This window comes from Malania oleifera, chromosome 5 (genome assembly GCF_029873635.1).
Source record: "Malania oleifera isolate guangnan ecotype guangnan chromosome 5, ASM2987363v1, whole genome shotgun sequence".
Taxonomy (NCBI): domain Eukaryota; kingdom Viridiplantae; phylum Streptophyta; class Magnoliopsida; order Santalales; family Ximeniaceae; genus Malania; species Malania oleifera.
The window spans coordinates 98,856,743-99,000,921 of record NC_080421.1 but is presented as its reverse complement, the minus strand read 5'-3'; the positions used below and the strand labels follow the sequence as shown (position 1 = coordinate 99,000,921).

Genomic DNA, 144,179 nt, shown 5'->3' with positions numbered 1-144,179 from the left:
AACAATATAGTGCAAACATATTCACAAAAGAAGACATTTCAAAAACATATGCATTTAAGTTTTACATTAAAGCGCATGCTCATTTATTTGCCCCTATGTTATTTGCCCCTAGAATGAAAATTTTCCCTTTTTGGTCATTAAGCCTTTTGCTTATGAAAATTCTCCCCTTTTTGGCAACAGCAAAAAGGGTTAAGTTAAGTATAAAATAATTTTATCATTTAAAATAGGCTTAGCAAAGATAACTCTCCCCTTTTGAAAAGCTCTCCCATTTTTAGTATATATTATGGGCTTAAAAATTTTACAATTGTTTGAAAGATATAGTCATTAAGCATATAAAACAGTTTAATTAGTCATTTAAGATAAAAAAAAATTACATGATGAACAAGGCCAGATCAGAAATATACACAAACCATTGCAATTCAAACATTTCATAATACCCACATAAAATTGGAATTTGAAAACATGCGGCATATAAAAAAAAATGGGTTGGAACATAAATATGACATGACTAGCTCAAATGAATTTCATGAATAATCCATGAACTAGTTATGCAATATCCTTTTAAAATTTATAAACAATAAATCTTCATGACATAATGTAACGATCTGCTTAGATATTCATATAATAAAAGTAGAATAAATAAAATAATCAACTCGAACCCGTGGGTAGCGGGGACACCTGTCATACACAGCGGAACCTAGGCAGCAATAAATGTAAATCACATTCATCAACCAATAATTACATAATACCAGAGTCTACTATATTCCCCAAAGATACTGTGTTTATATACAATCTCCAAAACAACTGAATAAACCTAGGATCTTACAACAAAAATTTCCTGATCCTAGGTCAAAACTTACCCTTATAGCAAGGAAGCTCAACTCACTCAACGGCGGCCTTGACCCGCCGGTCTCTTCGAGTTTCTTGAAATAATTTAAACTTGGGCTGAGACACCTCTCAGTAAGGGTAGATAAATTAAAATCAGTTGTTTGGCAACATGAATATTTATGCTATAATATATATACCGTACATTTCACATAGCATAAAGCATAAATCGTAATATGGTTAGATAAACATATAATTTCCATACTTCCAAGTAATCATACTAATCATGTATTATCTGATATAATCTATAATACTGAAAACTACCCAGGATGAATAGCTAGCTGATGTCATGTATTACCCCCCATGACGGGTTGTGCAACCCGAAGGCGGGACTCGACAATGACTAGCCAACTACTGCCGAGTCAAAAATGTTTGTAAGTACGATGGGCCCGCTACACCTTAGTTCGGACTGCTAGGTGGACGTTTACACTCTACACTGAAAGCCACATCGACTATATATCTCCCACCCCCTCATGGGGTGGTTAGCACCAATGTGATCATAGATATCTGATCTATAAGTTACGGTACCGTGCTCCTGAAATTGAACTAAACTAACATCCGAGTTCTAATAACATATAGTACATAAACATATACTGTTTATTGTAACTCAAATAATAAAATTTTATGAATCTTACATTAACATAATAATTACGGCCTTGCGCCGAAAACATGAATAAATATGGTCTCGCGCCAAACATCAATTATGGTCTTGCACTGAACATATCATTTATTTTGAAATCATAATTTACTGTGTTTATCATGTTATTCCCGAAAATATTTGTAAACATGCTTATTTTTTAAATTTAACTTGACATGGTATAATATATATATATATATATATATATATATATATAATAATATTCATGCCACACGAATTGTATGAAATCATATATTCTGTTCAGAAATCACATTTCCTGTACAATTGCAGTATTTTCCCAAACTTACATTTTCTCAATTATACTCATATATAATCACATGCTTTCTGAAAATTATTCTACTATTAAATAATACTAATTTCAATAAAAAATAACTATTTTAATTTATCCCCTTATCTGGCAACTAAAAAGCCCCTCTATAATATTGGTCTTACACCCGTAGGAAACCCTAAGCAGTACCCTAAAAATGATAATTCCCAGAACTAAATTTCAGTATTTATTCGAGTACATCATTTCCTTCAACCATGGAAAGACTAAATTTCGAATAAAAAGTTTTACCTCAATTCAGGGATGAATTTCGACGGGGTTCCACAGACGATCCGCTCCGATAGATATGCAGATAACTTCTCTAGGAGCATCGTGGTGGATTTAGATCCTCGAACCGACGAAAATCCGGTTCGAAATCGAAGAGAGAAGGGTGGAGAACCATAGGGAGGAGAGAGAGAGAGAGGGTTCTGCGCTAAAAATTATGCTTAAAAATGAAGTTCGAGTTATTTATACACTGACCTTTGTCGATGAGCCACGTCACCTCGTCGACGAGGACAAGAAGGCTCATCGTCGACGAACTCTCCCCTTTGTCGATGAAATTTAGAGTTGCCCAAAAACGCCTCTCGGTATCTTCTTGTCGACGAAGCTCACCCTTGTCGAAGAGACCCTATGTTATCCTCGTTGACGAAACCCCTGTATTGGTCGACGAGTCCTTGATCTAAATTCCTTGGTTAGCGTTCATCGATGAAGTCTGCTGCGTCCTTCTGTTTCTATTTCCATTTTCCTTCCTATTTATTATTTAAATACCATTATTCTTTGGTTCATTACATTCTCCCATCCTTATAAAATTTCGTCCTTGAAATTACTATTCAAACAACTCGTCATCCCTTAAAGGCAAAACGGTCTACTTATTTTATTACTTACCTTCACTTATGGCGGAGGAATACCATGGTTACATTTCAAGTCCTGGGAGATTACATAAATAAAAATAAAATTTCCCCAAAACTAAAATACCATTTATTAACTAAAGCATTACATGTACTAGCAAAAGAAACATTACATATTTACTCACATTTCTAAATCACGTATGGACTTCTTGGAATAATTATGGGTATTTCTGTCTGATTTATTCCTCGAGCTCCCAAGAAGCCTCTTCTACTGCATGATTCCTCCATAGAACCTTTACTAGAGGAATCTTCTTATTACGTAGTTCCTGTTCCTTTCGGTCCAGAATCTGCACTGGTACCTCCTCATAGACTAGCGAATCACTGAGCTCCAACTCACCATAACTGATAATATGAGAAGGATCTAGGACGTATTTCCTCAACATGGATACATGGAATACGTCATGCATCCTGGATAGTGTAGGTGGCAAAGCTAGCCTATAGACAACCGGCCCCACTTTCTCTAATATCTCAAACGGACCGATAAACTTAGGGCTAAGTTTACCCTTCCTACCAAACCTCATAACCCCTTTTAACGGAGCTATCTTCAAAAATAAATGATCACCAGCATCGAACATCTCCTAACTCTCATGTCGGCTCTGAGCTGCATTGATTCTATCCTTGATAAGCCAAACTTTATTGTACGCCTGCTGTACTAACTCTGGCCCCACAACTCGCCACTCACCCATCTCGTCCCAATACAAAGGAGATCGACATCTCCTATCGTATAGTGCCTCAAATGGTGCCATACCAATGTTGGCCTGAAAACTGTTATTATACGCGAATTCCACCAGCGGCATAAATTAAGTCCAACTACCCCCAAAATCTAATACACATGCTCAGAGCATATCTTCTAATATCTGTATTGTCCTCTCAGTCTGCCCGTCTGATTGAGGATGGAATGCCATGCTAAATGATACCTGAGACCCTAGAGCTTCCTACAAGCTTCTCCAAAACCGTGACGTAAAAAGTGGGTCTCGGTCTGACACAATAGATACGGGCACTCAATGAGAACGAACTATCTCCTGGACGTAAATCTCTGCTAAACGATTGAAGGAATAGCTGATCTTGATAGGGAGAAAATAGGCGGTCTTATTCAATTGGTCTACTATTACCCAAATCGCATTCTAGCCATGCAATGTCGACGACATCCCTAAAACGAAGTCCATGGATATATGATCCCACTTCCACTTTGGGATAAATAACGGCTGCAACTGATCCGCTGGCCTCTGGTGCTCAGCTTTTACCTGTTGGCACGTCAAGCACTGGGCTACATAGTCGGCAATTTCTCTCTTCATACCACTCCACCAATAAAACTATCGCAGATCCTTGTACATTTTCGTACTGCTGGGATGAAACATATACAAAGATCTATGAGCCTCCTCTAAAATAGTCTTCCTAATGTCAGTATCAACAGGAACATATAATCTGGAATGGAACCACAATGCTCCGTCGTCTGCAATACTGAATTCCTTCCCCAGATCACTCTGCACTCTATCCATCACCTCAACTAATTCTGGGTCTTCTTTCTGGGTAACTTTAATTCTTTCCCACAGAGTAGGATGTACCACTAGGCTGGCGATACATACTGGAGGATTACTCCCGATCAATTCAATGCCGAGTCTCTCTAGATCCATCATGACCGGACGTTGGATTTCCATAGCCGTCAACACTGATTCCCCAAACTTCCTGCTTAGTGCATCAGTTACCACGTTTTTTTTCCCTAGGTGGTAACTGATAGTGCAGTCAAAATCCTTAATCAACTCTAACCACCTTCTCTGCCTCATATTCAATTTCTTCTAGGTGAAGAAATACTTTAAGCTCTTGTGGTCAGAGAAAATCTCACACTACTCGTTGCATAGGTAATGCCTCCAAATTTTCAATGCGTGTACCACTGCAGCCAATTCAAGATCATGGGTAGGGTAGTTCTTCTCATATTCTTTCAACTTTCTGGACGTATATGCCACTACCTTGACATGCTGCATCAATACACAACCAAATCCTTTCAAGGACGCATCACTGTAGATAGTATAACCCTCACCCCTAGACGGGATGATCAGTACTGGAGCTGTGACTGGCCTCTACTTCAATTCCTGAAAATTCTGCTTACAGCTATCATCCCATTCAAATATGGCATTCTTCCTAGTCAGTCGTGTTAGAGACCCTGATAAACCCGAGAATCCCTCAACAAAACGATGGTAATAACCGGCTAACCCCAGGAAACTCCTAATCTCCTAGACATTCCTCGGTCTAGCCCAATTCACTACCACATCAATCTTACTATGATCCACAGAAATTTCGTCTCCTAAGATTACATGCCCCAAAAACATAACTTTCTTGAGCCAGAAGTCGCATTTGCTGAACTTTGCATACAACTTCTTCTCCCTGAGCATCTGTAAAACCTGCCTCAAGTATATCTCGTGCTCCTCATAACTCCTTGGATAGACCAGTACATCATCAATAAAAATAACAACAAACTGATCTAAATATGGATGAAAAATCCTATTCATCAAATTCATAAATATCGTAGGAGCATTCGTCAAACCAAATGGCATAACAAGGAACTCGTAATGCCCATATCTGGTCCTGAAAGCCATCTTCGATACATCTTCTGCTCTCACCTTTACCTAATGATAGCCTAACCTAAGGTCGATCTTAGAATATACCCGTGTACCTTGGAGCTAGTCAAACAAGTCATCTATACAGGGTAGAGGATACTTGTTCTTGATGGTCACCTTATTAATCTCCCTGTAATCTATGCACATCCTTATAGACTCGTCCTTCTTCTTCACGAACAGCACTGGAGCTCCCCACAGAGATACACTAGGTTGTATAAAGCCCTTATTAAGCAAATCTTGTAACTGATTTTTCAGTTCTGCCAACTCTGCTGGAGCCATTTGATACTGTGCTTTAGAGATCGACGCTGCACCTGGAAGAGATCAATAGAAAAATCTACCTCTCGATCAGGTGGCAAACCCAAAAATTCATCTAGAAACACATAAGTAAACTCCTTTACTACTGGCGTACTGGTGAGCTTCACTTCATTCCCTGTTGTTTCCTTCATGAAGGCCACATCCCTGACAACCACTCAAGAGTAGTCTCCTCACCTGAACAGTTGAAACCATATAAGGTAGAGATTGCACTTGTGATCCTGTAAATCTAAATTCTGGTCTTCCTAGTGGTCTAAAAATTACTTCTCTGGCATGACGGTCTACACTAGAAAAATTAGCTGCTAGCCAATCCATGTCAAAAATAATATCAAACCCATGCATGTCTAACACTACCAAATCAGCAGATAGAATCCTCTTCTGAACATCAATTGGACAACCACAGAGTACCCTACTACATCTCACTGTTGACTCGGTTGGTGTAGCTGCTAATAATTCAACATTTAATGTCTGTGTTTCAGCCCTACATAATTTAACACATTCCACATATGCAAAAAAATGTGTGGCCACTGAGTCAAAAAGTGCAAAAATTTAAATGAAAACATATTAATCGTACCTGTCACCACGTCGCCGGCTGCCTCAACATCACCCGGCGTCAGAGCAAAGACCCTGGCTGGGACCATATTCCATTGTTGGCCTCCACGTGGCGCCTGGTAGCCTCCTCGAGTAGGTCTAGGAGCAGGACCAGCACCAATCTGAGTTTGACAGTCCCTCATCATATGTCCTGTCTCCCCACACCGGTAACAGACACCTCGCCCGGCATGACACTCCCCCAGGTGTCTCTTCCCACAAGACGGGCAAGATGGAGATGGCTGCACACCCTGGAAACCGCGATTCCTAGTCTCCTGCCTCCGATCTCTGTAGTAGCCACCTCTCTTCCACGTACCATAACCCACTCCCTGCTAGGAATTGGAAGGTTCGGATCTTTTCTTCTGTCTCTACTCCTTACCCTCCAACCGCTCTCCAATCTCTGCTATAATGGCCCTATCTACCAATACAGTAAAATCCTGTAACTTTAATATCGACACCTGCTTATGTATTTCTCTCCTCAGACCTCTCTCAAACTGCCGTACCTTCTTTGCTTCATCTGGTATAATGTATGGGGTGAAGCGAGATAATTTGATAAACCTCGCCGTGTACTGCTGTATGGTTTGCTGTCCCTGCTTTAGATTCAAGAACTCGTTAATCTTTGCTTCCCTAGATGAAGCTGGAAAATACCTGTCCAAGAATATCTCCTTAAACCGCTCCCATGTCATCTCCACAGGTACTGTCCTTTGCTGCTTTAAAAGTTTCACTGCCATCCACCACCTCTCAGCGTCTCCAGTCAGTTTGTAGGTAGCAAACATCACCCTTTACTCCTCAGAACACTGCAGTACTATAAATATTTTCTCTATCTCCTGCACCCAGTTTTCAGCGACTGTAGGGTCAGTTCCTCCTGAGAAAGCCGGAGGATTCATCTTAATGAATTTCTCGATCGTGCTATCGTGGCCTGCTGATGGACCCCCTTGTTCCCTCAAACTCCTAGTAATTTCAGCCATAACTTGCTGTGCTACGTTGCGTAAAACTGCATCTGAATCACTACCCGTAGCGCTTGAGGGTCCAGCACCCTCATTCCCACTAGCGTGGGCACTACTGCCACCAGGGTCCATCCTAAAAAATAATTAACTTAATTCAGAACCCCTTCACTATACATATCACCCAACCAATATAGTATATACTCCTAATTAATCCATCTCTCCTGATCTTAATTCAAGGTTCAATCTTGCAACCTAGATACCCAACCCGACAATGGTTTACCATGACTTTCTCGAAATCGTCACCCTAGGAAAATCACACAAACCACCACGGAAGTCCTGCATCTAGACTAACAAATCAGACCTCAAATCCCCTTAACCTATACTCTGGTATTATTACTGCTGCACTCTAGAGTCTATAGAACCTAGTATCCTAGGCTCTAATACCAAACTGTAACGACTTGCTTAGATATTCATATAATAAAAGAAGAATAAATAAAATAGACCCGAACTTGTGGGTAGCGGGGACACCTGTCATACACAGCGGAACCTAGGCAGCAGTAAATGTAAATCACATTCATCAACCAATAATTACATAATACCAGAGTCTACTATATTCACCAAAGATACTGTGTTTATATACAATCTTCAAATTAATAGAATAAACCTAGGATCTTACAACAAAAATCTCCCGATCCTAGGTCAAAACTTACCCTTCTAGTAGGGAAGCTCAACTCACTCAGCGGCGGCCCTGACCCGCCGATCTCTCTAGGTTTCCTGAAATAATTTAAACTCGAGGTGAGACACCTATCAGTAAGGGTAGATAAATTAAAATTAGCTGTGTGGAAACATGAATATTTATGCTATAATATATATACCATACATTTCACATAGCATAAAGCATAAATCGTAATATGGTTAGATAAACATATAATTTCATACCTTCAAGTAATCATACTAATAATGTATTATCTGATATAATCTATAATACTAAAAACTACCCAAGATGAATAGCTAGCTGATGTCATGTATTACCCCCCATGACGGGTTGTGCAGCCCGAAGGTGGGACCTGACAATGGGTAACCGACCACTACCGAGTAAAAAATATCTGTAAGTACGATGGACCCGCCACACCCTGGTTCAGATTGCCAGGTGGACGTCTACACTCTACACTGAAAGCCACATTGACTATCCATTTTCCACCCCCTCGTGGGGTGGTTAGCACCAATCTGATCATAGATATTTGATCTATAAGCTACGGTACCGAACTTCTGAAACTGAACTAAACTAACATTTGAGTTTTGATAACATACAATACATAAACATATACTGTTTATCGTAAGTCAAATAATAGCATTTTCTGAATTTAACATTATTATAATAATTACGGCTTTGCGTCGAAAACATGAATAAATACGGCCTCGCACCAAACATCAATGACGGCCTTGTGCCGAACATATCATTTATTCTAAAATCATAATTTACTGTGTTTATCATGTTATTCTCGAAAATATTTGTAAACATGCTTATTTTGTAAATTTAACTTAATAATAATAATAATAATAATCATCATAATAATAATAATCATAATAATAATAATAATCATAATGATAATCATAATAATGATAATCATGATAATAATAATAATAATAATAATGATAATAATAATAATAATGATGATGATAATGATAATAATAATAATGATGATAATCATAATAATGATGATAATAATAATAATAATAATAATAATAATAATAATAATGATAATAATAATAATAATGATAATAATAATAATAATAATAATAATAATAATAATAATAATAATAATAATAATAATGTTCACGCCACACGAATTGAATGAAATCATACATTTCGTTCTGAAATCACATTTCCTGTACAATTGCAGTATTTTCCCAAATTTACATTTTCTCAATTATACTCATATATAATCACATGATTTCTGAAAATTATTCTACTATTAAATAATAGTAATTTTAATGGAAAATAAATGTTTTAATTTATCCCCTTACCTGGCAACTGAAAAGCCTATCTATAATACTGGTCTTACATCCGTATGAAACCCTAAGCAGTTGCCTGAAAATGATAATTCTCAGAACTAAACTTCAGTATTTATTTGAGTACATCTTTTCCTTCAACTGTGGAAAGACCAAATTTCGAATAAAAAGTCTTATGTCAACTCAGGGATGAATTTCAACGGAGTTCCACCGATGATCCGCTCCGGCAGATATGTAGAAAACTTTTCTAGGAGCATCGTGGTGGCTTTAGATCCTCGAACCAGTGGAAATCCGGCCCTGAAATCGAAGAGAGAAGGGTGGAGAACCGAAGGGAGGAGAGAGAGAGAGGGTTTTGCGCCTAAAATTATGCTTAAAAATGAAGTTCGGGCTATTTATACACTGGCCTTCGTTGACGAGCCACGTCACCTCGTCGACAAGGTCAAGAAGGCTCATCGTCGACTAACTCTCCCCTTTGTCGACGAAATTCAGAGTTGCCCAAAAATCCCTCTCGGTATCTTCTCGTTGACAAAGCTTACCCTCGTCGACGAGACCCTATGTTATCCTCATTGATGAATCTCCTGTATTCGTCGACAAGTCCTTGATCTAAATTCCTCGATTATTACTCCCAAAGTTGAATGTCGACGAAGTCTACTGCCTCTTTCTGTTTCTACTTTCAATTCCATTCCTTTTTATTATTTAAATACCATTATTATTTAGGTAATTACAAATAAGATTTTAATATAAGAAAAGCACAGTCATGAAGGCTAAGCACACTAGCAAGAAATAAGGTATGTATCATTTAAAATCATTCCTTGCCATAAGAATATAGATATATATAATTATATATAAGTAAATATATATATATGTATATATTCCCCTTATGACTATCAATAAATGCTGGGGGCTATGCTTGCTGAAAAATAAACCTTAACATGAAAGTTCAAGCAAGCAATGTTATTCTGGTATATCATTTAAGCACAAATAACAAAGACCAGAAAAATCAGCCATATAGATCCAAAGATATTAAAATAAATTTAAAAATAGGGATCATATGGTAAAACAAATAACTGTGGCCAAGGAACATTTTAATTTAAAAATTTTTTTGATATAAACATCACATTTAAGCACATGCCATAATAAATTCAGAACAGATCTAAGCCTATAATGTTGGTGAGCATAACAAGATAGAATTTTAGTGAAGATGCTCCCCCTATCAATTTGAATATGTGCTTAGTTCTGGTTAATTACTTATACTGTTTACTAATTATGAAAATTTGTTAAGCGATTGAACAGTATAAGTCCTTGAACACTCATGCACCAGAAGTCTAACATTTTAAGTCATGTGCAGTGTTCTGTGCCCTAAGAACAATCCATATCAAATGTTGATTCAATAGGTGAAGGATATGATGTTCAAGGTTCTTAGAAAAATTTTGGTCTCAAAAAGTAGAAACAATGAAAGTGTTAGTCCATAGGTCAGGTGATTATACACCTTTTCTCAAGGATGGGGCTTTAGCTTCCCGGTATATTCTTATGTACACATAAGTGCATTCACGGTCAAGGATGAATTTCATTTAAGCACCTATGTTCATCCTTCATAAAAAGACTTAGTATACAAGAGAATATAGGCATTAAGCACCTATGTCCCCTTATATATTTGTGTGCACACACACCTGCATCATAGCTCAAGGATGATGGTCATTTAAGAACATTCCTCATATTTTATCTTTTCTACCGATTTCAATATGCATTAAATATTATACATTTAGCACATAGCATGACGTATTGTATTTCAATTTGAAATATGATAGCCCATCAAGGCTATACTTAAGATAATGCAATAGGGGTTCAAAGAAAGAAAGACACAACTCAAAATCTACAATGAGTGTGCGTGAAATGAAAACTCCCCCTAGGTCATGCAATTTACCTAGTCAATGGACCATCATCAAGATATGAGACGCTTAATTATAAGGATGATATTTTACCACTTAGATCCCGAGTGAGAGTACATAACCCAAAGATTTGGACCAAATGGTGTCCATAAACTAAGTTCATCCTAAGACACAAAGAAAATGTGTACATGTCTTCAAAATATATAGCGGTTTGGATTTTACATGTATAGAACTATTTAGTTACTGTGCATCTTAGGAAGGGAAATGTGTTGCTTATACTAATCAAAAATTAATTTCACTAAATAAATCAGACAGTATAAGCACTCCTTTTAACATAACTACACTAGTTTTCTATTAAGGCATTTTATCATATGATTAGTGCAGTCTTTCCCTATATGTTCTTGTGCATGCATTTTCAACTAACGATGAGAATTAATATTCCATTTATTATTCACTCATCCTTTCAAAAATATCTTAGCATGCATTAACTCATTATCTTGTTAGTGCATAATTTATATTCTTTAACTATGTTGGGAAAGTCTACCGAAAATTTGGCAGCATGTCGTCTATAAATAGGACATTTCCTAAAAATTTATGCACTAAAACCTCATAGATTCAAGCAGGAAAATCATAGTAATTCAGTTTGAGTATGTGAGAACCTATATCCACTACCAGCATGCAATTCACATCATTGGATCAGCCACGTAGGAGGCATTTAGTACAAGCATGCAATTTAGTAGTTACATCAACAATTCATATATGATATAAACTATCCATAAGAAAATATAATCATTTTGCAAGTGATGGATAGAGGCATTCAGCTCAAAGCAGATCAAATAAAAAATATCCATCCATCAGAAAATATATTCATTTAGCACAAATGGATATTTGCATTTAGCTCAACAACAAATCACCCAAAAAGAATAAACACAAATTTAAGATTGGATGAATTTTAAGCAAGGTTGCTCCCCCTCAATTATGCAGCCAAATCATTAAGATTTTAGCCAAGGGTTTTAAATATTCAATAAACATGACTTTGGCTTTTTAGTACTTAATTGAATTGATCAAAAATTTCTTTCTAAGAATATGAACATATTTTGCTTATTTTTGATCTTCTAAATGCATTTAAATATGATTAAAACATTTAAGAGCATTATGAGTTTAGTGTTATATGATATACAGTACTATGATAAATTCCCTAAACCACAAATCTTAGCATGATGGACAAAATATGCTATATTTAAGATTTTAAATTTAGGCAAATATAGCATCATGAATCTTATAACAATTAAAAACATTTTGTCTATTCAAAGAGGATAGCCAATATCTTCAAATGTTCACCAATCAAAATGATATGTATATATTAAGTTAAGATTGGATATGATCACTAGAACTTAGTATTGGCTAGATTTCCTTAGGGTTCTCAGTATGGTAATAATGTTTACTAAAATTTAGAATATTAAGCTCAAGCACTATTTAAGCATTCAAAGCATAACAACCCCTTTATATATTTTGACCTAACATTTTATGAGTATTAATAAAATTCATTTTCAAGAAGTGCCTCATAAGATATCATGCTAAAAAAAAATGATCATGATTCATAAAAAAATTTAAATACAAGATATAACATACAAATAATGACATGAAAGATACAATAAAGTAGAAGAAGAAAGATATATACCTTTACATTTTACTCCTTAAACGTTTAAACCCGAAGTAGTGTCTTTTTCTCTCTCTATTTTTCCAAAATTCTTATGGTTCCCAAAATCCTTAAGACTACTATAAAACATAAGTTTTACAAGAATATTAGTAGCCAAGACACAATACAATATGCATAACACTCAAATGATATGCATTAAGTTCAAGTCATGCACTTTCAAATCATTTTCATGTTTGGGAAACTATGCATTTGTTGACTCTATGAGTCTGATCCCATTTTGATTATAACAAAACTAATGTTTCTCACCTGTGCACTGAGCTTCTTGAACAGGTTTATCCTTACATGCATTGATGGTAGGAACTAAAGCAAGCCATATAGACTATGAAGATCAAGTTTCATTTATGGAGACTGAAGAATCAAAAAAATGAAGACCTATTTGCTATTGTATTTGCATTCATTTTTTGGTCTATAATACAATATGGTCTATAATAACTGCATCACATGCATGATATGAATAAATGCTCAAATACCATTGATTGACCTTAGGGACGGTCGACTGACACCGGATTTTTGGTACTAAGTAAAAAGTCCTTAGATAGACCCTAGGTCCTTGCACAAACACTTAGAAAAATCCCCACTATCAACTATGAAATCAGGGGTAACTTATAATTTAAAATATGACTTAGGTCTTAATTGTGTAAGGGGTTTGGGTGACCAAACCTTGGTGTTGAAAACGCCTCGGTCGACCAAACCTTGGCGTTGAAAACGCCTCAGTTGACCAAACCTTGGCGTTGAAAATGCCTCGGTCGACCAAACCTTGGCGTTGAAAACGCCTCGGTCGACCAAACATTTGACTGGTCAAATAGTTGACCTAACTTCGGGCGACCAAACCCAAATGAACTGAGTGTTCACGGTTGACCGAACTCGTACCTTGTCCTTTTCCAACAACTCGGGCGCCCAAACATTTACGTTCAAAATACCACCGGGCAACCGAATGTGCAAGTTTGGTAGACCGAACTTGAGACCAGGTGACCAAACCTCGAATAGATTGGAAAATCGCCTTGATCAGAAAACTGAACCCTCACTCAGGCACCCGAAGTTCAAAATTTACATTTTCTATTGTGTCTGTTTGGGCGACCGAACCTATGGCTAGATTGACCGAAACTCTCGGGTTGGCTAAATTTTTACCACAGTTAATTGGGGTTAAATAGGGTTAATTTTCTTAAACTCTTTTAAAACAAATTTAATTATTCTCTATGTATCCCCAACAATTATAATTTTGGCCCTGCCTATATATATGAGTTCATTTGCTTAGATTAGCAATTAATTAGCACTTTGATTAGAAAAAATACTCTCTGTATTTTTTAGAGAGTTTTTTTCAAATACAAAACCTATACCCTCACATACTACTATTCCTTTGATAAATCAATCCTTGTGAGAGTTCTTTGAGTGGTTATACACTATTCTCTTTGCTAGGAAACTCTCATTGTGTTGTATATTTGATTTTCGGATTGAGAGTTGAGCATAAGGTTTTTCCCTTAATTTTATCTAATAAATCTTTATGTGGAAAAACCTTTGTAGCTAGTGAGCCTTTGCATCGTTATTGCAAGACTCATCAAGCTTGTAATTTTTGGTTGTGCAAAATCTTTTTCACAATCATTATTTTCAAATATCTCTTATCATTTCTGAGATATTTTGAATACTCTTGTTGGAACTCTTTGAAACTTGTTGTGATTGATTAATATTGATACTATGTTTCAAAAATTATTTGAAAATACATTCTAGGACTTGATTGTATATTTACATCAGATTGAGTTTTAGCATACTTTATTTGCACTGAGTATTATTACTATCATCTGTGAGTGCGTATTTATCTGGACTATATTGTGGTACATATCTACTTGTATAGAAACAATTTATTTGTATGTCAAAATTTGATCAGATTAATTGTATACCCGACATGTGTTCAGAAGAGGGAGACTTGCCCTGTGAAAAGTCCTAGATTGGCTTTGACCTGATTAGGAAAGTTAGGTGCACCATCTTGGTAAGGTGTTGTAAACGGTATCGCTCCACACGTGAAGTGAGCCTTAGTGGAATTCTTGTGCGTGTGAGCCAAGACGGGGACGTAGGCAGTATTGGCTGAACCCCAATATCATATTCAGTGTCACGTTTACATTTCCTGCATTATATTTTGCTTTGTACTTGATTTAATTTTCCTACTGAATACACTGCACATTTGATTGACACAGTATTATATCTGGTTGAGGAAATACTAAAATTGTGGTGCATGCACTGAAATTTGTTTAATATATCATGTCTGCAATTTCATACATACTTAGACTACCCTTAGGTTGTGTAATGCTACTGCTGAATTAGTTGAACTTAGGAGGAAATTTTTTAATTTCTAATTCACCCCCCTCTTAGGATTGCACCAAAGTTAACAACATTAAAGATCATTTTCAATGGGATATGAAATACTTTGCCAAAACCTTTTCCAAAACCTCCAATCAATTGATTTTACACAAGAATTTTCAATATTCAAATAGTAAAATCTACGCAATGAAAATAGTGGAGGATTTGCAAGGGTTGACCCTCAAAACAGGGATATACCGAAAAATGAGCCGTTGCAATCTTTATGCAAATGCGATTAAGCTTATTGCAACCGGACATTGATACCAATTATTGGAATTGGTGTGATCCCAAGAGGGGGGGGGGGGGTGAATTTAGTTTTAAAAACTTTTTGGCTAAATTTAAATATTTGTCGATTCACCACAATTCATATCCCATTCAATATGCACGTGTGTATGTAAAATAATTTTAACAATGAAAGCAAACATACACTTGTGTAGTATACTTATTTAAATCAAATGTGTGTATGCAAATAATTATGATATTAAATAAACATTCATACACATGCTGAAATTAAAGAACAAAAATTTAACTAAGATAGAGAGATAGCGACACTGGATTTGTTATCGAGGTTCGGCCAAACTAACCTACATCCTTGCCTTGGGCATACCTCCAAGGATTACACTAACTCTGCTCACTTAAAGGGGCGGAGTAGAAGCCATTACAACCTCTCCTTACGGGGCGAGGTAAACCCCAGTTCAATTACAAGGTTGAACCCAACTTGTCTCACTTACGGGGCTGGGACTCCCCAGTTCAATTTTTGGGCTAAACCCAACCAGTCTAATTTATGGGGCTGAGACTTCTCAATTCAATTTACAGGCTGAACCCAATCGGTACAATGAAAACAATTTTTGTACATAATACATGCTTCTAAATACAAGCAGACATATACAATTTTAAGCTCAATACAAGCACTCTAATATGATATGCAATAATGCTCAGTAGAGAAATTGTGTTTTTTCAAAACAATATTTTCTATATTTGAGAAATGTTGTGCATGATAAAATATTCAAAATATGACCCTATTAAAATTTTCTTCCAAAGCATATATTTCAATACAAGTATAGGAGAACCTAAGGTTTGCTTTTTCAAATAGTTTTTGTACAAATAAAATATATGTGAATATATATGATAAATACGTTCTCCAATAAAGATTTTTGTAAATAAAAATGTTTGGAGAATTTGGGATTTTAAGCTCAAGAATATATGTGCAATAAATACAATTAAAAATAAATGCCCAAACAAAATACTCTCTTTAAAAAATATTTCAAAGAATGTAACAAAGAGAGTTGGAGAGTATGCAAAATTTAACCCCAAAAAGATATTTGAAATAAGAGTGTGTGTGGGGGAACTTTGATTAAGTGAAAAATTTGAGAGAAATTATTTGTTAATCAAAGTTACTAATCTGGAGTAATGAAGGAGTATTTATAGTTTTTCTAAAAATTATGATCGTTAGGGACACGCTCGATATTTTTAAATTAAAAATTAAGCGTGTTTAGGTGTTGAAAATAAACCCAACCTGAGAGGTTCGGTAGCCCGGCGCCTAGGGCCGGTCGCCCGAACACTTACAAAGAGTAAAAGTGATTTTTAAGGTTCGGTTAACCGTGGGCAACGACTAGTCAGCTTCAATACAAGTAGTCTTCCAAAGCATATATTTCAATACAAGTATAGGAGAACCTAGGGTTTGCTTTTCAAATAGTTTTTGTACAAATAAAATATATGTGAATATATATATATATATATATATATATATGATAAATACGTTCTCTAATAAAGATTTTTGTAAATAAAAATGTCTGGTGAATTTGGGATTTTAAGCTCAAGAATATATGTGCAATAAATACAATTAAAAATAAATGCCCAAACAAAATACTCTCTTGAAAAAATATTTCAAAGAATGTAACAAAGAGAGTTGGAGAGTATGAAAAATTTAACCCCCAAAAGATATTTGAAATAAGAGTGTGTGTGGGGGAACTTTGATTAAGTGAAAAATTTTAGAGAAAATATTTGTTAATCAAAGTTACTAATTAGAGTAATGAAGGGGTATTTATAGTTTTTCTAAAAATTATGATCGTTAGGGACACGTTCGGTATTTTTAAAAATATTTAATTAAAAATTAAGTGTGTTTAGGTGTTGGAAATACACCCAACCTGAGAGGTTCGGTAGCCTAATGCCTAGGGTTGGTCGCCCGAACACTCACAAAGAGTAAAAGTAATTTTTTGGGCTCAGTTAACCGTGGGCAATGACCGGTCGGCTAAAGCCTAGGCGATTTCCCAACCTTTGTAGGTTCGGGCGCTCGGTACTTGGCTTGGGTTGTCGGTTCTAGCTATTCAGTCTCCTGGGATCATTTTGAACTAGAGGTTTGGGCGGCCAGGGCTGGTAAAAAGTGTCTGCATTCAAGGTTTGGTCGACCGCGAAATTTTAGTTCAAATTTGAACCGGTTGTCTGAGTCAAGTCAAAGTATTGACTTTTTGCTAGTTTGGTCTACCGAGACATTTTTAATGCTCTATGTTTGGTTGGCCGAAGCCCTATCAAAGTTCACTTTAGGTCCTAATTCTTATTAGAATCCATCCCTACTAATAATGGTATAACTTTTAAGTTATAGGGAATTTTCCATGAAGTGTTTATGGGGACCTAAAGTCAATCTAAGGCCTATCTGAGCATTAAGTCATATCATGCATGATGTATGCATTTATTACATACTAAAATATAAAAATCTAAATGCATATACAAATTAAATAAAATATGTCTTCTTCTTCTTCGCTCTTTTGACATCATGGAATGCGCCTGCGTGTATAGTTTTTATGTTCTTCAAGGCTTCCATTGCCAATCTCCTTATGTATATGTTGAATTATAACCTGTTTAATCACTAAATACACACACAAAAACATGTGCTTTGTCAGCATCAAAACAAGGATCATATTAAAAAATTCAACAGAGAGCTAGAGTATTTTCAATTTGGAATATGACTACTTGGGTACTTGACCCGAGAGCCAGAGCATTCTCAATTTGGAAGACGACTCTTCGAGTACTTGACCTTAGAACCAGAGCATTTTCTTGGAAGATGACTACTCGGGTACTTAACCCCTGAGACAGCCAAAAAATTTTCTTGGAAGATGACTACTTGGGTACTTGACTTGGGAGCTAGAGCATTTTTGATTTGGAAGATGACTGCTCGGGTACTTGACCTGAGAGCCAGAGCATTTTCTTGAAGGATAACTACTCGAGTACTTAACCCCCGAGACAACCAGAGCATTTTCTTAAAGAGAGTATTTCAAAAAAAAGTCAACTTGGATGAGACCATTAGGAAAATGGTCAATTTGGAGAGGACCACAAAGGGTCAATTTGGATGGGATCGAAAATGGTCAATTTGGATGGGATTGCAAATGGCCCATTTGGGTGGGGCCCACAAAGGGTCAATTTGGAATGAGATCGCAAAAGGTCAATTTGGATGGGATCGAAAATGGTCCATTTGGATGGGGGCCGTAGAGGGTCAATTTGGATGGGGCCATAAAAGGTCAATTTGGATAGGACTGCAAATGGTCAATTTGGATAGTACTGCAAATGGTCAATTTGGATAGGACCACAAAGGGTCAATTTTGATGGGACCGCTAAGGGTCAATTTGGATGGGACCACAAAGGGACAATTTTGATGGGATTGCAAATGGTTAATTGGATGAGATCGAAAATGGTCAATTTCAAAGTGATTATTTGAGTTTTGAAGGCATAATGCCCCAATACTCGAAAAATATTTTTGCAAAAACCACATGGATCTGAGGACTGATGCCCTAAAACTTGAAAACCATCCTCTGGGATCTGAGGACCAATGCTCCTGTAATGCCCTGATTTTTATACCATTTTTTTTTCTATAATTACTCTGATACCCTTAAATCATAACCTGAGTCGACCCGAACTTATAGGTACTGGGGATATTCATATTTATATATTACATGTCAACAAAACAGTGAAAACATAATATGTCTGATCATATATACATATACAATACAAAACAATACAATACCAGAGTCTACTGCATCTCCAAAAAGACCATAAACAACTTGGGAACATATCCCCAAAAATCCACCAAAAAATCTCCTCCTTACTACTTACCCTCTAATCAGGGTAGCATCAACTATCTTCTCTATCTCCTAGCCTTCTCTACTTGTTTAATAGGATCACATGAAATGTTGGAATTCTGGGGTGAGACACATCTCAGTAAGACGAAATATGTTAGTACCAATGTGTGGCATAAGAGTTTTCATGAATAATATATTTATCTATCAAACTGTATTTGAAATAACATAATAATATAAATCATATTATAACTCACACCTAGGTTACTTAAAATACATGCATTTCTGAATTTTCTATCTAATCATACTTTCAACTATTAGATATATAGTTTCTGTTTTTTGTAAATCCATATACATATACATATATATATATATATATATATATATATATGTGTGTGTGTGTGTGTGTGTGTGTGTGTGTGTGTGTGAAAAATCTCCCCTAGATGGAATACTGTATGCATGAATTAACACCGCATGCTCTAGTTGTACGGCTCGAGGATGAAACTTAACTCTGGCTGGCGTACCAAGCTAAGTCAAACTGAAACCTTTGTGGTCTAATTGGCTCCCTCAACCCGAACTACCGAGGAGTCTTTGTCTCTTCTCTGGGCACAATCAACCAATCAATTTCCACACTCTATCTGAGATGTGTGGTTGCACTTTGTATTCTGTATTAGCTACGATACTGTGCTCTGTAATTCGATCTAGTCCATCATGGATTTGATTCTATATAATACTGTATATATATGTATGTATGTATTTTACTGTTTACCATAATTTTGCATAATTGAAATAACCATGATTCTGTATTATCTGAAACAACTGTACTGACTGTAATACTATGATTTTGTATTACCTGTATATCATGGTTCTGTATTTCCTGTATATCATGGTTCTATATTTTCTGTATATCATGGTTCTGTATTTTCTGTATATCATGGTATTGTAAAAAATGTAAAATCATGGTTTTGTATAACTATAAATTATAACTCTATAATAGCTGAAATCATATTTCTGTAATATCTGTAATTCATGTTTCTGTATCAACTGTAAATCATAATAATATAGAAACTGAGTAAAAATTTTGTACTATACTGTCATTTCTTATGCCACACAATTAAATAAATAAAACTCATATACTATGATCTTTATTTTTTTCTGCTATATAAAAATAACTTATAATCTGTAGAATTTTCCTGAAATTCAAATTCCTGAATTTTTCTGAAAATACATATTTTCTTGTCCACAATTTCATATTTTGAATTTTTCCTGAAATTATATTCTAAAAGAACATAATTATTAATATAGACTATAAATTACTGGTAAAATTTCCAAACATGTGGCATAACATATTTCCCTTATCTGACTAACTGAGACTTGTTTACTATTTTGTTTTTTCTTTTTCTATCTCATGCTTGCGGCGTTCGTGATTTCAACACCCTGAAATTACACATATATTCCCCAATCAATCAAATGAATTCCCAAAACAATTATCATATTCACATTTCTAATCCTATACATCCAATAAACCAGATAAACCACCAATAAACACCCAAAATACATCCTTGCCTTAGTTTTGGGATGGTGTCTGAACTCCTCAAATCAAAATTCTATTCCGGTAAACTTATGGAGAATCAACCCTTGATCGTCGTGGTGGTTTCTAATCGTCGATTTAGGCTTAAATCGGAGTAGAATTGTAGAGAGAAGGGGGAGGGTGTTCGTGGGTTTAGAGAGATAGAGGGAGAGGAAATTTATTTACAAAACAAATGAAGCTCACGGGTTATATATCTCAGCACTTCCAGACAAAACCATCGACATTTTTTCATGGTGTCACAAAAACCATCGACGGTTTGGTCTTTAACCAAACCTTTGTAACCGTTTACCTTGTTACCCTGCCATGGTAAAAATAATTCTGTCGACGGTTTTCTACGACCCTCTCCTAACCGTGAATGGTTTGGGTTTCCCAAATTGAATTTCCTCTTTTTTTTTCCAATTTCTTTAGTTATTTTATTTTCTGGGTCTCTACATTCTCCCCTTCGTTTAAAAATTTCGTCCTCGAAATTTTCTGACTATACATGTACCAAACTCTAAAGAAATAATTTGCTATACTTTTATTAATTACCCTCACTTATGGCGGAGGAATACCGTAGTTACGCATGCGGTTCTGGGAGATTACAATAACAAACCAAAATTCTCCTAAAACCAACTATATCCTATAACCAAAACAAAACTATATACATTAATTATACTGCACTGTATAAAATAAAATTGAAACAATACTTACTGTATATGAACTATTACCTTCCTTTTCTGACTAATACTAATCTCCACTAAATAGATGTGGGTACTCCTGTCATATCTCTTCCTTGAGCTCCCACAAAGTTCTCCACTGAGTGATTCCTCCATAGGACTTTTATTGGTGGTATTTTCTTGGCACGCAACTCCTATTCTTTACTATTTAGAATCTGCACTGGTATTTCTTCATATACTAAAGTATCTTTAAACTCTAACTTCTCATAACTGATCACGTGGGAGGGATCTGTGACGTATTTCCTCAACATAGAAACATGGAATACGTTATGAATCCTGGATAATGCTGGTGGTAAAGCTAATCTGTACGCAATTGGACCCACTCTCTCAAGTATTTTGAATGGGCCAAAGTACCTAGGGCTCATGATTACGGGTCAAAATTGCTTAATTGGGCATCTTAACCCGGGCTTTTCGGTTTATATTTTTAATTAAATGTCTAAAATTATCCAATATTTTAATAAAATGCCAAAATCATCATTCTTGAACTTTATTGCACTATTTATGAAGTTTTGGTAATTTTTTTGTCGCAGGAAAATTCCCGGGAATCAAAACCGACACCTGTTCGTATTTCATACATAACTTTTCCGTCCGAGCTCCGATTGATACGATTCAAATTTCTGGAGAAAGAGGAAAGGATTATTTACAACTTTTGTGTTTTGAGTTTTGTGAGATACGGGTTCCAGAAGAGCAGAATTTGCGACGAATAGAGAACAAATAAAATGAGAAAAAAAAATATATATGAATGGGTATTTGATGTGACCCGGCCATGCATGGCCGGGTCGGGTTGGGTAATCCGGGTCATAGGGTTTTTCCCCATCCCCTTTAAATATTATCTTCCTCCTCCTTCTTTTGGAAGGCAGCCCGTGAGGGCTCTGCTCTCCTCTCCTCTTCTTCTTCTTCTTCTTCTTCTCCTTCTTCTCCTTCTTCTTCTTATATTAGTTTGTTTTTCTTTGTTTTGCTCCTTGCTGTCTCTCCCGTAGCTCTCTGCCCCTCTTGTTTTCCTTAACTCTCTATATATCCCTCTCTTCTCTTCCCAAGCCTCCCACAGATTCCCCGCTGCAACTCCTACCCGCAGCCCCTGCTAGCCAACCGAACACCAGCAGACTCCAGCCAAGAGACATGCTGTCACGCCAACACCAGCAAGCAGCAGCAGCACTTAGCGACTCTACCCGAGTCCCTGTTCCATTCCAACGGTTGCAGCAGGTCCTGTTTCTTTTTGCTGCAATTTTCCAGCACCCAGCAAAGCCCTCTCGGCCAGCAAACTCCTACCCGCCAGCAGCAACACCAGCAGAGCTTCTCCTACACGGCCACCACAGCAGAAGCACCCGAACTCCACACCACTCCACAGCAGCCTTCATCCTCCTTCCAGCCTCCTCTCCAGCAGGTACACAGTAGAGCACAGCCCCTGCTACAGCAGCAACCTGCTGGAAGACCCGTGAAGCACCACAGCAAGCAAGCTGCTTCTGCACATCTCTCCGGCCTGAAATTCCCCTGCAATTTCTTTCTTTCTCTCTTATCTTTTCTCTTTCTTTGATTATTACTTTGAATATTGTTAACTTGTTATTTGAGTTTATTGTTATTTTTTGGTTTTGAATATTAAATAGGGTGTTCCATTATTATTGAAGTTTAATTGTTTTTTTTTAATCTCTTCCGGTTAAATATTTTTCCGTAGATTAGTTTAATGTTCCAAGTTATTTAATTAATTTAGTTAGGGTCAGTTTTGTCGAAGTTCATATTTTTCAGTTTTGTTAAAGTTCGTATTTTTATTTTTTCGGTATCATTCAAAGTTTAGATTTTTAATGTATTTGCATTTTTGTTCGAGTTCTCGGTTTGAATTATTGATTCGTATTAAAGGTTTGATTGTTAGTGTATGTGGGTTTGATTAAGTTTCCTTTCTAGCGTGTTTTAATTCCTTATTTGTAGTTTCCATTTTTAATTAGTGCGTGTCCCAATGTTTCTTTAAGTAGACTAGGATTTCCATATTTGTTTTTTTTTTTATTGCAAGCATGAGTGGCTAAGTTCGGTAACTCGGGTTGTGGGTCGATGTCGTTTGCGTTCCATGGTTTATTAGTTATCCTATGATATCATTGTTAAACTTTTATTTAGTTAAAACCAAAAATTGAAGGGATCGTTGATAAATTGCTAGCTCTTACTTCTTGTTTTGTTGTTGACGTTAGGCACATCAAAACCTTGATTTAATCTAGGATTTTCATCAACTAATTTACACGACATTCGGTTGATGCGTAATGAGAGTTTATATTTTCTTCCGTTTGGATGTGGCCAATTTACTCGATCTTTAGTGATAAAAATTTCATCTTATTAATGCCTTGATTGGATTAACAAGAAGATGAGTAAGGCCTAGGAAATTAGTAAACGGTGGAAGCAAGCAGACATTGACCCGTAACCCGAGTATTTGGTCAATTGTTTCAGTTAATCCGTTTAATTTGGTTGCGTTATTAGATTTACATTTTTGGAAAATTGATAAAATTTTAGTTTCATTTTGATAGTTTACTCAACCTTTTCTCACTTTGTTTACTGTTTTCAAAATCGTAAAAGACCAAAAAGATTTTCAAACTCCATTTTTCAGCAACAGGATTTCACTAAACTTGCGTAAATACTTTGATACTCAGTGGTCCCTGTGGAATACGATCCTGGACTCATCCTTGATACAACTTGACACTTCTGCACTTGGAAGCATAACTCAGAACGAGTCAAGTTTTTGGCGCCGTTGCTGGGGACTAATTGGTGTCATCAAAGCGTTTCTCAGATTTCAGAGAGGTGTTTTAGAGCTGTGAACGTCTTCACAGCCTGGGTGATATCTACTTCCTCTCCTTTGACCTGTTTGCTTTTATTGCGTTTATACTGCGTTTGTATGACTAGTTGGGCTAGAGATAACACATTTAGACTAGTCAGGACAAACTCATCCATCTCATCATCGAGTGAACCCGTTTCACTTGAATCACTATTTGATACACATAGCATTATGGCTGAGAACGAACCTCATGATATGGAGAACCCTAATAGGACACTCAGAGAATATTTGCAACCTGTTAGGACCAGTACCCCATCCTGCATTGTTCTACCTTTGAATGCAAATGCTTTTAATTTTAAACCTGGGATGATTCCATTATTACTTCATTTTCATGGCATTGAATCTGAAAACCCATATTTGCATATTAAAGAGTTTGAAGAAGTTTGTGCCACATTCATGGATAGAACATGCACTGAAGAGGTAATAAGACTGAAATTGTTTTCATTTTCTTTAAAAGATAAGGCAAAAACCTGGTTTTATTCCTTAAGGCCAAGATCCATTGGGACTTGTCAAGAAATGCAAACTGAGTTTTTAAAGAAATTTTTTCCCATGCAAAGAATTAATGCTTTGAAAAGACAAATCATGAATTTTTTCCAAAAGGATGTGGAAACATTTTATCAGTCTTGGGAACGTTTCAAAGACCTCTTAAATGCATGTCCTCACCATGGGTATGAGAATTGGAGGATCATCAGTTTTTTCTATGAGGGGTTGAAACCAAAGATAAGGCAATTTGTGGAAACAATGTGTAATGGTGAGTTTTTCAATAAAGAGCCCAAAGAAGCTTTTGACTATTTTGATTATTTGGCTGAAAACGCCCAATATTGGGATGTCTCTAATGTGTATGATAAATTTGAAAAACAAAAATGTATTAGTGGGGGCGGTAAGTATCAATTGGAAGAAGTTGATGATTTGAATGTTAGGCTTGCATTGATGTCCAAAAGGTTAGATTCCATTGAGCTTAAGGAGGTAAATGAAATGCATGTTTTACCCTCATCTTCTAAGAAATGCAGCATATGTGAGGATCCAGGGCATGCGACTGATGCATGTCCAACTATTCCTACTCTTAAGGAAGTTTTGCTTGATCAGTCTAACCCGGTGTATATGGTTTCTGAGATTTCTTATGAACCTTATTCTGATACTTACAATGCAGGTTGTAGAAGTCATTCAAATTTCAGTTGGACGAATGACCAAGTGGAGCCATCTCCCCAGGAACAAAGTCAATACATTCCTTATGCAGCATCTGGCCAAGACTCGGGACCCTCTTACTTTGCAAATCAGTCTCCTCCAATGCAAAGAAGGGAAATGGAAGATTCCATACAGCAGCTAACTATTAGCTTGCAACAGTTCATGGCAAGCCAAAATGTGATCAATTCTCAAACTTCTCAAGCCATCAACGAGATAAGCACCGAATTGACTAAGCTGAACATATTATTGAATGCTTCGGAGATAGATGAATCCCAATTTCAAGCCCAGCCAGATACTCAAGTACAGATTGCAATCATGGAACCGTCATCCTATATTGAAGCAAATGTCAATGAGTGCAATGTCGAAGCAAATCCCAGCTATGGTAGGGTGACTGGTGCACTAAATGAAGAAGTTGAGCAGAATGGTGAGACTTTAACCTTCATGGAACCAGGTACAAATTTTAATGTTGATGCTTCTGAAGAACCAAAGGTAATTGTTCCGAAAACTTTTCCTCAAATGCCAGTTCTTAAAGAAGTATATTTCCTGGAAACTATACTGGATAAGGATCCTTTCTTGTTAAACCAAGAAAGACAATTTGAAAATGTGTTGTCTGATATTGTGGAAAGTATTGATTTATTCATAGATAACTTTTGTGCAGATAACAAAGCTGATGCATTATGGCGACTCAAATTTGGAGATTCGCTAGTTCAATTTATAAATCTGCACCCACCAGACGAAATTCCTCCCGAGCCTCCTCCAGACACACTGTGACGTTTTGCTTTCCTTTGTTTTCATTTTGTTTCATTATGTCTTATTTTTAGTTTATTGATAGGTACAATTTCCTTTAGTTCAGTTTTCCTTTTCCATTATTTCTTCATCTAGGTACGCCCCACTTTTTCCGTGCACAGTTTTTCTATTTCCCCTATGCTTTCACATTGAGGACAATGTTTCATTTTAGTTGGGGGGTGAGCATTTGCATGTGACACTATGCACGTACACGTACCGGTTTTTTTTAATTTAAAAAAAAAAAAAAAAAAAAAAAAAAAAACAAAAAAACAAAAAAAAAGAAAAAAAAATAAAAAAAAAAAGAGAAATAAAGGAGGAGTATTGAAGGAATTACATTGCACTATGCTATGCTTAACATTGACTCGTACCCTTCACATACCTGCATATAACCTAAGAACTACACACTTGAGTCATTTATGCGTAGTTTCTCTTTATATGATTTTATGACTCCATGAATAATTGATTGGTAGTACATTCGATTTAATTTGGTTATATAATTTTCAGTATTTACATGACATCTCACGAGGTTGAATACACACTCACGTGATTCATTACACTTAGGGTTTCTTGTAAGCACTGAGAGAACACCCGTGACGACTATGACACCTTTGTGAGATATTCTTGAGCTATTATCGTCATTTTGAGCGTTAATATCAAATCAGAGTTCATGGAACTCAATTTTTTTTTTTTTTTTTCTGGATGATTCCTTGTACACTAGTCTCTGTCTTTGATTTGCTAGCCTAGAGGTGACACCTAGTGGGGAGATAGAAACCTAGGTCTTGTAGCCTACTCAAGATGTGAAGGCTGAGCCACTCCTAGAGATAGACTTAATTCATGGACCCCTATTCAAGCTCAAATCCCATTGATTGTTTGACGATTACAAAAGAAGTGTTATGATTGTGTTAATTGTTCAAGAAAAGGCAGAAAAATAAAGAATGAGCAGAAGAAATGATAAGAAATAAATATGCGCGTGAAATGAAATGCTAATGTCTGCTCCGCAGAAATATCACAAAAAGTCAAGGACACAACACATGTTCTCTACGTACGAAGATTCTTCAACCGATTAATGCCTCAGATGTATTCACGACAAGTTTTTGAATGAGTTGATCTAGGGTGGTCTCAGTTGGATATGGCGAGTAGGTGAGAAGATGCTAGGGTGAAGGACCCGACACCTCATAGATAGGCTAGATCCTTTCCAGACTAGTCCACTCCATATACTTAGCGTTGTTCCTTTTAATATGTGGGATGTTTGATCACGACACTCCTCCTCACATATGATGAGTGAACCCATTTTCTTTGAGTGTTCTTGAGGGTATACCAGTTAGGCCGAGTCAAAGCGACCGTTCTGTAGGTGTCCACTGGCATCCTTGGTGTACTGAGTCACACACATCACACACACCTCGAGAGTTTACCTGTTTATACTAGAACTTATATGATTGCATTAACTCTGAATGTGCCACTGATTAACTTCATGTGAGTATACTACTTTCAAATCACATATAAACAATGAAACTTGCATGAGTGACGTGCTTTGGAGTCGTGTGCATTGAATATGAATAAGCTTGTGTGAAATTCAGTTATGTTCTTGTATGTGAAGTGGTATAGTTATATCGCATGTGCATTGATTTCATGATTATTAGAGTTTGTAGTTGTAGACACCACCCTGAGATTCATTCACGTCATTTGCTAAAGACTAGCAAAACGTTAGTTGGGGGGTGTGATTACGGGTCAAAACTGCTTAATTGGGCATCTTAATCCGGGCTTTTCGGTTTATATTTTTAATTAAATGTCCAAAATTGTCCAATATTTTAATAAAATGCCAAAATCATCATTCTTGAACTTTATTGCACTATTTATGAAGTTTTGGTAATTTTTTTGTCGCAGGAAAATTTCCGGGAATCAAAACCAACACCTGTTTGTATTTCGTACATAACTTTTCCGTCCGAGCTCTGATTGATACGATTCAAATTTATGGAGAAAGAGGAAAGGATTATCTACAACTTTCATGTTTTGAGTTTTGTGATATACGGGCTCTAGAAGAGCAGAATTTGCGACGAACAGAGAACAAATAAAATGAGAAAAAAAAATATATATAAATGGGTATTTGATGTGACCCGGCCATGCATGGCCGGGTCGGGTTGGGTAATCCGGGTCATAGGGTTTTTCCCCATCCCCTTTAAATATTCTCTTCCTCCTCCTTCTTTTGGAAGGCAGCCCGTGAGGGCTCTCCTCTCGTCTCCTCTTCTTCTTCTTCTTCTTCTTCTTCTTCTCCTTATATTAGTTTGTTTTTCTTTGTTTGGCTCCTTGCTGTCTCTCCCGTAGCTCTCTGCCCCTCTTGTTTTCCTTAACTCTCTATATATCCCTCTCTTCTCTTCCCAAGCCTCCCATGGATTCCCCGCTGCAACTCCTACCCGCAGCCCCTGCTAGCCAACCGAACACCAGCAGACTCCAGCCAAGAGACCTGTTGTCACGCCAACACCAGCAAGCAGCAGCAGCACTCATCGACTCTACCCGAGTCCCTGTTCCATTCCAACGGTTGCAGCAGGTCCTGTTTCTTTTTGCTGCAATTTTCCAGCACCCAGCAAAGCCCTCTCGGCCAGCAAACTCCTACCCGCCAGCAGCAACACCAGCAGAGCTTCTCCTACACGGCCACCACAGCAGAAGCACCCGAACTCCACACCACTCCACAGCAGCCTTCATCCTCCTTCCAGCCTCCTCTCCAGCAGGTACACAGTAGAGCACAGCCCCTGCTACAGCAGCAACCTGCTGGAAGACCCGTGAAGCACCACAGCAAGCAAGCTGCTTCTGCACATCTCTCCGGCCTGAAATTCCCCTGCAGTTTCTCTCTTTCTCTCTTATCTTTTCTCTTTCTTTGATTATTACTTTGAATATTGTTAACTTGTTATTTGAGTTTATTGTTATTTTTTGGTTTTGAATATTAAATAGGGTGTTCCATTATTATTGAAGTTTAATTGTTTTTTTTAATCTCTTCCGGTTAAATATTTTTCCGTAGATTAGTTTAATGTTCCAAGTTATTTAATTAATTTAGTTAGGGTCAGTTTCGTCAAAGTTCATATTTTTCAGTTTTGTTAAAGTTCGTATTTTTATTTTTTCGGTATCATTCAAAGTTTAGATTTTTAATGTATTTGCATTTTTGTTCGAGTTCTCGGTTTGAATTATTGATTCGTATTAAAGGTTTGATTGTTAGTGTATGTGGGTTTGATTAAGTTTCCTTTCTAGCGTGTTTTAATTCCTTATTTGTAGTTTCCATTTTTAATTAGTGCGTGTCCCAATGTTTCTTTAAGTAGACTAGGATTTCCATATATTTTTTTTTTTTATTGCAAGCATGAGTGGCTAAGTTCGGTAACTCGGGTTGTGGGTCGATGTCGTTTGCGTTCCATGGTTTATTAGTTATCCTATGATATCATTGTTAAACTTTTATTTAGTTAAAACCGAAAATTGAAGGGATCGTTGATAAATTGCTAGCTCTTACTTCTTGTTTTGTTGTTGACGTTAGGCACATCAAAACCTTGATTTAATCTAGGATTTTCATCAACTAATTTACACGACATTCGGTTGATGCGTAATGAGAGTTTATATTTTCTTCCGTTTGGATGTGGCCAATTTACTCGATCTTTAGTGATAAAAATTTCATCTTATTAATGCCTTGATTGGATTAACAAGAAGATGAGTAAGGCCTAGGAAATTAGTAAACGGTGGAAGCAAGCAGACATTGACCCGTAACCCGAGTATTTGGTAAATTGTTTCAGTTAATCCGTTTAATTTGGTTGCGTTATTAGATTTACATTTTTGGAAAATTGATAAAATTTTAGTTTCATTTTGATAGTTTACTCAACCTTTTCTCACTTTGTTTACTGTTTTCAAAATCGTAAAAGACCAAAAAGATTTTCAAACCCCATTTTTCAGCAACAGGATTTCACTAAACTTGCGTAAATACTTTGATACTCAGTGGTCCCTGTGGAATACGATCCTGGACTCATCCCTGATACAACTTGACACTTCTGCACTTGGAAGCATAACTCAGAACTATCCAAATGGCGTTCTGTCCATGTAATGCTAGCGGTAACCCCATAACGAAATCCATAGATATATAATCCCAATTCTATTCAGGGATGTGGAGTGGCTGCAACTATACTACCGGTCTCTGGTGCTTAGCCTTTACCTTTTGGCACGTCAAACACTGCTCCAAAAACTCGGCTATCTCTCTTTTCATTTTGCTCCACTAGAATGAATCTTAGAAGTCTTGATACATTTTAGTGTTACAAGGATGCACTGTGTAAAGGGATCAGTGCACCTCCTCTAGAATAACCTTCTTAATCTCAATATCTGTAGGTATGCACAATCCGATATGAAACCTCAGAGCTCCATCTTTCAAATACTAAACTCCTCTCCCTGTTTGTCCTGCACTTTATCCACCAGCTCTACTAATTCTACATCATTCCTCTGAGAAGTTTTATTTTTTTCCTACAGCGTAGGCCGTAGTACCAAGTTGGCAACAAATTCCTGGTGATCACTCTCTACCAGCTCCACATCGAGCCTTTCCAAATCCATTTGAATCGGATGCTGAATCACCACTGCTGATAGTGCTGCTCCCACTGATTTCCAGCTTAAAGCATCAGCTACCACGTTTGCTTTTCCCGAGTGGTAACTGATGATACAGTCGTAATCCTTAATAAGCTCCAGTCATCTCATCTGCCTCGTGTTTAATTCTTCTTGCGTAAAGAAATACTTCAGGATCTTATGATTAGTAAAAATTTCACATCTACCCCATGTCTCCAAATTTTCAACGCGTAGACCACCGCTGCTAATTCCATATCATGGGTAGGGTAATTCTTTTCATACTCCTTAAGTTGCCGAGAGACATATGCAATAACCCTCCCGTGCTGCATCAATAAACACCTAAGTCCTTTTTGGGACACATCACTGTATATAACAAATCCATCCTCTCCTGATGGAATAGATAATACCTATAACGACCTACTTAATTTTCACAATTTTTTTCATAATATAATAAAATCAACATGACAAGTTCAGCAGATCATAATCAACCTGAACCCGTGGGTATCAGGGATACAATAGAGATATAATACAGAAGCCTAAGCAGCAGGAAACATAAAATCATAAATAACTCATAATACCATATACAATACCCTCCAACACAATACCAGAGTTACTATATCCATTGTAATTACATATGTAAACCACCCAAAAGAGTCCTAGGGTCACTTCCCAAAAAAATACATCTGACCTTATCACAAAATACATACCCTTCAGAGAGGGCAGATCAACCGTAACTATCACAGCGGAGCTTTATTCGATGGGTTTGCCAGATTTGGTCCATACACCAAGGCCGCTCACACTTCTTAAAACCACATCGACTATCCATCCTTACGCTACTCCGTACAGCAATGTTAACACAATATCGTGATGATCATGAACACATAGTAGTGGTACCGTGCAAGTGCTAGCCTAAACCAAGCAAACCATGTTTTGAAAACATATAACATATAATGAAACTGTGATACATGGGTATTTCATACTATTAATTGCCAAATAAATATCATCATATCATTCTGCATATATATATACATCATGAAAATCATCAGCCCGTACCCCGGCATTTCATATTTTACTATAGCTCGGCCCGTACGCCGACAAATCATATACATAGCTTGGCCCATACGCCAGGAAAACATATCCATAGCTCAGCTTGTATGCCGGCAAAATATATCTATAGCTCGGCCCGTACGCTGGCAGAACATATCCATAGCTCGGCTCGTACGCCGGCAAAACATATCCATAGCTCGGCCCATATGCCGGTAAAACATATCCATAGCTTGGTCCATACGCCAGCAAATCATATAAAACTCTTGGCCCGTACCCCAATGTTTTCATTATTGAAAACAATTTCATATCATTATCTTATTCCCAGAAAATAGTAATTCATCATAAAATCTACTTATGCCACACAAAATGGGTATATTGTATAATCAGAACATAATATCATTTTTAGCAGTGCTTCCCAACATAATACTCATATATATATATACACATATACATATTTTCTTGAAATCAAATGCTATACAATTTTACTTATAATTTTCATAAAAAACTAGTTTAGTTTATCTACTTACCTGATTCCAAAAGAAGCCCCTAAAACAATCAATCCAACACCTTGCACCCACAGGGTTCCCTATTCAACATCCTGAAAATGACATTCTCCAGAACTAAACTTCAGTATTTTTATGTGTATTACATTTTCTACAATTGTAGGGAAGGCTAAAAACTAAATAAAAGCCTTACCCTAGATTTGGGATGGTTTCCAACTCAGCCCCATCGATGATCCATTCCAGTATATTTGAAAAGAACTCTTCAGGAGTGTCGTGGTGGCCTCAGATCGTTGAACCGACAAAAATCCAGCCTAGAAATTAAGAGAGAAGAGAGGGAAACTGAAGAGGAGAGAAAGAGAGAACTGTTTTTGCGCAAACAATTTGCCGAAAAATTGTGTTTAAGACTATTTACACCCTAGCCCTCATCGACGAGTCATGTCACCTCATTAATGAGGTCACGAAGGTAGTTCGTTGATGAACACTTTCCTCGTCGAAAAAATTCAGAGATGGGTAAATGCCCTTTTGGTATTTTCTCATTGACAAGACGTGCCCTTGTCGACGAGCCCAATATGTACCTTTGTCGACGAATGCGAATGAATGCTTTGCGTTTGTCAACGAGGCCTATTGCTTCCTTCCTTTCCTTTCCAATTCCTATTTTCCTCCTCTCTATTATTATTTAGATATCATAATTCTTCAGTTCATTACATTCTCCCCTCCTTATAAAAATTTCTTCCTCAAAATTTTCTATTCACGTGGTTCATCATCCCTTAAAACAAAATGGTCTACTTATTTTATTAGTTACCCTCATTGATGGCGGAGGAATACTGTCGTTACATTCTGAGTCCTGGGAGATTACATATACAAAAGAAAATTCCCCCAAAACAAAATGCTACTTACTAACTAAACTTTTACATGTACCTACAAAAGAAATATTACCTAACTACTTAGGCTTCTTAAAATAATTGTGGATACTTCTGCTTCATCTGCTCCTCGAACTCCCAAGAAGCCTCTTCCATTGTATGATTCTGCCACAAAACGTTTACCAGAGGAATGTTCGTGTTACGTAATTTTTGCACTTTCTTATCCAAAATTTGTACTGGTACCTCCTCATACACCAGTGAATCACTGAACTCTAACTCACCATAACTGATAGTATGAGAAGGGTCTGGGACGTATTTCCTCAACATAGATATATGGAATATGCTGTGAATTCTAGATAACACAGGTGGCAAAGCTAGCCTGTAGGCAACCGGCCCTACTGTCTCTAGAATCTCAAACGGACCGATAAACTTAAGGCTAAGTTTACCCTTCTTCCTAAATATCATAACCCCTTTCAATGTAGTTATCTTAAAAAATACATGATTATCCACATAAAATTCTAGATTCCTACGGCGATTATCAACATAACTCTTCTGTTGGTTCTGAGCTGCACTGATTCTATCAGTCTGCCTATCTGATTGGGGATGGAATGTCGTGTAAAACAATAACTGAGACCCTAGAGCTTCCTACAAGCTACCCCAAAAACGTGATGTAAAGCGCGGGTCTCGATCTGACACAATAGATACTGGAACCCCATGTGAACGAACTATCTCCTGAATGTAAATCTCCACCAACCTATTGAGGGAGTAGCTGATCTTGATAGGCAAGAAATGGGCGGTCTTAGTCAAACGGTCAACAATCACCCAAATGGCATTTTGACCGTGTAACGCCGTCGGCAGTCCTAACACAAAATCCATAGATATATGATCCCACTTCCACTCTGGGATAAATAATGGCTGCAACTGCCTTACCGGCCTCTGGTGCTCAGCTTTTACCTACTGGCACGTCAAACACTAGGCTACATACTCAACAATCTCTTTCTTCATACCACTCCACCAATAAGACTCATGCAGATCTCTATACATCTCTGTACTGCCGGGATGAATTGTGTACAAAGATCTAGAAGCCTCCTCTAAAATAGTCTTCCTAATCTCAGTATTAGCATGAGCACATAATCTGGAACGGAACCGCAAAGTTCTGTCATCTACAATACTGAATTCCTCCCCTTGACCACTTTGCACTCAGTCCATCCCCTCTGCTAATTCAGGGTCTTCTTTCTGAGCAGTTTTAATTCTTTCTGCAGAGTAGGTTGCACTACTAAATTGGTGATACATACCTGTGAATCACTGTCAACTAATTCGATGCTAAGTCTCTCTAGATCCATCATAATCAGATACTGGATCTCCATAACCGCCAACACTGATTCCCTAGTCTTCCTGCTCAACGCATCAGCTACCATGTTAGCTTTCCCTGGGTGATAACTGATGGTACAATTGAAATCCTTAATTAGCTCCAACCACCTTCTCAGCCTCATGTTCAATTCCTTTTGAGTGAAAAAGTACTTCAAAATCTTATGATTGGAGAAAATCTCATTCCGTGTACCACTATAGACAATTCAAGATCATGGGTAGGGTAGTTCTTTTCATATTCTTTCAACTGTCTAGAAGCATAAGCCACTACCCTGCCATGCTGCATCAACACACAGCCAAGTCCTTTCAAGGACGCATCACTAAAAATGACATAACCCTGACCCCTTGGAAACTCTGCTCACAACTGTCGTCCCATTCAAATATGACATTTTTCCTAGTTAGTCGTATCATAGGTCCTGATAATGTTAAGAATCCCTTATCGAAACAACGGTAATACCCAGCTAACCCTAGGAAACTTCTGATTTCCTGAACATTCCTCAGTCAAGCCCAATTCACTACCACCTCACCTTTACTAGGATCCACTGAAATACCATCTCCAGATATAACATGCCTTAAAAACATGACCTTCCCAAGCCAAAAGTCACATTTACTAAACTTAGCGTACAATTTATTCTCCCTGAGCGTCTGCAGAACCTGCCTCAAGTGTGTCTTATGCTCCTCATAGCTCCTCGAATAGACTAGTACATCATCAATAAAAATGAGAACAAACTGATCTAAATATGGATGAAAAATCCTATTCATCAAATCCATAAATATAGCAGGAGCATTCGTCAGACCAAATGACATAACAAGAAACTCATAATGCTTGTACTTGGTCCTAAGGGCCATCTTCGAGACGTCTTCTGCTTTCACTTTTACCTGATGATATCTTGATCTAAGGTCAATCTTCAAATACACCCCTATACCTTGGAGCTGGTCAAACAAATAATCTATACGGGGTAGAGGATACTTGTTCTTGATTGTCACTTTGTTAATCTCCCCATAATCTATACACATCCTCATAGACCCGTCTTTCTTCTTTACTAGGGGTGTACACTGTTCGGTTCGGTTCGGTTTTTGCAAAAACAGCCAACCGAACTGAACTCCTCGATTTTCAAAATGATTAAACTGAAACCAAACCGTATACCATTGGTTTATGAACAAACCAAACTGCGAAGTTTGTGGTTCGGTTTGGTTATTTTTGGTTTTACCAAATTTTGAACTATCAAAACAACACTAACATTACTTGAGCCTAGGCTGCATCAACAGGCCACAGCCCATTATGGCATTATATAACTCATGGGCCAAAGCTTTAATTGCAAAGCCCAAAACATGAGCCATGTTGAAAGAAGGATCCATATAAAATATATAAGGTGGGGATACTAGTTCTCTTCCCATTTCCAACCGATGTAGGATGGCTAGCATGTTGTTCCTGCATGTGCCTTTGCAAATCTGTATTTGCCCTCTTTGCAGTTCGCCGGTGGTCTCTCTCTCTCTCTCTCTCTCTCTCTCTCTCTCTCTCTCTCTCTCTCTCTCTCTCTCTCTCTCAAGCTCTTAGATTTTGTCCTTAGGCTCTGTGCAGTCCCTCTCAGCGTTGCATCCATTTGGGTCACTGTGACCAACTAGAATGACAACAGCAGCTATGGCAAACTTCAATTCTCCACTCTTGGGGGACTCAAGTCTGTCATACACAATACTCTGCATTTTCATTTTCTCAGAATTTCTCTGTTCTGTGTAGATTTTATGATTCAAAGTTTTTTCTTTTCTTTCTTTCTTTTCTGCAGGTACATAGTTTGCATCAATGCCCTTTCTACTGCTTATGCTCTTTTTGCTGCTCTGTCCTTATGGTTCAAATGCCTTTTAACTAAAGCATTTGTATTATTAGAATTTTTCACCTCCACCAAATGTTGTTCCACGTTTCCATCCATTTCTTTCATTTTACCAAGTCATAACATATTTGATGTACATAAACCAACACGGATCCAAAACAAGATTAGAAATTTTCACCTCCGAAACAAGATCGCCGGCTTCTCCACCCGACACCCACCTCATGAAACGAATCCAGAAAAATAGTGGAATCAATCATGGCCTCCTTGTAAAAAAATTTGTATTATTAGAATTTTTCACCTCCAAAATCTCCGCCACCCACCGCATGGACTTCGTCCCAAAAATCTCCACCATCCAGATGGACCAGTGCTGGATTCGGAGGTGCTTTCTCGCCGGCGACTGGCAATCCAACACCACGTGTAGCATCTATTATATAAAATTATACAATTATTATTTATTAATTTGGTTTTTAGTTTTTTTGGTTCGATTTTGGTGCAAAACCAAAACCAAAACCAAAATTTTTTATATTTCAAAATCGAAACTGAAAAATCGAACCGAAATGTGTTTCGGTTCGGTTTTGGTCCAATTTTTGGTTTTTCGGTAAATTTTGTACACCCCTATTCTTTACAAATAGAACTGGAGCTCCTCAAGGAGATACACTAGGTCATATAAATCCTTTATCAAGCAAATCTTGCAGCTGGTTTTTCAATTCTGCCAATTTCGCTGGCGCCATTCGATAAGGTACTTTAGAAATCGGCGATGTACCTGGAAGTAGATCTATAGAAAAATCTACCTCGCGATCAGGTGGTAAGCCTGGTAACTTATCGGGAAAAATATCTCTAAACTCTTTTACCACAGGCGTGCTAGCAAGTTTTAGTTTATTCTCTGACACCTCCTTCATAACTGCCACAAACCCCTGACAACCACTCAGCAGTAGTCTTCTGGCCTGAATAGCTGAAACTAGCTGAGGCTGGGATTGCACTCGCGACCCTACGAACTTGAATTCTGCTCATCCCGGAGGTCTGAATAGCACTTCTCGTGAATGGCACTCAATGCTGGCAAAATTAGCTGCTAGCCAATCCATGCCGAATATCACATCGAAGCCATGCATATCCAACACTATTAGATCAGCAGACAAGATTTTCCCCTGAATATCAACTGAACAACCCTGGAGCACCCTACTACACCTCACTGCCGACCTAGTCGGTGTAGATACCAATAACTCAGTATCTAACAACTGTGTTTCTACCCCACAAAGTTTAGTGCACTCCGAAGACACATACGAGTATGTGGATCCTGAATCAAACAATGCAATAACTTTAAAAGAAAGCATATTAACCATACCTGTCACCACGTCACCGGCTGTCTCAGCATCACCCAACGTCAAAGAGAACACTTTGGCTAGAGCCATATTCCTCTACTGGCCCCCTTGTGGCGCTTGATAACCTCCTCTGTATGGTCTAGGAGAAGGAGCTGTATCTGGTGGTGTAGGGCAGTCTGGCACCATATGCCTCGGTCTACTGCAACGATAGCAAACAGCTCCTCCTGCACGACGCTCTCCCTAGTGTCTCCTCCCACAAGTCGGACAGACAGGAGGACCTTGCCCTGCCTGAACCTCGTGTCCTCCCATCTCTTGGCTCCGTCCTTTGCCCTGGTTTCCTCTCCTCCACTGATTCTATCTAGAACCCTGCTGGTAGCCCAAAGATGCAGATCTCTTCCTCCGTTCCTACTCCTTTGCATCCAGACGCTCACCAACCTCTGCCAAGGCTGCTATATCAATTAGCTCAGCAAAATCCTGGATCCGTAGCACTACCACCTGCTTGAAAATGCTCTGCCTCAAACCTCTCTCAAACTACCTCGTCTTCTTCACCTCATCAGGGACAATATACGAAGCGAAGCGAGAGAGTTCAATAAAACGCGCCACATATTGCTGGACTGATAGCTGGCCCTATTTTAGACTCAGGAGCTCCTCCACCTTAGCCTCCTCGATAGTAGTTGGAAAATATCTATCGAAGAATAATTCCTTAAACCGATCCCAAGTCATGGCTATCGGTGTAGTCCTCTGCTACTCCAGAAGTCTCACAGTAATCCACCACCTCTCGACCTCTCCTGTCAGTTTATAGGTGGCAAAGAGGACACTCTATTCCTCCGTACACTGCAACACAACCAAAATTTTCTCGGTCTCCTACATCCAGTTCTTAGCGGCTATAGGATCGACTCCTCCTAAGAATGCCGGAGGATTCATCTTTGTAAACTTCTTGATAGTGCATCCATGGCCTGTAGATGGACCACCCAGCTCCCTAGAGCTTTTAGTGATCTCAGCCATAACTTGTTGAGCCACGCTATGTAGTACTACGTCAGAGTCAGTCCCAGCTGCACTCAAGGGCCCTGCCCCATCACTGCCACTCGCATGGGCACTACCTCCTCCTGGATCCATCCTAAAAAACAACAAAAGCAACTTAATAATCCTATCCTTATAATTTACCCACTAAACTTAGCCTCCTATCTCAACACTCTCAACTTATTTCTAACTCCAGTTCTACATTCTAGGAACATAACCCGACAATAGTTTATAATAGTTTTTCGAAAATTATCACCCTAGGAAAAACACAGAAACCACTATGAAAGTTTTGCCTCTAGACTGTAGAACAAAACCTCAAAACATTTTCCTATACTATGGTATTGTTTCCGCTACATTCTAAAGTCTACAGAACCTAACAACCTAGGTTCTTATAACAAACTGTAACTACCTGCTTAATTTTCACATTTTTTTTCATAATATAATAAAATCAACATGACAAGCTCAGCAGATCATAATCAACCTGAACCCGTGGGTATCAGGGATACAACAAAGATATAATAAGGAAGCCTAAGCAGTAGGAAACATAAAGTCATAAATAACTCATACTACCATATACAATACCCTCCATTACAATACCAGAGTTACTATATCCATTGTAATTACATATGTAAACCCCCCAAAAGAGTCCTAGGGTCACTTCCCACAAAAATCCATAACCCTATCACAAAATACATACCCTTCAGAGAGGGCAGATCAGCCGTAACTATCACAGCAGAGCTTTATCCGCTCTCCCATCTGGGGCTCTTGAAATGTTTATGAAATTAAAGGACGAGACACCTTTCAGTAAGGGAAATAAACTAATACTAGTGTGTGGCAACATAAGTTTATCTGTGTTATACATAAATCATACGTAAACAAATATAGTAACTGTTGTATCATATCTGGGAAAACATATATAATCATAGCATGGCAGAACATATTGCATTATCATAAACATTATTCATCTCATATAATAGTAATACGAAAACAATCCTGGTAGGTAAGCTGATTGTTATCATGTATTACCCCCACATGACTGGGTTGTGTGGCTCGAAGGCAGGACCTGACAATGGTTGGCCAACCACTGCCACGTAAAAAGTACAGTCTGTAAGTTCGATGGGTTTGCCAGACCTGGTCCATACACCAAGGGCGCTCACACTTCTTAAAACCACATCGACTATCCGTCCTCACACTACTCCGTACAGCAGTGTTAACACAATATCGTGATGATCACGAACACATAGTAGTGGTACCGTGCAAGTGCTAGCCTAAACCAAGCCAACCAGGTTCTGATAACATATAACATATAATGAAACTGTGATACATGGGTATTTCATACTATTAATTGCCAAATCAATATCATCATATTATTTTGCATATATACATCATGAAAATCATCGGTCCGTATGCCGACAAATCATATCCATAGTTCGGCACGTATGCCAAAAAAACATATCCATAGCTCGGCCTGTACGCCGGCAAAACATATCCATAGCTCGGCCCATACGCCGGAAAAACATATCCATAGCTCGGCCCGTACGCCGAAAAATCATATAAAACTGTTGGCCCGTACACCAATTTTTCATTATTTAAAACAATTTCATATCATTATCTTATTCCCACAAAACAGTACTTCATCATATAATCTACTCATGCCACAAAAAATGGGTATATTGTATAATTAGAACATATTATCATTTTCAACAGTGCTCCCCAACATTATACTCATATATATATATATATATATATATATATATTTATAGACATATATTTTCCTGAAATCAAATGCTATATAATTTTACTTATAATTTTCATAAAATAACTAGCTTAGTTTATCCCCTTACCTGATTTTTGAAGAAGCTCCTAAAACAATCAATCCAACACCCTACACCTGTAGGGTTCCCCATTCAACACCTTGAAAATGACATTCCCTAGAACTAAATTTCAGTATTTTTATGCATACTATATTTTCTACAACTGTAGGGAAGGCCAAAAACTAAATAAAAGCCTTACCCTAGATTTGGGATGGTTTCCAACTTAGCCCCACCGACGATCCATTCCAGCAGATTTGAAGAGAACTCTCCCAGGAGTGTCATGGTGGGCTCAGATCGTCGAACCCGCGAAAATCCGGCCTAGAAATTAAGAGAGAAGAGAGAGAAACTGAAGAGGAGAGAGAGAGAATTGTTTTTGTGTGAACAATCTGCCGAAAAATCGCGTTTAAGATTGTTTATACCCTGGCCCTCGTTGACGAGCCATGTCACCTCGTTGACGAGGTCACGAAGGTAGTTCGTCGACAAACATTTTCCTCGTCGATGAAATTCAGAGATGGGAAAATGCCCTTTCAGTATTTTCTTGTCAACGAGATGTGCCCTCGTCAACGAGCCCAATATGTACCTTCGTCGGCGAACGCGCTTGCTGCTTCCTTCCTTTCCTTTCCAATTCCCATTTTCCTCCTCTCTATTATTTTTTAGATATCATAATTCTTCGGGTCATTACAATATCGGTGTTGTGATAAGTCGCTGTTTCAACTCTTGGAAGCTCTACTCACACTTATCAGTCCATTCAAATTTCATATTTTTTCTCGTGAGTCGTGTTAGTGGACTTGATAATCTGGAAAAACCATCCACAAAACGCCGGTAATACCCCACCAGACCTAGGAAACTTCTGATCTCCTGAACATTTACCAGTCTCACCTAATTCACCACCGCTTCTACCTTACTTGGATCTACTGATATGCCATCCCCGGAGATTACATGTCCGAGGAAAGTGACTTGTCTCAGTCAAAATTCACATTTCTTGAACTTAGCGTGTAACTTCTTTTCTCTCAGTACCTGCAGTACTAGCCTCAGATGACCTTTGTGCTCTTCAAAACTCTTCGAATAGATCAGCATATCATCAATGAAGACAACAACAAACTGATCCAAGTACTGATGGAATACTCGATTCATGAAGTCCATAAACGTTGCGGGTGCATTAGTCAGATCAAATAATATAACTAGAAATTCGTAGTGACCATATTTGGTACTGAATGATGTCTTCGAAATATCTTCTGCTTTAACTTTCACCTAATGGTATCCTGACCGAAGATCAATCTTGGAGTAGACTTGGGTTCCCTATAACTGATCAAATAAGTCATCAATTCTAGGAAAAGGATACTTATTCTTGATTGTCATTTTATTTTTCTCCCTATAATCGATGCACATTCTTAGTGTTCCATCTTTCTTCTTTACAAATAGCATTGGCGCTCCTTGGGGCGACACACTAGGCCTGATAAACCCTTTTTCTAACAACTCTTGCAATTGGTCTTTGAGCTCCTTTTACTCGGCTGGGGCCATCCTGTAGGGTGTTTTAGATATCAGTGCTGCTCCTGGAAGTAAATCCACGACAAATTCAATCTCCCTATCTGGTGGTAAACTAGGTAAATATTTTAGAAATACATCTTAAAATTCCTTGACTACTGGAATATCTGCAAGTTTCAATTCTTCCTCTGACATCTCTTTTATATAAGCTACATACCCTTGGCAACCATCCTGAAGTAACCTCTTGACCTGAATGATTGACACTAATTGTGGTGAAGCGCGTACACGCGATCCTACAAATTTGAATTCCTGCTCTCCCAGGGGTCTAAAGATCATTTTTTTTTTCATGGCAATCTATGTTGGCATAGTTAGCTGTTAGCCAGTCTATACCCAATATCATATTGAATCCCTGCATGTCTAATACCATAAGATTAGCTGGTAACATTTTCTCCTGAATGCCCACTAGTTAGTTTTTAAGCATCTATCCACATCTCACTATTGATCCAGTTGGCATGGCTACTAACAAATCAGTATCAAGCAATTGTGTCTCAACTCCAGTTAACTTGACATACCCCAACGACACGGATGAGTGGGTGGCACTTGAGTCAAATAAAACAATAGCTTTATATGATAAAATAATAATCACACCCGTCATAACATTGCCTACAACCTCATCATCTCTCGGCGTCAACACATAGACCCTTGCTGGGGCGGTGTTCCTCTATTGGCCGCCACCCCTGGGTGCCTGGTTATGTCCCTGGAATGGTCTAGGAGCTGGTGCGTGAATCAACGATTTGTGACATGCTCGTGCAATTTGGCCAGTTTTCTCACACCGGTAGCAAACTTTCTCTCCCACCTGGTATTCACCCATATGTCTCTGGCCACACCTAGGGCAGACGGGATAAGTCTGCTCACTCTGAAAATCATGGTATCCCATCATCTGCCTTTGGCCTCTGCTATACCGATCTCACCTCCATGGGCCTTGGCTGGTACCCACCTATAATCCCGAAGGTGTGGGTTTCTTTCTCTGACTCAATGTCCCCGCATCCTTGTGGCTACTCTACTCTACCACTGTGGCCCTATCTACCAATTCGGAGAAATCCTGCACCTTTAGAATTGCCACCTATTTATAAATTTATTGTTTCAAGCTTGTAATGCCTCAGACTCGCCATGTGGGCCCCAGAGTGTTATGAGACCATCCACACGTCTCTGATACCATTCACACAGCATTCTAATTAAACAACCTCGAATAAATACCAGAGTGCAATATATATTTACATATGCAAACCCATAAATACAATCCCATTTCTAATATTACATAACAAGGATAATTTAACACAAAACATTACTTAAACTTGTTCTTTTATCCACACACCAACTAAACCCTGCCCAGAGCTTTCTAAGCTCGATCACCTTGAGGCTCTGAAAAGATTAATAAACCGTCGGGGTGAGACACCTCTCAGTAAGGAAGAAATAAGTTACAATAGTGTGTGGCTGAAGTGTTTGATATACAATTACAAAATATACATACAATTCTATTTCACTATCAATAGCAGTTGAAAAAAATGCTTTCTTGACCACATCATGGTTGACTTCTCTGTCACCCAATCATATACACACATACATAATTCATATAAGTAGATTCCCTCTACTCTAGTACTAAAACCAGGGTACTCACCTTTCTTAGTAAACCCTCGGGTTATGTATCCAGGTAAAGTATTTAAAAATAGGGAAGGTCACCCGCCTATACAAGTGACTTGCCTCTGCTCTGGAATTCATAGATAATTGCCAGAGCACTCACCTTCCTCAACAAGCCCTCGGGTGGAGAATTTTACTTTACCATAAATACTCATGTAATTAAAGTTACACATATCCAATGTCGTCATTTCACAGAGTTCCACATATATACGCATACCACAACCAATCCACATAGGATAATTCATACAGTTTTCATTCACACCCAAACAAGGTTCATATCCACACAGAATAAAACGTCCACAAAGGACTCTAATCCATATAAAATACATGTCCACACTGGACTAACAACCACACAGGTTACACGGTCCACACATGACTAATCATCACATAGATTACAACACATACCACCCTGTTCATGGTAAATAGGTAAAACAAACTCCTCATACCACTGCCAATGTTTTACGCCCCAATATAAACGCCCATATAACGACCTCCTCATACCACTGCCAATGCTATATCGCAATTTACATGAACCATAAAACAATACACATCCAGTACAGGTAAACACATCAATGTATTCCCATTCACAGTATTTAATTATCCAAACAACATCACAACCAAACAAAATTCGCAATCCAAATAGTGTCCTTAAGTATACCTTAGTCAAAATCAAGCAGCACCCACAATCATTTAATTATCAAAGTTGTTTTCATGCCACACGATTTTTCCCAATATAATACATAATCAAAAACAATATTTTCAATGCCTGCACCATTCAGAATAATTTACCTAAATATATAGAATTTTATACCCAAAAATTAACCAATTTAAAATTAATAGAAACTGATATAACGTATTTCCCTTTACCTACTCCTCAAATTCCTTCCTAAACCGAACGAAAAACGAGACCCTGTAATCTAAAATTCCTAACTCACTCAAATCTTAGAAAAGCACTCATTTAATGCTTCCTAGGCTCCAAATAATTATATTTAACAAGAAAACTCTAAAATAACTCACTTACCCTGATTTTGGGATGGTGCCCCAAAACCCTAAATCAACAATCAGCTCCCGTAGCTTTGCAGAGAACGATCCCACGAACCTTGTGGTGGGTCTGGATCATCAAACCGAGCTGAATCCAAGCCGAATTTGAAGAGAGAAGGCAGAGGGGCCATTTTTCTAGAGAGAGAGAGAGAGGCTTCATGCAAGATTTCTCGCTGAAAATGAAATAAATTGCTAATTATAGGCAGTGACTCATTGACGAGACATGTGGATTCGTCAATGATCCCATGAAAAACACTCATCGACGAGACCTTGAGTTCATCGACGATTTTCAGAATATCTCAAACCCTCTATGTAACTCCTCATCAACGAGTCATGTGCCCTCGTCGACGGACCAAGGAAGAACGTTCGTCGACGAGGCCTCGCTGACACTCCTTTTAAAAATTCCTTTTTTTCCCTTCTCTCTTTTATTTCATTTTCTTTTATTATTTTTATTAATTAAATTCTTCGAGTCGTTACATTCTCCCCTCCTTTAGAAAATTTCATCCTCGAAATTCGTTAATCAGCCATTTTCACAACAAAAAACAAAACTAACTAGCCACATTCATACATTTCAATCACTTCAAACATATGCAACATCGAATCATGCAAAGTCAAACAAAATTAATACCCATGCTATCGAAGATATATTACCCGCGCCTTTATCATTGTCCTCCTCAGGTGTACCCAACATATAAACATGTGTCGAGGCACCATGTAGTGACCTGAAGAATAATAGTATTTTAATAATAAAGAGGGAGGAAAATGGAAACAGAAACAGAAGGAGGCAGTAGGCTTCGTTGATGAATGCTTCGGCGAAATTGCATTTTGGAGAAAACAACCCAAAAGATTTTTCACAGGGGCTTGTCAACGAATACAGGGAGTTCGTCAACGAGTGCATAAAAGGACCTCGTCGACAAAGTTACGACTCGTCAACGAGAAAATACCGAGAGAAGAATTTGGCCTACTCTAAATTTCGTCGACGAAGGGTAAGGTTCGTCTACGAATTTACTTAAGGACTCGTCGACGAGATGACGTGGCTCGTCGACGAAGCCCACAATATAAATAGCCCTAAACTTATTTTAATTAGCAAAAATCAGCGCCGCTCTCTTCTCTCTCTCTCTCTCTCTCTCTCTCTCTCTCTCTCTCTCTTTCTCTCTCCTACGACCCCTTCCTCTTCTCTTTTCTATTTCGGCCCCGTTAGTCACTTGTTCGACAATCTGAAGCCACCACGACGTTCCTGGCAGAGTTTTCTTCAAGTTTGCCGGAGCAGATCGTTGGTGAAACGAAGTTGGAATTCATCCCAAATTCAGGGTAAGGCCTTTTAGTCAATTTTTGGCTTTCTGACAGTTATAGGAAATGATGTAGGCAAAGAAATATTGATATTCTATTCTGGTAAATGTTGTTTTCAAGGTGTTATGTAGGAAGCCCTGCGGGTGTTAGGCCAGTATACCATAGGGGCTTTTCAATAATTAGGTAAGAGAAATATGCTATGCTAGATAATTTTTCTATGTTTCAGTATAAACTATACGTTTTTTTTATTAGATGATTATTCACGATAGAAATTTATACAGGTTATCATTTATGTATATGTTTAAAATTTCTGTGTGGCTTGAGAATATGAGTATAGTAAAGAAATATGTTTTATAGTATTTTCAAGATATGATTTATAGAATATATAGCCAGTGGTTATTATACAGTTTACAGTACCATGATTATACAGTTTATAGTACCATGATTATATAGTTTACAATATCATGATTATACAATTTTCAGTACCATGACTTACAGATTACAGTTCAGTTCAGAAATACAGATGATACAGTTCCAGTTCTTTCATTGTCATGGTTAATACAGTTATTTTAGAATCATGGTAAATCAGATAGTTGTATATAGAGATGTATTATATAGTATCAAACCCTGTTGGACCATACAGTTATAGAGTACGGTACCGTAGCTACATACAGTTTACAGAGTGCAACCACCTATTCAGATAATACGTGGTAGTAGGTCGATTGTATAGTGTCTTAGACATGGACAGACTCCCCATCAGATAAGGGTTGAGGAGGGCAGATCAGACCGAGGGAGTATAGTGATTTACCCTGGTCGGGCAGCCAGTGTAAATCCCGCCTACGGGCCGCACAACCCTGTCATAAGGGGTTAAATCATGACACACAGTTATTCACAGGGAAAGTTTTCAGTTATTATTATGTATATACAAATTTATAGAGGCAGAGAATATACCTATGTACATTAGAAGTATTTTGAATAGTAACCTACAATACTTGTATGTTAAGCAACATGGAAATGGTGGTGGTTTTTATTACTTGTACTGCATTTACATGATAATATAGAAACATATTTTCATAATATTGTAACTCATCTGCCACACACTAGTAATAACATATTTCGTCTTACTGAGACTTGGCTCATCCCAATTACTTTAACATTTTTCAGGTGATCCAGGTAGGTGAGCAGATCAGGCTTGCAGATAGAGGGGCCTCAGTTTGGTCATGATATTAGAGTGAGTATTTTTCGGAGTATTTTTTTACAGTTCTAGCCAGTTGAGGATATTGCTGGGAACAGTTATGTATGTATATTTTGGGAAACCTGTTAGCACTTTGGTATTGTATACAGTTATATATGGTTATGTTTATTTGATTTCTGCTTCTTGTTGCTTAGGTTGATGATTGGGTTTAACTCAGTATGGTATCAGAGCATGTTAAACGTTATAGTATAAAAAAAAAAAAACATGGAAATTAAGTAGGTCGTTACACACTGCTGCTGCAAGGCACATGGTTGTTCCTCTGATTCTGATTTGGAATAGGTGCATTGTTTGGCGGTTATCAACATTCTCGGGCTATATGACCATATTTGACGCATCTATAGCACACGACACCCCTACTCCAAAATTTTTCCCAATGCTGCTGGTTACATCTAGGGCAGTGGGGGCATGACGAATCGCCCTGACGTCCTCAATCATTCCTTTCTAACCTCTGACCTACGACATCTCTGTCTACCCTCCATAACCCCTGTCTAATATTTGCAAAAGGACTAGGAGACACATACCGTTTCCTTCATTTTGATGCCTCTGCACCTCTCTGCAAACTTGACTCTTCCACCGTGGCTTTTTCCACCAATTTCGCGAAATCCTGAATTTGCAAACATGCCATGTGCTCATGAATCCTCTAATTTAGGCCCCTTTCAAACCATCTCGCCTTTTGGTATTCATATGGAATCGTGGAAGGTGTGAAGCGAGAAAGTTCCACAAATTTAGCAGCATACTGCTGAATAGTGAGACGCCCCTGAGTCAGGTTGAAAAATTCTTCCGCCTTCACATTTCTGGTGGTGGCGGGAAAATATCGGTAGTAAAAGACCTGCTTGAAATGACCCCAGGTCATTGCTATAGGTACTGCTCACTATTCTTCCAATAACTTCATCGCATGCCACCACCGTTCAGCTTCTCTTACTAGTTTGAAGGTGGCGAAAAGAACTTTCAGCTCCTTAGTGTAATTCAGCACTTCCAATATCTTCTCCATCTCTTGCATCCACGTCTCAGCCTTAATTGGGTTTGTGCCACCCTCAAAAGATGAGGGTTTAAGGCGGGTGAATTGATCAATTGTACAACCTTGAGGCACTGGTGGGTAGCTTGATCCCCCGAAGTCTTGTCTCATCTCTTCCTTAACCTGACGAGCTATTTCTCGAAACAGTCAAGAGGTGTCAATCTCATCCCCACTGGAAGCTCCTAACTCACTTCCTCCTTCTTCATCCACACCTTTGCCTCTAGGATCCATCCCTGAATATATATATATATAACAAAGGCAAGTTTAATATCTCTACATTTTAATGTGACGGACAAAATCATAAAACAAGAAATCATTTTAATATCTAAATCCTCAATTAAACATCCCACATCCAATTATCTGCAATTATATTATCCTTCAAACTCTAATTCCAAATTTCAGTCTCTCTTCTTGGAAACATCACTATCGATGGATTTACCGTGGTTTTCTGAAACCGTAGACTGATTTAGAAAATCATAGAAGTCCACCAAGGGATTTCTGCCTCCAGGCTACGAAACATAATTAAAATTACTATCAATATCCTAATTTAGAAAATCATAGAAGTCCACCAATGTGAATCTTATCACATTTCCGGTTGGTTATGGCTCTGATACCAACTGTAATGCCCCGGACCCGCCACGTCGGGCCCAAAGTGTTATGAGACCATCCAAACATTACTTAAACCTGTTATTTTATCCACACACCAACTAAACCCTGCCCATAGCTTTCTAAGATCGATCATCTGGAGGACCTGAAAAGATTAATAAACCATCAAGGTAAGACACCTCCCAGTAAGGAAGAAATAAGTTACAACAGTGTGTGGCTGAAGTGTTTGATATACAATTACAAAATATACATACAATTGTATTTCACTATCAATAGCAGCTGAAAAAAATGCTTTCTTAATCGCATCATTATCGACTTCTCTATCACCCAATCATATACACACATACATAATTATTTTTATTGATAATTCTCAAGAATAGGGAAGTCTACCAGCCCATACATGTAGATTCTCTCTACTCTAGTGCTAAAATCAGGGCACTCACCTTTCTTAGTAAGCCCTCAGGTTATGTATGCAGGTAAAGTCTCTGAAAATAGGGAAGGCCACCTGTCCATACAAGTGGCTTCCCTCTACTTTGGTATCAACATATAATTACCAGAGCACTCGCCTTCCTTAACAAGCCCTCGGGTGGAGAATTTTACTTTACCATAAATACTCATGTAATTAAAGTTACACATATCCAATGCCGTCATTTCACAGAGTTTCACACATATACGCATACCACAACCAATCCACACAGGATAATTTGTACAGTTTTCATTCACACCCACACAAGGTTCATATCCACACAGAATACAACGTTCACACAGGAGTCTAATCCATATAAAATACATCTCCACATAGGACTAACAACAATACAGGTTACACGGTCCACACAAGACTAATCATCACACAAATTACAACACATACCACCCTATTCATGGTAAATAGGTAAACAAACTCCTCATACCACTACCAATGTTTTAGCCTCCAATATAAATGCCCATATAACGACCTCCTCATACCACTGCCAACGTTCTATGACTGTTATATCAGGTATGACATAATGACCTCCTCATACCACTGTCAATGCTATATCGCAATTTAAATGAACCATAAAATAATACACATCCAGTATAGGTAAACACATCAATGCATTCCCATTCATAGTATTTAATTATCCAAACAACATCGCAATCAAACAAAATTCACAATCCAAACAGTATCCTCAAGTATACCTCAGTCAAAATCAAGCAGCACCCACAACCATTTAATTATCAAAGTTGTTTTCATGCCACACAGTTTTTCCCATTATAATATATAATCAAAAACAGTATTTTCAATGCCTGCACAGTTCAGAATAATTTACCTAAATACATAAAATTTTATACCCAAAAATTAACCAGTTTAAAATTAATAGAAACTGATATAACGTATTTCCTATTACTTGCTCCTCAAATTCCTGCTTAAACCGAATGGAAAATGAGACCCTGTAATCCAAAATTCCCAACTCACTCAAATCTTCGAAAAGTACCCATTTAATGCTTCCTAGGCTTCAAATAATTATATTTAACAAGAAAACTCCAAAATAACTCACTTACCATGATTTTTGGATGGTACCCCAAAACCTCAAATCAACAATCAGCTCCAGCAGCTTTGTAGAGAACGATCCCATGAACCTCATGGTGGTTTCGGATCGTCAAACCGAGTTGAATCCAAGCCGAATTTGAAAAGAGAAAGCAAAGGGGTTGTTTTTCTAAAGAGAGAGAGAGAGAGAGAGAGAGAGAGAGAGAGAGAGAGAGAGAGAGAGAGAGAGAGAGGCTTCATGCAAGTTTTCTCACTGAAAATGAAAGAAATCGCTATTTATAGGCAGGGACTTGTCGACGAGACACATGGATTTGTCGACGATCCCATGAAGAACACTCGTCGACGAGACCGTGAGTTTGTTGACGAGTTTTAGAATATCTTAAACCCTCTCGGTAACTCCTCGTCGATGAGTCATGTGCCCTCGTCGACGGGCCAAGGAAGAACGTTCGTCGACGAGACCAGTTGGTTGGTCGACAAGGCCTCACTAACACTCCTTTTAAAAATTCCCTTTTCTTCCCTTCTATTTTTTCTTTCCTTCTCTTTTATTATTTTTATTGCTTAAATTTTTTCAGGTCGTTACAAAGCCCCTCTCAAACATTCTCGCCTTCTTAACCTTATCTAGGACAATGTATGGAGCAAAGCGTGACAACTCGATAAAGTTTGCTACATATTGCTGAACCGTTAGTTGCCCTTGTGTCAGATTCAAAAATTCTGCTATCTTGACTTCTCTAATAGTGGGAGGATAATAACGATGAAAGAACACCTCCTTGAATCGATTCCACGTCATGGCTACTGGTACGGGTCTCTGTTTCTCAAGCAATTTCATGGCTGTTCACCATCTCTCAGCCGCACCTGTCAACTTATATGTAGCATATAGGACCCTATGATCATCGGTACAATGCAACACTGATAATGTTTTCTCAATCTTCTACATCCAGTTTTCGCCAATTGTAGGATCAGGTCCTCCTGAAAATGACGGAGGATTCATTTTGGCGAACTTCTCTATACTGCAGCCTTGGTCTGCTGATGGTCCTCCCTGCTCTCTAGAGCTTCGTGCAATCTCAGTCATAACCTACTGAGTTACACTACATAGAACTACGTCTGAATCACTCCCGCCCGCACCAGAGGGGTTTGCACCATCATCACCACTAGCATGAGTGCTGCTACCCCCAGGGGTCCATCCTGAAAAGAAAATAAACATAGTATGAGGACCCTATCTGCATAACAAAACTAACATATTTATCTAACTGAAATATCATATAATTAATTAACCTAACGTCCTTATTCTCAATTTAAGGTTCATTCCAGCAATGGAAAAACACAACCCGACAATAGTTTATTATGACTTTCTTGAAATTTTCACCCTAGGAAAGACACAAAAACTACTACAACTGCTTCTTGATTACAAAACAAAACCCTAAATACTCATCTTAATTTCCCCAACATTGACTCACTAAATTCCTGATCTATTCCTATACTCTGGTATTGTTTCCGCTGTATACTAAAGTCTATAGAAACTAAAAACTTAGGCTCTGATACAAAATTGTAACGCCCTGATTTTTATACCATTTTTTTCATAATTACTCTGATACCCTTAAATTATAACCTGAGTCGACCCAAACCTATAGGTACTAGGGATATTCCTATTTATATATTACATGTCAACAAAACAGTGAAAACATAATATGTCTGATCATATATACATATACAATACAAAACAATACAATACCAGAGTCTATTGCATCCCTAAAAAGACCATAAACAACCAAGGAACATATCCCCAAAAATCCACCCAAAAATATCCTTCCTACTACTTACCCTCTAATCAAGGTAGTATCAACAGTCTTCTTTATCTCCTAGCCTGCTCTGCTCGTCTAATATGATCACCTAAAATGTTGGAATTCTGGGGTGAGACATACCTCAGTAAGACGAAATATGTTAGTACTAGTGTGTGACATAAGAGTTTTCATGAATAATATATTTATCTATCAAACTGTATCTAAAATAACATAATAATAAAAATCATATTATAACTCACACCTAGGTCACTTAAAATACAAGCATTTCTGAATTTTCTATCTAATCATACTTTCAACTATTATATATATAATATTTATGTTTTCTGTAAATCCATATATATATATATATATATATATATATATATATATATATATATATATATCTATGAAAAATCTCCTCTGGATAGAATATTGTATGAATTAACCCCACATGCTCTGGTTGTGCGGCCTGTGGGCGGGACTTAACTTTTGCTGGCCTACCAGGCTAAGTCAAACTGAAACCTCTGTGGTTTGATTGGTCCCCTCAACCTGGACCACCAGGGAGTCTTCGTCTCTCCTCTGGCATAATCAACCGATCAATTTCGACACTTTATCTGAGATGTGTGGTTGCACTCTGTATTCTGTATTAGCTACAACACCCTGCTCTGTAATCTGATCTGGTCCATTAGGGATCTGATACTATGTAATACTATATATGTATGTATGTATCTTACTGTTTACCATAATTCTGCATAATTGAAATAACCATGATTTTGTATTATCTGAAACAACTGTACTGACTATAATACCATGATTCTGTATTACCTGTATATCGTGATTCTGTATTTTCTATACATCATGGTTTTGTATTTTCTGTATATTATGGTTTTGTATTTTCTGTATATCATGGTATTGTAAAAACTGTAAAATCATGGTTTTGTATAACTATAAATTATAACTTTGTAATAGCTGAAATCAATTTCTGTAATATTTGTAATTCATGTTTTTGTATCAACTATAAATCATAATAATATAAAAACTGAGTAAAAATTTTGTACTAAACTGTCATTTCTTATGCCACACAATTAAATGAATAAAACTTATATACTATGATCTGTATTTTTTTTACTGTATAAAAATAACTTATAATATGTAGAATTTTCCTGAAATTCAAATGCCTGAATTTTTCTGAAAATACATATTTTCTTACCCACAATTTCATATTCTGAATTTTTCTTGAAATTATATTCTGAAAGCACATAATTATTTATATATATTATAAATTACTGGTAAAATTTCTAAACATCTGGCATAACATATTTCCCTTACCTGACTAACTAAGACTTGTTTACTATTTTTTTTTCTTTTTTTTTTTTTCTATCTCACGCCTACAGCGTTTGCGATTTCAACACCCTAAAATTACACATATATTCCCCAGTTAATTAACTGAATTCCCAAAACAATTATCATATTCACATTTCTAAGCCTATACATCCAATAAACCAGATAAACCACCAATAAACACCTAAAAATACATCCTTACCTCAGTTTTGGAATGGTGCCTGAACTCCTCAAATCAAATTTCTACTCCGGTAAACTTGTAGAGAATCGACCCCTAATCGTCGTGGTGGTTTATGATCATCGATTCGGGCTTAAATCGGAGTAGAATTGTAGAGAGAAGGGGGAGAGTGTTTGTGGGTTTAGTGAGAGGGAGAGGAAATTTATTTACAAAACAAATAAAGCTCACGGGTTAGATAATCTTAGCACTTCTAGACAAAACCGTCGACGATTTTTTTGGGTGTCACAAAAACTGTCGACGGTTTGGTCTTTAACCAAACCTTTTTAACCATTTATCCTGTTACCCTGCCGTGGTAAAAAGAAAACCATCAATGGTTTTCTACGCCCCTCTCCTAACCATCAACGGTTTGGGCTTCCCAAACCAAATTTCCTATTTTTTCCAATTATTTAGTTATTTTATTTTTCGAGTCTCTACAGCCCTAGTATTTGAAAAACATCCTCTGGGATCTGAGAACCAATGCCTTAGTTTTCAAAGTAGACAAAACAATTTTGGAATGAAACAATTTTGAAAGAACTACTTGGATTTGAGGACCAATGCCCTAATTTTTGCAGGAATTACTCGGATATGAGGACCAATACCCCCTCTCCAAAGTAGACAAAACAATTTGGAAAGAAACAATCTCGGAAGAACTACTTGGATCTGAGGAAAAATGCCCCAAGTCAAAGTAGAACTCCAACCACTTGAATTCATAGAAAATAAGGATTTGACTGAGCTGGAATGAAAATGGATATGCAAAGCCTATGTAATGAAACATGCATGTCAGGACTAAGTGGGTGCATGATATGATGATATGTATATATGCTGCTACTTGTGATGCTAGAGTATGAGGATATATATGCATGTTGTATGATGACATGCGTGCACATTTTTTTATGTAATGCATGAAATGCATGATGATATATGAAATTTCTTTCTCCAACATTTCTGTGATCAACAAGCCAAACTCTGATCTTTGCCATATTTTTGAATTCCAATATGATATGAATGCCCTTGAATTTTGTTCCCACAAATTTTAGCATGACATCTACCCCAGTTTACTTGTGACCGATCATGTTCATTTTGAATTTTCTTAACAAAGACTTTCTTTGGATTGTACTCTTAATGTTTTAAAATCAATTTGAAATTCAAATGAACAAATATGCAATCAAATAACATTATCATATCAAGGATACAAATGGAATGCCCAAACTTACTTGCATTTATTTGATTTCTATGCTTGTTTAACACAAAACAACTTTACCAGTACTTTGACGCTGATGTAACTTTGTTACTAACTTAAAGAATCACATCAATGGGCAAACACCCTATTTTTTTTTCTTTTAATCGGCCTCCTCCAATAATAAACATAACTCCTTCACTGCATTTGTTAGCTTTAACATGATCCCAAAAAGGGGGGGGGGGTGAATTGGCATTTTTAAATTTAAACCCCTAGGTATTCCTCCAAACACCGGTATGTTCACAACCTTAAGGACAATCTAGTGCAAGTAAAGTAAATATGCCATAAATTAAGTAAAGCGAACTTAACCAAAACCATATGCACCAGAAAGCAGTAAAGTAAAAGTGACACACAGATATGTTTTCGAGATTCGACCAATTGCCTACGTCCCCGCCTTAGCTAACGAGCACAAGGATTACCACTATAACTTGCTCACTTAACCAGGTGGAGCGGCACCTATACAAACCAGGTCTATTAGCACAAGGTTGACCTCAACCTTTACAACAATCCTTACCAGACTAGATTACCGTCCCCTCAGGCCACACCTGAAATCACTCAGATATTACAATCAAATGGTACAAAATAAAAGTGTTTTCACGTAAAGCAGATTTGTACCCAAATGCGTTCAATCACATACACCACAAGTGATTTAATATGTAAGCTCAGTGTGGTCTAAATACTTCAACTCTCAAATATATTTTCTAGCAGTGTAGTGAGTACGTGAGAGTGTCAATAACAATCCGTGTATCTCAAAATATTCAATCAAATGTGTTCACACAGAATATCAAGCGAGTTTCAAGTATGTCAATCAATAGGATGTCTCAATCACGAATATAGTGTATATGCTTGGTTTGCAAAAGTTATATAGTCTTTGTATTCAGCAAATGATATATACTTGAATAAATATTGCCACAAAGATTAATACAATGAACACAAATATCTTTTCACAAATATGTCAATATGAATACCATAAGATATTTGAGTAGGTTTTGAGAAAACGATTTTGCAACCCAAAAACAAATACAAGCTTCCTTAGATATTGCAATACAAATGCAACACTCAGAAGCTTAGACAAGTCTTCTTAGGATAGGCTTATGAGCAAAGCCCCTTAAGAACAGTTAGGTTTAGCTCTCGATGAAAATCAAATCAATCTCACAACAATGAGAGAGCAAACCACTTCCCATAAACACTCAACACACTTATAGAGAATATGGAAACTTGAAGAAGGTAAGCTAGAGTTGTATGAGTGAGAAAATGAACAGTAGGAATAGAAGAGAGTATTTTTGCCTGAGAGAAAATTTTTTGCTTTTGCTTGCTAATCGAATTACTAATTTTTCCAAATGAAGGGGTATATATAGACACCCCATGAATTATGACCGTTAGGGACCTATTAGGAATTATTAGGAAAGTTTAATGACATTTCAAATATTTTAATCCAGTTTAAAAAATGTTTAACCGCGGTAAAAATCAAGGCAACTAGGTCCGGTTGACCAGAACCATTTCGGTCAATTAGAGTTCATATGGTTCGGTAGACCAAGGCATTTTTGAACTGAAGACTCGGTCGACTGAAAGTGGGCGATTTTTCACTTTAACGAGGTTCGGTCGACCAGGCCATTTTAAACTGAATGGTTCGATCGACCAGACAATTGGGATTTCTCCCGAGGACCCTCGGTCGACTAGGTAGTTGGTATACAAATTTGGCTCGGTCGACCAGATGATCAATTTGTTGACCTCAGGGGTTTTGATCGACTGGGGAGTTTTGAACTACACTGGTTCAGTCGACCAGGACCTTGGTCAACTGTTGACTCAGGCTTGTTTCGGTCAACCAGGGTAGAATGAACTGTCAAGGTCAGTCGACCGAAAGTGCACAATGTGTGCATTTTGGTCATGTTTTGAATCATACAAACCCTAATCAAGTGTCTAACATACATAAGTGCAATGGAGAGTGTCCTAGGGTCATTTATGTCCAATTAAAGATACAAAAAAAGTCTGGTGTTGGTCAACCGAAGGTAAACCCTAAGGTCTTTCTAAGGTCACTTTTAGTTTATGGTTTGTTTGAGCTTACGTAATAAATCATGCATGTGATGTGTGTGAACTTATTACAAACCAATTCCTAGCTTACTATTACAGACCAATTACACAACTTAATATATATTACAATTTAAAGCAAGGATTGGTCTTTAAGCTTTATTTGCTTTACGTGCATCTTGATCTTGACAATTGAGGTTCCTGCACATAATCTCAAGTACCCATTAGATATAGTGAGTATTTTTCATAATCAAAATCGGGCGTGCCCTATAAGGTCAACAACATCACCACTTTTGTATTCCATTACTTATTTCGAACTTTCTATATTGAATTATAAATAGTGTCTCATTAGGTATTTTGATCGATATTCCAATCTAAGGGTGGACTTTAAGACATGGAATAAAATGTATGCTAAGGATTTAGGATTCAACAAGAACCAAGAAACTTATACTCAAAAACCCCTCCCCAAAATGACATTTCCTACCCCAGTTGTTACAAAGGTTGACCGTACTTGTTGTTGGAATTGGTGTGATCCCAAGGGGAGAGTGAATTGGAGATTTAAAACTTTTGGCTATTTTAAACTTTTACTGATTCACCATAGTTCATATCCCATTCAATATTGAAAGTGTGTATGTAAAACGATTAAGATATCAGTACAGACATACACGTGTATCTCATTTAAAATAAATGTGCATACAAATAATTATAATGATAAATAAAAGTATACACATGCGAAAATTTAAGCGTAGAAATATAAATTAGAGAGAGAGAGAGAGAGAGAGAGAGAGAGAGAGAGAGAGAGACACACACACACACACACACACACACACACACAAGATTTGTTATCAAGGTTCGGCCAAACCAGCCTACATCCCCACCTTGGGCATACCCCCGAAGGATTCCAATATCTCTGCTCACTTAAAAGGGCGGAGCAAAAGCCATTACAACCTTTCCTTACGGGGCAAGATAAACCCCAACTCAATTACAAGGCCAATCCCAACTTGTCTCCATTACGAGGTGGAGACTCCTCAGTTCAATTTTCGGGCTAAACCGAACCGGTCTATCTTACAAGGCTGAGACTTCCTAGTTCAATTTACGGGATGAACCCAACCGGTATATTAAAAATATTTTTCGAACATATAAACATGCTTCTAAAAATACAAGCAGAGATGTACGCATTAATGCTCAAATACATACACTCTCTAATGATACGCATTATGCTCAATAGAGTACGGGTGTTTTTCAAAATAATATTTCAACCTTTGAAAATAATTTGTATGATGAAAAATCAAAGGTTTTAACCCTAGTAGAAATATTCTCCTAAAAATATTTTTCAGAGAATGACTGGAGAACCTAGGGTTTTGCATTCAACTAATTTTTACACAAATAATATATATGAAAATAAAATGATTATTATGTTCTCCAACAAAGATTTTAGAAAATAAAAGTATTTGGAGAATCTGAAGTTTAAGTTCAAAAAAATATTGTGCTATAAATAATTTCTCCAAATAATATTCGTGAAAATAATCGGGAGAAACCCAAGCAATACTCTCAAAAATGATTTTCAAAAGATAAATAACAAGTGAGAGTATATGCATGTGAATACAAATAAAATGCCCAAAATAAAATACTCTGTTTAAAAATGATTTTGAGATAAATAAGTGAAAGAGAGTTTGAGAGAGATATGTTTAAAACATTTGCCCCCGAAGAAGAGATTTTTGTAATAAAAATTATTTGAGTGAACTTTGATTAACAAAGGATTAGATAGAAAATAAAAGCTAATAAAAGTTGCCAATCTGAGTTATGGAGGGGGTATTTATAGATTTTTAGGAAATTTAACCGTTAAAGGACACGCTCGGTATTTTGGAAAAGTTTAATTAAAAGATAATGACGTTTTAGCCCTTAAAAAAATTTCCAACCCGAGAGGTTTGGTCAACCATAGATAAGGGTCGGTCAACCACTTTTATAAGTTTGGTCAACCGTGGCACTTTTGAACTATGGATTTGGTCGACTATATCAGGGCGATTCCGAACCCTTTGTAGGTTCAGTCGACTAAGGTAAAAGGTCGGTTGACCATTTTTGAGGTTCGGTCGACCAATGCTATTTTGAACTATGAGTTTGGTCGACCAAGTTGGTGGAAAAGTGAAATTCTCAAGTGACGGTCGACTGAGGAAGGTTAGTTCAAAAGTGGGTCGGTTGATCGAGCAAGTCAAACTTTTGACTTAGGGCCGGTTCGGTTGACCAAGCTAATGTGAACAAAAAGGATTCGGTCGATCGAGGAAGTCAAACTTTTGACTCAGGGCTGGTTTGGTCGACCAAGCTGATTTGAACAAAAAAGGTTTGGTCAACCAATGCTTTTGAATTAAGCCTAAAAACCCAACAAAGTCTGTTTTTGCCCCAAATATGACCCATAATTATTTCTAAACCTTTTGTATGATTTTAGTCTTTTAGAAAAAAAAGTTTTTCTTAGAAATGTTAAGTGCCCTAAGGTCATTTGGTTCCCTATGGTCTTCTTCTTCTTCTTCTTGCTCTCCTATCTTTATGGAATATGCCAGACAATATCACTCTTTAAGTTCCTCTAGCATCCATTTTCCCTTGATCTTATGTGTGATCTGAAATACATACATGTTTACGCACTTAATTGCACACATAAGATACATGTGTTTTGTCAACATCAAAATAGGGATCAAACTTAAAAAGTCAACACTTGTCCTTTGGACAAGTTGCCTACGTACCTTTTTCTAGGATAAAGTAATAATGTAGTTCAGTCTCTTAATGAGCTTGACAATTCATTTGAAGTATGTGAGGTTAGTCTTTGTGGCTAAGGTATCCCAATCTAGTAGGTTTTGATGATAAAAACCCATTCGTGACCCTCAGGACTAACCAACCTATGCACTCTAGTTAAGTATAAGACTACAGGTCATTATTGGAGCAAGAACAATAATAAGATGAATTTCAATAAAGCATTGTTCAAAGCTTGCACAAGGAATACCCAAGCGTAACCAACAGAAGCCATATGAAGTCTTATATGTGTAATGTGTTGTGTGTGAGGAAGAACTTCTTGTAACTCTTGTCTTATGATGTTGGTAAGAATAATTAGCAAAGAGCTGAGCAAATACACATGCATACTAGTATAGGACATCAAAATGAAGTGTTCGCATGCATACCAATCCATACAAATGCATAAGATGTAAAAATGAGGTTTCAAATATGTTTTTTTGAATAAGACATCTTATATTAAATTGAAACTTCATTAAGACAAGTATTAAGCATCGTTGGACTTAACATCCTTCATATACTTTTATCTAAGCATTGTGTTGACCTTATGGGTCATACCCTATTTTGATTATGATAAATACTTAAGCATTTAATGTCTGCCGAGTTGATGTGCAAGTTTATCTTAGCGGTATCATATGATGGCACTCGGAGACCCAGAGGAAAAGAAGACCCTGAAGACCCTAGTTATAATTTAATTGTTGTAATTTCTATTCGGATCTGTAATATTTAATTAAGAAAAGGTCTGTAATAATCTGCATATTATGCATGTAGAACTACAAAGCTTAAAGACCGTAGAGAAGTCGACCGACACCGAATTTTTTCGATGCCTTCAAAAGGATCTATAAATGACCCTAGGACACTCACTCATGCACGTATATGAATGATCACTTGAATAGGGTGATTGTGGAATGAAATAGGACCGAAATGCACAAGTTATGTACTTTCGGTCGATCGACCTATATAGGTCATTTTGCCCCCAGTCTGGGTCAACCATTTGACCACATCCTGGTCGACTGAGCTATGACAGTTCAATTGACCCTGGTTGATCGAACTCCTAGGAAGTCAACATTTTGACCTCCTAGTCGACCGAGAAGAATTTGTATACCACTAACTTGGTCGACTGAGTTCTCGCGTGTGGGAACCCAACGGTCTGGTCGACCGACCAGCCTAGTTCATTTTCACCTTGGTCGACCGAACCTCGGACATATGAAAAAATTGCCTCGGACATACATGTCCGGTCGACCGATAAGATAGTTCATTTTTAGCCCAGTCGACCGAACCCTTAGAACTTGTGTCAACCGAAAGTATTTCTAGTCGACCGGTGCTCTTGGATTGGACCTATTTTTTACCACGTTTTAATTTTTAAAACATGGTTAATGGGGTTAAAATGTTTTAAAACAAATATAATAATACCCTATATGTCCTAACGACTATAATTTTTCCTATCTCTATATATAGGGTTTCATTTGCAATAATTAGAAAGAGATTAACAAAAATCCTCTCAATCTCAAAAACCTATTTTAGCCTATTCCACTCCAAATAATCACGTACATTCATTCCCTTGATACATCTTAACATTGTGAGTATATTTTGTGTGCTAGTACTTATTAGATATTGCTAATACTCCCATTGCCTTCCTTGAATATTTGAAATTGATTTTGGGGAGTTTGGCATAGTTTATCCCATGGATTTAACTTGATAAATCTTGTGTAGGGATAAACTAAGTAAGTTTAGGATATTTGCATCATGTTGCAAGTGTCCAATAGCTTGGTTTTTGTTTGTGCAAATATTTTTTCAAACAAGCAAATATTTTCAAACTAGTATTGTGCATATTACATTGAAGAAAACCCTTTTGAACTAGTTTGATTATCTGATTCGTATCTTTGAAATATTGATTTGCTATTGAAGTACTTTGCTTAGATTCCAAGATATTACTTGTATTGAACACTCTTGAGCATCATATTGATTATATTATATTGAGTGTAGATTGCGCATATACACCACTGAACTTATAGTTCATACATGTTTGGTGTGAATTGATTATTACTTGCGTATATTGGGTACATATCTGATTTACATGAAAGCACAATCACTGTACCATTTGATTAAGTGAATACTGTTGTATTTCTAGGCGTGGTCTGAGGGGGTGGTAATCCAGTCCGGTAAGGATTGTGTAGATTAAGGTCAACCCTGTATTAATTGACCTGGTTGTAAAGGTTGAGGTCAGACATGTGCTAATTGACCTGGTTGTTTAGGTGCCGCTCCACCCATTAAGTGAGCTTATAGTGGTAATCCTTGTGCTTGTTAGCCAAGGCGGGGACATAGGCAATTTGTCCGAACCTCAATAACATTTCTAGGTGTCGTCTCCTTTATTGCTTTATTGTGCATGCTTGATTAAATTTCTATTGCAGTTTAAATTCCATTGCATATTTGCATTGATTTATTTTATATGCACTAAATTGACCTTAGGCTTGTATAATAGTGTTGATTAGTGGATTGACCTAGGGGATAAATTTTTTTTTTTTAATACCAATTCACCCCCCCCTCTTGGGATTGCACTAAAACTAACACATTGGTTAACTCATTAAAAGGCTTTTTAAGCATGAAAAATAGGGGAATATTTGACCAATGGAGTGCATTCGTCGACTAATAAAACCAGTAGCCTAATTGAGAATCTACTCAGGCCAATCATTGACGAATGGGGTTGAATTGTCGACGAATAGGGCTGACTTGTCGACGAATGGTATTGAGCCCTCGATAATTTTTTCTAGTAGCATATTATGTTTTTCAACCCAGGTCACTCGTCGAAGACTACAAGTCACTCATCGACGATTGGGTGCAATTCATCAACGATTAACATTGGGCCCTGAATACCAATAGCTAGAAAACGGCTAGTTCTTGAGCTAATCAAAGGGGTTTCACACCCAACAGTAAGATAACGACTGCCTGAGGTTCTTGGCTATAAATGTGTGCTATTAGAATGAATTTGACAACCATTTGGAGCATTATTAGTGAATATTTGATTTGTGCATTCATTCTAGGTTTTCATATTTGCTCAAAGCTCTCTTGCACCTTATTCTTGTTATATATCATTTGCTCATGAGAGTAGTATGAGGGTTTACCTTGTATTATCAGTTCAAGAAGGAGCATTCTCTGTAATCTCTATTTTCATTATTGATTGATTGTTGGATTGAAGGTTCTTGGTGAACCACATTGGAAGAGGTTCTTTGAGAACAACATTGTAAGAAGGTTCTTGGTGAACTCCTTGTTGTAGCTCTTGGTGAGCAGCTGGATTCTTGGTGAACTCCTTGTTGTAGCTCTTGGTGAGCAGCTGGGATTGGTTCCCGATTTGTAATGGCTTCTCCATCTTGAAATGAGATTGGATAGTGGATTTGGCAATCCTTGAGTTGGTCTCGAGGTGTGGACGTAGGCTTCATACCGAACCACATTAAATCTCGATGTTAAGCTCTTCTACCTCTTATTTACTTTATTTACTTGTATTTTTTACTTTGCAATTTATTGTGATATAAATCACATGTATCTTGCCAAAGATTTATTGTTTTGTAGAAAAATACATCATCTGAGAAATTTGTCTATTCCCCCCCTCTAGACATACACTTGGGCCGACAAGTGGTATAAAAAATAGTCGCTTGACTTACAGAGTAATTTCTAGAGCGTAAAGATCAAATGATATGATTGAAGCATCACTCACCCAAGGACAATCCATTGATCATCCACCTAAATTCAGCAGAGGCAACTACCCAACATGGAAAAACTAAATGGCCATTTTCATCCAATCTCACAATCTTAAAATGTGGTGAGTTATCACAAAAGGAGATTATGTATTCAAAGATGACAAAGGTGAACCTAAAAAAATTAAGGAGCTGACAGAGCATGAATCGAGGTTAGTTCAACTAAATTTCAAGACTAAGAACTTTCTTTATTATGTTGTGAGTGATGAAGAGTACAACCGGATTTGCGGGTGCGACACCGAAAAGGAAATTGGGATAAGTTCCAGGTAACGTATGATGGTACGTCTCAAGTTAAGAAGTCTAAAATTTATATGTTGGTAAAAGAATATGAAATGTTTAAAATTGAAGAAGATGAGTCAATTACTTCCATGTTTACTTGGTTTACACATATAAAAAATGGATTAAAAGCACTTGGTAGGGATTATTCTATGGAAGATAATGTGCAGAAAGTCCTTCGTTCATTACCGAAATCATGGCATGCAAAGTCAACAACCATTGAAGAAGCATAGGATCTCTTAAAGGTCACTCTGGATGAGCTGATCAGATCTCTCATGACTTATGAGATCAAAAAGAAAAATTCAACACTTGAAGTAGAAAAGCCCAAAAAGACACCTGGCATCGCCTTAAAGTCAACAAGTCAAAAAGAAATAGTGGAAGAAGAAGGGAGTGACAATGACGATGAAGTGGCTCTTCTTACAAGAAGATTTAGAAGATTTTTATTGAACAAGAAGCCTGGTAAGCAAAGAGAACTGGGAGAAGCTAGCATGAGGTGCTGAAACTACAAGAAAACCGGACACATGATGGCTGATTGTCTACAATTCAAAAAGAAAGGAAATAATTAGTAAGGAGACAAGAAGAAGTACAAAGCCATGAATGCAACCAAATGGGACGAACTAGACAGGATTTCAACTGATGGAGAAAATGAAGATGAAGTTGCCAACTTCTATTTCATGGCAGAAGAACAAGATGAGGTAAGTTCTAATGATGAATATTTCCATTCTTATGATGAATTAAAAGATAATTGTAGAAAACTATATGATGAGTTAGTTGCAATTAAAAGAAAAAATAAACATCTTGAAGAAATACACTCAAAATGCAAACAAAAGGAGATATGTCTTCATTCTACTTTAAAAGAAGAAAATGCATCTTTGAGTATAAAAATGAAGAACTTGTTAAAGGTTCTCAGAAAGATCATGAACTTTTCCAAAAGAAAATTGAAAACTTGAAAAATCAAATTGATGAGAGTTTAAATGAAAACATGATTTTGAAAAAGAAAATTGAGGATCAAAGAAATATCATTTATAAGTTTACCAATGGGAAAGAAAATTTTGACAAACTACTTAGAGCTTAAAGAATTGGCATCTTCAGAGAAGGTTTAGGTCATAGTTTATCCTCATCTAAATCTATTGGCTTTGCAAATCTTTGTGTCAAAAGAAGCTCTTTACCAAGAAAAAACACGACACCCAAACCAAACCCCTTACATGTTAATAAAATTTGTGTATACTATGAGAGAAGAGGTCATGTTCGCTTCACTTGTCCTTATAAAGGAAATGGAGGAAAAGAAAGGAAGTTTGAATGGGTCATCAAGAAAATTAACCCCGTAGGACCCAAGAAAGAATTGGTTCCAAAACAAATCACCTAACTCTGTTTCGCAGGTTTGCTTGAAGACCACTTCGATGAAGAACAAATGGTTCCTTGATAGTGGATGTTCAAGGCACATGACAGGAGACGCTAGAAAATTCATCTCTCTCACCTACAAAAAGGGAAGGGTTCATGACCTTTGGGGACAACGCCAAGGGCAGGATCATCGGCAAAGGTAAAATAGGTAACTCATCATTTTCAGTTGATAATGTTGCACTTGTTGACACATTAAAACACAATTTGTTAAGTATCAGTCAGCTATGTGATAAGGGTCTCAATGTTATATTTCAGTCCACTCAATGCTTAATAAATGATTTAAATGGAAAAACTATCCTGGTTGGACAACGTGAATCTAATATCTACACTATATAGTTTGATGACATTAAATCTTGTGATATTAGATGTTTGGCTGCTACTAATGAAACTAGTTGGTTATGGCATAGGAGACTTGGTCATGCTAGCATGAATTTATTGCATAGATTATCCTCTAAAGAATTAATTAATGGCCTACCAAAATATAATTATGTCAAGGACAACATTTGTGATGCATGCCAATATGGTTAAAAAATTAAGTCACCCTTCAAAACCAAAAGGTAATCTCGACAACTAGACCTTTAGAGTTAATACATCTTGATTTATTTAGGCCTAATGACGTTGCAAGCATTGGTGGAAAATTATATTTTTTTGTGATTATTGATGATTACTCTAGATTTTATAGGGTTATGTTTCTTGCAAACAACAGCGACACTTGTAATGCTTTCATAAATTTCTATAGCAAAGTCCAAAATGAGAAAGGGATAGCTATTGTTCACATTAGGAGTGATAGAGGAAGAGAATTTAGAAACAAAGAATTAGAAGACTTTTGTAATGAAAATGGTTATTCACACAACTTCTCCACACCAAAAACTCCACAACAAAACGGAGTAGTTAAAAGAAAGAATCGAACACTCCAAGAAATGGCTAGAACAATGTTGAATGAACATAGTCTTCCAAATTATTTTTGGGCTGAAGCTGTAAGCACAACTTGCTAAGTTAGTAATCGTGTCATCATTAGATCCAAAATTGGTAAAACTCCTTATGAAATATGGGAGGGTAGGAAACCCAATATATCACACTTCAATTTATTTGGATGTAAATGTTTTATTCTAAATGATAGAGACCATTTGGCAAAATTTGATCCAAAATCTGATGAAGGGATCTTCCTAGGGTATGCTATGAATAGTAAGGCTTATAGAGTGTTTAATAGAAGAACCCAAATTGTTCAAGAGTAAACACATGTAGTTTTTGATGAATCAAACCCTTTTGCCCCTAAAGCAACAGTTGATGTATAGGAAGATGATCATGTAACCACGTTTAGAATTGAAATGGAACTTGAGCAACTTAAAATAAATAACAAACAAGAAGAAAGTTCTCAAGATAACAAAACCGACCATCAAGAGTCACAACCTCAGGAATAAGCTGTGAAACCAGAAGAAGTAGGTCAGGAACTCCCTAAAGCCTGGAAATTTGTCAAAAATCATCTAATTGATCTCATCTTAGAAAATCCATCTGGGGGAGTTAGTACTAGATTACACTTGAGTAGTGGATGCAACCACATAGCCTTCGTATCTCAAATTGAACTGAAAAATTTTGAAGAAACTAAAAATGATGAAAATTGGATCATGACTATGCAAGAAGAACTTGATCAATTCTATAGAAAACAAAGTATGAGAACTTGTTCCTAAGCCTAAGAACACTTTGATAATCGGCAAAAAATAGGTGTTTAGGAATAAGAAAGATGAAGATGGGAACATAGCTAAAAACAAAGTAAGACTAGTTGCACAAGGGTATAACCAACAAGAGGGTATTGACTACGATGAAACGTATGCCCTTGTAGCAAACTAGAAGCCATTAGGATGTTACTAGCCTTCGCTTGTTACAAAGATTTCAAATTATTTCAAATGGATGTTAAAAGTGCTTTTCTCAATGGATACATAAATGCAGAAGTCTATGTCAAACAACCACCCAAATTTGAAAGTCATGCACACCCTGATTATGTGTTTAAACTCTCAAAGGCACTTTATGGACTTAAGCAAGCACCAAGAGCATGGTAGGTACGATTAACTAAGTTTCTCTTGGAAGATGGTTTCACAAGAGGACAATTTGTCACTATCTTGTTCTTAAAACACAAAGGGGATGATATGCTAATTGTGCAAATCTATGTAAATGATATCATCTTCGGTGCTACAAAAGAAAATATGTGTGAAGAATTTGCTCGGTTTATGCAAGTATGATGGGAGAATTGAATTTCTTCCTTGGTCTGCAAATTAAGCAAATGACAAGTGGAATATTCATAAATCAATCCAAATATGTAAAATACATGCTCAAGAAGTTTGGGCTGGAAATCGAAAAAACTAAATCAACCCCTATGAGCATGACAACCAAACTTGATAGTTATGAAAATGGCAAGAAGGTTGACCAAAAACTCTACAGAGGAATGATTGGTAGCTTACTCTACCTAACTTCTAGTAGACCTGATATCATGTTTAGTGTGTGCCTATGTGCAAGATTCCAATCATGCCCCAAGGAATCACACCTAAATGCCGTTAAGAGAATTTTTAAGTATCTTGCAAGAACATGTGACTTAGGTCTCTTCAACCCTAAGCACACTCCATTTGGTCTTACCTGTTACTCAGATGCTGATTATGGAGGATGCAAAACAAATAAGAAAAGCACTAGTGGGACGTGTCACTTTTTAGGACACTCATTTATTTCATGGTTTTGCAAAAAGCAAACCTCAATTGCACTCTCAACCACCGAAGCTGAGTATGTAGCTGTCGATAGTTGTTGTGCTTAGGCTTTGTACATGGAGCAACAATTGGAGGATTTTAAAATTATAGTGAAAGGAACTCAAATTCACTATGATAAAACCAGTACCATTAGCATTTCAAAAAATCCCTGCCTGCACTCTAGGACCAAACATATTGAAATCAGGCATCATTTTATCCGAAACCATGTATAAAAAGGGGATATTGAACTAGTGTATATTAACACCGAAAACCAATTGGCCGATATCCTAACAAAACCCCTTAATGAAGAGAGAATTTACAAAATTATACATGAATTGGGAACGTGCACTCCCAGGGATCTATCTTGAAAAATTCCCATTCACTGCACTTGTATTTTTTCGCTCGGATTGACTCAAGTCTAGCCACCATCCTTGACCTCCTTCTCCATAACCACTAGGATCCATTTTTTTTTTTTTTTAATGACGGAAAAATGGGGAGAAAGTTTTATTGGTTTTGGGCATGGTATTGGCTGATACATTTTTGACTTATATATGTCTGGTTTGGATGGATATGATAAACCTAGGTTAGCTCTTATTCTTGCTTGCTTAACTTTTGATGAAGCTTGTTTGTTGAATATGTCTGTTGATATATGTTGAGTCACACTGATCATGTTAGACATCCTTTGGGAAATACTGAAAAGACTTGTTGGATATATCAAATGTTGTTGGACATACTGGTTATTTGTTGGACATACTGCTTACCTGTTGGATTACTGATTGTCTATTGGAAATACTGTTGAATTGTTGGATATGCTGATAAAAATGAATTTTTTTTTTTTAAACAATGCATGTTTGTGAAACTCAAAGTTAATTATTTTTATCATGCATGAAATGCATACAGTAAGAGGGAGGAATGTTTCCTTAAAATTTTAAACAATATGCATATTTTGAGGGGCAATCTTTAGGAAATATCCTACAAAAAACACCAATGGTTTGTCATTATCAAAAAGGGGGATATTATTAGTTTTAGTGTCTAAGGTATCCCAATCTAGTAGATTTTGATGATAACAACCCATTCGTGACCCTCAGGATAACCAGCCTATGCACTCTAGTTCAGTATAGGACAACAAGTCATTACTGGAGCAAGCACAAGAATAAGATGAATTCCAATGAAGCATTGTTCAAAGCTTGCACGACGAATACCCAAGCACGACCAATGGAAGTCATATGAAGTCTTATATGTGTAATATATTATGTGTGAGGTAGAACTTCTTGTATCTCTTGTCTTATGATGTTGGTAAGAATAATTGGCAAATAGTTCAGCAAATACACATGCATACTAGTATAAGACATCAAAATGAAGTGTTCACATGCATACCGAGCCATACAAATGCATAAGATGTTAAAATGAGGTTTCAAATATGTTTTCTTGAACAAGACATCTTATATTAAATTGAAACTTCATTAGGACAAGTATTAAGCATCATTGGACTTAACATCCTTCATATACTTTTGTCTAAGCATGGGTTAACTCATTGAAAGGCTTGTTAAGCATGAAAAACAGGGGAATAGTCATTTAATGGAGTGCATTCGTAGACTAATAAAACCAATAGCCTAATTGAGAATCTGCCCAGGCCAATCGTCAACGAATGGGGTTGAATCATCGACGAATGGTATTGAGTTGTCGACAAATTTTTCTAGTAGCATATTATGTTTTTTAACCCAGGTCACTCGTCGACAAAGAAAGGGGTAATTCGTCGACGACTGCAGGTCACTCATCGACGATTGGGTGCAATTCGTCAACGATTAACATCAGTCCCTGAATACCAACGACTAGAAAATGGCTAGTTCTTGAGCCAATCAAAGGGGTTTCACACCCAATGATCAGATAACGACTACCTGGGGTTCTTGGCTATAAATATGAGGTATTAGAATGAATTTGACAATCCTTTGGAGCATTATTAGTGAATATTTGATTTGTGCATTCATTCTAGGTATTCATATTTGCTCAAAACTCTCTTGCACCTTATTCTTGTTATAAATCATTTGCTCAAGAGAGTAGTGTGACGGTTTATCTTGTATTATTAGCTCAAGAAGGAGCATTCTATGTAATCTCTATTTTCATTATTGATTGATTGTTGGATTGAAGGTTCTTCGTGAACCACATTGGAAGAGGTTCTTGGTGAACCACATTGTAAGGAGGTTCTTGGTGAACTCCTTGTTGTAGCTCTTGGTGAGCAGTTGGGATTGATTCTCGATTTGTAGAGGCTTCTCCGTCTTGAAAGAAGATTGAATAGTGGATTTGGCAATCTTTGAGTTGGTCTCAAGGTGTAGACGTAGGCTTGGTGCCGAACCCACGTTAAATCTCTGTGTTAAACTCTTCTCCCTCTCATTTACTTTATTTACTTGTATTGTTTACTTTGTAATATATTGTGATATAAATCACTTGTAGCCAAAGATTTATTGTTTTGTAGAAAAATATATCATCCGCGAAAGTTGTCTATTCACCCCCCCTCTAGACACACTCTTGGGCCGAAAAGTGGTATCTAAACTAGTCGCTTGACTTACGACAAGGGAAAGTTTCCCCCTTTTTTTTTTTTTTTCAGTTGCCTTCAAGGCTTCACCATTTCTCTCTAAGCTAGATAATAGAGCTCGTAAAAGAGCATACATTTGAAGGTTTGAATTCAAACCTATAGAGTTTGTATGAGTTTAGAAGAAAATCAATACAAATTTATATAACTATTTATCTAAATCCATTGAGAATTCAAATTATAGGGGCAAATAAATTGCATACTGCTGTTGGGGGTCAGAAAAATTGTGAAATATGAACAATCTCTTTCTTCTGGGTAAAGTAAGGCAAGCGCATTGGGGAGTCGAAGAATGATCCCTTTCCTTTTGCCCTTTCCCACGTTACTTGGGACATTCCTTCAGAATCCTCACCTCAAATATGCATAAATATCAGGAGGACCTCATTCGTCAGACCACACATTTGGTTTGAACCATAATAACATGGACAGTTGCATCATCCCCACCCGCACACCGTCTCCTGCCATCATGAAGAGCTTACCCTTTTCCCACCTAGACTTGGAAGGTACCCTCTCTCTCTCTCTCTCTCTCTCTCTCTCTCTCTCTCGTTTTGAAGGTACCCCAAAAAGCTTTTTCTTGTTTTGATCATTGCTGTTTCAGGGAGAGATGCTCCACCTTGTCATTACATCTTCAAAATCCAATCCTTCTCAACACTTTCAGCAGCCCCAGTAGAGAAGGTCGGTTCAGAAAAGTTTGAAGCAGGGGATTACAAGTGGTATGCTCTCTTATGCCTAGCTTTTTAGATTCCAACTGCTTATTAGTTATGGTGTTTCAGCCTTTGAAGCTGACAAATGGCTACACCCAGCTGGCTACAACCTACAACAGTCTTTTTCTCTCATATGATACAAAAGTAGCATGGCTTGTACAACCAATCAATAGAAACTTCATTCCTCAAGATGACACAATTTTAATTAACATTGAGGGAAATTTCTTTTTTCTGGCTACTGGCGGTGAAGTTTCTGATTTGTTGATCGGCTGCATTTTATGTGGGTGTATTTGTGTTGAAAGTTGAAACCACAGCATCACTAACATCTTCCATGGCAGGAAATTGATTATCTACCCAGAGGGGGACAAGAGCAGCTATGGGCAAAATCATGTCTCTATCTACCTTGCTTTGGTTGACACAAACACTCTCCCGACTGGTTGGGAGGTTAATGTAATTTTCAAACTGTTCGTGTTTAATCATGATGTGGACCAGTATTTCTATAACAAAGGTGGTTTTTTTCAAACTTGTCTCTGTTTTGTTTCGAACTGTTTCTGGAATTTCTGCATCCATTTGCCATGTTGCTACATAGCATACTATACACATGTCATCCTTCGTCCCCCATGGAGTTGAATTTGCAGACATGAAAATGCAATGGCTGACATGTCAGCTTCTTCATTAACACTACCGTTTCCACATTGCAGATGAAAGGGTAACACGTTTTCATGCAATGAAAACCGAACAGGGCTTCCCCAGATTCACCGAACTTCTTACTTTCACCGATCGTTCAAATGGATTTCTTGTAAATGACACTTGCGTCTTTGGGGCAGAGGTGTTTGTTCTCAAACAGACACATAAAGGGGAGTGTTTATCAATGATAAAAACACCTGTTTCTTGTAACTACACTTGGAACATAAAAAATTTTACTGGTTTGATTTGCGATCGATATGAGTCCGAATCATTCCTTGGTGGAGACTGCAAATGGTACCCATACATTTATAAGTCCAGCTAACTCAATGTTTTCCTATATTTGATGTGTAATTCAATTTCACAAACTCATGAGTTAGAATGTCTTGCTAATTTGTTTTCTGCGGGTTGAAATTATATCTATAAAGGTTCAACTTACTGTATGTTTTTCTATTTTTGAGTTGCAGTTTAATATCGTAAGTTATAAATAATGGTATGCAAATTTGTAACAGGAAGATTAGGCTCTACCCTAATGGAAATGGGGAAGGCAAAGGCAATAGCATTTCTTTGTTCCTATGTTTGGACGATTCAATTACTCCCGCTGATACTAAATTGTTCGTGAAATTCAATTTTCACCTAGTTGACCAAATCGGTGAAGAATACCATGAATTTGAAAGTAAGGTCCAGAGCTGCTTATACAAATTCTGGCTTTCCCTTTTGCTAGACCTGTAATATTGAGGTCTTTCTGCTTCTCTTCTTCTGCAGCGGATAATCTTTTCAGTCCTTCCTGCCTGGTTTGGGGCTCCCAGAAGTTCATATCACTGGCTAAACTGAAAGACCCAAAAAAGGGCTTCTTAGCGGGGAACTCCTGCATCATTGAAGCACGGCTAAATTTGCTTGGATCACTAAATGCAGTATCATGAAAAATTTGTCACTGTTGTATTGCTCTAGAATCCAATGACAGATGACTGTGACGTCTAATATGGCAAATGTAGTTTGAATGTAAATGTGATATACATCAAAGCATTTGAATATGATATCCATCAATCAATACTTGGATATACTGCTTCCCTGACCTTTGGTTTGAATGCCACGAAAAAAAAAAAAAACCATTTGTTGTATTTTACTTTCCTTAACCAACTGTTGATAAACTTGTGACTAATTAAATTATTAAACTGAAAAATAATAATTTACAACAGGACTATTCAAGATTGTGCTTCATTTATTGATTTGATCTCAGTACAATTAAATTATTAAATTTTTGTAGCTTTGGCAATGCTGCTTTCTCTAATATCCAATCCGATTGGGTAGCTTTACTAGCTTTTTTTTTTTTTTCTTCATACTGCACTAGCTTCTTTTTGTCCTTTTTTTCCCCTCGTTTTCTTGAGGACTCCTCACCCTCTTTGTAATTCATCTATCATGGTACATTTCTATTTCTATCCACAAAAAATGAAAAAAAGGCAAAGGCCTAAAAAAACTTGTGAAGTTCTGGTGCACAGTAAAAATTATTTCAATTTGGGCCAATAGCATGATTGAGAAAGTACACTTCCATTTCTTTTAAAATGGTAACCACAAGAGTTTCTGAGATGAATGATTCAGCACAAAGCCAATGAACATTGGTCCATCAAAATGGAAAATAAAAATGAATAGTGGAAAACGAAACCGCATGCCAAGCTCATTTGCTAAAAATACTGAATGAAGAGCATATATGCATTCACACCAAGTGCTCGTACATTTGTGTTCCTCAATCTAGAGATAATACAATGCAATCTCCCTCACCGCAGATACACACCTCAAGGTAAAATTGCTACAAACAGAACCAATGCAAGTGCCAATGTGATGTGATTTAAACCTAAACTAGATGATACAAGCAGCCACACTCGTGCCTGTGACCTAGGAAAAACAAATGTGCAAACAAATGAGGATCAGACAGAGAAGCCGCATACATGACTAGTTCTAGTATCTTCATGAAACCCACACAAAACCATTATCACCTAAAGATGGGGGGAAATGAGGTGGATCATTCAAAAAAATATAACCATTATACAATTCAAATGCTAAGATCTGAGGTTCAAAACATGCTAAAAGGTGCCCATCATTTAAAGATGCAAAAATGGAAGGCATTGTGATCTTTACCTTTCCTGGATGAAAGAGAAATTAACGGTGATTGTCAAATCTGGGAGAAATATGCAGATAAAATTATGCATTCATCATTCGCCATGATCTGGACCTCTTTCCTGTCAATAGAATTCATAAACAATGAATTGCACCATTTCAATTAGAATGGCATTAAAAAAAATATCACAACTGCAGCAGTTCAATAGGGATTTGGACATCGTGGCACAGGTGGTAAATGTCTTTTTTTCCCATCAACTGCAAGGAAGAAAAGCTACCTCTTTTTTTCTTAACAAGGATAGGTTCAATTGTGACAGAAGAGATGCAATTCTACTTCCAGTGGAAAGCTCAGGCAAAGTAACTTGAACAAATACACAATTAATGAGTCAAAATCAAATCCTGCTTTCAAAAAATTTACCCGCAGAATATTTTTTTTATCATTTTCCAGAATTGAATTAGAAAAAGGGAATCTAAAAAAATATATCCAAATTATAATCCAGAGTCCATACCATGGAGGGTGAATTCGAATCAAGCTCCCCACTTCAAGGTCAACATCAGTACATGCTCTTGGGTTAAAGATAACTGTCCTCTTCCTTTCTCCACTTTCCCTTCTCATTTGGGGGCTCTGCAGAATCAAGCATGTGCATTCAATAACCTCCCAGGCTTCCACTGTAAAAAGACATCCACATTCTTTTGAAAAGAGGGGGAGGAGCAGATGAAGATGAAGAGGGAGGCAAGGAACAGTCCCAGCCAGCAATTCTCATCCATATTTAGTTGCAAATGGCTATGATCCACATTTTTTTTTAATATAATAACAATAACAAGAACAAAAAGAAAAGGGATTTGTTGCCATGCTTGGAGATTCTTCAACAGCAGACAGATCAACAAAGAGGAGATGCAACAAAAAGAGAATGAAATACAAGAAACATTTCCTCATCTCATAATTACAATCACATACTCCCACTAAAGTAAGACTGAAATAATAAATCCATATAGTTACACATCTGTGCTTTGCACAGATTTATTTTACATACTTTAAAAACTATCATTTTATAATTATTTTATTGCAGTTGTCTTACATATTTACGTGGAGGCGTGAGAAAGTCACAAAATTTTTTTCCAAAAAATTAGATAATTGAATAGATCACTCTTATTCATTAAAAAGAGCAAATTCCATGTTTTTAGCTGTTCAGTTACACATCTTCCACAAATTTAAAAAATTATTAGTTGATACTTTTTTAGTTTAACAATTTTATAAACATTTAGAAGGATATTAAGTTATGAATAAATCAAGGAAAGAGAGATGCTAAGGGTTGTCAAGCAATAGGGAGTTAAGGATAGATACATCTATAGGCCATTATTTATGGCTTGTAGGTATGTAATTCATTTATTTTCTTTAGATTGATGCATGCATTTGAAAGTTGCAATACCTAGTACACAAGGCTCCCACGTCATATTGGGGGTATGAGGGTGGCGTAGTGTAGAAAAAAATTAAGATCACAAGTGTGTGTGTGTGTGTGTTTGTACTTGGAGTCTTGGATTAATGTAGTCACAAATTTTCATATGCCTAATCGAATTTTGACCCCATTCAATAATGAGTTGACTTGGGTAAATTCAGTCAAAATTTTCTTATATTTTATTCTTTTAAAAAAAAATTACAATGACCTTTAACTTTTAATGAGCAGCTTTTGAAATACTGAAAAATCATAAAAAATTTAACTCATGCTCACCAATTTGTGTAAATGTTGTTTATAAATACAATGTATGCACAAAAGAATTATAATACTTGAACTTCAAACATCTTGCATGAGAGAATTTTAGAGCCAAAATTTTCACTTATTTTGTCAGCGCCACAAAGTACATTATACAATATGATTAAATTTATAATTTCTGGAGAAAATATACTATGATACTATAAGAGTTACTTAAATTTTCACATATTTTCTGCATAGTAGTTTCCTATTTCCCAAACTTGTTTTAGAACACTTCTCATCAAATTACTATATATTTTTATTAACTGAAAGGTCGCAAATGAACCTATGGTACTCTTTATATATTAAAAAAACATAATTAAATATTTACTTTCTAACTTAAGAAATTAATCACTGAGATTTCATCCACAAATATTGTACAGGAAATATACAATTCTTAAGTACTCAAACTCATTTATTGTAACAAATTGAAGAAGATAATTATGAATTAAGATTCATTTAACTGAATTGTATGTTAATTATATGTATTTAACAACAGCATCATTTATTACCTATTTTTTTAAAGACAATAAAAGAAGGTATATTAGATTGAAAGAGAGAAATTACAAACTGAGGGGACAAGAAGCCCACCCAAACAAAATAAAAAACAGAAAAAGCAAAAAAGAAAACAAAGAAAAAAACAAAAAAGACAATAATCAGAAAAAAACAATTAACCATGGAAACCCCTTTTCAAGTAATTCGCTGAGCACTTCAGAGCTCCCATTGATCCTTCTTCCCTTTGAATTTACCCCCAATAAAATGCAATTCCACTCCTGCAGCATCACTCTTTTCAAATCCTATTTATCCAATATCTCTTGGGCTACCAAATCCTTCCTAGGAATCACCACCTCTGGTATAGGTACAATACATCAATTGCACTGCATTTTTTTCTCCAACCCCTTATTATCAAAAAAAGACCCCCCCTCCAATCCTTCCCACTCTTTTTGTCAGTAAAAAGGAAAAAGAAAACAATGTTTTTAAAAGAAAAAAAAAACTATGTACTTAGAAGTCAAAAAATTAGGTGAATTACTTTTATGACAATGTATACATCAACTTTATACTGTATACTAACATCCCTTTGGTTAAAGATGTTGGAACAGAAGAAAAGAAAAAACACAGAAGAAAAAATACTGAAAAATGCCTCTTTAATTTACTGATTTGATGAAGAAATTACATATATAAAAAGCTACATTGCTGCAGCACTTTTTCCTGGATTTTTTGAGATCCTTTTCTATTTTTTCACTACTTAAAAATGACTGGGATAAGGCCACTATTTATAGGGCAGAGTACAAGGGGAATAGATGGGAGATTTTAATATTCTAGGGACTTAACAACTCATTAAATAAACCTAGAAACAAGGCAAAGTATATGGCAAGTTCCTAGACAAAATAACTCACTCCTGTGCTATTAATGGATGACAGCTGTATTCCACTTTGAAAAACTGAACAGAAATTTGAATAAGAATCACATTGGCTGCAACTTGCTGACTGAATAATTTTATTGCTGAATGTTCGGCTGACTGTAAGCTGAGTTGTCTACTGACTTTTCAACTAAATAACTTAATAACTAACTTCAGTATGTTCATGGCTTTCTCACAAATTCCCCTCTAAAGCTGTGATTCCTAACATGTCTCTGAACTTCAAAAACTTCTTAGTAGTAATGGGTTTTGTCAGCATGTCTGCTGGTTGTTCATTAGTGCTGATGAATTCTAGCTGAATTTCTTCCTTCTGCACAAGGTCATGAATAAAGTGATGGCTGACCTCAATATGGTTTGTGCTGGCATGAAAAACTGGGTTCTTAGTTAGAGCTATTGCTGACATATTATCACAATAAATGGTTATAGGACCCTCTTGCCTTAGCCCTAAGTCACTAAGTAATTTCCTCAGCCAAACTCCTTTACAAGCAGCCTCTGTTGCTGAAATATATTCTGCTTCAACAGATGACAAGGCAACAGTGTTTTGCTTTCTTGAACACCATGAAATGGTGCCATTTCCAAGACACAAAACATATGCCGATGTGCTGTTTCGATCATCAACTGATCCGGCCCAATCACTGTCAGTGAAACCAGTCAAAACAAACTCAGAATCTTTGCTGTACCTAATAAACAGAAGCTTTTCTCCCTTCTGATCAAACTTGTCCTTATTAAAAGCTTTGTTGAGTGAGTAGGCTAGACAACCAAACACTTTCATATGGCTAACATTTGGTTTTTACCCACTCCAAGCCTCACAGGGAGTTTTATTCTTCATTGATTTTGTTGGTGACCTATTTAAGATATAAACAGTAGTATGTACAGCTTTAGCCCAAAGAGAATTAGGAAGTCTTTTACCTTTTAACATGCTCCGAGCCATTTCGACAATGGTCTAGCTCTTTCTTTCAGCAACTCCATTCTGCTGAGGGCTTCTACTCACTATTAGTTGCCTTTGAATGCCTTCCTTCTTGCAATAATTAATGCACAGGTGATATATGAATTCACCTCCACAATCAGTTCTTAAGGTCTTCATTTTCAGCTCACTTTGCCTTTCAACGAGAGATTTGAACACTAGAAATATTGAGAAGGCATATGATTTTTGCTGAATAAAATACAACCATATCATTCTAGTAAAATCATCTACAAAAAGGATGAAATACCTTTTGTTTCCAAGAGATGGCGTTTTTGTGGGACCAAATATATGCGCATGAACAAACTCCAAAGGAGCTTTGGCCCTCCAACAAGTTTTGGGGAAAGGAAGGTGTTGCAACTTCCCGTAATTACAGCATTCACAAACTCCTTCAATTTGATTTATTTGGGGAAGACCACGAACCATATCCTTTTTCTTGAGAAGTTGCAATCCCTTATGATTTAAATGCTCATATCTGAGAAGCCATAGTTGAGATTCGTCTGAAATTTCACTCTTCAAAGCCACTGAACTTGTGTAGTTGATGGAGAGTGGAAAAACCTTGTTTCGAGTTATCTCAACTTTAGCCATCAGTGAGTTCTTCTTATTGTCTATGATTCTGCATTCATTTCCTTCGAAATGGACTTGATATCCTTTTTGAATTAACTGCTCCACACTTAAGAGATTGTGAGCAAGACTTGGGACATAAAGAACATCATGGATTAATTTTTGCTCACCTGATATGGACCGCACTGCTATTACTCATTTTCCTTCAACTTTTACAAATTTCCCATCACCAAGAATAACGAAATTTGAAGCATTTTCATCAATTTCAACAAATAACTCACAGTTACCTGTCATATGACTGCTATAGCCGCTGTCAAGGTACCAAACCTTGTTGTCGTTGCTTTCAGCATTGAGACAAGCGAGAAACACTTGCTCTTCATCATTTTCCTTGCTGAAATTTGCTTTTGAACTTTCATTCTTCTTGTGCAACAATCCCAGTCTGAATGGTTTGGAATGCAGCACCTTTTACACGTTAAATAGCATTCAGCTGAGGTGTGATTTGACTTCTTGCATATGATGCAATTCTGTCCTTGATTGCTGGACCTTTGAGGCTGAAAATTCCTGCCTCTGCCACGGCTTCTTCCACAACCACAGGACTAATTATTTGGTCTCTTTGAGACTGGTCTTGTTGCTGAAAATTTCCATTCCTTTCTTGATTTTTCCAGTTCAAATTGAGGTTTGATTGAAAAGCCTGCTCCAAGGGCTGACCTGAAGATCTTTTAATTCTTTTCTCATGTGATTCTAAAGAACCACAGAGGTCAAACATAGTCATAATTGAGAGGTCTTTTGATTCTTCAATTGCTGCAGCTACATGATCAAATTTTGGTGGTAAACTTTAGAAAATTTTTTCAACAATCTTTTTTTATTCTATCCAATCACCATAAGCTTTGATTTGGTTGATTATTTCAGCAACCCGGGAGAAAAAATCTTTGATGCTTTCAGAATCTTTCATTGCCAAGCAATCAAAGTTCTTCCAAAGAGATTGTAGTCGGATTGAGACTACTTCATTGTTTCCTTAAAATTCCATCGGACTACTTTATTGTTTCCTTGAAATTCCTTCCACAGTGTTTCCCATGCGTCTTTAGCCTTTTGAATGCCAAAAATGCGGGGATAGATGGTCTTGCTGATCCTGATGAAGATAACTCAAAGCAAGAGCATTCTTTTTTATTTTTTCTTTGTTCTGGGCAGATCTCTGAGATGAGGTTGCTGTGCTTGTGTTTGTAGAGGATGAATCATCATTTGCTGAAGTTGAATCATCATACCCTTCCTCAAGATTCTCCCATAAGTCTTGTGCAATGAAGAAAATTTTTATTTGATCAGCCCAGTACCCATAATTTTCTCCTTCGAAAATGGGTACTTGGTTTTGAGAATAATTGAACATAGTTCTAGCAGAGGAAGAGGTGCTGGACGACATGGCTCTGATACCAAATTTTGTTGGAACAGAAGAATAGAAAAAATAGAAAAAACAGAGAAGAAAAAATACTGAAAAATGCCTCTTTAATTTACTGACTTGATGAAGAAATTATATATATAAAAAGCTATAGTGCTGCAGCCCTTTTTGCTCGATTTTTTGAGATTCTTTTCTATTTTTCCACTACTTAAAAATGACTGGGATGAGGCCACTATTTATAAGGCAGAGTACATGGGGAATAGATGGGAAATTTTAATATTCTAGGGACTTAACAACTCATTAAATAAACCTAGAAACAAGGCAAAGAATATGACAAGTTCCTACACAAAATAACTCACTCCTGTGCTATTAATGGATGACAGTTGTATTCCACTTTGAAAAAATGAACAGCACTTTGAATAAGAATCACACTGGCTGCAACTTGCTGACAGAATAATTTTATTGCTGAATGTTCTGCTAACTGTAAGCTGAGTTGTCTGCTGACTTTTCAACTAAATAACTGAATTAACTAACTTCAGTAGGTTCACAGCTTTCTCACAAAAGATACCCATTCATGCTAGAGTCATTACAATTATTCAACTAAATTATGAAAGGTCCCCAAGTTCATTGCAGGATTCAGAAACATGACCATATTGTTCCCCAATCTCATCCAACAGAAAACCCCCATCACATTCGAACTCACTGATGTCATCATTGTCATTATCTGAAAAATTTCCTCATTTTCTTTGCTAGTTCCATTACTTCCTCTATCCTTCATCTTATCAAGTCCATCTTCCACAATACTCAAATCGCTTGCAGAATTTCTCAAAAGCTTTGACTTTATCTCACCGGAATACTCTCTTTGAATTATATACTTTCCTCATTTCTACACCCATAAGAGCAGCCTTCCAACGAGCGTAAACCTTTGGGCCCTTAAATTTTTTAAAATTAAAATCTTAATATCAGATTTTGTATCAAAACCAAAATCAACAACTAATCTGACACTTCAATAAATATCATCATTTTCTCCCAGATCAGTTTTTGAGAACAAGCTAAAGTCTTCCAGATAACACACTGCTGCTGTGTTTGGGAACATGGATTTTAGACCTTGGATTTGCATTTGGGTGCATTGGACAAATTCTAACACCATTTTATATTACATCTTAACCAAATCCAAGCCTCTCCAGAATATTTATCCACTCTATATTTTTCTTGTATAATTGGAGAGGCCTTGGATTTTGTTAACAATTATCTGACTGCTTCCGTCACCCTTTTCTGGTTTCTGTGAATTTTGGCCAGGGGAATGGACCTGATGACTAATGGGATCAGATATGAGATGAGCCTGGCCACGCATACCCTCACAATGGACATTTTTAGAAGCAAGGCCCAACTGAGAAAACCCCTGTTGAGAAGAATCCTCTTTAGGACCCATAGAAAGGCCCAAAGAATAATTAATTAAACCTTGAGCCCATTCTATTAGTGAACCAATTTTAATAAGAAAAAAAAAACCTCCTTTCTCACATACCTAGCCCAAGTCCAAGATGAGGACCAGCTGATCCAGCCCAGCCTTTGTGCCCTCATCTTCCCGACAGCCTCATCGATGCTCGCAGCAACCACTGGAGCCCTATGCATTTTTGCCTTTTGGATGTTCTCCTACGGGCATGATGTGAAGTTGTCTGGAACAGTCACTCCGGAATCCTGCAATCGCATTTCTCCCCAACACTGAAAACACAAATGATCTGATTTCAAATGACTTACATCGCCTTTGCCTGATTTACCTTTCAGCAGCACCATACTGCAAGACCTGGGATGTGAAAAGCTTGCTGAACCAGCTTCTTCTAGAACAAGACGAAACTCCTTCGTGAACTCACAGAACTCATATGCAAATATTTGCCATCCATACCTTTTATACCTCCAGGAAAACCAAAGAGTTCTTCCCTTTCTCCCTCAGCCATAGCTCCAAAAGCTTCCCCACCCTCGTCCACCTAATTTCCAACCAACATAGATGACTTCTCTTATGAGCGTTTCTAAATCCCCTTTCCAGCTGAATGAAGGTGGATAAGCCATCAGCAACCCAAAAAGTTACCTCCTTTGAGAGTTTAACAGACTGATTTCGAGAGATGTTGTTCTCGAACACACGCAAAAAAGGGGTCTCCCCTTCCTTCTCCAAACTCAGATCACCGATCACCTTAACATCTGCTATTCACGCAACCATGGTTGATTTCAATAAGAATAAGAGATTCGTTTCGCGAGAGATAGAGAGACCCATTTTGATGTTTACTACCTATATTTATTACATAAATTTATTATATACTGAACTATACACAAAAATATATATTAAAGAAACCTCAAAACTTCTAGCTGTAGAAGTATCCTCAGCGAACTGAAAAGGTTTTTTCGATTTGGTAAACTATAAATTAGAAATTTTTGCTGATACAAGACAAATAACTTGAGGCTGCATGAGCAAAATTCAGGAAATACTCAAATTGATATTCAAAGCAATATACCTCTTCATTTTCTTTAAAAGAACATAGACAAACAGTGACCTTTCCATCCAAGTACTTTGACAGGATTTTCAAATCAATGCAGCTTGCCTCATCTGAAATGGTAAGGGAATTAGACAAGTCAAATATAAGCCCTTACACAAACATAGGAACAAAAAAAACTCATTTTCTTATCTGTGTGCTCAATTATGAAAGCATTTTGAATTCGCACATGCTTTGAATCACTCCCTGAATAAATTAAAGTTTAAAAGACAATATATATATATATATATGCTTTAACCATTTGGACTAATTCCTGCTTGCAACTTCCTTGAAAAATCCATTTCTCTTCCCCTTTCATTCTGCATGACTTGCTGCAATTGCCCATACAATCCCCTGCAAAACTTGGCGGCACAAAAGAACACCTCATTGAGAACATTATTTTTCATTTGGATTCTAAATTACAAAATCCATGATCTGTTTACAAGAGGAAAGCCTCTAGTTTCAGTTACCCTGATAATTTATGTGCTGCAACAGGAAGCCCCTCATCATTCACTTGAGCGGCACTCAAAACTTCATGAAACCGATCTGCCATTGTTTGCCTTTCAATTTCTGGGATAACAAGCTTTAGATTTTGATTATAGGTCTGGATAGGAGATTGAAAAGCTATGTAAGGATATAGTTGGGAATACTTCAGGAGATAATTTTGAATGGATGTTGCTGTTAAAGATAATAAACAGAGAGAAACCTCTTCATCGCTTGAAGTTCCATCGCCCATCAGCTCAGGGGGGTCTTCATCATCAGTGTTTCTGTCTCCCAATGATAATATACTTTTCTTACCAGCAAGCTGTACCCTATTTCCTTTAGTTCTATTATCCTGCAGCAAGAAAAAGTCGAATAACAAGAGCAGTAAAGATAGGAAGATTTTATTGGCGAAATAAGAAAAAGAAGCTTTTTAGAACTACTGTTCATACACCAGTCTTATCCTGAAGACCATCCAGAAGTTCGGTCATTGAATTATTGGCCAATCCATGTCCAGAAGTGTCTACTTCAGCAGGCATTCCATTAATCTCTGAATATGTCGTTCTTTCTCCCTGAAAATCTTCCAGGAGTTCAGACATTGAATGTTCCGCAGTCCAAAGTGCAACAGCTTCTTGAGGCACATGTTGATCCTTGCAACAGAAGTCCCTTTCATCCTTCAAGATAGAAGACAAAAAGAATCCTTCCTTGGGTAACTGAAAACGGAATGAAAATTTGGGCTTGGCCTTGCCCTTCCCACCTGCACTGATTAATCATCAAATGCCATACAGATCTATAATCTGAGAAACCATCAGACAGAGCTTTTTATATACATAGAAAAGAAGATTTATTAAAAAGAAAGCAGAAAACAAAAGGGAGGACAAGGCATCTTCCCAATACACAAATCAGAAGGGAGGCTGGAACTGCTCCAAAAAAGCAGAAACAAAAATCACATCAAAGCAGCTCTTTGATCACGCTGCAAATCACCGAAAGGAATACACCCAAATGCACCAAAAGAACATGCCCAAGAGTATGCTAGGAACACAACCCTATCTATTCCAAAATAATGGAGGAAGAGTGAACTTATCCAAAAAAATCCTTTCATTTCTCTCCAGCCAAAGTGCCAAATGAATACAAAAGCAAAGCACACTTCCACGCCCCAAACCCACAAATTATATACTCTAAAAACCTTCCATGTTCTGAGGGGACACCCTCACCTCGGCAAAAATATCAAACAAATTACCCGAAAGCCACCAAGCAATCTCGCAATGGAGAAGAGGAGTGCAGTGTTTTCTTGTGATGACTTGAACATGATGCACATGCCTGGACTACAAGATTTATTAGGTCTCACCTGCAACAGATCATTAGTATTAACTCCATTAAAAATCAAAGTCCAGGTGAAGGGCTTAATTTTTAGAAGGAATGTTGCCTGCCAAATAATTCTGTCTAGAGAGGAAGTAGGAGGAGAGGGATCTTTCAACAAATACATCAGAAAAGATTTAAAAGAAAAATGTCCGAAACCATCCACTGTCCAAATTCTTTCATCTGCTCTCACGTGAGGAGTCAGGAGTGAAAGGAGAACCTCCAAGAGATGAGCTAATTCCTCCCTTCCTGTCATTAAGATTTCTAAGGAACTGAAATCCCAAGATAGAACCCCATCCAAAGAACAAACTTAAGGAACATGGGTATTATGAAGATAAGAAACCCTATGAAGGCAAGGAAAAGAAGTAACCTTCCCAACCCAAGTATCCACCCACAAATAAAAAGATGCACCATCTCTACTTTTATAAGAAGCAAGGGGCAAAACAAGTGAGAAGCCTCAAGAGTTGAACTTGCAACTTCCAAGGGCTTGCATGTGTAGTATAATTAGCTCCTCTAGCACTCCACCCATCCAAATGAACACCATACTTACTCCTAATAGCTTTGTGTCTAAAGCCCAAATTTTCGAGATCCTAACCATGGTTTTAAAAGCCCATATGGCTGGTCCAAACCGGCCGGATTGGAACTGGTCAGGGTCCCGACTCAGGTTACACCCTAAACTTGAAAATCAGTCAAATTGAAGTCAAACCTGTTCAAAACTAGGCAACATGGCGAGACTAGGCCAAACTCGGTGGACCAGCCTAGTTGACCCAGTTTGTTCACATTTGCACCAAAAAATGTTGAATTGTGCATTGGCCACTAGAAGGATGGGAGGATTTTAACCTGAGTCTTTGAGAAAGGAAGAGGTATGCTTTGTCAAGCAGGTTCCTTCTGTCTAGTGAAGGAATCACACCAATAATATGTGTGTGTGTGTGTGTGTGTGTTTGTATTGTTTTTTTTTTTAATAAGAAAAAAAGTAAATAATATTAGCAAGGCATCAAGAGGATGCCAACTCATAGCACAAAACATTAACCACTCCGTAGAGTGTCGCAAAAATCAAGAATTACAGAATGATCATTAACAATTTTCCCACTAAGCCAGCTAGTGACAGCAGCAATCCGTTAGTCTTTGCAAGTCTGAAGCAAAGTAGTTGAATCTTTGAAGGCTCTCTTATTTCTTTCTTTCCAAACACACTAAATGGTGGCAAGAAGGATGAGGTTCCAAGCCTTTCACTTCTCCTTGGTGGCTCTGATGCCTTTCCAAGCCCGAATCTCCCCTCCAAATGAATATGCCGTAGCCTGCTGCTGCCCAGTCAAGGAAAGAGCCAAATTCCACATGTTCCTTGTCTGTGACTATAAGCCCTCTTTTCTGCAGATAGTCAAGGGTTAAAATATTTCCATGTACGGACTCCCAAACAAAAAAGGCAACTTCTGAAGGGGCTGCCGTCCTCCAAATGTGAATCCAAGGGGAGTTGTTGCAATTTGCTCCCAACGTGTGTTTTTGTGTGTGTGTGTGTGTATAAAAGCTTCTTCACATGATAAAAAGTTCTCTCCCTCAATCACGAATGTTCTTTTACTTTTATAATATGAACACAATTATAATAATATATATTTCAAGAATATTTGATGAATAACAGGATAAGTTCCATAAATTGTCCAAATATGTCTTTTAATTTTTTTTGCTATGATTTTATTAATGGGTGTTGTGAACATTGTTTGCATTTTTTTTTTTTTGATAATAAAAGAAGGTATATTAGATACAGAAAGAGGAGTTACAACAAAACAGGACAAGAAGTCCACAACATAAAAATAAAATAAATAAATGAAAAAAATAAAAAATAAAAAAGAACAATTAACAGGGAACCCCCTCTTCAATCCTATTCCTTCATAATTACCCAAACACTTCAAGTTAGCTAATTCCATTTGACCCTTTTTAGCTCTGTTTTTACTTACACCCATCAAAATTCAATGCATTTCCACTAGCATCACAAAATTTTAAGTGCAATTTATCCATGACATCTTGAACTTCTAGTGTTGGTAAAACACCGTCCTTGCACTACAAATCATTAACCAAACTGTCATTTTCAAATATAAAGACCCCCTCCAATCCTTCCAAAGGGGATGGATGTACATAAGATAAGTCCCCTAGAATGTCATTGGAATTGGAAACATATGCATATTGTTCCCTAATTTCATCCAATAGTTAAACCCCATCACAATCAAACTCATTAATACCATCGCTTTCATTATTTGGTAAATCCCCCATTTCATTACCTCCTTTCCTTTGCTAACCACACAAGAGTTGCCCATCTTCTTAGCACTTCTGTCTTCTGCAATAACTCTCTTTTTAAATTCCTCTTTAAAATCTTTGGCACTACCTCACCAACGTGCTTTCTATTTTCTTTGGACAATTTTTCATTTCCGCACCCATCTGTGCAGTTTTCTGATAAGTATAAACCTTGGGACCTTTTGATCCCTATGCCTTAAGGTCTGAGGCATCAGATATCCTGTCCAAAATACCATCAACTTCATAAAACTTTGCTGCAGCATCCTCCTGCCCTCTGCAAATCTACAATCTTTAATCACTTTTAACACTTTTAGTTATTTCCTTTTTGTCATCAAGAGACTTTTCCGAGCTGCCAGCTTCCTGTAACAACTCCACGTTATGATATGTTCCACATGAATCTTGGGGAACAAGAGAGAGATTTTGACCTTTGTTTACAAATGGGTGAAAATCCTTCTTCCCTATATTTTCTACCTACTTATTGGGGCTAGAGTATTGAACATTTTGGGCCTACCGACTATGATTGGCCTGATCATCCTTCCCTTACGATGAACATCCCAAATAGGGCCTTGGATACAATGGGCCTATTCAATTAATAAGCCTATTTTATATAGAAATGAGGCTCCTCATTTTTCCATTAACTTGCCCAGGTCCAATACAATAACTAATTAACCCAGCCCAGAACTTTTACCTTCCTCTTCCCCTACCATAGCCCTAGCAGCCTCATTTGGAATTGCACCATCAACTGAATCCCTAGCTACCATTGCAATATCAGCAAGCCCGACTGCCTGAGCAATACGAACACGCGTCTTTGACCGGAGATCTTCTAGCGTCGGCTCCCCTACAACCTTTGACCTAGGCTCAACCCCACATTGGATGCACACATCATCTTTTCATTCACAGCAACCTGCTTTCCTTGTTGGAACTAGCTTTCATAGCCTTCTCCTTCACCTGCCTTCCCTTTGAACACCACTTGACTCCACGATATGGGCACAAAAGGGTTCTCCACACTCGCGCCTCACGATAGAAACCCAAACTCTTTGGCTAGTTGGCAAAACTTACTTGCAAAGTTGCACGAGCCAACCCCTTTTGCGTCACCAAGAATAAACACGCATAAAATCTTACCATCCCAACCCAACCCTAACTCCGAAAACTTCCCCATTCTAGTCCACTTAATTGACATCCAATATAGCACATTCCCAATCCCTAACCAACCAAACGAAATCTGGAAGACCATTGGCAAACTAGAGAACTGCCTCTTTTGGAAGTTTAATCCATCTAGTTCGAGAGGGATTTTTCTCGATCACGAACAAAATTTGGATATCTCCTACCTTGTCCAATCTCAAGTTGAAGGTCTTCCCTTCAATATGAATCGTGAGCTTAGACATCTCTTGCTACATCCAAAGCCATATGGAGATTTGTGATATAGAGAAAGAGAGAAGAAGTCATTTCACCCAGTGAACATTTTTTGCATATAAATTATACATCTCATCTAAATTTTTTCAATTTTTTAAAATTGTAATTAGCTAACAGATGATTATGAGTCTATAATCACATATTTGAAATATTATTTTAATTATTATTATTCTATATAATGCTTATTTAACCAGTGCAACCACTGGTTTAACTCACTGTCTAACCAACCAATGGCTTCACCAGGTCAGTAACTGATCCAAGTACTAAAACCATGACCCAACCCTCCTTTTGCTTTAGGCCGACTAACAACCTTCCAACTAGCCAAATGATATCTCCTCCCATCCTCTAATCAACCAAAAGAAATCCCACGCAATTTTTTGAATTCTATCTCTTGTAACTACTGGATTCCTAACAAAGACAAAAAATAAAAATGAATACAAGAAAGGTGCAAAAAGAGATTGTGATGATATAAGATCTCTTCCAAACCTCAAGATGCTTGCCCACTCTTTAAATGCTGGATCTCAAAAGGAAACTGACCTAAGATTACCACCTAAAGGGCGATCTAAATAAGACAAAGGCCAAGCCAATTCCCACAACCAGCAATCCTACTGAATCACTAGGGCCCCCTATGAGTCAAATTAGTCCCTCCAAACCCACTCTGACCCAATATTTAGTCTCCAAACAAGGCATAGCTCAAAAATCCACAGCAACAAATGCACTTTAGGAAATTTTTCTAGCCTCAACTTCAAAGAAAAAATGGTATCATCAACAAATTGTAACTGGGAGATCTCCAACCCTCTACCATGGCCCTGAATAATCTCCCACTCCCAAGCATGCATCACCAATCTACTTAACACATCAATTGCTATAGCGAACAGAAAAGTCTAAAGGGAATCACCTCGCTTTTATACATATAGAAATCCAACCAACTCAATTGAGTAACAAAACAAGTAATAAGCCCACAAGATGCACTAAACCAAACTTTAGGTTTCCCTTCTACAATTATAGACATATAATGCGATGTAGATTTCTCCTTAATCATGGATCTAAAAGGAGACTTGCCAGCATCTTAATCCTTAAAAAGCTCTATAATCTCCTTTATATATATACCTTGATCATGCACACTTCTCCAGAATCTAGCTCCAACTGCAATTAAGTTTTTATAGCTTTGAGCCTTAAACAAGCACTGCAATCACCTTTCTTTGCTAACATTCCCTTACCCTATGTTTTGTTTGTCCTATTCATAGGAATGGATTAGTTGTAATAGGTTAGTTACAATTAGTTTTACAAAAAAGTTAAGTTGTTACTAATAAGAAAATGACAATGTAAAACATTTTGAGTCCATAATAAGGAATAGACAGGAAATAACTATTCTCAAATTTCACATGGGAATGTCTGCTCCTTACTATTCCCAAATTTCACCAAGGTAATTTCTATTCCTTTCTTACAACATATTGAATGAAAAAATTAGGAATATACAAGGAATAACTATTTTCTGTACTCTAACTTTTACATTATATTCCATTTTATTCCAAAAAATAACTATTCCACAAATCAAAAGTAATGTAAGATTTATATCTTCTTTCAATAAAACTTCTCTCTTTCTATGGTGATAAGTAAAGAGATCTGTAATAAAGTAGAACAAAGGGGCTGCTAAACAACAAAAATCTCTTCCAATTGATTTTTCGAAGGTTCAACAAACTTCTTTCTTTATGCACCAGCTGTTTTTTTGTTAAAATTAGCTATTTTCTTGCAAAATGGCAGTTTCTCTCCCTAATATCCCCCAAACCTCCCTTATTCTCTCATGAAGACTACCCCATGGCATTCGGTTAAGATCAAAGCTTAGACCTTCAACCTGCAGCCAGACAAAGTGAGGGGAATCTTCTTTTGTTCATTGTCAAACACAATCAAAATCGCAACAGATGCTACAAAATGGTTTTTTGATGGGTTGTCGATTTTTGGTTGGTTGGGAAGGGTTTTTCAATTGGGTAGCATGTGGTATTGGGCGTCGATTCATCTAACAAAGGTGGGGAAGTTTCTGCCTTTCAAGGGTTGCAGTGGAAAGGGAAGTGGTATTCGGTTTTGTCCTTCATGGCTCTGAGGATGATGGATGATGAATCTTTGAAATGAGCTCCATGACTTGGATAGGGATCTACATCATTGGTGGCAAAGATGGAGGTACTTAGCAAGATGACCTTTTATGGAGTCAGGTGGCAGCAGCAGTGAAAAACCTTGAAGGTGAAGGATGTAAAGTAGCAATCTGCCATGGAGGCAGGGGGTGGATGTAAAGAAAGACAGATTTGTTCATGATGTGATGGTAAGCTGAATTTGAAGGATCCTAGGCATTCAGCTCCAGAATCCATTGTTCTTGTTCAGAGATGATGTCTACTGTTGAGGGGTAGGGTTTCAGCTGGGGTCACAAAGGTGGTAGAGGCGGCAAGGGGAGGATGAGGAAATGATAGTCAGACCTCCAAATCCAACTCTTTCCACACCTATATCCAACTTCTAATTTTATGTATTTTTTCTAAATAGCAACATTAAGCTTGTACATTGCAAAATTTTCCGATAAATTATTCAATTAGCCATTTACAAGCATCATTCATGGAACCATAAATTGTGGAACTTGGCCATATCCATGGTCAAGCAGAAGTGGATCACTAAAGCTAAGATGGAGGACGAGGAAGCAAGAGAGTACTCTCACACATTCCCCTTGCTATTTTTTGGGCAGTGTGGAGGGAAAGGAACAAAAAAAGCCTTCAAAGAAACTATTTCTCCTATTCAGGCTGTCATAGACTGTTGGATTGTATGAACTCTGGCTGGCATTCTGGGCTGGTTGGGAGGGACTCCTTTGTAATCCTTGGTTTTCATCATACTTGGGAGGCATCCCCTTGATGCCCCTTCTTAATATTATTTATCTTTGCTGACAAATAAAAAAGGTAGTCATTTACAAATTATCATATAACACATCACTTCTATGTTGTGAACATAATTGTCAGATTAGGATATAAATTGTAAATTGAAATCATTATTTTGGAAATCAAGAATCGTAAATCAAATTAATAGGCACAAATTCTAGAAGTTAGTGATAAATTATATGTATGTATAATGTATGTATATGGCTATGTATTTTTTTTTTCTTTTGTATGTCTATGCGTGTAAGACAAACAAAATACATTTAAAAAATTAAGCCTAAAATCCAGCAACTTTCTTGAGTTTTCTGAAAATGACACTTCACCCCTTGTGTTCTCAAAAACTACCAAAGAACCCCCTGAGTTTTAATTTTATTAACAAAATGAACCTTCCATTAGTTGATTGTTAGTCAATCATCATGTATATGTGAAAAAAAAAAAAAAAAATTTAGCCATAATAAAATATCACCTATTTAATAAATTAAATTGAAACAATTGGATGATATATTGTCTTCAAAACTAACTAAGCGACTAGAAGACCTAATTGATTCTCAAATTAACTAGTTTATCCGGTCCAATCACTTAGATCAACCAATTGACATCATCATAACAAAAAATATATATTATTATTTTAAATTTTTTTGAAAAATATAGAAAAATAAACTTACTAATAAATCATTTAAATATCTATTAATTATACCAATTGACATCATCATAACAAAAAATATATATTATTATTTTAAATTTTTTTGAAAAATATAGAAAAATAAACTTACTAATAAATCATTTAAATATCTATTAATTATAATACTACAAAATGCTGATTAGACACTATTTTCATAAAAGTTTAATGACAAAACACATCATAAAACAAATAAAACTTAGTTCAATATATTTAAATTCAAGTAACTTATCAAACGTAGTGTTAAAAAAAGATTAAATAAAATTTCAAAATTCATTCTTTATAAATTAAAATTATAAGATGAGATGTTAGTTCTTCTGTGTGTAAAATATGAATGCTAAATGGATAAAGAAAACTTAAATTTATATTAATTGATTGACCATTGTTTGAGACTATACACCTGCTTTTTCCTAATTTTATTCAAGTTGTTATGTTATTAAATTTGGTATTCAACCAAACCCAAAAAGCAAGCCACAAATTGACCAACCGTCTATATGAATCAGTTATTTTAAACTATATTTTATTTGTTAAAGATATATTTAGTCATTTAATTTTCATGAAATGTATATAGCAAATATTTTTCAATAATATAATTATTTAAGTATTTTTTCTGAATTATTTGTACTATTTATTTTTCATAATTTTTAATTTTTAAAAATAATAATTTAATTATGTTGTCATGCTTATGTCAACTGAATTACCCGGTTTAGTCGCTGGGTGTTCAATTCACTTATAAATTTAATTTTCAAAATATGTTTTAATTAACTGATCAAATCTTCCGACTTAATTTATTAAATTAATGTAATTTTCTTAATTTATCTTATCAAAATTGAGTTGATAGTAAATATTAAGGATAAAATTTAATTTTTTCACTACACTTAATAGTTGGCTAATGGTCAAGTAACGAAAAATTCATTTTGTCAATAAAATTAAACCTCAAGGGGTTTTGTGGTAGTTTTCAAAAACTCAGGGGTGGAGTGTCATTTTTTGAATACGGGGGGATGTTGCTGAATTTTACCCAAAAATTAAATATGTTGATTGACATGGAATGGTCACGTGCTTGATTTACATGTGATATAAAAACATGCATAACTATTGAAATATGAAAAAACATAGTATTTATTATAAAGTTAAAATACTGAAACAATTCGCCTTTAAGATTTAAATTTTTTTTTCAAAAATAAAGACGACTTCATAGCCAAACATTTCTAGCTTCCAAATAAACTATTGCAACAATCAAATAAATGGAGATCTCATGGGATTTCAAGCTCTTCAGAAAAAGTTTAAGAACCCTATAATTTTAAAATAGATCAAAGAAAAAAAAAAAACGGTAATGGTTTAGTGTTATAGGTACCATAAGCCATTAGAAAAGAAAGGCTTGTTGTATTGAATGCAATTTTTTTTGTGGATTTTTAAAAATACGCATTTGACTAGGATCCAATTGGATCAAGGTGTAACCTATGATTGCTTAATGAAATGTCAATCATAAGATTTGAGTCGAGATTCATGGTCAATTCGTGCTAACTTTGATAAGCCTACAAGATTCAGATTTTTGAGCTAGAGAATAGAATTGAGTCGTGCAATTACAATTGAGAACAGTTTCAACTTTTTAGCCTGCTTTACTCTCTATTTTATAACTATCTTAAATTGGATGTTGTAATCCGTCAATGCCTAATTGGTGTTATTCACTGTTTATGTGTCTCTCTAGACTTCACCTCAGACTAGCCACACATGCAGGGGAGTGTTGAGACTTGATATGAATTGTTGGCCCACAATTTAACATCTTAAGCTGTAGATGAAGTGGTGACTTAACAGCAGAACTGTATTTATGATTTAGCCAGACTAAGTTCCAGAAAAATATTTAGGAATAAAAAAAAATAACATATAGAAAACAAATAATTGAATCACTAATCTGAAAATAGAAAATGACTAAGAAAAAATTACGCTCTATCACAGATGAAACTTAAATACATATCTAGCCCATTACTGAACGCCGGTCCCAACGAGAAGGGACCTAGGAGTACAAGTTTGGAATCTGGATATGATCCCAGCTTCCAGAATTTTTGCCTGAAGTGGACATTCTTAGAATGTACTTGACAATGAATGTGTATTGCACATATCTTTTAAAAATAGATGCATGCAGACATGGAAACAACCAGAAAAGTGCCTAGCATCCATTAAAGAATGAAAGAATACCTTTACAGAATGTGTTTGCTTTAAAATTGGCAACATGCGAAGAGCAACACTCTGCACTGTCATTCAAACACATTAGTGCCTCAGCTTCCTTAGTAGCTTCAGACCATGAGCAAGATCGTTTGTCACTTCCAAAGCTAGGAGGATTAGCTTTCTGTAACCCTTTACAGCCAGAAATGTTTGAAAATTTTGACGGAACATTATTCCCCTTTTCCAACAAGTAACAAGATAATGTCAACTTCTTGCAATAAGGAACAAAGTCAAAGTGGAACCTTGGTATACATTTACTAAGGCAAGGATACAAATAGCAAAACTACCTAAGGATAACCATATTATTACCATCTGGAGAATAACCAAATCCTAGCGCATACCTCATCATCAGAGATCATCTCTTCATCTGAGTTAGTTGTAAATGACTTCTTTGAAAAGCAGACAAAGTTTCCCTCAGTGTTGAAGATGGGCATTTTAGTTTCACCGTCACAACTGAAACCAGTTTGCTTCTAGTAATAATAATGTGACAGGAATTGCTCAGTACACTTAGCTGTTTTCTGGTTGAAAGAGAAAATAATGACTCAAGCATAATTACACCTGCCTCATTTGATGAACTCACAGTTTTCCCCATATGATTTACTTTTTGGGTGCCTGCACCAAAAATATACTAGTGTTACAATGATCAATCATGATGATGGAAAGAGAAGTAAAAGCACTGGTATCTGCAGCATTAACTTTGCTGTCGAGCACAATGAACACATGCATTTTCAACACATATGCATGTTTAGTAAGGTACACATGAAGAAAAGTGCTCAATCAAATCAAATGAGGGTTTAGTATTGTTGGGTACCTCTTAGCATCTCAAGCTGGGATTGAATATGCAATACTCCCTATCAAAGTACTACAACAATTAGAGCTGATTATAAATATACCTACGTAGGCTGCAAAATATAGAGACATACATCATACATACATACATACATACATACATACATACATACATATATATAAAAGACAAACGCGCGCACAGAACCCCAAATGGCATTGTGTCATGATCCCACATCGGATGTGTACTAGAAAGATCTTGGACTTATAAGGATGGTTTGGACTCCAACTATGTGAGAGGTCTTTTATAGGACAAACTTGTGAGACCAATGAGTCAAAACAGACAATATCTCACTAGAGATGGACCCAAGACCATTACATTTGATATCAAAACCACTCTAAGAGTACTAACATGTAGGTGGATCCTACACAGAGATGTAAGCCACTCTAACGAGGGCGTTAGAGATCGAACGTAAGAGCATGTTAAGATCCCACATCAGACGTGTACTAGGGAGATCTTTGGCTCATAAGAATGGTTTAGGCTCCAACTTTGTGAGATGTCTTTCATAGGACAAACCCATGAGGCTAGTTGGGCCCAAGACCGCTACACATTGCCTTTGAACTATTTGGGTCCACTGGTCACATGAAGTCTATCAATTAACATGAATTTTGCAACGCAACTATGGGGATGCTTGGTACCACTTGTTTTCTTTCTTCGAGCAATATATATGCAAGAAATTGATTATGATAATGCATTTGTTATACGGCTAGTTTTCTTTTTCAATTGCTTTCACAAAAATTGAAAATTAGACATTATGGTTTTTAGTTGTTTCGGCAACCTTGTTGTCACAAACTCACAATGCTTTAATTCTTGAACCCATTTACATAAAATTTTATATATATTTTTTTTCAAGAAAAAAGAGTTTACTATGTTGCAATTGTCATGTATAATAGAATTGTTTCTAGAGCACTAAAAAGCGAGTTTGGAATATTTAACAAAATAACTATAATAATTTACATCTTTGTAATAGTACTTTTACTCACTGTTCTTTTGTCATATCATTACTTTAATCGTATATATATTTTTATTGTTATTTGATTCAAGGACAAAATGACTATTTGTTCACTTAGCTTTTTAATTTAGTTTTAAAAATATTAACCAGGTTGCTAGTTTTTTTATTTTTAGTTTCTATTTCTAATTCTTAATTTTCATTTCTGAATTTCGTTACATAATACCAAACAGCTTCTTAAGTTATTTGAAATTGTTTACCCTGAAAAATTATGTTAAAAAATCAACATAATAAACAGAAACATCAATATAATAAAACCATAATAACTAGAACGCTAGCCAGTAGAAACCTTCTCCCCGGTCGGTCCACCTAAAGAAACGCAATTTTCTGACCCATCGCCATCCAATTCTTCCTCATCTGCCACAATAGAAAGCGGAAGCTAATCTCTCTTACATACATATATGAATAGATAGTTAGAGAGAGGGGAGGGCGTAATGTTTACCGGAAATTCCCTGATCAGAATGTGGATGTTTCTGAAAAGAATTGAATTGAAAGAACAAATTACTGCGTTTGAAATTACTCAGAGATGAAAACAGTGGGAATGGAAGAAAACTTGGAAAGGCGGCCTCACCGGAAACGCGATCATTGGGGACGCGAAGAAAGCGCTTCAACCTTCAACCTTAGCCTTCAGCCTTAAGCCTTAACCCCACCTCTCTGTGGTTCCGCTTCACTCTCTGTCTGAACAATCCCAAGCCCAGAGACGATGAAGCGGAGATGGACCAGATGGTAATGTTTCTTGGATTGGGCCTGAGCCTGGCCCTGGGCCTCGTACCCAAGCCCGTTTCCAATTCATAGCCCTCTGGCCCGAACATCATCTTCTTTTTATTTCTTTTTTATAAAAAGACTTGCAAACAAACCATCTACGTTCTATACTACTGATTTTTAAAATAAAAAAATAAATTAAAAAATGGCAGAATTCAATGTGCATTTTTATTTCAATACCCTCATATCTTTATAATTTTTCTACTAGAAAAAATATATTTGCTTATTGCTTAATTTAGTAATATGAATAGCACCTGTAATTCTTTTATAATAATCACGCCTTATTCTCTTTTAATTTGTGTACCCACACTGCTATTTTATTATAATGACTACCTATCAAATGCAGAAAGGCATATATGCATTTACATTCGGCAATGACTAGTCACCAAAAAATATACACAATTTTAGGACTCCAAACGCTACTTTATAAACCAAATTCATACACTTCCACTTGACTCATGTGGGAAGAATCTTGATTCTTAGTTTTTGGTAGAGGGCGTATAGGCTTCGTTTGGATAATGGTTTATTCAAGAAAGGAAAATAAGAATTAAATTTATTTTTTTTATATTTTATTTCATTCAAAATACTATTAAAATCATACATTTTTATTTTGATATTAGTAAAAAAGAATAAATGTCACAAAAAAATTAATGAGGTATAAAATAAACTTTTTATTTAATAGGTTATATACTTTCTTTCTTGCTATTCTGGATAATCAAACATACGAAATTCAGGAAATAATTTTATTTTATTTTTCATGTCCATAATATATTTTTAAGTTTTAAAGAGACACTTATTGACATAAATATTTAAATAATTTGAAATTTTCAAAAAGGGTCAATGATTATCGCATAACCAAAAATGGATCATTTAAACTAATGGGCATTTGATAAAAAAAAAAAAAGCAAAAATAATTATTAGAATTGCAATATTGATGTATAGAAGGGATTAGGATCCCAAGGAAATAAGTAATGTACAGTAATATAATTGCAAAAGAAAAGATCATGCCATTTTCAAGTCATCTGCAATTGTCATCATCCCAAAAAGTATATAATAACATAAAATAGATATTTTTTTTGAAAAAAAAATTTGAAAATGTCCATTCTTGAATATTTTCCTTTATATGATATGAGTTTAACAATTTTCTTGTTGACATTCTAAATTTAAAAAAGAAAAAAAGAAACCTAAACATAGTAAATCTCAATTTATTTGCCCTATAATTATTTTCCAAGTAAATAGCACCCAATAACTAATGTTATGATTATCGTGACTGTACATTTGATGGGTAACAATGGAAGAGCCGAAGAAAGTGGGATCAAATTTATAACTTGATTTCATCATCTCAACCATTCAAAATTCATTTATACCTTTTCTTATTTTATTCTCCTTTACAAACCAAACATTTCATAAATATTTTTTGCCTTTAAAAGAAAACAAAAAAGCCTAAAATAAGTTTTTTAAATACCCGAAGATGAAAAATATGATTGAGGTCATAGAAGATCGAAAACAAGACATAATTATATTATGTTAAGGTTCATCTCTATCTCAATACTTAAATGCAATTAAAAATTAAAAAAAAATATTCAAATATAGTTAAAGATTAAGTAAATCAAAAGTTAAGGACATGTAAAATAAAAATTGTATTCATCAATTTGATGTATATTTCATTTTATTTCTCATTTTCCTCGATTATAAAACAAGTAAAGTGGACTACATTTTTTTTTCTTTTATTTCCTTCATGTTTTCTGAATTCCAAATAGAGGCCAAAAGAAAATATCTAGTTGCTGCCAAGAATCAAATGACTTTTGTGAAACTGTTCTTCGACCACGACCACTTGAAAGGAATCAAATAAAATGACTTGGAGGACCCGCGTGTACTCCGAGGGATCATTTCAATGTTTAAGTTAGGGAATTGGAGGTTTTGACTGCAATAGTAAGTGAAAAGTGAGAGAGAATGAAATGTTTACCTTCTATTGAGATCCCCTTTTTATAGTGGTGAAGACAGACTCCCCTTCAGCTTGGTATTTATGTGAAAACATTTATGATCCAATGCAGAGAGAGAGAGAGAGAGAGAGAGAGTTTCTGCACAAAAGGCCAAAGAATTACCTTTGCCTTTATGCTTTTTATATATATATTGAATACAATTAGAAATAATGAATAAACCTAACCCTAATAATGATACAAATACTAAAGTGCCCCTTAACTAAAATATTACTTAAATATATAAGATATTATATAATATCTGCCCTCAAACTCACGATGGCACACCTATAAGCATCTAGAGTTTGCTGAGTAGAAATTGGAAACGCCTAATAGTGTGATACTTTGTGAAGAAGTCAGTCAACTGCATGGTAGAGGAAATGAATAGGAAAGAGATGTTACCAAGGCTAAAAGGATGATGTGTGAGATGAAAATCAATTTCAATATGCTTAGTGCATTCATGAAAGACATAATTATGAGCAATCTAAATAGCACTGGTGTTGTCACAATACATAGGAGTGGGTTCAGCAAGAAAGACACTCACGTCAGCAAGTAACCAATGCAACCAAACTATTTCAGTAGTAGTTGAAGTCATAGCACGATACTCAGCCTCAATAGATGAATGAGAAACTACAAGTTACTTCTTACTTTCCCAGGATATGAGAGAGTTACCAAGAAAAATATAGAAACCAGTTGTGGACTTGCAGTTTGTAAGATTTTCAGCCCAATCGACATGATAATAAGCACGAAGTTCTAAAGTAGATGTAGAAGAGAGTAATATACTCTAATACAATGTTTGTTAGCTTTGGTGTATTCCCAATAAGGGGGGTGAATTGATATATTAAAAAATTAATCCCCTAGATCAATCCACTAGCAACAATATTATATAAGTTTAAGGTCAATGTAGTGCGTATAAGATAAACCAATATATATTCAGTGAAAATTTAACTGCACAAGTAGTCTAATTAATCATGCACAATAAAGCAGTAAATAGAGACGACACCAGAAACATTATTAAGATTTGCAAACTACCTACGTCCCCACCTTGGCTCACCAACACAAGGATTACACTATAGGCTCACTTAACGGGTGGAGCAGCACCTAAATACAACCAGGTCAATTAGCACAAGGCTGACCTTAACCTTTTACAAATTCTTCTTGTGGGGCAAAGAAGACTCTATCGATCCTTACAGACTAGATCAACGCCCCCTTAGGCCACGCCTAGAATACAAAAAATTTCACAATAATAACTAGGTACGGTGATTATGCTTCTCAATCAATCAGATATATACCAATGATAATCAATCAACCACACATCAACAGTATAGGAATTGTAAGTTTGGTGATGTGATTTTGTGGAAGCAACACTCAGCAATGTATAATCTGAAATATGCTCAAGAGTGTTCTAACAAGTTAATCTTTGAAACAAGATATAACAAATCTTAATAATAGATTAGGGCTTCAAAGATGCTGGCAACAATATTCAAACCAACTCAAAAATAGTTTCCTCAATAAAATAAGTACAAGAGTTGTTTGAAAAATATAGCTTGTAAAATACTTTGCACACAAAAATTATTGCTTTAGGACCTAGCAATAACAATGTTAAAATCCTCAAGCTAATGAGTTTTCCCAACACAATATTTATCAAGTTAAATCTGTGAGTTAACTCTTACTTAACTCTCCAAAACCAATAATAATCAACAAGCAATATAATGAGAGTATTAAGTAATTTGAAATGGAGTAATAGCACAATAGAAACTCTCACAATACTTTGGATGATCAAAGGAAGGAGTGTATAAGAGTATTTGAAGTAGTATTGGCAAAATAAGCCTTTTAAATTTGAGAGGAGTTTTCACTAATGATATTACTAATCTTGTGCTAATCCTTACAAATGAGCCCCTATATATCGAAGTAGGGCAAATTATAACTGTTAAGGACATAGGGATAATTATTAATATTGTTTTAAAACCAATTAGGAATATTAACCCTGTTTAACTGTGCTTAACCATGGTAAAAATAAAACAACTTGAGAGTTTTCAAGTGCCTGATCCATGGTCCGATCGTCCGAACAAACTCAATAAAAAAAGTCATTTCTAAATGTTCAGGTGCCCGAATCTGGGCTCGATTTGCTAAACCAAGGTGATTCCTATTCTGTCCGCGGTTCGGTCACCTGGTCTAGAATTTAGTTAACCAAACTCATGTGTTCGGTCGCCCGAGGTTATTTTGAATGTGAAGTTTAGGCTGCCAAGTTGGTGGGAAAGGTTAGAGTTATGGTTTGATCACCCGAGGACAATGTGGTCATTTAAGTTTGGCCTCCCGAAACTAAGTCAACATTCTAACCAGTCAATGGTTCAGTCGCCCGAAGTGTTTTAAACACTAAGGGTTTGGTTGTACAACCTCTCACAGATTTGGCGTTTATGTCCTATTCACTTTAATTGATTCCCCTGATAATGCAAGTGATTTAGGGGACTATCTTAAGTGTATGTGCAAGGACCTAGGGTCAGTTTATAGTCTAGGTTTTTTTAATTAAACCTAAAAATCTAGCATCGATCAACCTACCCTAATGACATTCGGTTCCCTATGGTCAATCTACGGTCATGTTGAGCTTACAATTACCTACATGCATGACATGCAAAGATTATTACAGATCGATATAAATTATTATAGACCCAAATATAATAAATGCATTTACAAATGAAGCACAAGCAGGTCTTCTTCTTTTGCCCTTCATTTTCCCATTGAATATGCCAAAAGTATGATCTTTAAGTCTTTCAGGATTCCATCAATCCTTTCTCATATGTGTGCACTAAATTAATGAACTATTCAAGTACTAGGCATGCACATTAGTAATATGCAGTTTGTCATAATAAAAACCAAGGATCAGACTCAAAAAAGTTGACAATGTCCCTATGATATAACTTAAGATACGAAGAACAATAGCCCAATGGATTGTGGTGGGAGAGGAGACAAATTGACCGACAATATGTTAGGGGTTGTGGCTTATATTTTGAGCGGAAGCGCATGAACTAGGGAAAGTTACGTGCAGCGAGGAGTAAGAGCATGTGAGGAGTCTACAGGAGGAAGGCAAACCGTTGACGGTTTGGGCTCTAACTGGCAACGATTTCAGGCATAATGTAGATGTGTTTTCTTTCTACTCCAAACCAACGATGGTTTGGCCAAACCATTGACAGTTTCAGTCGGTGCTAGTTACGTATTTTGAAGTTGAGGGTCATTAGATTAGGCTAAATAAAGGGATTTCCTTTACGGATTGCTATAGGGATTATTTATACAGGATCTAAGGTTCTTATACATTTAGGGTTCACATATAATCATTGATTTTTAACCCTATTGTAAGCTTTGACATTGTTTATAGTGGAAAAGAGGTTGCTCCTCCCGTGGATGTAGGCAAATTGCTGAACCATGTAAATCTTGCGTTTTTCTTTGTGTTTTTTATTCTTCTCATTATTGAGTGTTTGCTTATTGAGTATATTTCAACATCGAATGATTGAATTGATGGTTGTTGATTGATTCGTGTGTGATTGTGTGCTTCTATTGCGCATCCATTAATGAAGAACAACAAGTGGTATCAAAGCTTTTGTTTATCACAGCAATATCTGAACCGGATACTTGTTGATTGCTTGGGAATTAAATCAACAAGTGGTATGTGATGACCCAAAAATATATACATGATTAAAGCACAATAATAATAAAATAATAAAAATGGTCATTGAGTTAATATTAATACAGAAGTATTTTTCTGTAGGATCCTTGATTCCATGTTTGATGCCTAAGAAAGACCTTGTCTAAGCGAGTGCTTAGAGACCATTGCGGCTTAGTCGCTCCCTGGAGGTCGGCCTGGTTAAAATGGAATTTCAAAGGATAAACAGGATAGACACTGTTTGTACACGTAAATAAGTATATATACATAAAATGGTATTTTGACAGACATAATTCGTAAAAATGCACAATAAGATGATAATAATATAGGTATCATATGTGGGGCCCACAAGACTATGTGGGGGTCCACATGAGTCCCGGAGCTACAAGACACTGTTTATATACGTAAATAAGTACATAAAATAATGTTTTGACTGATATAATTTGCAGAAATATATGATAAAATAATAATAATATAAGTATTCTATGCGGGGCCCACAAAACTGTGTGGGACCCACATGAGTTCCGAAGCCGTGTGGAGGTTTACACGAGTCTCGAAGCTGTGTAGGGCTAATAAAATCGTATGAGGATTATTGGAGTTACGTAGGATCCGTTTGGGTCTCGAAGTGGTGTGGGGCCCACAAGACCATGTGGGGCCCACATGAGTTTTCAAAATTCAAATTTAATTCTTATTCAAAAATAAATAATAAAATAAATAAATACTAAAAATGGTTCAAAATTAATAACAACGATAATAATGATTAAGAAAAATAATAAAATAATAAAATAATTAATTAACTAATTGATTAATTAATTAGGTAAGTGATTAATTAAAAATTTATTTAATAGGAATGGTGGCAAGCACTCCCACATGGCCTCCATCCCCATCCCATACTCAACTCATACCTTACCCATTCTTTAATTTTTAAAAATTATAATTTCACCTATCTCCCCACACTTTTATAAATTTTATTTCTTCCCCAAAATTTTCCTATAAATAGGGAGCTCTCAACCTTCATTTTTCACAATAATTTTTCAAGGAAGAGAATGATTAGTGAGTGAAAGAATTTGTGGTGGAGAGAGAATTTTTGAATAAATTCTCAATCACTCACTCTTTCCGATCTCATTTTTTAGAGATAGTTACAGTGTTCATAAGGAAGAAGGTAAGTAAATTTTGATTATGTTAGTTTTTTTTATTTAAAATTCATACTCAAGTTTATTTTATAAGTAAATTTCAATTATGTTAATTAGTTCACAAAATTTCCATGAGTTTATTTTTACGCGTATTTGATTATACCAGTTCTATCTTTAATACACTTGCATCTATTTTTGAGATTAAGAAATGTTCTAATCCCCTCGGGTAAATTTTCAGCATTTCTTTCTATTCAAAAATAAAATTATATATATTTTTAACACAAAAATTGTGTGGCATGAGTTTATTTCTACGTTACATTTTTTTATGAAAATATAAGTAAAGATGAGATTTTTACGATATTATTTTAAATTGCATAAATTATAATAAAATGATTTTAAAACCCCTTATGGCAACGAAAGTTCAAAGTTACAGATGCTCGGTACCGCAGCTTAAAGTTTATATGGATCAGAGTGCACCCACACTGTTTACAGAGTGGTTATTTATGTTAGTGGATTTCTCCTGAGTGCACATCTGGTTCCGGACCAGGACTTAATAAGGAAAATCTCACTTAAAGTTTACGTACGTTGATTTAGTTTGGTCGGCCAGCCAACTAAGTCCAGTCTTCGGACCGCACAACCCAGTCATGGGGGTAAACATGACTTACGGCAAACAGGCCTAAGGGTGGTTTTTATAATATATGTTTATACATATTTAATTACATGTACAAAATTACTGATGATTTGAAGGAAAAGTGTAAGTTTAAGTGAAAAGGATCATTTTGGTACTTAAATGACGATCTAAGGAAAATGTATAAGGAAAAGTATATGTATGTTTATTGTCGACACCCCAATTTTAACCAAGCCTTTCCATGGAGACCTCATAGCAAACCTTCCCACACATCCTTGTAGGCCCCACACTGTTGATGGACCCCACACATCCTTGTAGGCCCACACTGTTGGTGGACCCCACACATCCTTGTAGGCCCCACACTGTTGATGGAGCCCACACATCCTTGTAGGCCCCACATTGTTGGTGGACCCCACACATCCTTGTAGGCCCCACGCTGTTGGTGGACCACACACGTCTTTGTAGGTCCCACACTACTTGTGGACCCCGCATATCTCCATTGGGCCCCACATGTGTTGTGGGCCCCACATCTCATGGTACGCTAGCTCGGATTCCTACACCCGATGCACGTTATCCCTTGGTACGCTAGCTCGGATTCCTACATCCGATGCACATTACCTCATCTGGTACGCTAGCTCGGATTCCTACATCTGATGCACATTACCCCATCTGGTACACTAGCTCGGATTCCTACATCCGATGCACGTTACTCCCTGGTACGCTAGCTCGGATTCCTACATCCGATGCACGTTACCCCATCTGGTAGGCTAACTCGGATTCCTACATCTGATGCACGTTATCCCATCTGGTACGCTAGCTTGGATTCCTACATCCGATGCACGTTACTCCCTGGTACGCTAGCTCGGATTCCTACATCCGATGAACGTTACCCCATCTGGTACGCTAGTTCGGATTCTTACATCCGATGCACGTTACCCCCTCTGGTACGCTAGCTTGGATTCCTACATCTGATGCACATTACCTCTTTTGGCACGCTTGCACCTGCTAGCTCGAGTTCCTATAACCCTCAAATGGCTTGTGGACCCCACGCGACTTGTGGGCCCCACATATCTTCATTAGGCCCCACATGTTTGGTGGGCCCCACCTCTCTTGGTACGCTAGCTCGGATTCCTACATCCGATGCATGTTACCCCCTTTGGTACGCTAGCTCGGATCCACATATCCGATGCCTTGCTAGCTCGGGTTCCTGTAACCGTCAAACGGCTTGTGGACCCCACATGGCGCATGGGCCCCACACATTTTCAATGGGCTCCGCACAGCTTCTAGAACCCTCATATTATTATTATTATTATTATTATTATTATTATTATTATTATTATTATTATTATTATTATTTATTTTAATTTGTCAAATGCAAGCATACTTTGTCCTCCCATCATCATTCACCATATGTCATGTTTTCTCCCTTTATCATTCTTCCCATACTATATTCCCTTCATCATTCTTCATCACATACTTTTCCCCATATCATCACTCACCACATGTCATGTTTCCTCCCTTTATCATTCTTCCCATACTATATTCCCTTCATCATTCTTCATCCCATACTTTGTCCCCCCATTATCACTCACCACATGTCATGTTTCCTCCCTTTATCATTCTTCCCATACTATATTCCCCTTATTATTCTTCATCACATACTTTGTTCCCCCCATTATCACTCACCACATGTCATGTTTCCTCCCTTTATCATTCTTCCCATACTATATTCCCCTCATCATTTTTCATCATATACTTTGTTCCCCCCATTATCACTCACCACATGTCATGTTTCCTCCCTTTATTATTCTTCTCATACTATATTCCCCTCATCATTCCTCATCCCATACTTAGTTCCCCCCATCATCACTCACCACATGTCATGTTATCTCCTTTTACCATTCTTCCCATGCTAATTTCCCTTCATCATTCTTCCTCCCATACTTGGTTCCCCCCATCATCACTCCCTTATGTCTTCTTTCCTATGCTTGCCCCAAGCTAAGCCTATAAATAGCCCTCTCATTCCAAGCACAAGGGGGAGAGAGCTCTTAGTGGTGGTAAGGAGAAGATTTCAAATATTGAAATTTTCTATCATGAGTTTGTGAAGCTAGTTTTTTTTTTAGTAAAGATCAAGAGGTTGACTGATCCCGTTTCCTATCGGTGTTGAGTCACCCCATTTGAAGAAGGCACCCCGTAGTGCCTCAAATCAGAGCTCAAGAACAACTCTCGGGAAGACGTTGTAGAGCGGCCCTAGTAGACTCATCAACAGGAAAAGAAGACCGGATCAGAGGAAAACGAAAGAAGATCAAGCGATCGATTGATCCCTTTTCCTACCGGTGCCGGTACTCCCCAGTGCCTCGAGTCGGAGCTCAAGAACAACCCTCGGGAAGGCGCTGTAGACTAACCCCTGCGGATTCACAGACAGGAGAAGAAGACCGGAGGAGAAAAAGACGATAGGTAAGACCAATGAACTTTCTCTTCCTATGTTACATCTCCGCCCCCCTTTCCCGAACCGATCTCTGCTGGTTTATTTGATTCTATTTCATTTCTTATTTTATTTTAAATGGCTTCTTTTTAACTCATAAAAAAAAAAATTTCATAAAAGACACAAAAATTCAAAAAAAAATTGTCAAAGAAAATTCAAAAATTTTTAAGGCTTTGAAACTTATTTACATTTGAAAATTTTTGAAGAAAATCCAAGAAAGTTTCCAACATGTTTGGCAAAGGTTAGATCTATTTCCCCACATTCAAGATTTTCAAAAATACATTCTAAAGTCATATCTTTAAAACTATGACTTTCATGATTGTTGTCTAAAATTCTGTTGTATTCGGAAGAACATTGGAAAACCCTGAAAAATCAATGGTCTCGACCAAGACCTTAAACTGGTTTTCCCTCAAACCGGTCAACGTTTGACCGGTTCACCATTTCAGGACCGGTTCACCCTTGTTTTCTCCATTTCGCTTGTATACTATTATTATATCCGAAAAATTCATTAAAAATCATAAAATTTTCAAAAATCCAAAAAATACTTTCACATTTTGATTTTAACTGATTTTATTTGTGTTATTTTGAAAGTTCGGAAAAAATCACAGAAATCACAAAAATCATTTTCATACTTAGGAAAAATCACAAAAATATCTTTTTAGACACAAAAAATCATTCCAAATCCCGAACAAATTTCAAAAACCTACCGGAATAGTATATTTCCTACTTAGAAAAACCTATAGATTTCAAAACTCCCGGGAGCGTATTTCGTATCCTATTTTCGATTTTACTTCCCAATGATTGCGACCAAGAGCATTGACTCTTTAGGGTATTGGATTGACCCGGTTCTGAGGGAATACCTATATAGTATTTTCATTCTTTTGACTTTTGAAAGGGAGTAATCTTTAAAGACTTATTACATTTATTTCGGGATAATTCTTTATTAATCTAATACCGTTCGTAAGAATGGGCGTGTAGGGGGTGCTAATACCTTCCCCTTGCGTAACCATACTCTCGAGCCCGACTCTGGTGATGCAGACCGATTCTACCCCTAACGGGGTAGCAATCAAGTGTTCTAACCACACTTCGAAAGGTTAGTGGCGACTCCACCACACATCGTTTTTCACGAAAATTCACATTTTCAAAATACACATTCATTTTTCCCAGTTCGCAAGCCGAACCTATTTTTAAACCAGAGATTGGTTCTCTGGGCCAAGTCCGAGACGTCGCGACAGTTTGGCGACTTCGCTAGGGATACTTGAGAGTTGAGCCAATGACTAATTAAGAATTATCCCGATCTCAAATCTAAATAAGCCTTTTTGATTACTCCCTTTCATTTTTGTACAAATTTGGTTGCATATACATGAATAATTGTGAATGCCTTACTTGCTTTGATTCTGAATAAACATGTGTTTGGTTCTGTTTGTTTTTGCTAAGCATGTGATTAGCAGTACCTTGGATAAGCATGATGTTTTGTTTCCCTTGCTATTTTATTAAGCATGTGTTCTGAATAATGGATGGATGTGGGGTAGGGGGTGTAGGTTGAAATGGTTAAACTCACACACTCTCACAGCTCTACACTCGGACTTTCCCAGCTAGGATTAGAAAGGAGTGATGGGGACCCGCGAACCACTCCGCTCAGTGCGAGCTTTTTCTGGACCTCTGTGAGGGAGGATGAAGTTTCAATTTGGGGACCTTTTTAAATAGGGGTTAGAGCTTAACCACACATGATTTTCCATAATCCCTTGCCTAGGGTAGAGCCTCGGAGGATCTTATGTACATAATTACCCCAGGATTGGGACAGAGGCTCCATCCTTCTCCTTGTGACCTTATATGATTATAACTTGAGATTTAAAACATGTTGCATCCTGCATTTCATTCTAGGCATTCCCATATGCTTGGCCAAGGTTCTGTTTAAAATCTGACTCATGGAGAGCATAGTAGTCCATCATGAAACCGAACCAGTGGTACAATTGTACTCTGAAAGTCAACAAAAGAAGAGGGGTGACAGCACAAGTAAAGAATTAGTGCTTAAGATACCAGACAGGGTTGACATCAACACTCGATCCAATTCCTTAAAGGAGCTGAGAGACATTTGGAAGGGGTGGACGCCTCAGGGACGATTGACTTTTTCTCAGACGTACGGGCACATCGGTTTTCTATTGCATGTTTCCGTAAACTCCCACATGATTGAAGCATTGGTGGAATTTTGGAATCCGTCGTATTGCTGCTTTACTCTGGATGGGGCAGACCTTGCCCCCACCATAGAGGAATACACTTCACTATTGCATCTGGCCAAACTGCCGACGCACTACAGAACGTACGCACCCGCTCAAACCTCTGTCGTCAAGGATTTGTTCAGGGCCACCGAGGTTAAGGTCCAGAATCTGGGAGACTCAAAGGTCACTTGGGAACACTTGAAAGAGTTGATGAAGAAGGAAGGAAAGGAAAAAGTCCAACTGCATCTGCTGGCGTTAGCCATCTACGGCTTACTTATCTTCCCGAAGGAACTGGGAATCATAGATCATGCCACAATTGCCTTCGTAGCACAAGTAAAGGAAGGGGTGAACCCAGTCTACGGTATTCTTGTTGAAACGTTCCGATCTCTTAACAGATGCCGGATTAGGAGACATGCTCGTTTGACCTGCTGTGTGCCATTGCTTTATGTGTGGATGATGAGCCATTTGCCATGCATCCAGGGATTCTTTCGCGCTTCTTTCTCAACAATCAGAATACCTTTAGCAGAGTTCGAAGTAGCTCGTTGGGAGGAACACGCCGGCAGGACTGAATGGAAAGACAGACTACAGAATCTAGTTAGCAAGGGGATTGTATGGCAGGCACCGTGGATCGACCAGCCCAAAGTGATATATAGATGTGGAAACCTTCCTTGGGTCCCACTGCTAGGTCCCTGGGGTGGAATATCCTACGCACCACTTATGTTCCGAAGGCAAGTAGGCGCAATACAGTTTGTACCCATAACCCATGGACTGACAGACGCTCGGTTCACATATGAGGATGATGATAGCTAAAGGAAGATCCGGGAATTTTTTGTATCATGGAGGCATGTGTACATAGTTGAAGCAACCGGTCAAAACTCGGGAATCCAGGAGAGTTATGAGCTATGGAAACGTGACAAGGTGGACCCTCGGTTCCTGTGCAAGGGAAAAACTTTGACAGACGAGAAACGACTGAGAGAAACCATGTGTCCATCTAAAAGAATGACCTCTAGAGAACAGTTTCCAAAACGGGGTCTAATAGATCCTCAACTTGAACCAAGCAAGTGACTGAAGATTCAAGGCTCACCGTCAAAAAAAGCATCGGCAGTTTTGAGAAAAGAGAAGCAGAGACTTCAAAAGATGCTTGATCAAAAAGTCCAACAATTAAGGGAGTCAAAAGCAGAAATTGAGGAACAATCTCAATATATACAAGACCTAGAAAAGCAGTATGAAAAGCAGAGATACTATTTCAACAAAGTACTTGAAAAGATGGAGCCTTGTGTAAGCAAGGCCAACTACTGGGAAACCCAGTACAAAGCACTGAAACAGAAGGTGGACAGTGCGGCTCTCACAAAGTTAGAACCAACCCCAGAAGATTCAAGCTGCCTCGTCAGGAGCGGACCAGGAAATCAGGATCTGACACCTGTGTAGACTAGTTGGAAATTTTCTGTGTTTCTCACTAAAAATTGTATGAAAATTTGAAAGAAATGATAAGGATTTTTTTTTTTTTCAGAACCTTGGCTAAAGCACATAGGACTGCATGATTGCACCTTTTTCATACATACTCATAAACATCCATTACATGCATTTGTTCTGAAGGATGCGGGTTTTTTTGAATAGGGAGGTGGAAACAAGCCGGAAGTGACTGAGATCCAGCAAGATTGAGGAAAGTACGCACCCGTACAACACCCACGGAAAAGCTAAGGCCATGGCAGAACAGTTAGAGAGCCGTGTTCTGGGGATTGAGCAGGGGCAGGAAGAGCTGAGCAATCAATTGAAGAAGATATTGGACCTATTGCTGAACAAAGGGAAGACAGTCCAAGATCAGGATCATGAAGAGGAAAATGACCCTATCCACCCGCCCGGTTTTACGCCAATTCATGGGCAATCTTCTGGTCCGTCCCCATTCACCTTGGAGAAATCGCCGCATGGCACGCCACCTTTTATCCTGGCAGTGACAGGAATAGGGATGCCTTCATCAGCAGTTGCGGGTGTAAGGATAAGTAAGACCGCGACGGAATACCGTTGTGACGAGGTGGAAGAACGGCTAAGGGCCATAGAGGGGACTCGGACCGCCAGTACCGCCAGACCCTCAGATTACTGCCTAGTGTCTAATGTAGTCATTCCTCCAAAGTTTAAGATGCCAGACTTCGAGAAGTTTGACGGGACCACATGCCCTCAGACCCACCTCTAGATGTATTGTCAGTCGATGGCCGCCTATACCGATAATGAGAAGTTGATGATGCATTGCTTCCAAAGCAGTCTTACCGGGACAGCGGCTAGATGGTATGTCCAGCAGAATAAGGCACAGATCCGCACGTGGGGTGACTTGGCCGATGCCTTCGAAGCGCAATATCGTCATATCTTGGAAATGGCTCCAGATAGGATGTCTCTTTCTGAAATGGAAAAAAAGCCAACAGAAACTTTCAGGGAGTATGTACACCAATGGAGAGACACGGCCACTCAAGTAGACCCTCCGGTCAACGACCGTGAGGCAATATCGATGTTTGTAGGGACGTTAAAAGATCCCTACCGTTCACATCTGGTAGGGTCCACCCCTCATAACTTCATGGACATTGTGGCGGCAAGGGCCAGAGTGGAAGCCGACGTCAAAGCTGGATGGATAAAGACTGTTACTACCGATAATGGCCCAAGTAAGAAGTGGGTCAAAGGTAAAAAGGAAGAAGAGACCCAAATGATACAGGGGCCTATCAGAAGCCTAAGGCAGAGAAGCCGAAGTCAACAACCTAGGGGAAATTTCTACATGGAACCAGTAGTAAACCAAACACTACATATGGGCCCCAGGCCCCACTTTGTGGCCCCAGCGCTTGTGCCAGCCCAGCTGAACATACCAACTCGCCTGAGACAGCAAACACACACGAGGAATACACCCAAGAGTTTTCGGAGATTGGAACCGATTCCCATGTCATACGTAGACTTATTCCCCTAGCTTCTAGAACAAAGGATGATATCTACCATCCCCGGGATTTCTCTCACAAATCCTCCCCCGCACTAGTATAATCCCGAGGTCCGATGCGCGTACCATGCCAATTCTCCGGGGCACCCTATTGACCAGTGTTGGGCCTTCAAACACAAGGTGCAAGATTTGAGGCATGCGGGTTGGTTGTTGTAGACACCCTATTTTTGCCCTAACCAAATAGAACAAAGGGTCCCCTCTTATTATTTTCATTATTATTATTATTATTATTATTATTATTATTTTCAGTACTATTATTATTATTATTATTTATTTATTTTTGTTATTACTATTATTATTATTATTATTATTATTATTATTATTATTTTGTTATCATTATTTTTAGCATTTTTATTATCATTATTACTATTATTATTATTATCTATTTTTGTTATTATTATTATTATTATTATTATTATTATTATTATTTTGTTATCGTTATTATTTTTAGTATCTTTATTATCATTATTATTATTATTATTATTATTTTTATTATTATTATTATTATTTCTATTATCTTTATTATTAGTTTTACTATTATTATAATTATTTTTATTATCTTACTTTATTATTATTATTATTATTATTATTATTATTATTATTATTATTATTAGTATCTTTATCATTATTATGATTATTACTTTACCATTATTAGTATTACTATTATTATTTTTATTCTTATTTATCTATCTATTATTATTATTATTTTCTCTATTATTAATATTACTTTTAGATATTATTTTACTATTATTATTGTTTCTATTATTATTATTATTATTATTATTATTATTATTATTTATTCTCAAATATTATTATTGTTATTATTATTATTATTATTATTATTATTATATTTAGTTCATTATTATTATTATTATTGTTATGGAATGTTGGTATTAGGGTTTTAAGTCGGAGAGCCTATTTATAGGCTCTTATTCACACAGCCAAAAGGGGGCGCTGCGCACAGCATAGCCGGAGAAGCCAAAAAGAAAAAAAAAAAAAATCCAGCCGCTGCTCTTTTCCTTAATCCTCACCATACCAGACCACCCTCTACAGCCAGCCGAGACCCGAGCAAATCTCTGCAACAGAACTCCCCTGCTCACAGCCCATCAATCCTCACCGGCGTCAAGCGGAACCAACCCAGTCTCGCTGAATCTTAACTCCACGCCGCTGATCCGGCCACCATCTCTCGTTGCCGTCACCACCACCGTTATCGTCACCTCACCAGCTACCTCGCTTCCCCTTTGCCTCCTCTTCCTGCTGCAACTCCGGCGAGCCACCCTCCACACCAGCAGGCCACACGGCCACCCGAAGATCCGAGCACCGCTGCAGCAGTTGCCACACGCCCAACATAGCCACGCTGAAGCCCAAACAGAGAAGCCACTCCTCTTTGTTTCAGCAAGTCGTCAATCTTCTCTTCCCGCGCCGGACACCCATAGCAATCCCAAGTCGTTTCTCCTGCAGAGACGATATCCGGCCACCACGCTGTTATCAAACCGGCCCACTGCTTCTACGTCGCCGGAATCATCAATCGCCCCCCAACGTCCACCGCTCCGGTCATCTTTAATCTCACTGCCACCACGACTCCGGCGGTGCGTCCTCCGTTCGCCGTCGCCGCGCCCAGCTCTGGTCGTCTTCTCCGGCTGACAGCCACCAGCAACGCCCTCTGTAAGTCCCCCTACCCGTGCACACACACCCTCACATCACTCACACACTGGAACACGCCCCTGCACACACGCTCACAGCAGAACACACACCAACACACACCACAGCACACTTTTACACACAGCAGAACACACACTTTTACACACAGCAGAACACACACACACACACATACACAGCACACACACGCACGTGTATTTTTTTGTTATTTTATTTTCCTTTTATTTATTTGTTCAGCTATTTGTTTTCTTATTTATTTTTATGTTTCTTTTCTTATTTTGATCTGTTTTAATATTTAAAGTTTAAGACTCCATAGGTGCTTATATTAATATCCTATTTGCCATAGTATGTAGTTAATATTCACAGTTAGACCTTTTATTGTATATATGTTAAAACTTTAAATATTGTGTTTTAGGTTTCATTTTATCGCGGCAATATTTGTTTAGATTTTTTGTAGTAATTACTATAAATATTAATTGATTTGCTCTTATTTTTGTAGGTTTCCTTTTTATTTGTTGGGGTTTGGTTTCAATTTTTAAATTTTGAATTGTGTATACGTTAAATAAGTAGTATTCTGGTTAATTGAATAAGTTTTCCTTTTCTTGTTGTCATATATTTATTTAGTAAATAATATTTTCATATTTAGGGTTTTTTCTCTTATTGTTATATTATTTGTTTTATAATTAGATATTCAAATTTAAATTGTATCGATTATGTATTATCAAAGTAAGGTTTTTATTGTCATCATATCATGTGTAGATATTATTTAGGTTTTTATGCATGTCTAGGTTTCTTTACACTATTTAGGGTTTTGGTTATTCTTGCACTTATTTTATATGTAATATTTGTATATTTAGGGTTGTGTATTAATTTTGGCAACTATATTGAATAGGTGTATATTATTTTTAGAAATAAATCTTCTCCATAATTTCATTACTTCCTTGGCTTCTCATTGGTTTCCATATTGTTAACCCTATGTTTGATTTGCTTCCTTAATTAGTGATTTACCTATATGTGTAGTGTGCATATCTTTAATTGCTTGTTAATATTAAGGTAATTATTATATACATCATATCCTTATTATCATTTCACTATTAGAAGTAAATTATTATTACCTTTATTGTACATATGTATTTATATCGTTATATTGTTATGTGATTCATATGAGTATACTGCTATATTAAGTATGTTGTTATATTTAGTATTCTTAGGTTATACGTTTATATTAAGAATATTGGTATATTTCAGTATTATGTTATTTTTAGTATTTTATTCTACATTATACATTATTATTATTATTTGGTACTATTTGATTTAGTATTTTTAGTATCTTAATATGTATAGCGTATGGTATTTTATTGCTTATTATATGTTAGCTTAGTATGTCAATTTATTATCCTATTATTATGTATTGAAATCTCCCAGAGAATTTTGAAAAATATTTTAAATTATTTATGAAAAATCTATAAATTTTGAAACTAAATCTGGGAGCTATTTTTGTAAAGTATTTTCTTGATTTTTTATCCCTATGATTTTATTGCGGGGGTATGAGCCTTTGGACTTCACATACCCTAAGCTTTGAGGGAATATATATGTATATATTATCTTTATTTATTTATTATTTTATTTATTTATTTTTCACATGTATTTATAAATTCATAAAAAGGAGTAATCTAAAGAATTATTAGATTAACTTAGGGATAATTTCAAATTAATTAGGCACCGTTCGTAAGAACGGGCGCGTAGGGGGTGCTCGTACCTTCCCCTCGCGTAACCGAACTCCCGACCCCAACTCTGGTAATGTAGACCGATTCTACCCCTAACGGGGTAGTAATCATGTGTTCTAACCGCACTAAAGGTTAGTGGCGACTCCAAAATTCCATGTTTTCCTTGAAATAACCAAAATGATTTTTATTTCGCCGCCCGGGGCACACGCGCTCCCGGGACGTCGCGACAGTTGTCATTCGATGCGAAGCCGGTTGGTATTCAAGAGAATCCTTTGCCTGATCATGGGAAGGACAATGTTGGAATGATCGAAGAACAAGATGGGGAAAAATCCGAAAGAAGATGGGAGCAAATGACGCTACACTGGGTGTATAGTGAACTGACAATGGCAGGCCTAACAAGACTAAAGGCTATTTGCCCTAAAGGCGCCCCATGCACATGCCAAAATACTATGAAAAGATCAGTACAACAATGTGAGACTTTCCGGATTTTTCTAAGTAGCTTGATTGACAGCAAACGAGTGGAAGTTAGCCGCATTCAGAAAACGAATGAAGTTTCAGTCATAGGGGAATCTGACCATCCCCAATTCACCAACAGACTGTTTATCCCCATCATGGGAAAAACCCCACGAGTCCCAGAGGCCCCAGTTCAGGTAGTGATCTCAGCCCCTCGCCATTTCGCATACCGCAGTGACCGGGCAGTGCTATAGAGGTACAATTGTGAAGTACGCACCGAAGGAGAAACTAGCAGTGCTGCTGAAGCAAGGGGGATAGCTAGAAGTGGAAGGGTTTATACGCTGAAGGTCTTGGAGAAGGTGCAACCTAGCCAAGAACAGAATAGGAACCTAAATAAGCCAGTTCAATCTCAGGAAGCCGAAGAATTCTTGAAGATAATTAAACACAGTGAATACAACATCATTGACCAACTGAAGAAGATGCCAGCCCATATCTCTGTCTTGTCGCTGTTGTTGAGCTCGGAAGCCCATCGGGAAGCCCTATTAAAGGCTCTTAATCAGGCCTATATTCCCCAAGACATCAGCATCGATAATTTTAACCACGTGATTGGTGGTCTTACGGCTACCAACTACATTACATTCGCTGATGAGGAGATCCCCGTGGAAGGACAGGGGCACAATCAGGCGTTGCACGTTTCCGCTAAATGTCGAGATCACATGATTGCACGAGTGTTGATTGATAATGGGTCATCTTTGAATGTCATGCCCATGACGACCCTACAAAAACTGCCTGTTGACCCGTCCTACATAAGGCAAAACAATTTGATTGTGCGGGCTTTTGACGGCACCTGCAGGGAATCGGTGGGATCTATTGAAATTCCTGTGCAAATGGACCGGTCACCTTCGACATTACATTCCAAATCATGGCCATAACACCATCTTATCGCTGCTTATTGGGGAGGCCGTGGATACATAACACCGGGGCAGTTCCGTCTTCTCTGCACCAACGGGTCAAATTTGTAGTAGATGGGAAATTGGTTTGTGTATATGGTGAAACCGATGTTATGATAACAAAGCCCACTTCCACTCCTTATGTGGAAGTCACGGAAGAGGCATTGGAGGACTCGTTCCGAGCCTTCGAGATCATAAATGTCACAACTATAGCAGAAGGATCTCCAATCCCACGCCCTCAGATCTCCGCCGCAGTGCATATGATGGCGTCCGAAATGATCAGACAGGGGTACCATCTGGAAAAAGGGCTCGGAAAATACCTACAGGGGATCCAAAAGCCGTTAATTCTTAAGGAAGTGAAAGACAGATATGGCCTTGGCTACATACCTACGGCGGCAGACTGAAGGAAGAAAGCTGAAGAGAAGAAGATGCGGAGGGTGGAAAGAATCACCGGTGAAACAAGCTCCAAGGAAGGACTGTATGTCCCGTCCATCAGCCGGACCTTCGTAAAAAGCAGTCAATCCAACCTGGAGGCAGAACTGTGGCAATTAAGTATATCAGTATTGGATGCTGAAGTCCCCTAGAACACTTCTACAGAGTGGATCCGTCATCTCTAACCAGGAGTACAGCTTCAGAACTGGAGTTCTTTTGATTTACTAGATATCATCATGTAATGATCTTTTTTTTTTTCAGGATTTGTTTAGTTATGCTTTTCTTTTGTATTCCCCCGGCCACTGAAAAATCGGGGAAGCATTTTAATGAAAATGAATCATGTATTCCTTGTCATTTATGTGCATTTTGGAAATCGACTGTCGAAATTTGTTTGTTAATTTCATGTAGGAATAAAGAAAATAACAACACCAGAATCCCTCGCCAAGTAATTGACATTAATTTTGAAAATCTAATTCATGAAACCGAAGTTGAAGATCAAGAAATAAACTTGTCTCCTGAAATGGAAAGAATGTTAAAGTCCGATGAAAAACCAATCTTGACCAGTAGCGATCCCACCGTCATGATTAATATTGGAACCGAGGAAGAACCCAAGCAGGTGAAAATCGGGGCACTACTAAAGGGTGAAGAAAAAGACAAAATGATTGAATTATTAAGGGAATACCAAGACCTGTTTGCCTGGTCGTACCAAGACATGCCAGGTTTAGACACGGATTTAGTAACCCACAAGATCCCACTTCACCCAGATTCAAAGCCAGTAAAGCAGAAACTAAGGAGAATGCGACCGGAGATGTTACTCAAGATAAAGGAGGAGGTACAGAAACAGCTTGAGGCAGGATTCTTGGAGGTAGCCCAGTACCTTGAATGGATGGCCAACGTTGTCCCAATAATCAAGAAGAATGGTAAAGTACGAGTTTGTGTCGACTACCGAGATCTAAATAAAGCAAGTCCTAAGGACAACTTCCCTCTCCCGCACATTGATGTGTTGGTGGACAATACTGCAGGGCATGCTTTATTTTCATTCATGGATGGATTCTCATGATACAACCAGATCAGGATAGCACCTGAGGACAAGGAAAAAACGACTTTCATCACATTATGGGAGACTTTCTGCTATAAAGTCATGCCATTCGGACTAAAAAATGCCGGAGCCACTTACCAGAGGGCTATGGTAACCCTTTTTCATGACTTAATGCACAAGGAGGTCGAGGTTTATGTCGACGACATGATCGTTAAGTCGCGAAATGAGAAAGACCATGCGTTAAACTTGGAAAAATTGTTCGAGAGGCTCCGAAAGTGCCAATTGAAGTTAAATCCCGAAAAATGTACCTTCGGTGCTACGTCCGGGAAGCTATTGGGGTTTATAGTGAGTGAGAAAGGGATTGAGGTAGATCCTGACAAGGTCAAAGCCATTCGAGAGATACCTAGCCCAAAGTCTAAAAAGGAAGTGCGAAGCTTCTTAGGTAGGCTCAACTACATTGCTCGGTTCATATCTCAATTAACCACCACCTGCAAACCCATCTTCAAGCTGTTGAGAAAGAACAACCCAGAAAAGTGGAACAAAGAGTGTCAAGTGGCCTTTGAAAAAATAAAGGAGTACCTTTTGAATCCCCCAGTACTAGTGCCACCAGTACCCGGAAGGCCTTTAATCTTGTACTTAGTGATTTCAGTAAACTCCATGGGTTGCGTATTGGGCCAGTATGATGAGACCGGGAGGAAAGAAAGGGCCATTTATTACCTTAGTAAGAAGTTCACAGATTATGAGTCTAAGTACTCTGATCTGGAAAAAACATGTTGCGCTTTGGTATGGACGGTCAGTAGGTTGAGGCAATACACCTTGTATTACTCCACCTGGCTGATCTCCAAAATGGACCTAATCAAGTACGTGTTTGAAAAGCCCGCAGTAATTGGATGAGTAGCATGATGGCAGATGTTGTTGATGGAATATGATATTTCTTATGTCACTAGGAAAGCTATCAAAGGTAGTGTCATTGCCGAATACCTAGCTGAAAGAGCCATGGAGGATTACCAACCTATGGAGTTTGAATTCCCAGACCAAGATATAGACTCCCTAACCCAGGAAGAAGAAGATCTCGAAGAATGGAGGATGTTGTTCGATGGGGCAGTCAATGTTTGGGGACATGGGATAGGTGCGGTGCTCATATCTCCCGATGGGAAACATTATCTAGTGGTAGCTAAGCTCATCTTCCCTTGTACTAACAACGTAGCCGAATATGAGGCATGTATATTGGGTTTGTGAACTGCTTTAGATCGGGGTGTCAAGCGACTAATAGTAAGAGGAGACTCGGCCTTGGTCATCCACCAGCTAACCGGAGAATGGGAAACCCGCGATTCCAAGCTAGTACCGTATCGAGAGTATATTCAAAAGATGATAGAAGGGTTTGACAGTATTAGTTTCTCTCATATGCCAAGAGAAAACAATGTAATGTCTGATGCGCTAGCCACACTAGCAGCTTTATTCAAGGTAGAAGAAGGGGTGAAGATCGAAACTATTCAGATCAGAGTACAACCTGAACCTGCCCACTGCATGGTGATAGAGGAGGCCGACGGAAAACCGTGGTTTTATGATATCAAAACCTACATCCAAAAAAATGAGTATCCCGAAGGGGCATCCAATAATGATCGGAGGACTATTAGAAGGTTGGCCATGGGTTTCTTCTTAGATGGTGAAGTTTTGTACAAAATAAATCATGACATGACCCTCCTACGGTGTGTAGAGGCACAGGAAGCCCGACAAGTCACGCATGAGGTTCACGAGGGAGTCTGTGGTACCCATGCTGGAGGCCACTCATTGGCACGAAAAATACTTAGGAGTGGGTATTATTGGATGACCATGGAGAGAGATTGCATTGACTACGCCCGAAAGTGCCATAAGTGCCAAGTTTACGGTGATCAGATCCAAGTCCCACCAGCCCCACTTCATGTTCTCTTCGCACCTTGGCCCTTTTCAGTCTGGGGCATGGATGTGATCGGGCCAATAAGCCCAAAAGCCAGTAACGGACACCGTTTCATCTTTGTGGCAATCGATTATTTCACTAAATGGGTAGAAGCCGCCTCGTATTCCAGTATCACACAGAATGTAGTAAGTCGTTTCGTCAAAAGAGAGTTGATCTGCTGGTACGGAATCCCTGAGAGAATAATCACGGATAATGCCAAGAACCTGAACAACGCAGTAATGACTAAGCTATGCAATTAGTTCAAGGTTAAGCATCAAAATTGAACGCCTTATAGACCACAGATGAATGGCGCGGTGGAAGCAGCCAACAAAAACATTAAGAACATTTTGGAGAAGATGACAGAAACTTACAGAGATTGGCATGACAAGTTTCCCTTCGCCCTAATGGCTTACAGGACTACGACTAGAACCTCCACGGGCGCTACTCCCTTCTCTTTGGTGTACGGAATGGAGGCAGTGATCCCTGTAGAAGTTGAGATCCCATCTCTAAGAGTTCTAAAAGAAGTAGAGTTGGCCTGAGCAATGGTACAATCCATTATGACAGTTAAACTTGATCGAGGAGAAAATGATGCCCCATGGCCCATGACAATTTTACCAAAGAAGATCTGAAGCGTTTAAACCAAAAGTGGCGGCCGCCGCAGTTTCAGAGGGGCCTAGTGCTGAAAAAGATTTTAATACCATTCATACGTACCCTCATCAAGTTGACCCAACGATGAAGGCCTAGTGTTAAAGAAGGCATTCTCATGAGGCCGCCACCTCGTTACAAATATGGACGGAACCGCCTATTGCACCCCACCCGTTAATTCTGACGTAAAAATATTATGCCTGATGGTTATAATAACATCGCCAAAAGAAATTATCACAGGTGTTATTTCTATGTTTCCATCTTGCTCATTGGTTCGATTAAATGCCGGATGCCATTTTTGGGACCAAACCCAGTTCCCTTAAAGAACCCATGTTTTTTAATCACTTGGTGAACTTTTTGACTTTAAAATCGAACCACTTCGTCGAAAAAGTCAGTTCCTCAAAATTTAAATCCGGGTTGGGATTTTCAAAAAGGTCAGACAAATCAACGCAGACTAATGTCGTGCCAAAATGACGGCGTCCAGTTGTTCTACGACCTCTACTACCCCAAGTGTTAGAGAAAGAAAACACCCCTTGATACCCTCTAGTGTGCTAAAATATTTATCTTTCGTTTAACCCGCCAAGGATCACAACCCGACACTGGGGCAGTTTTTGGAAAGAGGTCGCTCTCGACTGAACCTAATAATGATAAAGGCACGAAAAAAAAAACAAGAAAAGGAAAATGATTCAAAAGCTGAGGGGAAAATCAAAGTAAAAGAAAGGTGGAGATATTTCGTCAATTTGTGTCTTTGGCCCAATTCACCACTTGGTAAAATTCATAAGTCGAGCCGCATGCACCCTCTCTTCTTTAACCAAACCCACAAACCTACATTACAACCTGAATGAAAAGACTGGACCAGATTGGCATATGTTGTTGCTCAAATGATTTGTCAGACTTAATATTGAACCTGACGAACGTAATGACCTGATCCTGAAAGGTACGAGGCACTTGTTCAAAAGGAACGAGTTTCGGTCACCTCTTGTAAAAATGCTCAGCCCCAAACGGGGTAGGATTTGTTGCCATGGGATGGGTTTGTGATCACTTGGTTTTCCTTATTCTTCTGAAAACTAAATCCCCGAGTCTACATTTCGTCAGATCTTACAGACCAGCCAGAGATCGAAACGGGAAGCAAAGTACGCGAAAGAAGCCGTGAGCAAACAACGGACCTCGGCACTATTCAACCTTACAGTACCGAAGGTCTTCTCCATCTATTTGAAAACTGGGGCAGTTATCGCAAAAACAAGAGATTTAGTTTTCACAAATACTTCGATACCTTTTAAGAACAGGGGATGCTATTGTAAAACTTATCTTTTTCCTGAATACATTTTGAATGTAACAAAACACTATTTTCGCACAGATTGACGTCCTTATTCACAGCACATTAATGACATAAATGCATGATTATTCTCATTATTAGGGGATCCCCGTTTATTGAGGTCAAAAATCCGGAACCCATACACCCGGATGGTGTGCATGCACAATAGGAGCCTGAAGCAATGTCAAACATCGGGTAATGAGTGGTTGGTCAGCTCGGCGTACTCCTTCGGTTTTGGAATCTCTGCGAAGCAGTAGTGTTAACTACCATGTTCGAATCTTGAACAAAATCCCTTAGTTTTGGTAGATCATGGAAAGTACTGACAGCAAACACGTGTATTTGAGTATCTTTTGGAATCTGCAGTGCCGAACAGCCAACCTGGGGCAGAAAATTGAGCATCTTTGGATTTTTGAGGAAAGTGCTGACAAGAACAAATTTGATAATCCTTCCTTAGAAGTACCGACATCGACCTCGTCGTATATTTTGAGTGCCTGTAGAAAAATTTGGAAAATGGTCAAGAGTCGTGACAAGCAAAGCACTGGCCCAGATTTCGAAACCCTTTTGGAAAATCCTAAAGGCGTAAAGACTAAGCGTATGGATGACCAAGGCATTTGTTGAGTGCCTTTTAAGGCGAAGGTCGGTACCATTGTGCCATAACTAGACTTAAAAGTGTGGCCAGATCCGTGATTAAGAAGAAGGCCAGGCCTCCTCATAGCATTTCATGCATGCCACTTCATGTACAATCTTCATGCATTTAGTGCAAGGCATTCCCTTATAGGAAGCACATATACAGACATATCATGTAACAGCACATGTATAATAACCAGCATGCCCCTGCATCAACAAAACATCGCAATTTAGTAACACGCATACATATAGGAGTAGAGCACCATTCATTCATACTTGCCTGATTGAATAAATTTTTGATTAATCCTGTTGCATCCATAGCCAACCAGCGTAGGGGTTTGGTCATTGTACCCCCGTGACCCAAATTTTTACATCCATAACAAGCCATTCAGAGGATATTACAACCCGGTTCAGTGTACCAGCAACACTATTTTCCTTAGTAATAAAAAAAAATAATAAAAAATAAAAAATAAAAAAAATAAAAAAAAATAAAAAAAATAAAATAAGGGAAAGAGAAAATGCTCAAATTTTATTAATTGCCCTCACTTATGGCGGAGGAATACCGTGGTTAAAGTCATGGTCCCGGGAGATTACAACCAGAACTCTCCCAAAACCCAAAAAAAAAAAAAAAAGATCTTTTCCAGGTCACGTACAGACGGATTTTCATTTCAGGCTGAAGAACGAGAAGTCGGACCTTTTCCATGCGCCATGATTTTGAGCCGTTTTTGCTCCCGCTGGATGTCCTCCCGGCTTTTCTCTAACTCAGCTATTCTAGGCCTAAGGTCGTCGGAGTAAACTGCTACCATTTTTCTCAAATCATCGACCTCCCGTTTTAACATATTATTTTCTTGCCTTAACTCCCTCGTTTTCTGCTGTTCCTCTTGGTATTTCGTCTGTAAGATTTAGGTTTCATTCCCGAGGAGGGTCACAGTTTCGTTCTGTCTCTGCAGACGACGGGCTAGGTGAGATGTCGAGGACATTGCCTGGGCACTGTGATAGAGTGCCTGGTTGGTATGCCGGGATCAGACATCGAGGCCAGTACTGTCTCATTCCTCAGCATTTCTTTTTGGAACCGAGGAGAGAGTTGGAAGGAGCTGAGAGCACTAGAACAGAATGGCACCTCTGGTGCCACATTCAAATCAGGAACCCGCTTGGAAGATGAAGCCCCAGCCATGAGAAACGTTTAAGAGTGTTGAGAGATTTGAAAATAGTTAAGGTGCAGTTTCTCGTAACAGAGGATGGCCAAAGATAGGTTACAGTCACGCGTGGAGTTTGCCTGTGGTGTTTAAGTGTGAGAGGAAGTCCGTTTAAATAGAATAAAAAGGATTGCCATGCTGAGTGTGTGTCTGACAGAAGGACGAGAGAGGCGACGTGCATCGAGAAGCCCCCAAAGTTTGTGAGCGAGGTAAGCTGTGGGAGTTGTGCAGTCCCCTCAGTGGAGGATTATGTTCACAAGGTGGCGAAAAAAAATCCCGAGGCAGATTTTGAGAGACGTGGAGCAGTCATAATATCTAAACCCGAGAAAAAAGAAAAAGAAAAAAGAGAAAAAGGGGGGGCGCATTTATTCTTGGGGCCTGTTTTTTTTTTTTAAAAAAAAAAGAACCCGAAGCCGGTTTGTTTTGCACAAAGCCCAACTATTTAAATAAACTCGGGTTTTATTTTTGAAAAGGAAAAGAGGGCCGGCCTATTTTAAAAATGACTTAGGCCCTATTTTTTTTCTGAATTGGTTCGGCCCGGTTTTGAAACTCAATCCAAGCCCAACCGTTTTAATAGACAAGGGCTTTAAAAAGTGGGTCGGCCTATTTTAAAAATGACTTGGGACCTGTTTCTTTCTGAATTGGGCCGATCCAGTTTTAAAACTCAATCCAAGCCCAACCGTTTTAACAAACATGGGCTTTAAAAAGTGGGCCGGCCTATTTTAAAAATGACTTGGGCCCTATTTCTTTCTGAATTGGTTCGGCCCAGTTTTAAAACTCAATCCAAGCCCAACCATTTAAATAGACACGGGGTTTATTTTTATTTTTTTTTAAAAAAAGTAGGCCAGTCTGTTTTAAATGACCTGGGCTCTGTTTCTTTCTGAATTGGGCCGTCCCGGATTTAAAACTCCATCCAAGCCTAACTGTTTAATTAGACACGGGCCTTATTTTTTAAAAGGAAAAGTGGGCCGGCCTGTTTTAAAAATGACTTGGGCCCTGTTTCTTTCTGAATTGGGCCGGCCCGTTTTAAAAATCAAAGCCCATTTTTCGAAAGCAAACTCGGGCCCAATTCACTCAAGCCCGTCCCAAAGACCACACGTGACCTAAACATGTGATAGAGCCCATGTGGCTTGCTCGTGATCCCCCGAATTCACTCAGCTCACTCAACTCGAAGACGAGTTGACTCATCCTCGACCTCACCACCCCAACTGAAACCCTAATGAAACCTTAAACCTAACTTCCAAACCAGAAATACCTCAAGCCCTAAATTTCCACACAAATAACAACCAATAATCAAGCATACACAACATTGAATATATATATATATATATATATATATATATATAAAGAGAAGAAAGAAAGAGCTTATCTCCTTTGGGAGTTCGAAAGAACTCCCCTTGCATCTGTGCGGATCTTCCCTACCGGGGCACTCCCGGTGATCATCATTTGTTTGGCCTTCACCAGATCTCTCCAGATCTGACCGTGAGAACAGAATAGGAGGCCGATCGGAGCTGGATCACCTCTAAAGGTGTTTGGGATCGTAAGTTTGCCAAGATCTAAGGTCTCTAAAGAACGGTATATAAAGAGAGAGCTTGGAGATAGGCAAAAGTAGGAAAGAAATTACAGAGGGGCTAGGGTTTTAAGTTTACAGCAAATAAGAGCAGAGCACAAAGATTGAAAGAGGAGAACAGAGAGGGTGAAAGAAGAGAGAAGAGAGAAGAGAGAAGAGAGAAAGAGAGGGCGTTCGAGAGAATGAAACGTAGGGAAATGAACAGAACAAAAAAATTAGGTTTAAATATCTAAAGCCCCGGAGCCACAGGATTCAACCACGTGGCAATCCGCCGTCTGTTCAATCAAAAAGTCTGCGTGGCCACCCTGATCACCGCACGATCTTTGTTTTCCAAGGACGGTCCACGCCTTGATCCGGGTCACATTTGACCAGCCAATCAGTCACCAACACGTGGCTCATTTTCCCCCACACACAAAAAGTCTGCGTGGCCACCCTGATCACCGCACGATCTGGGTTTTCCAAGGACGGTCAGGATTGTGCCACGCCTTGATCCGGGTCACATATGACCAGCCCCTCAGTCATTGACACGTGGCACCCCTCCTCAACCGCACGATCTGTGTTTTCCAAGGACGGCCTGGATTGAGCCACATCATTGATCCACACCCACATACACCAGCCATTTAGTCACTGACACGTGGCACCTCTCCTTAACCGCACGATCTATGTTTTCCAAGGACGGTCAGGATTGTGCCACGCCTTGATCCGGGTCACATTTGACCAGCCCCTCAGTCACTAACACGTGGCACCCCTCCTCAACCGCACGATCTGTGTTTTCCAAAGATGGCCTGGATTAAGCCACATCATTGATCCGCACCCACATACACCAGCCACTCAGTCACTGACACGTGGCACCCCTCCTCAACCATTTGATCTATGTTTTCCCTGGATGGACTAGATCATGCCAGGTCTTCGATCCGGGTCACCCTCCATGCTCCTACTTAGCACATGACTTTACTTAGAACACGACACGTGGTCGGTTGTATGGCCTGGCTAAAATAGGTGTCTTTTATCTTTATAGGCCTGTTGCTATAAATAACGTAGGAGAGTTCCTACTATTACCCCAAAGCAACAAGACCTATAAAGAGGGGCAACTGTCCACACCCCAATTTTAACCAGGCCTTTCCATGGAGACCTCATGGGAAACCTTCCCACACATCCTTGTAGGCCCCACACTGTTGATGGACCCCATACATCCTTGTAGGCCCCACACTGTTGGTGGACCCCACACATCCTTGTAGGCCCCACGCTGTTGGTGGATCACATACGTCCTTGTAGGTCCCACACTGCTTGTGGACCCCGCATATCTCCATTGGGCCCCACATGTGTTGTGGGCCCCACATCTTATGGTACGCTAACTCGGATTCCTACACCCGATGCACGTTATCCCTTGGTACGCTAGCTCGGATTCCTACATCCAATGCACGTTACCCCATCTGGTACGCTAGCTTGGATTCCTACACCCGATGCATGTTACTCCATCTGGTACGCTAGCTCGGATTCCTACATCCGATGCACATTACTCCCTGGTACGCTAGCTCGGATTCCTACATCCGATGCACGTTACCCCATCTGGTACGCTAGCTCGAATTCCTACATCTGATGCACGTTACCCCATTTGGTACGCTAGCTTGGATTCCTACATCCGATGCACGTTACTCCCTGGTACGCTAGCTCGGATTCCTACATCCGATGCACGTTACCCCATCTGGTACGCTAGCTCGGATTCCTACATCCGATGCACGTTACCCTTTGGTACGCTAGTTCGGATTTTTACATCCGATGCACGTTACCCCCTCTGGTATGCTAGCTCGGATTCCTACATCCGATGCACGTTACCTCTTTTGGCACGCTTGCACTTGCTAGCTCGGGTTCCTATAACCCTCAAATGGCTCGTGGACCCCACATATCTTCATTGGGCCCCACATGTTTGGTGGGCCCCACCTCTCTTGGTACGCTAGCTCGGATTCCTACATCCGATGCACGTTACCACCTTTGGTACGCTAGCTCGGATCCACATATCCGATGCCTTGCTAGCTCGGGTTCCTGTAACCATCAAACGGCTTGTGGACCCCACATGGCGCGTGGGCCCCACACATTTCCGATGGGCTCCGCATAGCTTCTAGAACCCTCATATTATTATTATTATTATTATTATTATTATTATTAATATTATTATTATTATTATTATTATTATTATTTATTTTAATTTGTCAAATGCAAGCATACTTTGTCCCCCCATCATCATTCACCATATGTCATGTTTTCTCCCTTTATCATTCTTCCTATACTACATTCTCTTCATCATTCTTCATCACATACTTTGTCTCCATATCATCACTCACCACATGTCATGTTTCCTCCCTTTATCATTCTTCCCATACTATATTCCCTTCATCATTCTTCATCCCATACTTTGTCCCCCCATTATCACTCACCACCTGTCATATTTCCTCCCTTTATCATTCTTCCCATACTATATTCCCCTTATTATTCTTCATTACATACTTTGTTCCCCCCATTATCACTCACCACATGTCATGTTTCCTCCCTTTATCATTCTTCCCATACTATATTCCCCTCATCATTTTTCATCACATACTTTGTTCCCCCCATTATCACTCACCATATGTCATGTTTCCTCCTTTTATTATTCTTCTCATACTATATTCCCCTCATCATTCCTCATCCCATACTTTGTTCCCCCCATCATCACTCACCACATGTCATGTTATCTCCTTTTACCATTCTTCCCATGCTAATTTCCCTTCATCATTCTTCCTCCCATACTTGGTTCCCCCCATCATCACTCCCTTATGTCTTCTTTCCTATGCTTGCTACAAGCTAAGCCTATAAATAGCCCTCTCATTCCAAGCATAAGGGGAAGAGAGCTCTTAGTGGTGGTAAGGAGAAGATTTCAAATATTGAAATTTTCTATCAAGAGTTTGTGAAGCTAGTTTTTTTTTTTTAGTAAAGATCAAGAGGTCGACTGATCCTGTTTCCTATCGGTGTTGAGTCACCCCATTTGAAGAAGGCACCCCGTAGTACCTCAAATCAGAGCTCAAGAACAACTCTCGGGAAGACGTTGTAGAGCGGCCCTAGTAGACTCATCAACAGGAAAAGAAGACCGGAGCAGAGGAAAACGAAAGAAGATCAAGCGATCGATTGATCCCTTTTCCTATCGGTGCCGGTACTCCCCAGTGCCTCGAGTCGGAGCTCAAGAACAACCCTCGGGAAGGCGCTGTAGACTAACCCCTGCGGATTCACAGACAGGAGAAGAAGACCGGAGAAGAAGAAGACGATAGGTAAGACCAATGAACTTTCTCTTCCTATGTTACATCTCCGTCCCCCTTTCCCGAACCGATCTCTGCTGGTTTATTTGATTCTATTTCATTTCTTATTTTATTTTAAATGGCTTCTTTTTAACTTATAAAAAAAAAAAAAAAATTCATAAAAGACACAAAAATTCAAAAAAAAATTGTCAAAGAAAATTCAAAAATTTTTAAGGCTTTGAAACTTATTTACATTTGAAAATTTTTGAAGAAAATCCAAGAAAGTTTCCAACATGTTTGGCAAAGGTTAGATCTGTTTCCCCACATTCAAGATTTTCAAAAATACATTATAAAGTCATATCTTTAAAACTATGACTTTCATGATTGTTGTCTAAAATTATGTTGTATTCGGAAGAACATTGGAAAACCCTGAAAAATCAATGGTCTCGACCAAGACCTTAAACTGGTTTTCCCTCAAACCGGTCAACGTTTGACAGGTTCACCATTTCCGGACCGGTTTACCCTTGTTTTCTCCATTTCGCTTGTATACTATTATTATATCCGAAAAATTCATAAAAAATCATAAAATTTTCGAAAATCCCAAAAATACTTTCACATTTTGATTTCAACTAATTTTATTTGTGTTATTTTAAAAGTTCGGGAAAAATCACAGAAATCACAAAAATCATTTTCATACTTAGGAAAAATCAAAAAAAATATCTTTTTAGACACAAAAAATCATTCCAAATCCTGAACAAATTTCAAAAACCTCCCGGAATAGTATATTTCCTACTTAGAAAAACCTATAGATTTCAAAACTCCCAGGTGCATATTTCGTATCCTATTTTCGATTTTACTTCCCGATGATTGCGACCAAGAGCATTGACTCTTTAGGGTATTGGATTGACCCGGTTATGAGGGAATACCTATATAGTATTTTCATTCTTTTGACTTTGAAAGGGAGTAATCTTTAAAGACTTATTACATTTATTTCGGGATAATTCTTTATTAATCTGGTACCGTTCGTAAGAACGGGCGTGTAGGTGGTGCTAATACCTTCCCCTTGCATAACCATACTCCCGAGCCCGACTCTGGTGATGCAGACCGATTCTACCCCTAACGGGGTAGCAATCAAGTGTTCTAACCTCACTTCAAAAGGTTAGTGGCGACTCCACCACACATCGTTTTCCACGAAAATTCACATTTTCAAAATACACATTCATTTTTCCCAGTTCGCAAGCCAAACCCATTTTTAAACCAGAGATTGGTTCTCTAGGCCAGGTCCGGGACGTCGCGACATTTATCATTAAATATTTTTACAGTTTTAAAGTTAAAAGTTCAATTTAATATTTATAGTATATAATTATAAAATTTTACTGCTGTAATTAATGACAAAAGTTTTATGCATAAATTTTTAAATTTATATTTATTCTAAAAGAAAATTTGAAGTTATAGTATTAAATATTGTTTTACGAAATTTTTTAAAAAACTCATTTTGGCCACACACTAATAATAATCTTATTTACTTACTGAGCGTCGTCTCACTCCAATCATATTTTTATTTCAGATAACTCTGAAGGGCATGTCGGAAATCAGGCTTAGCAAGCGTGAGGGTGGGGATTAGAAAAATAAAGATTTATTAGAAATATTAGTATGATGTCAGATATTTATACTTATGTAATTTTCTTCTTTTAAAATAAGTGATTGTAATATGGATAATTAGCGCTCTGGTTTAATAATAATCGAATTTATTTGCTTCCGCTGTAAATTAATAGTAAAAAGTTAATATCCCAGGCCCCTCGGGGTCGAGGTGTTACATTTGGTATCAGAGTAATAGGTTATAGGTTCTGTAGACTTTAAAAAATAATTTTACTAGAGCATAGGAAATAAGTTCTGCATACTCTAATATATAAATTTTATCAAAGCTTAGGTATAAAACATGATTTGGGTAGGATTGGGTAGTTTTGAATATTTATTTTAGTTTGTTATATTATTATACGTTAATAATAGATTTATGATTTTAAAATAACATTTGGTCATTGTTTAAGAATGAATCCTAAAGATAGTAGCATTGGAGGAAATGAGATTAACGTGAAGGCTCCAAAGGATAGGTAATAATCATAAATTCTCTAAGAAAATGATAGTATTATTAAAGACGCGTTAATTAATTTAAATATGTTATTTATGTTTGTAGAAACACGTACCTATATTGATGATTCATAATTAATTGTCAAATGCATTAATAATTTAAAATTTATATATATATATATATAAATATAATAATATAATAATATCTGAGATTTATTTATTTTCTCTGTTATTATTTTCACTAAATATATAAGAAATAACCCATTAGACTCTATTGAGTTTAGAAGTACTACACATACAAATAGATATGAACAAACGGTCTATTATGAAATCTGAATTTATCCAAAAAATTTCTTTGCATGCATAAGTTGGATATGAATATGTATTTTTACGTTACATATTCAGTTATCAACAAAACATTCAAGCTTAATTTAGGAATATATATTTTGACAAAATCTTTAATTTTAATTTTGTATCAGTTTATAAGAAATTAAATATAATTCAAATATTGCTTATCATATTTAAATTCAAAAAAATATATATATGTATAATCTCTTAGTATCTACAAGTTAAATATGTATATCTATTTTTTCCCATTACATATTCAATTTCCATCAAGTATCCAAGTTTGATTTAGGAGTACAAATTTTGACGAAATCTTTAATTTGGTATAAATTTATAAAAGTTAATACAACGTAATTTTTTCTATATAAAAAAAAAATTTCCATTAATGAAAGTAATATAAAAATTAACTAATTCCCTTTAAATAACTAACCAATGTCAAATCATCAATTGGCTAAACATGCCCAACATATAATAATAATAATAATAATAATAATAATAATAATAATAATAATAATAATGGAATATATATATAAAGGGGTACTCTTGTAGTTAAAAAAAAAAAGCCTCATGGGTGAAAATCATCGGCTATAGCTCACTTACCCCTGAAGCAAGGTCAGGGCATGAGACCACTTGGGCATAGTAGGGACTTGAACCCACGATCACATGGATGTATGGCCGGTTCCTTACCACTAGGCCACCCACCCAAGTGGTGATCTATGGATGAAATTAATTATAATTAAAGCATTAATAAAGATGTAAAAACATAAAAAGAACCTAGAGTCTGCAAATTTTGCAATACGTGTCGCTCGCTTAATTTCCGTGACACATGTCGCTATCCCTCGATTTGTGCAAAACGCGTTGCTCAATATCCATGACACGCGTTGCTCTCTCTCGATTCTCGTGACACACGTCGTTCTCTCTCGATTTGTGCAAAACGCGTTAATCGATATCTGTGACACGCGTCACCCCCTCTTGGTTCTCGCGACACACATCGTTATCCCTCGATTTGTGCAAAATGCGTTGCTCGATATCCGTGACATGCGTCGCTCTCCCTTGATTCTCGTAGTACACGTCGCTCTCTCTCGATTTCCACAACACGCGGTCTTTCCCTTATTAAAAGTGTACGCCCTCCTCAAACTCTAAGCATCACAGTTTTCTAGCATCTTGAACAACCACATTTCGGTTTGAAGAGATTAGTTCTTCCCAACTTTTCTCTTGGTTGTCTCATTACTCAAAAATGTTGCCAAATCACCCAACTCCTCAAGCTACTGAGAGCAGTACTAGATCGCCAATCCAAAGATGGAAACCTAACAAGGCACAACTGGAAATTTTAGAGGACGTCTTCTGCAGCAGTTAACGGGAACTCCCTTCTGTGGAGCGAACTATCTTACTTGCAGCACAACTTCGAAGGTATGGTCCAATCGAGCCGAGGAATGTTCGCTTTTGGTTTGAGAACCGTAGGCGTAGGTGGGAATCAGTTGGAGAAGCCACTATCTCAAATACTGCCCCATCAATTCTCCATATTACCTCCTCCGCCACTGCCGACCCGAGCAGTGCCCCTGCCATTCTTCCAACCCTCTTCTCTATCGAGAATATTTCGACTATGAAACTTACAACTAATAACACACCAATGAGTCATATCCCTTACAATGGCAATATCGCAGTCACCACACTAAGGGTTTCGGATAATGCTGGCTTACTTCACCATTGCAAGAAAATCCGATTCGCATTGAGACTCATACACGGGCCACCAATAACTCGGGAAGAGGGCAGCACTTCCTCCTTCGCCTAACAAACGGGCATTCTCTCCCTTTTTCCGACCCAAGCCGGCGACATTATAAGAGGTCAACTCTGCCAAGAAAGAACCTAAGCGGTTAGCAGTGACACCGCTAGTACTGCAATAGATGTTGACGTTGATCTAAGGTTCTAAAGGCCAGATCTCGTATATTTTTAATTTATAGGACATGTATAATATATATACATATATATAATTATCCTTTTTCACATCTTTTGAATTTCTTTTCCATTTCAACCTCTATTAGACCGACGATTCACACTTCAATTCCCAAAATAAAATACTTCGCCAAATTGACCCTCAATCTATTCTAAGACTTAGTCAAATCGTTAATCAATGTACTCTTTTAAATAGCGCAACCAATTATACAGTACTCATTTTAAATTAGCAAATTTCGAGGACGGAATTTTTATAAGGAGGGGAGATTGTGATGACCCAAAAATATATACATGATTAAAGCACAATAATAATAAAATAATAAAAATGGTCATTGAGTTAATATTAATACAGAAGTGTTTTTCTGTAGGATCCTTGATTCTATGTTTGATGCCTAAGAAAGACCTTGTCTAAGCGAGTGCTCAGAGACCATTGCGGCTCAGTCGCTCCCTGGAGGTCGGCTTGGTTAAAATGGAATTTCATAGGATAAACAGGATAGACACTGTTTGTACACGTAAATAAGTATATATACATAAAATGGTATTTTGACAGACATAATTTGTAAAAATACACAATAAGATGATAATAATATAGGTATCATATGTGAGGCCCACAAGACTATGTGGGGTCATATGAGTCCCGGAGCTACAAGACACTGTTTATATACGTAAATAAGAGCATAAAATAATGTTTTGAATGATATAATTTGCAGAAATATATGATAAAATAATAATATAAGTATCCTATGCGGGGCCCACAAGACTGTGTGGGACCCACATGAGTTCCGAAGCCGTGTGGAGGTTTACACGAGTCTCAAAGCTGTGTAGGGCTAGTAAAATCGTATGAGCATTATTGGAGTTACGTAGGATCCGTTTGGGTCTCGAAGTGGTGTGGGGCCCACATGAGTTTTCAAAATTCAAATTTAATTCTTATTCAAAAATAAATAAGAAAATAAATAAATACTAAAAATGGTTCAAAATTAATAACAATGATAATAATAATGATAATAATAATGATTAAGAAAAATAATAAAATAATAAAATAATTAATTAACTAATTGATTAATTAATTAGGTAAGTGATTAATTAAAAATTTATTTAATGGGAATGGTGGCAAGCACTCCCACATGGCCTCCATCCCCATCCCATACTCAACCCATACCTTGTCCATTCCTTGCCCATTCTTTAATTTTAAAAAATTATAATTTCACCAATCTCCCCATACTTTTATAAATTTCATTTCTTTCCCAAAATTTTCCTATAAATAGGGAGCTCTCAACCTTCATTTTTCACAACAATTTTTCAAGGAAGAGAAGGATTAGTGAGTGAAAGAATTTGTGTTGGAGAGAGAATTTTTGAATAAATTCTCAATCACCCACTCTTTTCGATCTCATTTCTTAGAGATAGTTACAGTGTTTATAAGGAAGAAGGTAAGTAAATTTTGATTATGTTAGTTTTTTTTATTTAAAATTCATACCCGAGTTTATTTTATAAGTAAATTTCAATTATATTAATTAGTTCCACAAAATTTCCATGAGTTTATTTTTACGCGTATTTGATTATACTAGTTCTATCTTTAATACACTTGCATCTTTTTTCAAAAATAAAATTATATATATTTTTAACACAAAAATTGTGTGGCATGAGTTTATTTCTACGTTGCATTTTTTTATGAAAATATGAGTAAAGATGAGATTTTTACGATATTATTTTAAATTACATAAATTATAATAAGATGATTTTAAAACCCCTTATGGCAACGAAAGTTCAAAGTTACAGATGCTCGGTACCGCAGCTTAAAGTTTATACGGATTAGAGTGCACTTACACTGTTTACAGAGTGGTTATTTATGTTAGTGGATTTCTCCTAAGTGCACACCTGGTTCCGGACCAGGACTTAATAAGGAAAATCTCTTTTAAAGTTTACGTATGTTGATTTAGTTTGGTCGGCCAGCCAACTAAGTCCAGTCTTCGGACCGCACAACCCAATCATCGGGGTAAACATGACTTACGGCAAACAGGCCTAAGGGTGGTTTTTATAATATATGTTTATACATATTTAATTACGTGTACAAAATTACTGATGATTTGAAGGAAAAGTGTAAGTTTACGTGGAAAGGATCATTTTGGTGCTTAAATGACGATTTAAGGAAAACGTATAAGGAAAAGTATATGTATGTTTATCATTAAATATTTTTACAGTTTTAAAGTTAAAAGTTTAATTTAACAGTTATAGTATATAATTATAAAATTTTACTGTTGTAATTAATGACAAAAGTTTTATGTAGAAATTTTTAAATTTATATTTATTCTAAAAGAAATTTTGAAGTTATAGTATTAAATATTGTTTTACGAAATTTTTTAAAAAACTCATTTTGGCCACACACTAATAATAATCTTATTTACTTATTGAGCGTCGTCTCACTCCAATCATATTTTTATTTCAGATAACTCTGAAGGCCATGTTGGAAATCAGGCTTAGCAAACATGTGGGTAGGGATTAGAAAAATAAAGATTTATTAGAAATATTAGTATGATGCCAGATATTTATACTTATGTAATTTTCTTCTTTTAAAATAAGTGATTGTAATATGGATAATTAGCGCTTTGGTTTAATAATAATCGAATTTATTTGCTTCCGCTGTAAATCAATAGTAAAAAGTTAATATCCCAAGCCCCTCGGGGTCGTGGTGTTACATGGTATCAGAGCTATTGGTTCAACAATGGCTGGGGTCTCTTCGATGAAGTTTGATGTGAGCAAGTTTGATGGAACTGGTAACTTTGGGTGAAAAATTTACTAGTGGAGCAAGGGATGGTGAAGGCTTTGTATAGAAAGAAGCTAGACAACATAAACGACGCAAGTTGGAAGGAGCTTGAAGCAAAGGTGGTCTCCACTATCCAACATCGTTTGGCAAATGACATGATGTACAACATCATGGATGAGGAATTGCTAGCTGTGATTTGGTTGAAGCTCGAAAACCAATACATGTCCAAGTTGCTTACGAAGAAGTTGTATCTTAAGCAAAAGCTTTATTGGCTTAAGATGGTGGAGGGTTCGAACCTGACTTAGAATATCAACACTTTCAATCAGATCATTAGTCATATGAAACGTGTTGATGTGCAGTTTAAGGAAGAGGATAAAACATTGATGCTACTAAATTCCCTATCGACGTCTCCTATATATGAAAACCTGGTTATGACGTTGAATTGGGGAAAAGAAAACCATGGAGTTGAAGGATATCACGAGTGCACTGCTGTTGGAATTGGCGTATTCCCAAGAGGGGATGAATTAGGTATTAAAAATTTCTTCCTATGTATAACTAATCCAATAGCGGTATATCACGACCTAGGGTCTGTCTAGAACATATACCAATATAATATATAAACTACTGAGCAAATATTTAAACAAGTAAATCAAACTTAGTGTTGATTAAGGTTTAATCCCAAGAGGGGGGGGGGGGTGAATTGGGTATTTTAAAAATTCTTTGAAACCTATTTACCAATCAATCCCTATATCTAAGTTTAACTAGTCACTTATCAAGTTGGTGTGAAATTATTCAACATACGCAAGTTGGAAATTGAAATACGATGCGAAAAATAAAAAGATAAGGGAAGAGAGAATGCAACCCTGATTTTACAAGGCTCAGCCTACTTGGCCTACGTCCTTGCCTTGAGCAACCACTCAAGGATTCACTAACCCTGCTCCTTAAAGTGGGACGGAGCTTCCCTTACAATCCGCTACTTACAAGAGGCACAACTTCCTCCTACTCCACTGCTTACAAGAGATACAATTCTCTCCTCTCACACCGGTTCACACACCGAACTGTGTATACAATAGAATCTGGAAAATACACTCAAAAACAATGCTTCTAACAAAAGCTGGTGAGTACAATTCAAATTCCTAAAACATTGACATATGATATAACTTGAAGCTCATGAATGAATGAAAATGATAAAATTGTTTTATGTATGATATGCCTCAACACACAAATCCCTTTTTAACCAAAACTTTCAAGTAAAGATAAATTCAAAACATTTTGGAATAATCTAGGGTTCTTGGTTCACTTTGCAAAAATGCACACTTATATAATTGAAGTGAACTTGTTGGCAAAAACTTTGTCTTGAATATACACTCAATCAAAATCACAAAGTTTTATTTCAAGTACTTAACCATAAAACTGAGTATATGAATTTGCAGAAAATATCCCTCAATTAAAATTATATTTATAAGTATCAAGGATATTAAATCAAGTTCTAATGTATCTAAAGATAGATCCTTTTAGAAACCACACACTTGAATCAAACCTTTCAATGAGTCACACGCCATAAGACAAATAATGATCTTGTTTAAAATAGTTTGGTATATATAAAGATACTTTCAAGATCGCTCTTTTAATCAAAAACTAGGTTTTTCAATAAGAAGCCCTTTGAAACAATATATGTATATTTATATGCTTTTGAACCAAAATTTAATCTACCAAGTTAGATAAACTTTCTCAAGTAATGATCTCTTAGAAAATTAATTTTTGTACGAAAGGCACACTCAAGATCAATACTTTTCAATACTAGTCAAAAACAAACAATGAGATGATATGCAAAAATCACAAGACTAATAACTTAAAAGATCAAACCTCAGTACTAGATTGAAGTACAGTAAAGTAAACAAGTTCCCTTTGAAAATATGAATTGATTTGCCCAAGCTTGAAGATATAAGATTGATGTATAGGCAAACGAATAGCACTAAGAGTAGATAATCAACAAACTTGCAACAAGGTGTGTTCTTCTCTTTCTTATGTGTCTATCTCTCTTTTCTAGGGTTTAGATATTCATAATATATAGTATATAACTCTTAGAATTGATCTCAGCCATTGGATCAATAAGATACCTCGCGTGTCTTTTTAATAAAGAACTGATTTTTAGGCTTTCCCGCGAGTTCAAGCAACCGAACTTGACTTCAGGCTCTTGAAATGTCAACTTCAGGCGCCTGAGGTTCCAAGGTCAGGCGACCGAGGTACCTCTGTCAGGTTCTGTCTTTCCCATTTAATTCTTCAGGCTACTAAACTTAATCTTCAGGATACCGAAGAAATTCTTCAGGCACCTGAGGTTAACTTCAGGCTACCGAAGTCCCCTTTTTCACACATATTCATTTTCAGTTTAAAATTTTACTTTGATTCTTTGCTTGGGTCTTTTACAAAACAGGTTTTCATGATTTTAAACACATTTCTAAGCCCATGTAAGTACTCTAATGATGTACATGAAATGCATGAATCCTAAAATCATTATAAGTTATATTGAGCCTCAAGATAAATCATATGAAAATGTAGATACATGAGTTCTAAATACCCATTCCCAAGACATTCTTGAACTTTGCCACTTGCATCTTGATTCTCATACTCTTTGAGTTCTATGGTACTATAAGCTTTACTTTATGGCATCCATGACTCGTTATCTTTCCGTGCATGCTTAGTGTAAGTCCTATTCACAAACTCAATGCATACATCAAATATCAAGTGATTTGTCATTATCAAAAAACGGATTGGACTCATAGAGTCAACACTTAGTATTGTCAATCACTCAATGCCCATAAATAGTATAATCAGAGTAATGAAAAATATCATATAGGTACGGAAAATAAATTGTAGATAAATAAAGTTGACACTAGATATGATGTCGAGGTTCGGCCAATACTGCCTACATCCCCATCTCAAGCTAACAAGTAAAAGGATTCCACTAAGATTGCTCACTTGGGAGTAGAGCAACACTATTTACAACCTCCCTCCTCCTTACTGGGCAAGGGAATACCCCAGGTCAGATTAATAGGGCTAACCCCAACCTTTACAACACCTTACCAGGATGGTGCACCTAGTTCTCTTAACCAGGTCTAAACCAGTCTGGTGTCTCCTAACCAAGTCTGAGCAATTCGGGACTATTCACAAGGCTAGTCTCTCTCTTCCGACCACACGTTGGGAATACAACCAATATTCAAATGAAATATTTTTCGTACGAGCATAATGCTTCTCAAAAGCAAATGTGTACAACAATTCAGCACAGTATAATCAATGCACTCAAGTATGATAAGGATTTATGCTCAAGTAAGTATGTAAAATATATCTTTCAATCAAATAAGGTATATGATAATGTGAGAGATGCTAACGAATGAGTTCCTTGATTCAAGATATAATGTACTTCAAATATTTATCAATGCACAATATTATGACTACCACAAATGTATTTCTACAATCAAGTATAGGTAATAATAAATATTTGCTTCAAAAATAATTTTCAATAATCACCAAAGAAGCTCTTGAGTCTTGTAATGAATTTACAAAGACACACAAGCTCTAAAAATTTTTCCCAAAGATTAAGATGTTGCAATCAAGTAATATGGGAAGAACTTTAAAATAATACTCTCAAAAGGGATTTTAAAATAATGAAAATGTGAGAGTATGGATTTTGTAAACAAGAGTTTAAAGCACACAATGAAGCTCAATCAATCTCCTTTTGAATTGGCAAATAATTTGCAAGTGAGGAGAACAAGAATGATACTCTCTTTTGCTACATGATTTTTGCAAAGAATGTTAGAGAGAGTATGAAAAATTTGGCTTGAATGTATGAAGTATGGGCAAATGGGAGTATAAAAAAATTGAGAGGATTTTTGTTAATCCATTTGCTAAATCCCATACTAATCAAAACAAATAAAGGGTATATATAGATTAGCTTAAAAAAATAGTCGTTGGGGACACATTAGATATTTTGAAAAAGTTTAATTAATTTTTAACCCCAATTATCGTGGTTATTTCTTGGCAATCCAAAAGATTCGGTTGCCCGAACAAACACAAAGCATGTATTGGGTTCGGGTGCTTTTGGGTGAGTCCGATTGGATGAAGCCAAGGCGATTTCCCAATCGTTCGTGCTTTCGGTCGCTTGGTGAGTGGTTCGGTTTGCCGAACTTCACAATTCGATCGCCTGGGGTGATTTTGAACTATAAGTTCGGGCGGCCGGGGAAGTTGGAAAAAGTCAAGACTAGGGTTCGGTCGACTTACGTTCATTTTTGGATCGGCCGCCCAAGCCAAGTTAAAGTATTGACTTTTTACTAGTTCGGTCGATCGGGGTATTTATAACACCCTCTGTTCAGTTGCCAAAAGCTTTTTCAAAGTTAAGTTATGTCCTTATTTTGTTTAGAAAGACACCCCTGTTCCTAATGGTATAACTTTTAAGTCATAGGGGATTTTTCATGAAGTACTTAGGAACTTAAGGTCAGTCTAAGGCTTAGGCTTTTTAAATTAAGACAAAAAAAAATATGGCCATGGTCGACCATCGATCGACCAAAGTCTTTTTTAAATCCATTTTGGCCCTTGAACTTTTTCAACCCTATGTGAATAAGCTGTGGCATTTTATTTTAGGGGTATTGGTTCTTATGGGTCAATCTATGGTCATTAAGCATTCATCCTTATCATGCATGTAGAGCATTATTACAGACCCAAATATTAAATGCATTACAATATAACACAAAAATGTCTTCATTCTTTTGCCCTCCTATTAAGCCATCATGAAGTATGATTTGTGTGGTCCTTATGACTTCCTTGTGTCCTTACCATACGTGCATGCAAAGAACTAACCCTGTTCATAAGCTCAGTGCACAGGTAAGATATTTATGCTTTGTTAGCATCAAAGTAGGGATTGGATTCAAGAAGTCAACAATTGCTATTCCACCAAAGGAAGAAGGCCAGCGACAAGGGTTCATATGCTGAAGGGCTAGTGGCGAAGTTGAATCAGGATCATGGGAGGAGCGATTTTCATGGTGGATCAAGCAACCATAGGGCTCGGTCCAAGTCCAGGAAGAAGAAGGATGTGTGGTGTTTTAAGTGCGGGAAAAGAGGACATATAAAATTTGAGTGTTCGAAGAGAAGGAAGGGAGTTGCTGAAAACAAAGAAGGTTTGTCAACAACTATGAATGTAGTTAGAGAATGATACTTTGGAAGCAGTGATGGTGATATGTTGTTGGTTTCATGGGGGTCGGATGAGTTTGCAGATTCTTGGATTTGGACTTTGCGTGTTTATGTCATATAAAGCCCAACAAGGATTGGTTCACTACATACAAATTGGTCAGTTCTAGTTCCGTTCTAATGGGAAATGATGCTACGTGCAAAGTGATTGGGATGGGGAATATTAGAATCAAGATGTATGATGGTGTGGTGAGGACGTTGTGTGATGTGAAACACATACCAGAGTTGAGGAAGAATCCGGTTTCGTTAGGCACCTTGGATTGTAATGGGTTCAGTTACAAGTCTAAAGATGGGGTAATGAAGGTGAGAAATGGAGTTCTAACCATGATGAATGGGAAGAGAGTGTCTAGGTAATATATATATACACTGTTGGGTACCACGGTTGTAGGTGGAGCGGCCACCCTAGAGTCTAAGTCTGACAGTAATTCTCTATGGCATATGCATCTAGGGCATATGGGAGAGCATGAGATGAGGCAACTTCACAAGAGGAATCTTCTTAAGGGAGTAAAATCATGTAAGCTAGTGTTTTTCAAGTACTCTGTGCTTGGGAATTAGAACAAAATTTAGTTCATGACAACCACACACAAGATGAATGGAGTACTAGACTACACTCATTCGAACGTTTGGGGACCGATGAGAGTGGCATCACGGGAGGGGGGCATGTGTATTTTGTGAGTTTTATCGATGACTACTAACTAAAGGTCAGGTTTTACTTCATGCGACACAATTCAGAGATGTTTTCCAAGTTTAAATTGTCGAAAGCTGAGGTGGAAAACCAAGCCAGGAGAAAGATCAAGTTCCTCAGGATAGACAATGGAACTGAGTACACAAACTCAGCATTTAGAGACTTTTGAGAGCAATAGGGCATGAGGAGGCATTTTACTATACATTGGACACAGCAACAAAATGTTGTGGCGGAGAGGATGAATCAAATCCTTGCTGAAAGGGCTTGGTGCCTCAGGTTGCATGCTGGGCTCACCATGAATTTCTGGGTCAAGGCAGTTAGTATGACGTGTTTCTTGATAAAAAAATAACCAAGGGAATCACAGAATGGGAATGTTTTTTAGGAAGTATGGATAGGAGAAAAGGTAGACTACTTTGGACTTAGAGTATTTGGGTGTCCAACTTATGTGCACATTCTCAGTGAGGAGAGATTTAAGTTTGAGGTGAAGTATAGACGGTGCATCTTTTTGGGATATCAGAAAGGCATGAAAGGGTTCAAGTTGTGGGATCCAGTGGAAAACAAGGTGATGATCAGTAGGGACATGATTTTTGATGAGAGAGCCATGTTACGGCATACTTAGGAAGAAATAAAGAAACATATGCCAAAAAATCACAGCAACAACAAGCATGCGATTCAGGTGGAGTTAGAGACTTAGGGTAGACATGCAGGGAGTCCTAACTTGAGAGATTAGCCATGAGTGCTGGTGGAGTTAGAAACTCAAGGTGGAGATGACATAGGGAGTTCCAGCTCGGATCACAAGCAGCCGCATTGATGTGTTCCTAAATATGCTTATTTAGTCCCCCATTTACATGTGCGATGTTTCTATTAACTTTGTAATTATAACTTCTTATTATTGTGTTAACCTTATAGGTAATATTCCATTTTGATAATGACAAATATCTGTATTTATTACCTATGCCTTGATTTTGTAAATAGGACCATACTTTGCACGCAAGGGTAAGGACACGGTGGAAGCCATAGATATCTTAATGCTCACACCACAAAATGACATTTGAAGAAGCAAAAGGAATTGAAGACTAATATTTTACTCTTGTAAATGCAATTTAAATTCCTTGGTCTGTAATAATGGTCTGTAATAATTCTTGCATAATAGGTATTTATGCTCAAGAGGCCTTAGAGTGACCATAGGAACCATCACCCTTTAAACTTAAATGCCACATGCTTATTCACACAAGGTTGATAAAGCACAGAGACAAAAATGAACTTAAATGCACATTTTTAAGTGGTCTCGGTCGACCAAACCCTTGGTAGTATGAATGCCTCGGTTAATCGAATAGGTCAGAAGTCAACATGTTGACTTCACTTGGTCGACCATACTAAATTGAACGCACTGTTCTAGGTCAATTGAACCATAAAGTGCCTAACTCCCCAACAATATGTAGTTCAAGTTAGCCTTGGTCGACCGAACCTAGATGAGTAGTCGACCGGATCTTTGCCTTCGTCGACCGAACCCACGAGGGGTTCAAAAACACCTTGATATGGTCGACCAAACCTGTAGTTCAAATTTGCCTAGGTTGACTGAGCCTTGTCCTTGGTCGACCGAAACTATCGAGTTGGCAAAATTTTAACCATGGATAAAGAGGGTTAATTTTAATTAAACCCTATTAATCTTTTTCCAAAAAGACCTCCATGTCCCTAATGGTTATTTTTTTTATGGATGTCTATATATACCCACTCATTTGTCTTAATTAGCACTTGATTAGCAAAAGTGATTAAGAAAATATTCTCTCAAATTTTTATACTCCCATTGATCATACTCCACACTTTCAAGTATAATTTTTCATACTCTCTCATTTTCCTACTTGCAAAAATCATTTTGAGTAGAGAGCTTTAATCCCTTATACTCCTCACTTGCAAATCAATTGCAAGTTGAAAGGAGTTTGATTTTATTGTTGTGTGTGCATTATCCTTGATCATATCTCTTGGCTTATACTCTCACATAATCATATACTTTTGAAAATCTTTCTTGAGAGTTGGCTATTGCAATTATTCCCATAGTATTTCATATATAAATATTGATTGGGAAAATCTAGTCTTTGCTTCCGAGTCTTGGCATTCTAATTGCAAGACTTGAAATCTTGCATTTTATTCCTGATAAATCTTTTGCAAGCTCAAACCCTAAACACTTGTTGTGCTAAATATTTGAAAAATATTGTTGTGATACTTGTTTAGGATTGTAGAGATTCTTTGACTATTCATATTGTGAAAATTCTATTTTGAATCAAAGATCTCACTTTCTAATAGTTAGACATATAGATACATATATTATTGTGAGTTGATACATTGTGTTGACTTGATCTCCCTTGAGCATAAATTACTATTATCTATGAGTGCATTGAT

At 37.3% G+C, this 144,179-nt stretch overlaps 2 protein-coding genes and 1 non-coding gene across 15 annotated transcripts; 1 reads left to right on the top strand and 2 right to left on the bottom strand.

Annotated features, from left to right (window-relative positions):
- Positions 1–24,943: 24,943 nt before the first annotated feature.
- On the bottom strand, positions 24,944–25,051 carry LOC131156821 (small nucleolar RNA R71). The gene has a single exon (XR_009137091.1). It is a non-coding gene; the product is annotated as a small nucleolar RNA R71 (small nucleolar RNA).
- Positions 25,052–71,131: 46,080 nt separating this feature from the next.
- Positions 71,132–73,179, top strand: LOC131156309 (uncharacterized). The gene is made up of 6 exons (XM_058109895.1): positions 71,132–71,237; positions 71,333–71,447; positions 71,777–71,946; positions 72,140–72,419; positions 72,635–72,798; positions 72,888–73,179. Exons 1-6 carry the CDS (start codon positions 71,156–71,158, stop codon positions 73,043–73,045), a joined length of 969 nt encoding a protein of 322 aa, XP_057965878.1. The 5' UTR covers positions 71,132–71,155; the 3' UTR covers positions 73,046–73,179.
- On the bottom strand, positions 72,656–96,749 carry LOC131156308 (uncharacterized). Of its 13 annotated transcripts, XR_009136958.1 has the most exons (16): positions 96,622–96,749; positions 96,493–96,523; positions 96,340–96,407; positions 95,006–95,045; positions 94,757–94,806; positions 94,536–94,664; positions 94,168–94,372; positions 83,778–84,082; positions 83,552–83,680; positions 83,316–83,449; positions 83,105–83,199; positions 82,828–82,919; positions 74,747–74,862; positions 74,516–74,598; positions 74,259–74,359; positions 72,980–72,990 (listed from the first exon to the last, which is right to left on the bottom strand). XR_009136958.1 is itself a non-coding variant. In XM_058109884.1 (15 exons), exons 1-14 carry the CDS (start codon positions 96,634–96,636, stop codon positions 74,293–74,295), a joined length of 1,476 nt encoding a protein of 491 aa, XP_057965867.1. In that variant the 5' UTR covers positions 96,637–96,749; the 3' UTR covers positions 72,656–72,990; positions 74,259–74,292. The 13 variants fall into 13 exon arrangements, 10 of the variants coding, with proteins under 10 accessions (XP_057965867.1, XP_057965872.1, XP_057965873.1 ...); XM_058109884.1 differs by lacking the exon at positions 74,516–74,598 and having other exon boundaries at positions 72,656–72,990; XM_058109889.1 differs by lacking the exon at positions 74,516–74,598 and having other exon boundaries at positions 72,656–72,990; positions 94,536–94,661; positions 94,775–94,806.
- Positions 96,750–144,179: the final 47,430 nt, after the last annotated feature.

Excerpts from the sequence above, each read along its gene's own strand:
- LOC131156309 (XM_058109895.1), top strand. The coding sequence starts at position 71,156 with ATGGACAGTTGCATCATCCCCACCCGCACACCGTCTCCTGCCATCATG. Across the intron at positions 71,947-72,139 it reads CCAGTATTTCTATAACAAAG|ATGAAAGGGTAACACGTTTT; the intron begins GTGGTTTTTTTC and ends TCCACATTGCAG. Across the intron at positions 72,420-72,634 it reads CTTGGTGGAGACTGCAAATG|GAAGATTAGGCTCTACCCTA; the intron begins GTACCCATACAT and ends AATTTGTAACAG.
- LOC131156308 (XM_058109884.1), bottom strand. Across the intron at positions 95,046-96,339 it reads GTGGACCGACCGGGGAGAAG|GGAGTATTGCATATTCAATC; the intron begins GTTTCTACTGGC and ends GTACTTTGATAG. Across the intron at positions 74,360-74,746 it reads ATTCGAATTCACCCTCCATG|GAAAGAGGTCCAGATCATGG; the intron begins GTATGGACTCTG and ends TTCTATTGACAG.